This window comes from Danaus plexippus, chromosome 20, assembly GCF_018135715.1.
Source record: "Danaus plexippus chromosome 20, MEX_DaPlex, whole genome shotgun sequence".
NCBI classification, from domain to species: Eukaryota; Metazoa; Arthropoda; class Insecta; order Lepidoptera; family Nymphalidae; genus Danaus; species Danaus plexippus.
The window spans coordinates 6417133-6561311 of NC_083550.1; the positions used below are offsets into that span (position 1 = coordinate 6417133).

At 36.2% G+C, this 144179-nt stretch overlaps 11 protein-coding genes across 26 annotated transcripts in view; 3 read left to right on the plus strand and 8 right to left on the minus strand.

The window, feature by feature from the left end:
* Positions 1–4588: 4588 nt before the first annotated feature.
* Positions 4589–14468, minus strand: LOC116773984 (kinesin-like protein Klp61F). The gene is made up of 18 exons (XM_032666586.2): positions 14281–14468; positions 13432–13579; positions 12858–13007; positions 12359–12574; positions 12019–12107; positions 10958–11206; positions 10529–10782; positions 9761–9960; positions 9280–9583; positions 9109–9200; positions 8725–8925; positions 8125–8292; positions 7298–7667; positions 6991–7106; positions 6789–6905; positions 6478–6700; positions 6065–6258; positions 4589–5323 (listed from the first exon to the last, which is right to left on the minus strand). Exons 1-18 carry the CDS (start codon positions 14343–14345, stop codon positions 5204–5206), a joined length of 3276 nt encoding a protein of 1091 aa, XP_032522477.2. The 5' UTR covers positions 14346–14468; the 3' UTR covers positions 4589–5203.
* A 1960-nt stretch (positions 14469–16428) lies between these two features.
* LOC116773989 (venom protease-like) lies at positions 16429–32081 on the minus strand. Of its 4 annotated transcripts, XM_061523956.1 has the most exons (11): positions 31947–32076; positions 23058–23112; positions 21560–21714; positions 19997–20102; positions 19590–19744; positions 19185–19350; positions 18701–18830; positions 18467–18630; positions 17634–17735; positions 16903–17072; positions 16429–16679 (listed from the first exon to the last, which is right to left on the minus strand). In XM_061523956.1, the coding sequence occupies exons 3-11, from the start codon at positions 21560–21562 to the stop codon at positions 16524–16526; spliced, it is 1152 nt and encodes a 383-aa protein (XP_061379940.1). In that variant the 5' UTR covers positions 21563–21714; positions 23058–23112; positions 31947–32076; the 3' UTR covers positions 16429–16523. The 4 variants fall into 4 exon arrangements, with proteins under 4 accessions (XP_061379940.1, XP_061379937.1, XP_061379939.1 ...); XM_061523953.1 differs by lacking the exon at positions 23058–23112 and having other exon boundaries at positions 31947–32081; XM_061523955.1 differs by lacking the exons at positions 23058–23112; positions 31947–32076 and adding an exon at positions 26260–26681.
* A 4619-nt stretch (positions 32082–36700) lies between these two features.
* On the minus strand, positions 36701–48473 carry LOC116774188 (venom serine protease Bi-VSP-like). The gene is made up of 10 exons (XM_061523957.1): positions 48326–48473; positions 40528–40682; positions 40083–40188; positions 39788–39942; positions 39171–39333; positions 38720–38849; positions 38492–38655; positions 38123–38224; positions 37738–37907; positions 36701–36957 (listed from the first exon to the last, which is right to left on the minus strand). Exons 1-10 carry the CDS (start codon positions 48408–48410, stop codon positions 36802–36804), a joined length of 1386 nt encoding a protein of 461 aa, XP_061379941.1. The 5' UTR covers positions 48411–48473; the 3' UTR covers positions 36701–36801.
* A 3433-nt stretch (positions 48474–51906) lies between these two features.
* On the minus strand, positions 51907–60874 carry LOC116773994 (venom protease-like). Of its 2 annotated transcripts, XM_061523951.1 has the most exons (9): positions 60716–60874; positions 58046–58918; positions 55541–55698; positions 55197–55407; positions 54741–54879; positions 53724–53887; positions 53392–53493; positions 53118–53302; positions 51907–52836 (listed from the first exon to the last, which is right to left on the minus strand). In XM_061523951.1, the coding sequence occupies exons 1-9, from the start codon at positions 60798–60800 to the stop codon at positions 52684–52686; spliced, it is 2070 nt and encodes a 689-aa protein (XP_061379935.1). In that variant the 5' UTR covers positions 60801–60874; the 3' UTR covers positions 51907–52683. The 2 variants fall into 2 exon arrangements, with proteins under 2 accessions (XP_061379935.1, XP_061379936.1); XM_061523952.1 differs by lacking the exon at positions 58046–58918 and having other exon boundaries at positions 60716–60861.
* Positions 60875–67189: 6315 nt separating this feature from the next.
* LOC116773985 (protein masquerade) lies at positions 67190–79223 on the minus strand. 4 transcript variants are annotated; one of them, XM_032666588.2, is made up of 14 exons: positions 79051–79223; positions 72851–73000; positions 72404–72514; positions 71835–72028; positions 71282–71476; positions 70909–71036; positions 70378–70502; positions 69936–70130; positions 69781–69855; positions 69511–69670; positions 69154–69341; positions 68951–69040; positions 68523–68677; positions 67190–68173 (listed from the first exon to the last, which is right to left on the minus strand). In XM_032666588.2, exons 1-14 carry the CDS (start codon positions 79130–79132, stop codon positions 68006–68008), a joined length of 2016 nt encoding a protein of 671 aa, XP_032522479.2. In that variant the 5' UTR covers positions 79133–79223; the 3' UTR covers positions 67190–68005. The 4 variants fall into 4 exon arrangements, with proteins under 4 accessions (XP_032522479.2, XP_032522478.2, XP_032522480.2 ...); XM_032666587.2 differs by having other exon boundaries at positions 71835–72040; XM_032666589.2 differs by lacking the exon at positions 79051–79223 and adding an exon at positions 77835–77935 and having other exon boundaries at positions 71835–72040.
* A 5151-nt stretch (positions 79224–84374) lies between these two features.
* Positions 84375–87641, minus strand: LOC116774034 (chromatin target of PRMT1 protein). The gene is made up of 5 exons (XM_032666640.2): positions 87240–87641; positions 86833–86984; positions 86392–86487; positions 85942–86066; positions 84375–85721 (listed from the first exon to the last, which is right to left on the minus strand). Exons 1-5 carry the CDS (start codon positions 87435–87437, stop codon positions 85591–85593), a joined length of 702 nt encoding a protein of 233 aa, XP_032522531.2. The 5' UTR covers positions 87438–87641; the 3' UTR covers positions 84375–85590.
* Positions 87642–88071: 430 nt separating this feature from the next.
* On the plus strand, positions 88072–97618 carry LOC116773890 (uncharacterized). The gene is made up of 8 exons (XM_032666451.2): positions 88072–88415; positions 90198–90384; positions 90894–90998; positions 94626–94760; positions 95887–96015; positions 96306–96474; positions 96851–96993; positions 97216–97618. Exons 1-8 carry the CDS (start codon positions 88267–88269, stop codon positions 97306–97308), a joined length of 1110 nt encoding a protein of 369 aa, XP_032522342.2. The 5' UTR covers positions 88072–88266; the 3' UTR covers positions 97309–97618.
* Positions 97619–98901: 1283 nt separating this feature from the next.
* Positions 98902–100111, minus strand: LOC116773857 (protein C19orf12 homolog). The gene is made up of 3 exons (XM_032666388.2): positions 99939–100111; positions 99636–99794; positions 98902–99375 (listed from the first exon to the last, which is right to left on the minus strand). The coding sequence occupies exons 1-3, from the start codon at positions 100015–100017 to the stop codon at positions 99152–99154; spliced, it is 462 nt and encodes a 153-aa protein (XP_032522279.2). The 5' UTR covers positions 100018–100111; the 3' UTR covers positions 98902–99151.
* A 253-nt stretch (positions 100112–100364) lies between these two features.
* On the plus strand, positions 100365–101760 carry LOC116773782 (uncharacterized). The gene is made up of 3 exons (XM_061523890.1): positions 100365–100605; positions 100754–100997; positions 101105–101760. The coding sequence occupies exons 1-3, from the start codon at positions 100480–100482 to the stop codon at positions 101191–101193; spliced, it is 459 nt and encodes a 152-aa protein (XP_061379874.1). The 5' UTR covers positions 100365–100479; the 3' UTR covers positions 101194–101760.
* LOC116773781 (ubiquitin carboxyl-terminal hydrolase 8) lies at positions 101483–119843 on the minus strand. 2 transcript variants are annotated; one of them, XM_032666245.2, is made up of 19 exons: positions 119537–119843; positions 119238–119468; positions 118874–119010; positions 117996–118158; positions 117545–117701; positions 116770–116911; positions 116385–116485; positions 116028–116147; positions 115530–115655; positions 115153–115267; positions 114415–114578; positions 114214–114282; positions 113912–114031; positions 105323–105453; positions 104552–104651; positions 104001–104126; positions 103519–103713; positions 102889–103232; positions 101483–102728 (listed from the first exon to the last, which is right to left on the minus strand). In XM_032666245.2, exons 1-19 carry the CDS (start codon positions 119635–119637, stop codon positions 102626–102628), a joined length of 2745 nt encoding a protein of 914 aa, XP_032522136.2. In that variant the 5' UTR covers positions 119638–119843; the 3' UTR covers positions 101483–102625. The 2 variants fall into 2 exon arrangements, with proteins under 2 accessions (XP_032522136.2, XP_032522138.1); XM_032666247.2 differs by lacking the exons at positions 113912–114031; positions 114214–114282; positions 114415–114578; ... (8 more) ...; positions 119238–119468; positions 119537–119843 and adding an exon at positions 106146–107377.
* Positions 119844–120164: 321 nt separating this feature from the next.
* The window catches only part of LOC116774193 (synapse-associated protein of 47 kDa), a 25850-nt gene continuing 1835 nt past the window's right edge, over positions 120165–144179 (plus strand). Inside the window, exons 1-10 of one of the 8 annotated variants that reach the window (XM_032666855.2) lie at positions 120165–120546; positions 121038–121241; positions 123305–123384; positions 124363–124422; positions 124863–124984; positions 141622–141759; positions 142076–142215; positions 142498–142604; positions 142709–142822; positions 143479–144179. The exon at positions 143479–144179 is cut by the window's right edge and continues 921 nt beyond it. In XM_032666855.2, coding sequence (XP_032522746.1) covers positions 120416–120546; positions 121038–121241; positions 123305–123384; positions 124363–124422; positions 124863–124984; positions 141622–141759; positions 142076–142215; positions 142498–142604; positions 142709–142822; positions 143479–143483 — 1101 coding nt within the window. In that variant the 5' untranslated portion in view covers positions 120165–120415 and the 3' untranslated portion in view covers positions 143484–144179. The remainder of the gene's footprint in view (positions 120547–121037; positions 121242–123304; positions 123385–124362; positions 124423–124862; positions 124985–141621; positions 141760–142075; positions 142216–142497; positions 142605–142708; positions 142823–143478) is intronic. The other 7 variants (XM_061523752.1, XM_032666856.2, XM_032666850.2 and 4 more) reach the window with 7 other exon arrangements.

A 144179-nucleotide genomic window follows, 5' to 3' on the forward strand; every position in this document is an offset into this window, starting at 1 on the left:
TTTATTCGTTTCTTTCGACTTCCTCGAACTGGAGTCCATCGCATCAAGCTCGCTGATTATCATTTTTAATTTACTTCGGCACGAACGAATTACGAACTTCTTGTTTTTTTTTTTGTCAAATATTTTGGTCTTATTCTTTTTTATTTGTCTATAAAAGATTACTTCGGTTGAAAATTTTTTACGTTGTCTTTGGAAGAGGTTTTTTTTATAATATTTTTTAAACCGCGTGTGTTTCTGCATATTTTTTTTATCTTCCATTGATTATCCTATGTTCACACTCGTGTATAGTACGTGTGTCACAAAAAGCTCACGTTCGTGTTTTATGTTAAATGTATTGCAACAATTTGCGAATCCATATCGCTATCATATAAAGGAAAACAAATATTAAACCTACTTGTTGTAGTGTACTTGTTTACAGTGCAGTGATATTATTAACCGCGTGGGACCTTTAGTTGAATGCGTCTTAATGTATTAAAATAACTAGACCGCTTTCGATGAATTTTAGTTTACAAATAAACCATGACCTGGAGCAACGCGTTATCTTGACGGACAGAAAATTTTTTATACAATAATGTAACAAGCAGGTTATAAAATCATTAATTAATATAATTGACCTAAAGTATTTATTAACGGTAATCAAAATAAAATTAAAACCTCCTTAATTATTATTAAAAATATATATATTAAGGAAACTGAATAAAAGCACACAAACGAATAAAGATGAAGCTGTGTCATGTCATCTCATTTTCTCATATAATCTCATTTTCTCCCTTTAATTGTCCTAATGGCTTAACAGATTTACATGAGCCATACTATTTATGATAGAGACATTTGCCGGAGATACCAAGAACCTCGTTGCGGAATTTAAAGAATTAATTTTTACTAACTATTGGCTAACTACACTGCAAATGTATACAATGTACATGTTTAAATCAACATGTAAGGCAGTTAACTAGAAATACGACATAGTACATATAATAAGGAATAATTTACGCGATGATATTCAATAAGAATATTTTATTAAGTAAAAAATTAAAAAAAAAATCTTTTTATATTTTATAACAACTAAAACCTACTTTATTGACCCTTGACTTTTATCGTATGGAGAGCGAATGTTTGTAAGTAACAAGCCTTTACAGGAAATTTATTGTTTGTAACCAATTTTAAAACCGCCGGCGGAAAAACAGCAATTGTGGGTGAGTACTCGTACGTTTGATGTTTTACTAAAGCCGACACGATGTTACTTACGCAAAAAATTGATGTAAGTTAGAGAAAACTTAATATTAACAAAAGGGTATATAGGAAAAGTATTGCAGTGATAAGAAGCGTCCTTGGCAATTAAAATTCATCGACACAACCAGCATTCAAACCCGCTATCTCTACAACACGGTGCTCTAGTTGCTTGCCAAATTAAACCATCGTGTCCTTGATACAATGAATAAATCAACATTAATTTTATGTTAAAATAAATAATTAAAAAAAACTCTTGCAACGTGTTATTGCTATATAAATTCTAACTGTACATACATATTAATAAAACTGGGGTGCCTGTTTGTTATATAAAAAACCTATAAAATCTATATGTATACGAAATAACATTTTAAATTACTGTGCGTCTGTTTTTCAGCATCAGCGTCTTTAAACATGTCGCATATACAAGTTCTTCGTTACGTTTTCAATATATGATAAAATTGACCTCACTGTTCTTTAAATAGATATTGTCACAGAAATATATAATTTCTAAACATACAAATCTTCTAACTCCATCTAATTATTACATTATCGTATACTATTACGATATATATAGCACGTACAAATATTCCATACAATCAGCTACCAGGCCAAATTCATTAATTCTTTTTCTGTAAATCAATCTTCTCTAATGCTTAGAAATATAAAAAGTAATTGTTTTTCCCTGTCCTTCGTAAGTTTTCACAAAAAGGCGTGTGTTCCCACAGTGCGAGAGCTGTTAGATCATCATATCGACATTCTACTAAGTCCGAACAACCTTTCACCGCCAGTGAAAAACCTGCAGCGCCTTTACAGACCACAGATCATACTCACAGAAAAACCGAGGCCATTACACTAACGATTTACGACATTATAGCAAACAATTATTATAATCTACATCATACGTCACTATAATGACAATTATGAAGAAAACTAATTTAATTCAATTAATTTCTTTAGAAACCAAAACGAACAAAACAACATAAAATACACCTATTTTTAGTATATAAATATATAAAGTTTGATATATCTATGTGAATGTATGAAAGATTCATCTAACGCGTGTTTCCTAGCCGCTGTATAATAGTAAGTATTTTCTCACGCTCGGCCCCGCCTCACCGTCTCATTTTCAATACTAAAAACCGGTGAACCCGTTCAGAGAGTGTGCCGTGTGCTGTGGGCTGTATGCCGTGTGCCGTGTGCTCTAACAACCTTTCACCCGTCACTATTATCATTCATTCATTCATTCACTTCCCAAAATGTCAAACTTCTTATTCGAACCGCGTTTACAATATCCGGCAAAAGCCTTGCAAGTGTCGTTACGGGTACACAATTGAAAAATATATCATTTATTCCAACCAAATCGAATAGTAAAAAGCTTAATGCTAGAGACAATATAAAATGTTTCTTTAGAAGCAAAAGTAAGTTGAATTGTTCTTGAAACTTAGAAACAAAAAAATTCTCATTTGCACATAAAACTTATTGGAATTTTTTTGAACATTTTTATGTGAATCTTACTAACAATAAAATTGAATCTTTTTCTAGTTTAAGCCTTAATTTTTGTGCTGGATATTTAATATCTTATAAGACATAATATAATGTAAGATACTTGTTTAATTATATCTGTAAGTTGTATTATTTTAATTTTAGAGTAGGAAATCCCGGTACCACAGATTATATTAATAGGTAATAGAGAAATTATTCTAGAAGTTCCCGCCACTAAAATATATCTACCCGCGCCCATACCTACATATATAGAACATAATATAATCAATTAAAAACTACAGCGAATCATAAAGACCATTTACTTTCTAATACTTTTTTTATATACAATTGACCTAAAAAGGTATTGAATCGTTCGTGCTCTGCCCACCGACAGGCCAACATTACATCAACACTGTATTTTATATTAATATTCCTTTTTTATTTTCTTATCAATCTAATTACCACTTTATTCTGAACGATATATAAAATTTATAGATTCAGATTCAAATATAGGCGAAATAATTGTTTCAAAAGTTGTATCGAAGTCCCAAGTCCGCGTCAATCACGAAGAGACCGAAGTATGATTTCAGTCTTAAAGTATAATTAAAAGCTCCTCAACGATCATACAAGTGTCAAAGGAGTTGTTAATGAATTCCATTACTAATAAATGTCCATTCTGAGAACAGGAATTTCCATAAATTTTTTGTGCGGCCGCAGTTTTCGGAACGCGATGATAATTTCACGCGGAAAAACTTCAAAATGGCCGCCGGGTCGATGCAAATTGTGCTAAGACGTAAAAAATAAAGTGGAACTCTTAGTATTTCATCGACGTCGCCTGTTATTGTCGAGTTTTGTGTTTTTGTGAAGATTCCACAGTTCGCGACTCCGTCCGTTTTTGTCGTTCTCGGAGTCTGGGAAGCTCGCGCTCCAGCCGCGGCAAAAAAACGCGCTCCCGCCATAACGCTGGCTTCGACGCAAAAACTCTGCGACATACGGATAGAATTAATGCGGCAACTCTTTAATTTTCTTCAAGAAAGCGCGGGAGGAAATGGTGTAATGAGTGTTGCCACTCGCAAAAACTCCCCGTATAATGACGTTCCCATTTATCCAGTTTGAATCTGTTCTTGTCGGTTGTCATGAAAAAAATGTGGAATTTAAAATGGGCATGTTAAAAAACTAGTTTATTTTGATCAGCGAATTCAGTAACAGCATTCATAATTGATTATATTCTTAATAACGAACGGTTTAATATCTCAGATGAAAGTGAAATAGAACATTGACATTTAGTTCTCACCATACTTCCACTGTCAGTAGACTCCGTTATAAGTTGATGGGTGAAGCGGGTAAAGCTCAGCGGATTAAACTAATCACTATATATTTATTTTTTGTCTCAATAGTCGAAGACAGAATTTCGGAGCCACTGATTATGATCTTAAAAGAAATGTTTGGAAATTGAAACTTATTGTCATTGGAAATCATTCCTTGGAATGGTAACTCACACAGGAGCTCTTAGTATGTTACTTTATAATTCTATGTTACTGTGGATTTGATATCTGGTGGGGTTTGTGGCTTAAAATTTGTTTGATTTCTTTTTTAATAGCAAAAGTTGTCAATGATTATCCTCTCAATTAATTGTTAAGAAAATTCATTTTAAAAGAATATTTATATTATATTTTTGTCTGTTCAATATAAGAATCGTCTTATCTACTAGCAATAATAAATACAAAATTATCAAAAAAAATTTTCAGCCGAGATATTTGGTAAATCAGGAACTACCCGCTAAAAGTTGACGTCATTTATGTTGGAATAAATTTATTCGACAGCAGCAAACAGAAACATAAGCATTTAAAATTTTGTATAAAAACGTGATTTATTTATATATAATTACATTTATTATCGAGACAAAGTTAAACAACTAAGTTATTTACTCGATTGTAAAATTATTGTCACTAATCAATACATATTTTTTATTAGCTAAATTTATTTAGATCGCGCGAGTAGAGGCGAATTTTACATTAATAATTAATTAAGAATATAAAACTTACTTATCTCTCCTTTGACCTGAAGTTAGATAATTTCAAACTACCATATTTAATGTTAATAGTAACTTTTGCATAAGATTTATCTAAGTCAGATATAAATAAATAAGTTTTTTGTTCACCAGTTTTATTACAAAAACATACTTCGCAAAACGTAATACTATTAACGAGTATATAACATATTGGGTCACAGGACTCGGTTCTCGGTGGTCATAATACAGGAATAAATTCATCAAATATACTTTTTTAATTAACACTAAAGACAGTACAGACTCAACACACGACAGGGATACCAGATAAAAAAAATATATTTAATATATTCGAAGCACCGCCAAAACCAGCTTCGATGGTAAGAATTAAAAACACGATAATATTATTATATGGCATAATATTAATTAAATTTATTATTTATCGTTGAACATGGGTACATTTGAGACGCGTCGTGACTGTCAGTAGTCGTTTCTATCCACGAGCGGCTTCTTGATGCTGGAGGGAGCTGGCAACTTGGACGGCTTCTTGAAACTCATCGAGCGGTTCGAGTTCACGTTCTCCTTGCCTGACTCCTCGCGCTGGAACATACATACATACATGATGTGATGACACGTCTAGGCACGTGGGTGTGTGTTAACTTGGGATGTGCAACGATTATGATTAATTTTAAATCGTACATTTTAATAGGTCGAATCGGAACACAGCGGCGGCCTGCATGAACTGTTATGGACAGGTTTACACATGCACGTGTCTAGCCTCCATTATCTCTTCACTCGCCAGTGTGTTAGTTGTTCCGCGACACGTCCGACACGTAGTATTGATATTTGATTTGTTTTTCGGACTTAAAAAAACTGATAAATTACCGTGTTGGACGATGACACCGAAATCTAATTTTTTTTAGAACAAATTCATTGAAGTCAATTCAGATTATGCAAAGTGTTGACTGTTTAGGAAGTCGTGTTCAAGAGAGGAAGATACGGCTCATTAAATATCATTTGAAGTGTGTCATCTAACGTAGCGATGAAAACGACGATAACGGGACAACCGTTAAATAAGAAGCCTCCTACTACAAAATAATCAAATTTAAAAATTTCCATTCTATATCGGTTCCGACAAACCCACCTCAGTCACATCTCTGGTGTGACAGAATGCTCATGATCTGTATCTGTAGACGTTAACTACCAGAAAACAGCATTACAAGCTTCCGGTAATAATGCTCCACGGATGTGTATCGACGAACCGCGCGGGTGTATTACAAACTATATGTTGGAGACGGTTTCCGCGCTAGCGAACGTTCCAAGTCCTATTCCTAGACTCACCTGCTTGCGACAGTTGTTGGCGTCGGAGCTGCCGTTGACGATGCTCTCCTCCGTGTTGGAGTCGAGGTCCTCGTCGCTGGAGTCTTCCAGGACGGAATTGGAGTGCAACGTCAATCTGGCCAGCACCAAGGACTCCGGGGAGGTGGAAGCCAGCGAGCGAGGGTAGTTGTAAGGTCGGCGGGCCGGGGTCGAGCCTGACGGAATATATGCGAGGGTTTGCTATTTACAGACTGCGACTGAAGAGGTTCCTAATCTCTTTATCTAACTCCAAAAACCAGAACATTTATCGGGTTTTATTATTTATTTGTGAGGGTAGTTTTACTTTTATGTGTATATACTCAAACTCTTTTATATCAAAGGCGGTAAACGGCAAGACACTGCTACATAAGGGATGCTGTGGATGCGTTACTCACCGCTAGGTCGATACACAGCGTACTCTCTCCAAAGACATTGTTCGTCGAGTTGGTTCAATGCGTCCAGCTCCCTGACCAGGTCGTTCTGGAGCGCCTCCGCCCGCTGCCGCACCCCTTGTAGGGCTTCACCCTGTTCGTGGCGGTGTCCCCGCGTGTTCTCCGCTAAGCTGTGAGACAACGCCCCCACACGACGGACATTTTCCATAGTTTCTGAGGATGCAGTCTGACGGGAGATACGTGGAATTATATTTTCATATTCTGATGGTTATAAAATATTTAAAACAAATTATATTAGTAACGCTAATACTCACTTCGAACTCACTAACTATTGAATCCACAGTTTCGTTACATTTCCGTTCGATCAAACTGACGGTTTTATCGGCGAGGTCCGCGACCTCGTTGAGTGTTTGACTGTTAGCCTCTATCGACTGAAATAAAATATCATTTATTTATTATTGACCTAAAACATTATATTATATGTTTTTGTATCTGTATAGTTAACATTCTCATCACCTGTATGCACGTCTCTGTCCCCGTCACCGTCCCCTGTAGGTCTGCTCGTATTCTCTCAACAACCTTCACGACGTCCTCTGTCCTTCTGTCCGTGTCGCTTATTATTCCAATGCTTTCTGCAACAAACAGTTAATTATGGAGATATTTTCAATAAAACAGCTTTTCTGTGATGTGACCATATATAAGTCAGATTGATAGAGTAATTGTTGTCTATAACACAGATTCTCTCCCTTACTATGAACCCCCCTTATACGTGTATAATAAGACCACCATTCTTCTACTTCTCCTGCTGTATATCACCAGTTACCTTGATCCATCTCCTGTATACATCCATCAACACTCGTCATACAGCTCTGTAGTTCTGTTTCCAAGGCCTGTAGATCCTCTTCCGCCTTTCGTCTCTGCGTGTCGCTGGAGTCCAGCAGACCGTTCAGCCACTCCATATTCTGTGTCATTCTGTCCTCCATGACCCTTCTCTGTTCTTCTATATCTTTGACTCTGGCAGCCAGTCTATCTTCTAGCAGACATCTCTCTGTCTCCACGTGTAGTTTGATCCGCTTCACTTCCTCTTCCTCCCACTTCTTCAGTCGCGTCTCCATATCTCTTCTCTCGCTCTCCGCTACAGCCATTTGTTCTGCTAGATACTTCTCCGTCCTCGACTTGTCCTCCATCAAGAGCTGATGATGGAAAGGAATCATTTATATGAATGATGTCAAATACATATAAATTAATTCTCTCATTTCTCACAAATGAAAAATCTCAAATAAACTTTGGACGTTTGCAGGATACATATATTAAAATAATTTTTAACAAAATTCATGGCTAATTCTTCCAAAAAACGTCTGTGACGGTTAAACCGATTCTTTTCCTGTTACATAACAGATGTGACCGCAGTAACCGAGGCTTTTACTTTAAAAGTGTAATTTATAAATTACACTTCTATAACAAAAGCCTCAGCAGTTACTTCGTTACTTCCTTAGTTATGCCAATAGGCCTCAACTTGTGAAATCATACTAGTATTATACAAATGCAAAAGTTTGTGAGGGTGTGGGTGTTTGATGCTCCTTCCAGCAACCACTCGACAGATTTTGAAGCGACGTAGCTTAGACAGGAGGAGACGTGTGCATCACTTACAGCGAGCCTGTCCCGTACGGCACGGTCCAGGGCTCCCGCGTGTCCGTCCGTATGTTCCCTGGCATTTCCCGCGGCGCTCCTCAGCCGGCCGCCGGACTCCCGGACCGCTTTCTCCACTCGGCCGCCGGACTCACGAACCGCCCTCACCCGCGCCGAGGACGCCGACCTCTGAAGTCACACACATCAGTCACAACTGCTCTACAAAACTACGAAAATAATGACTTTGTCGCAAGTGAGGGCTAGTATAGTAGCCGTCACGACACTTGGGGAGAAACGACCGATGATCAGAATGCGATTTTTATGTGTCATAGCCATGATGCGGGTCACGGGATTGGATGTTCGCTCTTGAGTACAATTACGAGCACTTAAATAGGACCCATTGTTTTAGTTTCTGTTGCTATTGATAAGAATCAAAAGTGAACACTTTTTTTTGCATTAAGTGTAGATGCGCAAACTTATCCCCACTCCAAAACCTTCCCAAGTCGTTGGCAGCTACTACACCACTCACCGAACTTATTTTACATACAAATGATTTGTTTAGTTCTAGTGTGATGTCTTCAGAAACTGTTACAGTTCCTCTGCATCGAGTATTTCTCTCACCAGTTCCTCGATAACTCTCAGTAACAGCCCGAGGTCGTCGACCTCCGTCTTCTTCAAATTCGTCTTAATTCCGTTCGACAGCCGTTTCAGTACGTCTAGAATGGCTCCTTCTCTGGACTTGACGTTTTCTCTGAGTGAACACAGCTCCGTCTTCGCCGTGTCTTCAATATCAGCGCTGAAGTTATCTTTCATTGTCTTTATCTGAAATAGTTTTATATAAATTACAGTTTCAAATAATTGTTTAATCATAATAAGAACCGAAAATCTTACACTTCCGACTAGACACTACAACTACGACTTACTCCAGACATGTTTAACACAAACAAAGATTTGAAAATGTCAACCTAATATTATGCTTTATATATGTATATAACATAGTCTCACCTTTTCCATGACACTCATAGTGTTGTTGACTAATTCATTGAGCGTCTGTTCATTATCACAGTGTGTCTGACTGCACATGTTAGTGAAGGTGTCTGCAAGATAATGCTCACGTTATAGAGTCACGCACACACATATGTATATATTCCCGTATATACTGCAATAAACAAATACCTAAATGATCAGTGATTTCTTTGAGCGCTCCGATCAGCGAGTGCATGTAGTCGTTGAGGTCTTCCCTGGCGTAGTCGCGGTGTTTCCTGGCGTGTTCCCTGTAGCTGGTGGTTAGGCCGAGGTTGTCTTCCTCCAGCTTCCTCCGCCGGTCGACCGCGTCGTGAAGCCCCATGGCATCAACGGAGGCGCAGTCCGCTGCTTCTAGAATCTTTGTCGCTTGCTCGGTTAGTACTTTCTCTGTGTTAGCGCGGACGCTCGCCAGATGTCGCTGTTCCAAGTACTGTTGTTTCGTTGTCCGGAGGTTCTGGAAACGATAGCTCTAGTTAACAATGGCTGCTGAGGAGTTAGAAATTAAAATTTACAAATAACCATCCAAATTGGCTCTTAATTAGCGCCAACTACAATAATGACAACTTTTATAGACAAAAATATATTTAACTATTAACAGTTAACTAATTCCTTGAGCAATATTGTGTACAACCTCATTGGTCTTGACCAGTTGGTCCTGTGTGTCTCTCAGTTTATCTTCCAGCTGGTTCCTCAACTCCTGGAACACCTGGCGGATCCTCTCCCTCTCCTCCTCCATGGCCCTCTTCTTCAGCAGCAGCTCCTGTATTTCCTTCCGCTGTTCTTCTTGCTTGAGCGTCATTTCGGCGAACGTGTCGTTAGCCAGGTACACTCCTACAGAATGTAACATAACAAACGTGTATAATCTGAGTAGCCTAAGTTATTTTATGTTACATAAATCTGACATTGAAACTCCATCAATACAGGGGCAGCTGTTTCGGAGCTCAGTCGGAACAAGCAGACAAAAAATTTAAATAATGCTATTTTGGTCTATACACGAGGGCTATATGTCCTGCACATGAAAAAGCAGACATTTCAATATCACAAAGAAACATACCCATTTTATTTATCTGTATGTACAACACAAGATTTATCTATACACATCTGTTTGTCTGTCCATTTCCACTTTTAATTAATAAATTTAAAACTTAAGATTGACGTAAACTACACAACTTGCTCATACTTATGAATGAGATCTAAGATTTTCGCTAGTTTTATTCATTTAAATGAAGCTAATATTTTTCGGATATATTACAAAAAAAAAGCACGCGTAGTAAATCCGAAGAATATTAGTTTATTAAATACTTATGAATGTCTGAATGATGTTCCTTCAGCACAATTTGAGCTTCTCTATCAAAATTAGTGATAAACTAATCATTTTTTAATATAAACCATATATAACCATTCTTTTCCCGGGCAGCGTGGAGATCTCTCTTCAATCTATCAATTTCCTCAGCGTAATCTTTCAATATCGCTTTCTTGGTCAGCTTCTGGTTAACTTCTGGTTTGTTCTGGATGTTCTTCGCTCTGTTGGCGTATTCCAGTGTACTCATAGTTTCCTCCAGGTCTTTGTGTCCAGGTGAGATGGTCGCTATTATCGAGGTCTTCGTCCTGCCTCCCAGGGACTCCTGGAGGATGCGGGTCAGCTTTGATTCCCTGGCATACAAAGTAAAATTAATATTTATCAAAAATCTTCCACACAAGATATTTGCGTACAAAGCAATTAATTCTCTATCAAGAAGATCGCTTCAGAAAACGAATAATATATATAAGTAGAAATTTAAGAAGCTAGAACAATTTTACACTCCATCTACAGCAAAATCATAAGAACCTGTATGGGATGTGCGGATGTCTCTCAACAAGTGCTGTGATGACCCTGCCCAGCGTCAGTAAGGACTGGTTGATGTTAACACACTCCCTGGCCCGCTCCCTCTTGGCAGGGTTGTCACTGCCGGCCTTGCTGATGTTCTCGGAGCCGGCCAGGTCCACGAGGTTCAGCTTGCCGATCTTTACCAGCTCCTCTCCCTCGGGACTGTTCTCCTTCATGTGAACCACGATCGTGAACACGGTGTGAGAACGACTGAAATATGTGTTACGGTAATTTTCTAGTTATTAAATTCAGGAATAAGGATTAGTTTAAAAATAATGCATTGCTGCACACCCCCTCGGCCAGGCCTGATGACCGGGGTGGTTGTGTAGGGCTCCCAATTAGCTTCGCATGCCTGCCGATTTACCCACTAAAACATACAACGGATGCTGTCTTTCGCATTCTCCGCGATGCCCGGCTGAATTAACCCCCTAACGGTTCCACCCGGGAAACGAGAACGCCCTTAAAGTGTCAGTTGGTGGAAGGGTTCATAGGCCACCCTTTCACCAGGGCTACAGTTGGGAGAGGAAGTGACGGGCGTACTCCTGCCTCCTTCTACGATGCTGATTCCCTGTCACGAAGAGAGAGGCCATTGCGACCCAGCACCCCTCGCTTCCGATCATGGACTTATAACGTGTGGAAGCGAGAGGTTTCCGTCAATCGCGTCAACCTGCTCTCAGCGCTGACGGGGCCATGAAAGGCATTCCTCCAGAGTGACGCATCAGCTCGTGACACAAGTAATAGAGATAGTCATTAAAGTTCAAGTCATAGGCTAAAACACATTCAATCTCAATATTCCAGGACCGTAGTTGTTATCGTGATATAAATCGTTCAAACTTGAAAAGAAAACAAGTGTCTTAAGATATTTTGAGGGTAGTATTAATTAAATATTATCCACTGGTCAATATTAACTATATTTTATTAAAATATGTAATATAATATAAAAACATATCAAAAATTAAAATAAAAGAAGCAGTGAGCAAATACATGTAACTTCTAGTATACATATTATATATGTACATTACCTGGACTGAGCATTCATGAGTGTGGAAGCCACTCTCTTCCGTTCCTGTCCTTGAGCCATGATCTTGTACACCTCATTCTTATTGTACACCTGATAATCAGAAAATGTATAAATTGTAACCGATCGTAGACAATCCCAAACTATTCTTTCATACATAAAACAGTATCTGGTCACGGACTAAAAACTAATAACTAAAAAACTATCTGAAAGCATGAGTCCAACCATCATTTGTACAAACATACTTTCCTTACAGTCCATAAAAAAGTACCAAAAAACTAATACTTAATGTAATTTCTCTGTACAAATTATTACTAAGTCTAAAATTATACACAATTACTCACAGTTATTTCTTCTAGACCATTGACTATATTAGCTCCCTTCCTGGTTACATCCTCGTAGATGCGCAGCTTGGAACCGTCTTCTGTTGACAGCAGGTCTACCAGCTCTTCATTGTAAAGCTCCAAGTAGGAAACCCTCACAGTATATTCAGTGTTGGACAGACGAAGCTCATCAAACAATTGGCTCAAGGCTCGCGGAATTATACCAGCCAGTGGATCCTGAAAGGTCGGAAGACATGCCATTGACTTGTAGTTACAATATTTAAGGTTTCAACTCTCTCACCGCCCTTTACAGTAAGATATAAATATTCCCCTGAAAGTGACATCAAAATAATCACTTACACCATATTGATAGCACATCATAAAGTTGAGAACAATTAAATTTTTTTCACTTTGCTGACACGTCTCAACAACACTCCTATCACAAGTCTGCATCGTCAAATTAATCACTTATTGCCTATTTCCTACAAAGTTTAAGAGTTATTGTCTCTAGTATACTAACATTCTGCCAAGTGGTCTCATCCTGTGCTGCCTCTCCGACCATGGTGTGAGTCTTACCGGTGCCTGTCTGACCGTAGGCAAACACCGTACAATTGTAACCAGCCAATACCTCCTCAATCAGAGGACTCACCACCTCTTGGTAAACCTCCACCTGGCAAAACGACACTTATATTAAATGTTTTGAATAATAAAAATGTGTATTTAAGGATTTTACAGGCAGTTTAAAGTTGTCACAGTACTACTAAGTAGTAAAAGTAGTAGTATTGGGAATATTTGTATGCCTTTTTCAAACGAAATCAATTTTATTGTAAATTTTACGTTATAAAATTCTTATTCTTGTGTATAGAGTAGGATAGAAGAGCTTTATATAAGTATCTTAAAGGACAAAGGGATTGCAATTGCAAAACCTTTTCCATTATTTGGATTGAATGCCAGGACACCATCGACAACTGGATTGCATCCTTAATTTAGAAGGTTTTTAACATACTTTTTAAATATTATAGTTTTTTTACAGCATGTAACATTTTGTCTATGCCATTCTATATTTCTGTTTTATAATAAATAAATAATATTACCTGTTTTGAGTGAGGGGGGAATGCTCTGTCAAAGGTGAACCTCTTAGTTAACGAGTTCTGTTGTGACTGACGCACAACCACCTCCCTGTTGTTAACAACTTCCACCACTCCTAGAGACTTGATGTCCCTCTCCCTTTGGTTCAGAGGTCTAAGGGAAAATAGAACATAACTTCTCAAAGACAAATTTATAAAATTTTAGAGTTATTTTCCTGTTAAATTCTAAGCCTATTTAATTATGGACAATAAAATTACATAACATATTATATGAATGATACGCCTTTAGAGATGTTTATAAGAAAATTTACTTCATATTTATAAGTATTTTTATCACAAAAACATTATCTATTCACTAATTACAATAATCCCAAGTTAATAATTTATCCTTCAATAACTAAGTATGACCCAAATCTTAATTAGTTTTGTGATAAAAATTGTGTATTCCTTTTAAGAAAACTTATACTATAACAGATACTAATATTATTCTGTTAATTGGATTATACAAATTAACTTAAGTTATACTCGAAACGAATAAATTAAATATATTACATCACTCAATTACACATTGAACAATCTTCATAGTGTAATGTGACTGACAAAAATATAAGATTTTGATGTTTTCATGGGGAATATGTATACATATATAACTTTTGAATTCCATTTTCATACACTACTAATCCATTATACTATTCTGGAAAGTGTTATTAAGATTTTGTTGTAGTTGTAAAGGATCATAACCATTAAAATAAGTATTTTGAACTTCTCAATGATGACATACTTATTGCACATGATATATCAGGTCTATAAGTTATAATTATTGAATTATGCATGTGATATATTGACTATTTTTACCTCAGCCTCACGAACACTTGAATGTTTTGATTTTTTTCTTTTCTGCATCCTTTTTCAGACGTCATCTTGATATAAACCACATAAAATGAACTTTAAATCAAAATTCACAAATGTTTTGTTGGTTTTCACAAAAACATGGGCATATCTCACACCTAAAAACTTAATCAACAAATATACGTTTGATGCCAAACGAGTCGTTACGAATAGATCGTTCAAACAAATTTGAATTTAGCTAAAGCTTGTCAGTTGATAAGTGTTGCCATAACTAAAAAAATACGGTTATTTTTAATTTTAGTTTTATTGATTCTCTAAGAATTGATTTTTATCTAAACGATGAAATGTTAAAAAGAATTCATAAAAAAAGATATATTTAAAAACATTTTAATAAAGTTTTTAGATTTTTACAAAATATGTAGTATATAAAAAAGGTTTTTTTATTATTATTAATATATTGTAATTAATTTTGACTGTAATCAACCTTAACCTTTTACTTGGTTTATTAATGATACGCTTGACATTAATCTAAAAAAACACACACTTTACTGATGATATTTTAAATAACACATCCACATTTATGTAGATTATGAATATCATATTAACAATGTAAAACCTATTTCAAACTAGGATAACTAACTAAATTTAATTTATTCATACATATTAAGAAAAACCATTTTTAAACATTAAGAGCCAATTTAGAGAAGTCCATGAATATTTAAAAAAATATAAGGCTTGTCTGCAAATGCAAATATTGTCTTAAATTATATGCTGATATTAATTTACTGTTACTAGGAAATAAACACCAAGTTGGTTTTCGTATTTTAATAAATTAAATGAAATAAGTGAAAATATTATATTATATAAGATGATATAGTATAGTTTCTGTAAAATTTATTATTTCCAACATCCTTATTTTGAATATCGATTAACCAATGGAATTTATTTAATACTGTTAATAATTTATATTAGATTCTTTCACTTCTGAGTAGAAATAAAGTTAAGTTTTGAAAGCAATAAATTGATTTTAAGATTAAAAAAATATATTATTATAATTACATATGACATTATATTATATTAAAAATATGGAGCATTGCCATCTACCGGCAATTTAAAAACTTAAAGTTCCACCTATCTCATATTAAGTGTATTTGTTGTCCGTGTCACCAAGGGATATGAAACGACCACATTATAAGTCCTTGTGAACAACCCCATCTGTAATCGGGGGTCAGTCAATTTGTTTTAAGTTGTACATTATTGATGACAGATGGCGGTATATAGGCTTAGTTACTTAAGTTCCCCATTTCTTTGTTTCAAGCAAAACTTTTTCTGCCGTGTTTCTTGTGTTAATACGTTATTACGACTTCATTGTTTATGGATTTCTTGATATCCGGTAATCTGATATATAACTCGGTTTGTTACTTGGATGCGAGACACAATTGATAAATTACCACTGCATACAAACTTCGATGTTATAGGTACTTATTTGCGAAAATGGATTTTGAGTAAGCGAAAATCCTCTTAAATTTATTGCCGTTTAGGTTGTAAGCTCGATGCTGTTTTATTGTATATCTTACTTATATTTATCAATGAAAGCTTAAATTAAGGAAATAAGGAATTAAAAATATGTCCCGTTAGTAATTAAGATACACATAGATATGAAATTAAATGAGATAAATAAAAAAAACTTATACATAGTCAGTTACTTAATTCCTCAACATTCTTCAGTTACTTAATTCCTCAACATTATAATTCTAAGATTTGTTCTAAAGTAGTTTAAATTTTGGTCTACATATAGCAAACGTATTTTTTATTCGCAAGACTTAAACACAAATATCGGAATGACAGTATTCTCTCGTAGAAACATTTGAGCGCAGGATAAAGTTATAGTCCGCGGTGAAACTTTATTAAGTGATTATATTTTTAATCTTTGTATTGAATTAATGGAAATGCAAAGTAGTGTTTTGTCAATGGACTATTAAATAGTTCATTTAAGTTTATGACAGGTGTGATTAGATCAAAATCAAAACGATGAATGTTGTATACAATCTAAACTGTAAAGAAATTACTTTAAATTAAAGAAATAAATAGTTTTTTCAATGCTGATTTTTGTTTGAAAAAAGTAGGAACGCATTAGTGAGAATAAAGAGTAACAAGCTTTGACAATTTAAATATTGGTACTTATTATAAATTACATTTTAATATTACATACACATATTTATTTTTTCTATATAATTAACTAGGAGAAGTCATTCGTCCGATCCCAGCACGTGTTTCTGTATCCAGGGCAGGAAGTGCTGCACTGAGCTGTAGACGCCTGGGAAACTCGCTTCACCACATCTAGTATGACCATACGACACCACGCCGGTCTGATAGAAATATATTTTACCCGTTGTCCGGTTCGTCTGAAAAAATTACAGAATTCGCATCATGTTCTGACATATATGCGACATCAATATTTCTGTGAAGCAAGGTCAAGAGAGAATTCAATAGAACTTTTCTTGGATTATATATTAGTCATATTATTTTCCAATGTTTTATTGCTTTAGGAAGGATTAAGTTCTGCATTTTTCGTTGATCGCAACAAAGAACCGAACTATTGCTTATGGTTATAGCAGAATGACTAACATTCGGTTGCATGAGCGGTCCGCCACTGTCACCATTGCAGGAGTCTTTGCCTGTGACGCCAGCACACATGACCCTTTCGTCGATGACCCGCAATTCGTAAACCCTCCTGCATTTGGAGTTTTCCAGGACAGGCAGCTGCGCAACTTGCATGTGAGATTTAGCAGCACCACCTGACCAATTACAATAGGTTACGAATATGTACCAATCAGTCCAGTGTTTATTCAAGATGAATTCTACCAAAATTCTTTTGGTTCAAAGAAAGTTCACCTTCAATTGTCGATCTTTTTTATTTGCCTTTCGTTTGATGAGAGAGTTTGAGGTTGAATTGAAAGATCTACTTTTCCATCCGAAAGCTATTATTCAGCTTTTTCTTCTTAAATTTTTGCTATTTGTAGGGCGTTAACAGGAGCTAAAAGGAGTCCCCACAACTTTACTAGGTACCTGATTGTGTTCAAGTCTTTTGCCCTATAATACAATAAAAATATTGCCTGTAAATGGATCTCTGGTTTCTGAACATAGTCTTGCCACTTATACATGAAAAAAATTAATGTTTCATTTCCTAAGATATCTTTAACACAGCCTAAAAAAAATATGGTCGTGTTTTAATGCTGCTGAGAATCGAAATTTAGTACTTATAGTTTCGGGCTTTAAAGCATTTGTAATGGCTTCTTAAAATAAGTTTCTGAAATAGAGTGTTGTATATAAATTATTATAATATATTGTTTTATTACGGTTGTCAACATTTCCCCAACCGGCGATGAAAGGATTGTAGCCAACAAAAGATTTTGAACGTAGGTCTTCACGAGTTGGCAGACAGATCGGCCGCATCAGACCTGGAATATGATTAAATTTAAACTTGGATATAAATTAAGTTTTCTATATGTGAAAGTAAATCAGAACCGAAAGGATATAAAAATAATTTGGCTTAAAGGAATACAAGAGCTTAATTTCAACCAATAATGCTAATTTGTGAACTAATTTCATCGCTTCCAAAGTTATGTTATGTTCCATTGTAACTACTACGCTATTAAATTATACAGAGATGTCATGTTGAGAGGTTTTGACGGAAAAATTGGCAACAATTGGGAGATTTCCAAGCTGAAGACAAGGATTGCAAGAAGTCAAATAAAATGAATTTATTTGTATTTCTGAAGGTGGTAGAGCCTAGCTGTTGTCAAGTCACTGCAGCTCGAACATGGGCTGGCTCGATCGGGGAAGTTCCACCCTCTCACAGAAGATCGGCGTGAAGTAGTCTTTAATGGCTGCGTTTCGTCCGATGAGTGAGAGAGCCGGTTGCCCTTTCCCTTTTCCCACCCTTTCCTACGCCTTCCCTTTTCCCTCCCTTTGCCACTTTCTCCTCCCCCTCTTCCCTAATCGAGGGTGGCAACACTTTCGCAAATGTATTTTGCGGATTTCCATGGGCGCCGGTATTACCTCCATCAGGTAGACCGTCTGCTTGGTTGCCACTTTAGCATATAAAAAAAATTCAATCACAAGTATTATCGACTTCCTATCCTATCTGGGAATAAAAATTTCAATCGAAATAACATTAACATTAACTCACGAGTGAACTCCACATCCTTTCCCAATATCAAAAGGCCGATGTCATTAGTGAAGGAAGCGTAGTCGAAGTTTTCATGTTTGATTTTTCTTTTAATGGATAAGTCTACGGGAGAAGCGCCATCGTCGTCTCTTTCGAAGTCCAGTTCTCCAAGTCGGACCACGTTCCTGTTAACAGTGAGTATATGTACAAATTTATTGCATTCGTGTACAATGTATTTATGTACAAGTCACTTACAACTCATTCTTTATACAGTGAGCAGCGGTCAGGACGTGGCGGTGAGAGATCAGAGTTCCCCCACATATCCAACGTGCTGCGTCCCAGTTTTCTTGTTTGGTACCAAGAAGTGCCATCCAGGGGAAGTCACCTTGTAGTAAATATTCCATAAAAAACATCATTACTTTTTGCCTATTGGGTACGATTTGATTTTTTTTGGGATAGTACAAAAATATAATCAAATTAAGAAACAATAAATAAAGAGGAAGATAGAATGTAACTGCGAGTCCTTTTTTATTCCTTCTGATCTTATATATAATAAATTAAACCCACGTTTAGCTTCTTATATGGGTAAGTCTATTCCAATCAACGAAATAATTATTCTGAAAACAAACAATCAACATTTTTACAATAAAACAAAAATCCTACTTTTTATTTCTATGTCGGAATGTAGAAAAAATGTTTATTGTGAGTGTATCTCAGATAAAAGAACAAAAATACTCACCGAGTTTAGCGTTCACACCTCCCACAACTCTGTTAAAGTGTGCTAAACTGAATCCACAATCTGGTGGTTCAGGGAAGGCAGTTATGTAGTCTGACTCTGATAGTGACCTGAAGGAAGGTTCGCCAGTCGGCGATGAAGTGGAGGTACCTGAAGTAGGACAGCAGACCTTCAAAAATTAATTGTAATGTAGTTTCTTTAGTAGCTTATTCTCATTGTTCGGTTTCATCTAGAACCTTAAATATATAAACATAATAGCCTCATAAAATAAGCATTAGTTTTAAGTACTTTGAACTTTATTTGTAATAACTGATAAGGACGTATTGATTTATTTTTTGAAATCAACTAAAAAGAAAAATAAGAATGCTCTGGTATCTATATAGCATTACCAACATCTGTGTCAGATACCTTTTGGCCGTTTCCGTCTGAACCGCATTGAGCATCTCTAAGTTGAATAGCCAAGGGAATGCTTTTGGCTTGTCTCGTCAGATGGAGGTACGGCTCGCAGGCTGCTAACGACTCACACTTGCCAACACCACCTTCAATTGTGGTGCACGTTTCGTCTGTAAGTATTAAACTGATGCAAAAATGTCAAATATATAATTGTATGGGTGTTATGTTGTTGGTCATGCTTTGAGAATGAAGATTACTTGGACGTACAAAGCTCTTAAATTTAAAAGTTGTATTTTTACATGAAATATCGTCTCCAGATAAGCATGCTAGAGGGCAAAAAACGAAATGAGAACATTTAATCAGGTCTTTGCGTATATATTTCAATATTACAAAGCTCAAAATTATATATATTACTCTCTTACCAAGTTGAGTGATCCCTTGATCCTTATTAGAGTCATCGGAGGTATTTAAGGTCAATAATAATTTGCTTGTTTCTGGAGGTGGCTCATTTTGATTTGGGCAGCAGACCTGCCATCAAAATATTTTAAATAATTCTTTGGAGTTGTTTACAATGGAACAAAATCCTAAATTAAAAACAATCGTTGATTGGAAATCACTACGTCTTATTACAATGTCATATTATGGTTACTTAATTTAAAACCTTTTTTATTATCTGTATTCATAATATATTAGCTGTATTCATAATATAAGCATTTACAAAATTTGCTTAAAATTATAAATATGTACCAACGTAGTGTAAGCCAAGTCAAACTGATTAACACGAGGACCTGTAATACCGATTTGTAGAGGGGTGAGACAAGGAGACCCTCTGTAACCCAAGCTGTTTGTGATGGTACTACAACACATTTTTGACAATCTCGACTGGCAGTCAGAAGGGATTCGTGTTAATCAAGGTCGACTAACGCACCTCAGATTCGCGGACGATATTGTCTTATTCGCTGAATCAAGTAAACGACAAAAAAAAATGATGAGCACCTTAAATGAAGAAAGTGAAAAAGTGGGCCTGAAAACGAACGAGAATAAAACCAAAATAATGACAAACAGCCACATAACCGTTATAAACCTACACGGGAAGCCGCTAGAATACGAGAACAATTAACTAGGTAAACAACAGTCATTCGAGGACCAAAGTGAAGATCTAGAGGTAGACCGGCGTATAAACATGAGCTGGAAAGAATTTTGGTATTTGAAAGAAATCTTAAAAGGGAAATATCCTGTCCACCTAAAGAAAACAGTCTTGGATACCTGTGTCTTACCCACTCTATCGTATGGTTGCCAAACGTGGACATACAACACTAAAATAAACACTAAAGTTGTAGTGTGCCAAAAAGCTATGGAGAGAAGCATACTGAAACTGAGAAGGATACAAAAAGTCAAAAGCAAAAAAAGTAAGACGAAAATTGCAAATTATAACCTTACAATATGCCCCAAAACAGAAGTGGCAGTGGGCAGGACATATAGCAAGATACAAGGACAGAAGATGGACTCTTGAGACAATTTTATGGAAGGAACCAAGAGGAACAAGGAAAAGAAGGCGCCCTCGAAAGAGGTGGATAGAAGATATAGAAGGAGTAGCGGGAAGTGAATGGATGGAGAAGACTATAGATAGAGAGGTCTGGAAGACGCTGGAGGAGGCCTTTACCCGTGAAGGGGTTCCGATCAATGGCACTGAAGAAAGTAACGATAGCGAACAGAAGAAACGAAAAGCAAATTTATATATACATAGACTTATATTTAAAATTACTAATTGCACGTCGCTATATTTGTAATATATACTCAAAAGAGCGTTTAAAAACAATTGTAGATTGGAAATAAAGGGGGCTTTGTTATTATTATTATAACCAAAATTGTCATGGTAGCTGTTTTTCTATCAAATTTTCTTACCTGTCCTTTCTTTCAAGATTTTGATAATCTCATACTACCTACGTCATATCAACTTATTTTGTCCTAATTCTGGTACTCACCATGATGTTGATACCATGTGACCCACATTGAGCATCTCTAAGTTGGAAAGAAATAGTGAGGTTTTTGGCTACTCCCAGCAGATTGAAGTACGGAGCGCATAAGATAGTTGGCGTACATGTTCCGATGCCACCTTCTAATGTGGTGCAAGTTTCCTCTGAAAGGTAAATACAACGCTACATAACGAGCTGTATCTCGTAAGCAATGTACATTAAACTATAAACAATGCAGGTAAATTAGTAAGTTATTTCATACATTTGATTGCCACATGAGTTCTTGCTGCGCCACGCTATGAATCACTAACTAGCTACGTTTATTAGCACGCGTGCTTATCTCTTACCCGTTTATGGCATCGCTTTCAGCAATCTCAAAACTTTTCAAAGGTCCTTTCGTTTATGAAAATGTATAAAAAAAAAACTATACCATTCAAGATGAACATTCAAAAGGAGTATTTTGTTGATGATCTGTCTTAATGCTTTTTTTAAGACAATAGCCACATTTTAACCGAATCCGAATTTTTTTTTACGAGTCATATGATCCTTCGCAACTGAATTAAGAAATTTAGAACTGATATATTAGTATTTAATTATGAAGACCGTAAGGGCTGTCTAGGAACTTTCAAGAGTGTGTCGGCTAAAAAAACGACTGTATAGTGTGTGTGGGATAGTGGAATCCCCTTATGTTTCTAAGATTATAAGCAAGATACATAAGCATTTTTTATTGACGGAGACGAGCATTATAAGCCGTGTCTTTAGTTGCAGTTTGTTTGCCAACACAAAAAAAAAACAATCTATGTTAAGGAATCTATTTCTGGAACTGAGATCTCGCTTTTTGACCAAAATGTGCATAGAAACCACACCTGTTCTAAAGAAAATAGACCTTCAATTATTATTAGGTTTATGTATAATTTGAAGAAGGTACTGCTGTGTATTTAGTGGGACTAGAAGGTGGAGTTTTGCTACGAGCTCTTTCCACAAAGTGATGCGATTACCAGTGACAAATGTTGCAATCACTTTAAAAAAACTAGAATCTATAATTCCATAAAAACGTCCAAAGTTGGTGAATAAACTAGCTTTCGTATTTCATCACGATAAACAAGATCGAGTTGCATTGATTGTGAGGCAACAATTATTACAATTTGACTGGGGCATTCTACCTCCCCCCTGATATGGCCAAAACCTTGCAACATCCTATGTTTGGTTGTCCTTCGCTTTAGAAAAGTCTACAAGTGGTACAGCTTTTAAGTGTCATAAGCGACAAAAATGGCACCCTGATTAAAATTTTAAATGTATTATAATCAGGCTTCCTGAGAGATGGAAGAATATTAGAGACTAGCACTGTTTATATATAACAAAAAAAAATCTACTTTAAACAACAAATATCATACAATGATTCCGGATAAGAAATGATTCCTATCAAAACGATGAACTTTTCATGAATGTGTTATACGTGAAGCGTGTGCTTGTTCTGTCTACAGATCATCTCGGTGTCTTTACTTACATCTGCAGGTTATCGTATATACAGTACTCGTCAATGTCTGTGAAATGTATACCATCTAAAAAGTATATTCTATCACAAACAAATTTCAAAGTTAGACATTAAGAATAATAATTTTTAATATAGGTACTTCTTAACCAAAATTTAAACTTTATACACATTCCAATACCCACCTATAAGGAAATATTTCGGAGATATTATAAACATTCATATAAAAATGTTAGATATATATTTTTTATATCTTAATTAGACTATAGACATCAAGTTCAACGAGTTATTTACAACCTGTTTATCAAGTTCATAAATCTTAGCATTTTGAAATTTTAATCTTTTTATATTTTAATATATTACAATCTAAAATATCCAGTACTTATAATTTACTATTTTATTCTAAGTCTATTTACTACGCTCTATATGAACTTAATCCTGATATATAAACTTACGGTATTGACAAAACACAGCTTGCGGACACAAACAGACACACAGCACTGTCAACAGAGCACTACTCATTACGCGAGGAGGTGACATGGCGTGTACGAGCAAGCACCGCCAGCGACTGGGGCTGGCTCTTGACTAGCTTTGAATATATGAGATGCAATAGATACGTCTCTTGAATACATTTCCGACACACATTTAATATTTGCATTCAACTTACAAAAGTATTACATTAAAATAAATCAATTTTGCTATAAACAATAGGATATATTATGAGCTAAATATTTATATACATTTACATATATAATTTTTTTTTATCATATCCGTTTTTTTTTCTTTTACACAACCTTATTAGCATGCATATCATTTTCCTTACGTCTGTAGTAATTTACGTTTTCATTCTCACGTTAACGTATTAATAAATACTATCAATACAAACCACTACCAGACGAGCGATGGTGTGAGCGATTACTTCGCAATCAAACTTTACTGCTTACATCACGACTATTGTATTTGTAATTTTATATAATTATGTATTCAGACATTTTAATAACTGTAGTAAGTACATCTTATATTTTAATTTCAACAGAATTTTACAATTTTTGTGCTTTATTTTGTGCATTCAGAGGTTCTATTAGTAGTTTTGTATTTAACCAGTTTAATTTCAAAAAGGTACGACATTATACAGGATTATATTTCATAGACTTTACGGTTAGTGTTAACAGACTCTCAATTAACTGTTCTAAATTAGATTTTAACAGAGAATCGTAAATTAATCGCACATTTACGTTGATACAACAGTGTGGAAAGACTCATTATTCAATCAACTCGATACATAAATCTTTAGCTAGTCAAAGAAACTCATAGTAAGGATACAGGTGGAAGGTACTAAGGTACCTTTAATATTAAATATATATAGTACATATAAGAACTGAATTCAGAGATTATTATTATTCAAGCAAGACATTCTAAGAAAGAATCGAATCGAGTAACAAAATTAAAACTAAAAAACGTATCTCATAATAAAGCCTTTCATATCTTCTTAATATATATACAATGTTTATATCATATTAAGTATTAGATCTTGTCGTCAGATAGTTTGGTCATTTCAAGACTTCAAATCAATCACATTGAATTATTTAATTTTGCTGATCAATCTAAACAAACATATGTAATCATTAGTCCGCAGTAAAAGTTTCAAATTAAAAATACATCGTGAGATCCAAGACCTTCTCGTCTGTCCGTGATCACGGTTGCTGCAAAGTAACCGAAACGTCGGAAGTATGTAGTTTTTTTAAATAATAAAATACGCGAAGTAATCCGAAAATATTAGTTTTATTTAAAAAAACATTTATGTCGTTTCAGTTTCCGGTGAAGGCGTGTTTTTTAGAAAGGTTTTTTACTTTTAATTTCTTTTTAACTTTACAATTAACGCTATATTACGAACGAGCTCACAAAAATAACTTAATATTGTATACAAAAAGGATTGGAAGTTAAGTTACCTGCAATGCAAGTTAAATAGGAGCCTGAAAAAAAAAATTCTGTCTGATATTGAAATAAGTTTGTAATTAAGTCATTGACTAGTTGGTGCATGTCCGAGAGGTATTATAATTACATTAACATATTACTTTATCTTACGTATAATAACTAGTGTCAATATTTTATTTATAATCTATGATAAACAATTTGTATATTTTCAGTATAAGTCTTATGTTATATCAGTGGCGTGTACACCATAGACAATAAGCACTGCATACCCTACCCAGATAACTAAACCTATATTGGTTATTCTTGTTAACAGACTTTTAATGTCATTTGACTCACGTCACGGGACTTATTCTATAACACGACAGGAGCCTTCAATTAAAGTAACGCGAGACGACTGGTTCCGTGGCCGTATCTTTTCTTACTTTGATACATATAGTTTCACATATGGGATACAAATCACAGAGAACTATTATCCTCCTCTGTGTAGAGCACAGTATTTTATCTCGCACAATGAGATCACAGGTTTTATTTACAATGCACATGTAGTAAAATATCCAAAATACTATTTTCTGAGTAGAATGAGTAATGAGTTATTATTTGATAAATTTAATTTGTATTTATTTTATATGTTACTAGCTCCGTCCGCGTGAACATCAGAGGTACTATCGGCCGACACGGCCGCTGCAGCGGTTTGGACAGACACAGAGTTAATTTGCATTTATAAGTATTGGAAAGGATACAATTCTAAGATCTTAATTGAAATTATTGATTTAAAGATTTCAATGACAAACTTGATCACAATGAAATATTAAAGATTACCTAATATTAGACATATTACGTTGATAAAATTCTTTGGAAAATAATTCGTTACTAGGTACCAACTCGACTCGTCTTATACTCGTCATAACTTCAAAATGAAAAGTCCAATTGCGATAAAGCAAAAAGTATTTTATTTCTACATAAATGCCTTTGATAAAAGAATTCTTCATTTCGATAAGGATCAATATTAGGATATAAATTTAACGTAGTTTCTTTCTTCAGACGATTTTATAATTTTGTTGAACACTAAAATGCGTATTGAGACTAAACTATGATAGTTAGACATATACTCTCGCGGACTTTTTCTAGACCTTAATGAGACCTGCAAAGCCTTAATTCATTATTTTGTTTTATTATCAATAGTTTTTGGGGCGAACGCTAGATAGATTTTCGATATTACACCTCGGGTTACAAAGTAGCAATTTTTTAGCTAATCTCTAATTTTTGGGAAATAATACTGTACCTGTCCCTCGCCGTTCAGAGGTCATGACCCTATGAGCTTTTTAATCTCATTTGTAAACTCTAAATGTTGACCGACATCCCAGCTTCTATATTCCATTGATCCTGCAAAAGCTAAATATAAAATACAGTAATCATATTGGCCTTAATAAATATTTAAATCGAAAATTCATAAAACAAATAACAATTATGAAAAATCAAGACAAACTTACCTTGATGCTGTTCGTCATATTCAACAAGTTTTAAATCTAAAATCGCTTAAAAATTAAATGATTCTAAAAATTTACAGCTAAAGACACGTCCTCATCATCGTCGCAAGAGTCTTTGCAGTCCGTATACATAATGACTTTTTTGGGAAGATAGTTGCAGACTGCAGTGGTTTCCCCGTCCTGCCCTGGCTTCTGCACCAGCACTTTTTGGAGCTATTTAGAACCCAAGGCTGCAGCAAGCCTCTTCCGATCAGTTTCCCGGCTGGGCTTGTGGTTATCCCGCCACTGTTCTGTAGACACAGGTAGGTGCTGCTAAAGACACAGTATTATAAAAATTATACTCTGTAAAGCTATCATTTTTGTTAATATGTAGCAAACACCAGCCAAATGTTAATGCCATTTTGACAGTTTGCAGATTTCGATGCTAGGTGGCAGTACTTAGTAATGAATTGAAATGAACAGAAAATCTTACAATATTGCGAGATCGTCAGCGAAGGCTAAAATGGATTCTGTGTATTTATTATTAAACTTGAACCGATATCCCATTTTTTTCTCGTTACTTATTAGTTTATATACTAAAATATTAATTACTCTACACCCGTTCCAGTAAATTTTAACAGGTGCCATTAGCCATATTGGTTGTCAATATTTATATATTCCTTGGTTTTTGCACTATGTATTTTGCAAAAAAGAACAGTCCTACAAGCGTGACATCATGATCGTTAAAATTACTTACTAAATTGTCCATGAGCGATCCACCGCTGTCCCCGGAGCAGGAGTCTTTAAAAACTCTGCCAACACACATATCTCTCTCATCGATGACCCGCGACTCAAAAGTTGTCTCGCAAACCGAGTTGTTCACAACAGGCAGCGTCACATACTGTAGCTGAGTTGAAGAAAAACTACCTGACCAATTACAATAGTTGACAAGGTTAGGGAACAAGGGTAGCGGTGTCGATCAGTACGTTTTATATTTTGGTTTAATCCACCAACTGCGATAATAAAGAAGCTATGAAACTTTTCTGTCAAAAGCTGATGTGAGTCTATCGTTTGATGAGTGGGTGTGCAAACTAAGAGGGGTTACGATTCATCTCTGAATCTTCATTTTACTTGACTTTGCATAGAAGTGATTATAAAAAAAAGCTAATCACGGTTCTCAATGTTGGTGTAGGAAAGATGTTAGTATAGGAAAGATGTTGGTGTAGGAAAGATGTTAGTATAGGAAAGATGTTGGTGTAGGAAAGATGTTGGTGTAGGAAAGATGTTGGTGTAGGAAAGATGTTAGTATAGGAAAGATGTTGGTGTAGGAAAGATGTTGGTGTAGGAAAGATGTTAGTATAGGAAAGATGTTGGTGTAGGAAAGATGTTAGTATAGGAAAGATGTTGGTGTAGGAAAGATGTTGGTGTAGGAAAGATGTTGGTGTAGGAAAGATGTTAGTATAGGAAAGATGTTGGTGTAGGAAAGATGTTGGTGTAGGAAAGATGTTAGTATAGGAAAGATGTTGGTGTAGGAAAGATGTTAGTATAGGAAAGATGTTGGTGTAGGAAAGATGTTAGTATAGGAAAGATGTTGGTGTAGGAAAGATGTTAGTATAGGAAAGATGTTGGTGTAGGAAAGATGTTGGTGTAGGAAAGATGTTAGTATAGGAAAGATGTTGGTGTAGGAAAGATGTTGGTGTAGGAAAGATGTTAGTATAGGAAAGATGTTGGTGTAGGAAAGATGTTAGTATAGGAAAGATGTTGGTGTAGGAAAGATGTTAGTATAGGAAAGATGTTGGTGTAGGAAAGATGTTGGTGTAGGAAAGATGTTAGTATAGGAAAGATGTTGGTGTAGGAAAGATGTTGGTGTAGGAAAGATGTTAGTATAGGAAAGATGTTGGTGTAGGAAAGATGTTAGTATAGGAAAGATGTTGGTGTAGGAAAGATGTTAGTATAGGAAAGATGTTGGTGTAGGAAAGATGTTAGTATAGGAAAGATGTTGGTGTAGGAAAGATGTTGGTGTAGGAAAGATGTTAGTATAGGAAAGATGTTGGTGTAGGAAAGATGTTAGTATAGGAAAGATGTTGGTGTAGGAAAGATGTTAGTATAGGAAAGATGTTGGTGTAGGAAAGATGTTGGTGTAGGAAAGATGTTAGTATAGGAAAGATGTTGGTGTAGGAAAGATGTTGGTGTAGGAAAGATGTTAGTATAGGAAAGATGTTGGTGTAGGAAAGATGTTAGTATAGGAAAGATGTTGGTGTAGGAAAGATGTTGGTGTAGGAAAGATGTTAGTATAGGAAAGATGTTGGTGTAGGAAAGATGTTAGTATAGGAAAGATGTTGGTGTAGGAAAGATGTTGGTGTAGGAAAGATGTTAGTATAGGAAAGATGTTGGTGTAGGAAAGATGTTAGTATAGGAAAGATGTTGGTGTAGGAAAGATGTTGGTGTAGGAAAGATGTTAGTATAGGAAAGATGTTGGTGTAGGAAAGATGTTGGTGTAGGAAAGATGTTAGTATAGGAAAGATGTTGGTGTAGGAAAGATGTTAGTATAGGAAAGATGTTGGTGTAGGAAAGATGTTAGTATAGGAAAGATGTTGGTGTAGGAAAGATGTTAGTATAGGAAAGATGTTGGTGTAGGAAAGATGTTGGTGTAGGAAAGATGTTAGTATAGGAAAGATGTTGGTGTAGGAAAGATGTTAGTATAGGAAAGATGTTGGTGTAGGAAAGATGTTAGTATAGGAAAGATGTTGGTGTAGGAAAGATGTTAGTATAGGAAAGATGTTGGTGTAGGAAAGATGTTAGTATAGGAAAGATGTTGGTGTAGGAAAGATGTTGGTGTAGGAAAGATGTTAGTATAGGAAAGATGTTGGTGTAGGAAAGATGTTAGTATAGGAAAGATGTTGGTGTAGGAAAGATGTTGGTGTAGGAAAGATGTTAGTATAGGAAAGATGTTGGTGTAGGAAAGATGTTGGTGTAGGAAAGATGTTAGTATAGGAAAGATGTTGGTGTAGGAAAGATGTTAGTATAGGAAAGATGTTGGTGTAGGAAAGATGTTAGTATAGGAAAGATGTTGGTGTAGGAAAGATGTTAGTATAGGAAAGATGTTGGTGTAGGAAAGATGTTGGTGTAGGAAAGATGTTAGTATAGGAAAGATGTTGGTGTAGGAAAGATGTTAGTATAGGAAAGATGTTGGTGTAGGAAAGATGTTAGTATAGGAAAGATGTTGGTGTAGGAAAGATGTTAGTATAGGAAAGATGTTGGTGTAGGAAAGATGTTGGTGTAGGAAAGATGTTAGTATAGGAAAGATGTTGGTGTAGGAAAGATGTTAGTATAGGAAAGATGTTGGTGTAGGAAAGATGTTAGTATAGGAAAGATGTTGGTGTAGGAAAGATGTTAGTATAGGAAAGATGTTGGTGTAGGAAAGATGTTGGTGTAGGAAAGATGTTAGTATAGGAAAGATGTTGGTGTAGGAAAGATGTTGGTGTAGGAAAGATGTTAGTATAGGAAAGATGTTGGTGTAGGAAAGATGTTAGTATAGGAAAGATGTTGGTGTAGGAAAGATGTTAGTATAGGAAAGATGTTGGTGTAGGAAAGATGTTGGTGTAGGAAAGATGTTAGTATAGGAAAGATGTTGGTGTAGGAAAGATGTTGGTGTAGGAAAGATGTTAGTATAGGAAAGATGTTGGTGTAGGAAAGATGTTAGTATAGGAAAGATGTTGGTGTAGGAAAGATGTTAGTATAGGAAAGATGTTGGTGTAGGAAAGATGTTAGTATAGGAAAGATGTTGGTGTAGGAAAGATGTTGGTGTAGGAAAGATGTTAGTATAGGAAAGATGTTGGTGTAGGAAAGATGTTAGTATAGGAAAGATGTTGGTGTAGGAAAGATGTTAGTATAGGAAAGATGTTGGTGTAGGAAAGATGTTGGTGTAGGAAAGATGTTAGTATAGGAAAGATGTTGGTGTAGGAAAGATGTTGGTGTAGGAAAGATGTTAGTATAGGAAAGATGTTGGTGTAGGAAAGATGTTAGTATAGGAAAGATGTTGGTGTAGGAAAGATGTTGGTGTAGGAAAGATGTTAGTATAGGAAAGATGTTGGTGTAGGAAAGATGTTAGTATAGGAAAGATGTTGGTGTAGGAAAGATGTTGGTGTAGGAAAGATGTTAGTATAGGAAAGATGTTGGTGTAGGAAAGATGTTAGTATAGGAAAGATGTTGGTGTAGGAAAGATGTTGGTGTAGGAAAGATGTTAGTATAGGAAAGATGTTGGTGTAGGAAAGATGTTGGTGTAGGAAAGATGTTAGTATAGGAAAGATGTTGGTGTAGGAAAGATGTTAGTATAGGAAAGATGTTGGTGTAGGAAAGATGTTAGTATAGGAAAGATGTTGGTGTAGGAAAGATGTTAGTATAGGAAAGATGTTGGTGTAGGAAAGATGTTGGTGTAGGAAAGATGTTAGTATAGGAAAGATGTTGGTGTAGGAAAGATGTTAGTATAGGAAAGATGTTGGTGTAGGAAAGATGTTAGTATAGGAAAGATGTTGGTGTAGGAAAGATGTTAGTATAGGAAAGATGTTGGTGTAGGAAAGATGTTAGTATAGGAAAGATGTTGGTGTAGGAAAGATGTTGGTGTAGGAAAGATGTTAGTATAGGAAAGATGTTGGTGTAGGAAAGATGTTAGTATAGGAAAGATGTTGGTGTAGGAAAGATGTTGGTGTAGGAAAGATGTTAGTATAGGAAAGATGTTGGTGTAGGAAAGATGTTGGTGTAGGAAAGATGTTAGTATAGGAAAGATGTTGGTGTAGGAAAGATGTTAGTATAGGAAAGATGTTGGTGTAGGAAAGATGTTAGTATAGGAAAGATGTTGGTGTAGGAAAGATGTTAGTATAGGAAAGATGTTGGTGTAGGAAAGATGTTGGTGTAGGAAAGATGTTAGTATAGGAAAGATGTTGGTGTAGGAAAGATGTTAGTATAGGAAAGATGTTGGTGTAGGAAAGATGTTAGTATAGGAAAGATGTTGGTGTAGGAAAGATGTTAGTATAGGAAAGATGTTGGTGTAGGAAAGATGTTGGTGTAGGAAAGATGTTAGTATAGGAAAGATGTTGGTGTAGGAAAGATGTTAGTATAGGAAAGATGTTGGTGTAGGAAAGATGTTAGTATAGGAAAGATGTTGGTGTAGGAAAGATGTTAGTATAGGAAAGATGTTGGTGTAGGAAAGCATACAATGCGTATTTACATTTGTATCATATAATGGATACCAAATTAAATCAGGACATTAAAACGCCTTGTTTGTCAGGTTTGGAAATCATGTATACATATATGGACTAGTTATTATATATATTTATTCATAACAAAAATTAAAAAGTGTTCTTGGAAAGTTGCATGCGCTATAACAAGAATAATTATAATTAAATATTTTATATTAAAAGTCAAACATAATATCCGATTGTAAATGTATTGCAAGTCTCTTTACTGCGCTCTATATGAACTTAATCCTGATATATAAACTTACGGTATTGACAAAACACAGCTTGTGGACACAAACAGACACACAGCACTGTCAACAGAGCACTACTCATTACGCGAGGAGGTAACATGGCGTGTACGAGCAAGCACTGCCAGCGACTGATTTAAATAATTTAAAAAGTAATTCACAGATACTGATGTAGGCTTGAAAACGAAGTAATTTATATATCAGTAATTTATATTTATAGCTTTCCAATTAACGCTTTAGGAATGCCAATTGTTAAAAGTTGTAAAATGTATATAGTATGTTATCCTTAAGGTATAGACATATGCCGCCGCGGGCTTTTCTGTAGACCTGTATAAGATACACAATTCCACCATACATTGTTTTGTTATATCTCAAAGAGTTCTGGCAGCGTTTTCGTTAGAAGCTGAAATCTTCAACAAATATCGTTAATGTAGACACAAATCAATACAAAACCTTAACAAATTATATACTAAAACCTTTCTCGAGAATCACGCTATCAGATGGTGAAAACCGCTTGACAATCGGTGCAGTAATTTTTCTGTTTATTGCGAACAGACAGACAGACGGACGCGGCGGGGTACTTTATTTTATAATATGTATTGATGATGATGATGATTGATGAGTACATCTATTTCTAGGTAAATTAAGATAAAGTCAAATAATTTCTATTTAAACAATAATATTTTTTACATATATTTATTAATACATTTTAATATATTCAGATAATTGTTATTCAATTCTTGATGATGTATAATTCGCTGTAACAGCGAAAAATGTTTATAGTTTCCTATAAACATTTAATTCTTTCAGATTTTTAACTTCATCAACCCACTTTAACTTGTACGTGAATGATTTACTTGGCGAGCTTAGTGGCACTAGGATAGGTTGTCATATAGATTGCATTTGTATTAATAACCTAAGTTGCTGACGATATGGTTCTTTAAGTGCCTCAATTTGTGGTCTTAGGAAGCTGACAGCGATATGTGAAGCTTATTCGGGAGGGCACGGTCTTATCTACAATAGTGATATAGTGAAAACAAAAAGTGTAGTCATGGTCTTAGAGGCAGGGGGTGAAGAATCAAATATAACACCGTTAATTTTGCTCAATGATAATGAACTCAAAGGATTGTACCAATTTAAATATCTTGGGCATGTGTTGACCCGGCCTCAAGGACGATGCCGATATTGAGAAAGAAAGGAGGGCGTTGTCGGTGAGAGTGATACGCTGGCTCGCAGGTTTGCGCGCTCCTCGAATGGCGTGAAAATTATATTGTTTAGAGCCTACTGTACAAGGCTTTTTTTTGTCTATCCTGTGGGTCAGGTGTTCGCAGAAAACTTATAACGCCCTTATGGTTCAATCTAATAAGGCGTTCAGGATGCTGCTGGGGCTGCCTCGTTTCTGTAGCGCGTCAGGGATGTGCGCGACAGCGCGGGTTAATTGTTTCTGCGCTACTATGCGCGAAAGGTGTGGTCGTTTAATCATTTAAAATCAATTTATATCATTGCTGCGCTATCTCTAGTGGGATGCAATAGCAATAACAATATTAACATAGTTTTTTAAGTTTTTAAATTGTTTAAATTGTTTAAATTGTGATTTTTAATTATATAAATAAAATAAAATATAATTATGCTTGTATCCCGACTTTTCGTGTGCTGGTAAGGCCAGATTCGCGTCAGATGATTCTGCTATTTGAATCATACGAAGGAAAACTGTCAAGTAAATGTTCTAGTTATTTAATTATACAATAATCATGGTCGCTACTTATTTTTAAATATGATTTATAAACTCTGTAGATGGATGAGTGAATTCTACTAATTGTTGATTTTAATACGCATACGTACTTGATTTATAAGGCAGTGTTTTAATTATTTTCTTTCGTATAACTCCACCTTTTTCGTAAGTTTATTCTATTATCAGAGGTATTTCACATTAGCCTTCCCTATAGCATATTATATCACTCGAGTTACACGCCATATTGTACGCTACGCAGTTGTTAAAGGTTAAATCTTTTTAACATGATTTTCCTTGTAGACGCGTTCTTTGATGTAAATATGACATATTTTTTTTATGACCCAACCTGATTGAGGAACATCCCAAGTTTATTATTTTTATTATATTTATTTATTGTAATAGTTTTTAATAAAAAAAAACTATTATTTGTCTGTTTATGTTTATCCTTTTAGTGTCTTAACTATAATTGTTAATTTAATAACTGATATAATTAAAATATAAAGGACAGGAATATATATTATGGATTATATTAATCAAGTATGCTGTTTGTTGGCGATCGGAATTGTTGGATTGTTTGTGTCACACAAAACACTGGTGTCTTAAGAAGGGATGTATGGAAGAAATAAAAGGGAGAAGTGGTATATGGTCTATGAATATTTGGTTCCAACTTCATGTATACCATCTTGTCCAGGGGACCAGGGACCAGCTGGCAGTACTATATCTGCTCACTACTGCGATAGGTTTAAGTCCAGTTTTTTTCCATCGGACACCAGTTGAACGTTCCATTGCTCCGATTGTCAGCTCTGCTATATGAGACAGTTCCTCCAAATACGAAAATTATCCAACCAGCCAGGATATAACCTACACTAATTCATCTACGCTGTTAGAGTAAGTAGGGATACTGTAGTCCCTTATTCAGTCGATAACGGCGCTTTTATGAAAAATATTAAATCTCATGTCCGTGACCACACATTGAAAGTTTTGTCGTACGTTGTTTACCAGTTTAGCATGCATCCAGAACAATGGTTTACTAGATCCGGCTATTTGTAACATTGGATACTTTGGTCATTGTCATTGTCAAAACCTTACTTTACATTTTATATATGAGAGCGTTTAAGTATCGAAATACGTAAAAAAATATACATTTATGATTCATGGAAGTCATAAAATATAATACTAATAATATGGCCTTAATAAATAATTTACTGTAAAATTTTTAAAACCAAGAATAATTATGAAAAATTAGGGCAAACTTACCTTGATGCTGTTCATTATCTACAAGTGATAAATCTAAGATCGCTTAAAAATTAAATGTCTAAATATTTACAGCTAAACACAGAGACGAAACCTCTTAGCATTCCATGGATTCTCCGTGCGGGTGCCGGGTCCATCGCGTTGTAGGGAGAGGAGCTTCAATAGTGCCTGGGACTTGCGACCCAGACGTAGGTTTAAGGGGCCCCTATTTAACGCGCGTTAAACGCTCACCTGCACCGTCAAAGATCTTCTCTCTCCCTGACCAAATTTGAAACAAACCTACTAGCCTTCGATGCACGTTCCAAGAATGAACTTTTGTTAGTTCTTGACAGGTCGAAGTCTTTTAGTAGTTTGTAGAGAAATTTGGCTGTTAGATATTATACAACTCGCTCCCACTTCTACCGCGTAAAAATTTACAACGAACCTATCCTTAGTGACCTTGATGGCATGGTCTTCTGGGATGTTGGTTTCCCGAGGAACCTTGAGCTCTATTAGCACAACGCGCTTCAAATTTCGCGAATACATAAATATGACTGGGCTGAAGGACGACGCCCAAAGATCCATTATTATAGTCCAATCCGAAGCCGCTTTAAAGGTAGAGTAACACTTGACGTTTGATTTTGTAGCCCTAGTGCATTCTCTCACAAAACCTTATGTGGTTATTGCCTTTGCGCTCTGGTAGCCGAAACACTAACAGCTTCACGTATGATTTCTAAAACCCTATCGTAACGAAGCGAGTATTGTCTGCTATCCAGGAGTACCCTACATCTCACCAGCCAATGCTTAGCAGTTCCAACTTCCCGCAGATGTAGCAAGTTTTTTTGGCACCTTTACCCCATCTGACTAAATAACTCTGATCATGTAGAATCATCTGAAACGCATTGAGATAAAAATCTAGCAGTGCTGGCGACCAAATATGAATTAAAGTACGCCATTTTAATGGTAATGGGATGCAAAAATCTCCTAAGTGTAGCCACTCGTTCTGCATTTCTAAGCTGATTGCATGGACATTATATTTAGGATTCCCGTCTTGCCCAATAAAAGTTTTCAATGTCACTACTCCGTTACTTTGTGCTCCTATCACAAATTGTTTATGCAATTGATGCCTTGAAGTGATGTAACGACACATCATGGCATTCTCTTGGAAACTCTTAGATGTTTATAGAGCTCCGATGTCCTTTTTAGATTCATCCCAAAATTATTGCGCTCCCTGAATAACGCTAACGAATCAGCCGACAGCGCGAGCCCGAGCCACAACTTCAACACCTTTATGAGTCATGCATCTAACTTTGGCAAAAAGGTTTTATTAAAATTATAAACTAGGAAAGGTCAATTCAAACGCGATATTAGATAATTATAGGTAACCCTAGAAACGCTTTGACCGCCTAACGATAGCCGGGAACGTATGAGGTATATCTTGTATTCCGCTTACCGAGACACACACACACCGAGACACATACACACACACACAGTGACATTAGTGTGGTTTTATCCTCAATCCATCCGTCTACTCACAGAATTTAACCACTTCAGCTAATAGTACTTGACAGTGTTTGGGATCACCTGTCAGTATTGCGAGATCGCCAGCGAAGGCTAAAATGGATCTTGTGTATTTGTTATTATTATGAAACTTTAACCGATACGCCCATTTTTCCTCAAATGAAGTAAATATAAAATGTAGCATAGACAATTTGCGGTGAAATTTTTTTTTATTGCTTTCAAAGAAATCCTATTCCTAAGCTATCTTTTAAGGAAATTCATATTTTGTTATTGGTATAAAATGTCATATATTTCTTGGTGGATGTTTTATTACCTTATAGTCAAAGAATATTCTAAACATTTTTTTGTAACACTGAACAATTTTTGTATCGGATGTACAAAATGAAGCTATTCAACAAATCCCAGCACATTTTCCCGTATCCAGGGCAAGAAGTACGCCAGTGAACTGTAGACGCCTGGAAAATCTGCTTCACCGCATTTAGTGTGACCATACGACACAACGCCGGTCTGATAGAAATGAGTACGAAAAGTCGTTTTGTTTATCTGAAAATTAACATAATATTAATCTTGTATAAAAAGCAACAAAAAAGAAAATAGAATATTTAAAAAAGTTAGCGCACAAGTTTGTCATAGATAAGGTATTAATTCTCCACTACGATTCTTTGGAGGAGAGGCGAGAAAAAATCTTCATATTATTTTTATATAATATTTTAAATAACTTCATTGATTGAAAATATCTATTGAATAAAGTCGACTAAACCGCTCTCGTCTAAGATCACGTCTTAAACACACTTTTTCTGTTCCATTTTGTAGAACTAATTATAACGAAAAGCGTTTTGTTGTGAGATCTTTTATTTATTATAATCATTTATATAACGAGATTGAGAGTGTTAACATCAATGTCTTTAATTTTAATAACATTTTGGTGTAGTTTTTGTATTAATGTTTGATACGCCTCGATTTAAATCTGCTTGTTATATTTGTATTTTTTCGTAATTCAAGGTGTGTCTAACTAGTACACTTCATTTTAAAATAACTGCGGGAACTTTTCCGGCAAATCGTTTTAATGTAACGAGATAATAATATCTTTCAGTACAAGCTGGATGTTTTCCTATAAATAAAAAACAAACAAATGACGTTGTGACTGTCATTCAAGGACAACGGAGATATGAACGACATTTTACTCCACACCTGTTCCAGTGAGTTTTAACGCGTTCTATATTAGTTTTCGTTATTTATATCTTCCTTAGTTCCTTCACTATACTTTGTTGCAACAACGAACCGTCCTACAAGCGCGACATCATGATCGTTTAAATTACTTACTATATTGTCCATGAGCGGTCCACCGCTGTCCCCGGAGCAGGAGTCTTTAAAGACGCTGCCAACACACATAACTCTCTCATCGATGACCCGCGACTCATAAGCTGTCTCGCATACCGAGTTGTTCACGACAGGCAGCTCCACATATAGCAGGTGAGATGAAGAAGCCCCGCCTGACCAGTTACAATAGTTGACAAGGTTAGGGAACAAGGATAGCTGCACAACGCTATAGAAGGAGCTATGAAACTTCTCCGTCGGAAGCTTACGTGAGTCTATCGTGTGATGAGTGGGTGCGTAGATAAAGAGGGGCTACGTTTCATCTTTGAATCCATAATTTATAATGATATTGCTCATGCATAGTAGTAAATATAAAAAAAATGTTAATCACGGTTGTCAATGTTTCCCCAGCCAGCGAGGAACTGGTTGTAGCCTACAAGAGGATTCCAGCTCACATTTGCACTCGTCGGTAGACAGATCGGTCGGATAAATTCTGAAAATGTATCTGAATATAAAATGTATGTAACAATTAATTTCAGCGTTTTCTACATAACACGTATTTTGGAAACTCGAATCACTTATGACATGAATTGATATCAAATTATAACAGTTTGATCCTAGTTAGAGACCTTGACAAATATTCATGCGAAAAAACTATCAGCAATTGAGAATTTTTAGAGCTGATAAAACAAACTACACGGACCCAATAAAACAGGGGAATTTAAATTAACAAATATTTTTTTCAAATAACATAACTCACTTGAGAACTCCACATCCTTTCCCAATATCAAAAGGCCGATGTCATTAGTGAAGGAAGCGTAGTCGAACTTTTCATGTTTGATTTTTCTTTTAATGGAAAAGTCTATGGGAGAAGCGCCATCGTCGTCTCTTTTGAAGTCCAGTTCTCCAAGTCGGACCACGTTCCTATTTATATTATATGTACAAATTTATTGTATTTATGTACAAATTGATGTACAAATTCACTTACAATTCATTCTTTATACAGTGAGCAGCGGTCAGGACGTGGCGGTGAGAGATCAGACTTCCCCCACATATCCAACGTGCTGTGTCCCAGTTTTCTTGTTTGGTACCAAGAAGTGCCATCCAGGGAAAGCCTCCTGTTTATAAATGAGTCTATAAAAACCACGGTTTAAATACTCACTGCTTCCATTAGGATATCACGAAGATAAAACTCCTTTAGAGTCGTCCAAATTACTTGTGCTAAATATATTTTTCCCGAACTGATTTTTTCATTAAAATAAATATGAAATATCGCTCGTTCCCTTTTAGACGGCTGGACTATAATAAATTAATGCTTGAAGTTTATCTAAATACGTGGGAACTTTACTGTAAACAGTTATGCTGAAATACCTCAATATATCAATGAAACTATGAATTAATATTTATTATTATAATTTTTAAGCTCTAAGCATTGTTACCCAGTGCGGCCTTAACACCTCCTACAACTCTGACGAAAAAACTTAAACCGACGCCACATTCTGGTTGTTCAGGAAGGGCCGTGATGTAGTCTGACTCAGGTAATACTCTGAAGGAAGCCACATCTGCTGTTGATGAAGGCGACACTGAAGTAGGGCAGCAGACCTGCCAAAGATTAAAGTAAATTAATCATTACAAAGGCTGTTTATATTTTATTCGTATTGTTGGGGCCGATAATTGACTAAAAGTGTCTGCCCAAAATATGCGAGCAATAACGCAAGGATTCGGGACGCGGGGAAGAAAGAATCAGTGCCTAACGAAGTACTGAACGTGCAACATCTAAATTTTTAATCCTAATTAAAGAAACAAGTTTGAGTTGTTCTTCGTTTTCTATATCCCGCGCGCTCACTTATTGTTATTACACATCAAAATCTTTACAATAAACACAACCATTAAAATATTCTCATAGCATCAATTAAAGCTGTCAAGAGGTAAGATTATTATTGTGTATAATAGGTATGTATGTTTGAAACAAATTAAGGAAAAAAAGGTAATGAAGTGTTTTTCATTTAATAAGGAAAATAAAAATATACTTTTTGTAATATTGTCAATAGTTTACCTTTTGGTCGTTTCCGTCTGAACCGCATTGAGCATCTCTAAGTTGAATAGCCAAGGGAATGTTTTTGGCTTGTCTCGTCAGATGAAGGTACGGCTCGCAGGCTGCTAACGACTCACACTTGCCAACACCACCTTCAATTGTGGTGCACGTTTCGTCTGTCAGTATTAAAGTAAACTTACAAATATGAGAAATTTTGTATTTATTATACAATTCATAGTAGCCCTATGTTCTATAAAGTGCGTTGCAATTTTTGCATTACAGGAGATGAGAAACTTTTCATCAGCAACTGTCGTACCAAGTTGAGCATTCCTTTGGTCTTCACCACAGTTATATTCTTTGTCTAAGTCCCGAAATGGCAGCGTCGTTTCTCTTGGTCTCTCATTTGCAACTGGGCAGCAGATCTGTCAACAAAACATTACAAAGGATTCTTTGGTATTAGTTACCATCCAGCAGAATCGAGACCTTGAATAATTTGAGGATCGGAATTCAATGCTTCCTTTTACAATGTACTATACTACATTATAACTTTAAATTATGGGTATAATTCTAATATATAATGACCTACATTATTCAACAATAATTAATTTTTTTTATTTCTAAAAACTTATAACATTATACGTGGTTAAGTGTTTCTGTCAAGCTCTCGCCTGCTTCTTGCCTGCCTCTACCTCAACTTCAATATTTCAATAGTATAGTTCTAAGCGCTACGTACTTTTTGCCGTGTTCGTCTTCATACTTACCATATCATTATATCCATTTGGTTTACATTGCGAGTCTCTAAGCTGGAAAGAAGCAGTTAAGCTTTTGGCTTGTCGCTGCAGATCGAAGTACGCAGCGCATGAGACAGCTGGCGTACACGTTCCGATGCCACCCTCCAATGTGGTGCAAGTGTCCTCTAAGAGAAAAGGTTTATCTTCTTCATATTTATAAAATTTGTTTAGTCTTCTTTTAATTCACATGCTTAATTTATTGTTATTTAATATTTATTTAATATATTCAAGTTCTATTGGACGAAATGGATAAATTCTGTGAGTGAACGGATTTATTGAGGACAACAGCAAATAAAGGTCACTGTCTGTGTCTCGAGGCGAAATACAAAATATACCTCATATGATCTGGGATTATAGTTAGGCATTCAATGCGTTTCTACGGTAACGGAAAATGCTCCTTTTAAATTTCTCGTTCGTAAGATAGATAAAATAGGTCGTACTCCATCTTCAGAAGGAATAGTAGACAGCTTTTTGAACGATCTTAACAAGGTCGATAACCAACCGATAAGTAACTTCAAAAAAGTTTGGATCTACGATAATTATCTAGTATCACGTTTAGATTGGCTTTTCCTCGATTTTAATAAAACCCTTTGTCAAAGTTAGAGGCAAGCGTCATAAAGGTGTAGAAGTTGTGGCTCGGGCAAGCGCTATTGGCTGATTCGTCATCGTTGTTCAAGGATAGCAATAATTTTGGGAAGAATCTAAAAAGGCCATCGGAGCTCTATAAACACCTAAGAGTTTTCAAGAGACATATTCTGAGGAAATACCATGATAACGTCGTTACATTATTCGCTAAAAACAGAGATGCACTGGAGCTAAAATCAAGACTTCAATTCCATAAACAGTTTATGATAGGAGATCAAAGTAACAGAACAGGGTTAGGATCAAGTAGGAAGGCCAAAAATACGTGTATAAAAGACGTATCTATTAAAGACTTTTATTCGGCAAGATGAGAATACTAAATATAAGATCCAGACAATGAACTTAGAAATGCAGAACGAGTGGCTACTATATAAAAGATGTTTGCATCCTATTACCACTAAAATGGTTAACTTTAATTTATGTTTTGTTGCCAGCACTGCTAAAATTTTATCTCAATGCGTTCCAGATGACTTTACCAGATCAGAGTTATTTAGAAAGATGGCGTAAAGGTACCAAAAAAACTTGATACATCTGCGGGGAGGCAGTTGGAACTGCTAAACATTTGCTGGTGAGATGTAGGGTACTCCTGGATAGCGGCCAATACTCGCTTCGTCACATTAGGGTTTTAGAAATCATACGTGAAGCAGTTAGTGTTTTGGTAACCAGAGCGCAAAAAGAATTAACCACAAACGAGCGATCAAAAGGTTTTGTGAGAGAAGGCACTAGTGCTACAAAATCAAACGTCAAGCCTTACGCTATCATTAAAGTGGCCTCCGATTCGACTATAATGATGGATACGTATGAGAAGCCATATAAAATCCCAGAGGATATTTGTGCGACGACGTCAAGACCGGATATATTTTTATATTTGCGAATTTTAAAGCACGTTGTATTAATAGAGCTCACAGTTCCTTGGGAAACCAACATCCCCAAAGACCATGCCACCAAGGTCAACAAGTATTACGAGCTCACCAACGAACTCACTAAGAATAGGTTCGTTGTAAATTTGTACGGGGTAGAAGTAGAAGCGAGAGATATAACAGTCAAATCTCTCTACAAACTGCTAAAAGACTTGGGCCGGTCAAGAACTAACATCAGTTCATTCTTGGCAGCCCTCGTAGATTCGTTTAAAATTTGGTTAGGTAGAGAGAGAGGAGCTTGGACAATAGTTGGTGAGCGTTTAACGCGCGTTAGATAAGGGCCCCTGAAACCTAAACCTGGGTTGCAAGTTCCAGGCACTGTTGAAGCTCCTCTCCCTGCAACGCGATGGACCCGGCATCCGTACGTTGAATCCAAGGAATGCTGAGAGGTTTCATCTCGTCTCATGTATATCGGAGCGAATACCTTTTATTTACGTAGTTAATAATTATTACTGATGGTCAAAATTATCAGGTGTCACCTGCATAGCCATCTGCGTGGCCATTTGTGCAAGTGTAGTCACAACAGTGAGTGTTGGTTGGTATAAATAGAGGCGAGGGTGCAGATTAAAAACAGTCTCGCTCAAGCCGTTGCAGGAATCGGACCTCTTTGAAATTTAGGATTCGTCAAACCGCTTAAGAGGTTACCTTCAAGAGCTTGAGAGCCTGACGATTAATAAGAACGTTGGCATTTCTGACGTCATGCTTTCTAAAAAAACGCGGTTTGTAGTTGTCTCCGACATATATGTCGAAGTGCCATGTCCAAGTTGATTATTAGGAGCTGTGACGTCAGCGATGTTATCGTCACATAACACTATTTCCACCTATCAGGTTATCCATTTTCACCAATAAAGCACTCTCACTTACTCGCACCACTTTATTTTCAACTTTAACTAACACTTAGTAATTTCTCCTGGATAGCTCTCACACCACTGTGTCCTCGCCACAGATGTCTCCGAATATAAATGGTTTTCGAGGAGTCATTACATTTACTCTTAATTTTAAATAATAAGTTACAAAGATTATTCGTAGTAATTCAAATAAACAGTAATCATTACAAAAGTTTTCGTAATCAATTATTAAACCAACTAAACTTTATATTGCCATTTAAAATTTAAAGAAATCATAATTGAATAACATTGATTACAAAATGGTTACTGTTTAAGTTTGTGTTTTACTAAAACTCACAAAATAACTTATCTTTACATATTACAAATCACGATACGAATTGCCATTTACTTTCCTTCAATACAAATCCTACGACGATCTATAAAACAAATAATTTTGTTAAAGTTATTACTAACGCCTTGACATTGTTTATGTCACATCTACCCTCTAAAGTGAAATACATATGAAACAACTATACATATGAAACAACTACCCTTTATAATGGTTTGTTAAATGTCGTTGCGCCGACACGGCCATTCTGCGGCCTGGTGCGTGCCCTGCACCAGTTTTACTTTGTTGTGATATATCAACGTATCAACATACGCTGTATTAAAGAGATCACTTGGATTCTCTGAACCTGTGTTTGTGTTTTTTTTTTTTTTACGCAAAATGCTCCACGCATCTTTGCTTACTTTTATTGAAGTGGGTTTGTTGCTGTGGTCTGGGCGGTCTTGTACGCCGTGGTCCACAGGGGCTCTAAGGGATTGAGGTAGGTCGATGCTGTGGTCTGGGACTTTCGTCCGTGGTCCACAGAGGATATTGATTTTATGATGTTGCTGTGGTCTGGGCGGTCTCGTACGCCGTGGTCCACAGGGGCTCTAAGGGATTGAGGTAGGTCGATGCTGTGGTCTGGGCGGTCTCGTACGCCGTGGTCCACAGAGGATATTGATTTTATGATGTTGCTGTGGTCTGGGCGGTCTCGTACGCCGTGGTCCACAGGGGCTCTAAGGGATTGAGGTAGGTCGATGCTGTGGTCTAGGACTTTTGTCCGTGGTCCACAGAGGATATTGATTTTATGATGTTGCTGTGGTCTGGGCGGTCTCGTACGCCGTGGTCCACAGGGGCTCTAAGGGATTGAGGTAGGTCGATGCTGTGGTCTAGGACTTTTGTCCGTGGTCCACAGAGGCTCTAAAAGATTTGAAGAAAGGTAATATTTTAGTACAGGTTCTAAAATTTTTTTTTTTTTTTTTTTTTTATTGACCTCATGTCAAGTTCCTCAACTTGAGAGATCTTTTGATAAAGACAATTGTCAATAAATTGATACTTTACTAAGCAATGAATGTTGGACCAAGTTTATTGATCGTTCATTGGATTCAACTTCTAAATTTTCAGAAGCTTCAACATTTAATGGACTGTCGTAATGTGGAGGATCATCAATCTGATCCGCCGACACGGTTCCTGCTGCTGCTGGATTTGGTGCTGGACGTAATTGATCATGAGCTAACTTACGCGGCCGGCCTCTACCGGTTACACGTTTTAGCATGTAACGATTACGTTCCAATATTTTGTATATTTCGTATGGTTCAGTATTTTTCAGATCCAAAGAAGTTTGTTTACGAGGATTAGTTTTGATTAGTGCATAGTCACCTCTTTTAAATGAACGTAGCTTACCCTTACTTTTTTCAAAACTCTGTTTATCATATTCCGCCGAAGCCAACATTTTCTGTTGCACATATTCCTCCAATACATCAAAATTTATAAATTCATTCTCAAAATCAATTAACCTTTATAGTTCCGATGGCACACAATGCTGCCGACGAGTGAGAAGATTTAGAGGTGCAACTCCAGTAACTCTATGAGGCGTGCAATTAAACGAGAGTTGCAATGCTTCAAGAGCAGTCTGCCAGTTTTCGGTTGTGTAATTTTTATAATAGTTAGGGCATTTTTTAAAGTGCTCATGATACTTTCAAGCTGTCCTTTAGCTCGGCTTATTCCTGGTGCGATTGAATGTATGTTGCTCCCAAAGCGGTTACAATAAACTTTGAATTCACCAAGAAACTCTCGACCTCCATCAACCATGATCTGAACTGGTGTTCCAAAAAGATGTACTAATCGTTTCAAGGCTGCGAGACTGATCCTTCACTACTCCTAGTTCCTAATTTCCAGGTAATGTCCATATGTACTACTTGAAATGCTGCCGTGGGTTACTGGATTGGATGAAGTCGTACTTGTTGCTACCTGACGAGTTTTTTGATGTTCTGCAAATTATAAAATTTTCAACAAATTTTCCGATTAAAGTACTCATTTTATCAAAAACATATGTCTTTTATTTTTTGAAGAGTTCTCTCCCATCCTGGGTGATGTAATGCGGTGTGAAATGAATTTATTAAATCTCGTCTGCCGTGATCACGGTTGCTCAAAAGTAACCGAAACGTCGGGAGCCTGTAATTTTAACAAAATTAAAGCACGCGTATATCCGAAAAATATTAGTTTCATTTAAATGAATTTACTATACTCCCCTGAAATGATGATAGGAACGACAATGACTTCATGTTGGCCAAGCACAGGATCTGTTAAAATTTTCTTTAGGACACCTCCTCTTAGTGTATAGTTTGCGGCTGCGTGGTCGCTGCTCATGCTATCTTATTAAAGGACGAAGTAAATCATCGAGTCTTCGTTCTATTTGTAACCATTACATGTCTTTGCTTATCATATTGACAGATATTTCATTAGATGGGTTTCTACATCTATGAATTCACGGAAGTAAATCCTTTTTATGTTTGGATGCTTTCAAAGCATTACAATTTTAAACTTTCGACCGTATAAATAGTGTCGAAAATGTTTTGTTGCCCGTACTACTGCCAGAGTCTCGAGCTCATAAGAGTGGTACCGGCTCTCCGCGTCAGTAGTTATTTTTTTTGACTGATATATACTACTGGATGACGGCGCCCATTAACGATCTGAGCTAGAACTGCTCCGTATCCAATGCTACTATCATCTGTATACAGCTCTGTTGGTGCTGTTTCTTTCTCGAATAATTTTATGTTCAAGTAATTCCTTAATAATTGAACGAACTGTTTCCCTCCTCACAGGACTTAATCGATATGGTCTACGTTCTACATATCTATCGTTATCTTTTAAGCGTATTTGTAGTACTTCGGTGTTTAACACGCGATTTTCATATTTGTTGAGCAAAATTATTAATCTATTTATTAGATCTTGATCAGTTAGGTCGCAATTTAAATTATTAAATTTATCACTCCTAGACATCACATGACGTATAGCAGGTTGGTGAAGAAAAATAGCACCATGCAAGTTTACTATCACACTAAAATTCGTGTTTTCAATCAAATTCATTCCAATTAAAACATCTGAACATATTTCACAGTCAGGTACAATATGAAACTGAATCTCTATTCGAAGATCATTTATAACGCATACTGTTGTTAATGTTGATAGCGACACTACTGTAAATTATCTCAGACCTTTCAAATATCGTACTAAATTTGTTCGTTTTATAGTTCCTTGTAATGTGTTCAATGTATTAAGGTGAGACCGTTTCACGTATCGTATCGGCGATGCCACAGAGATCAATTCGGGTACTGATGACGCTCTAACATTTAGTAATTCGATTCGCAGTTGTTCATCCCCTATACGACAATCACTGCCTTTCTTATACGTCGCCATAGAACCCACGCTTGTGACAAAAATTGCGTAATATCCTTAGTATTATCATAGTTATGTTCTTTAAAACGAACGATGTCCCGCGAGTATCCAGTCTCTGGTTCGATGTGAAAAGTCGTAATCAAAACATCCCGCAATTCCGATCACGTTGTTGTAAATATTAACCAATTGTCAACCCATAACTTTGTGCGTCCTCTGAGTAGACTCCGGACCTTCATTCTGATTTCGTAATCAGTAAAGTTATAGGTTTCCATTGCAGTTGTAATATGTTGACACCATTCTCTTATTCCAACATTCATGTCCCGGTCGTATGATGGCAGGTATCAGTTATTTTTAATTTTGGCTTCTGGTTGACCAGGAATACGATCGACATATGCTTTATCACTTTTAGCATTTGTGAAAAAAAATAAAAAAATAATTCGGTATTTACCACTGCAACAGAGCCTCCAGTATTGTCAGATGGACGAGTAGAAGAGGGTAATCCCACTTCTGATGTCGAAGTGCCATGTCCAAGTTGATTATTAGGAGCTGTGACGTCAGCGATGTTATCGTCACATAACACTATTTCCACCTATCAGGTTATCCATTTTCACCAATAAAGCACTCTCACTTACTCGCACCACTTTATTTTCAACTTTAACTAACACTTAGTAATTTCTCCTGGATAGCTCTCACACCACTGTGTCCTCGCCACAGATGTCTCCGAATATAAATGGTTTTCGAGGAGTCATTACATTTACTCTTAATTTTAAATAATAAGTTACAAAGATTATTCGTAGTAATTCAAATAAACAGTAATCATTACAAAAGTTTTCGTAATCAATTATTAAACCAACTAAACTTTATATTGCCATTTAAAATTTAAAGAAATCATAATTGAATAACATTGATTACAAAATGGTTACTGTTTAAGTTTGTGTTTTACTAAAACTCACAAAATAACTTATCTTTACATATTACAAATCACGATACGAATTGCCATTTACTTTCCTTCAATACAAATCCTACGACGATCTATAAAACAAATAATTTTGTTAAAGTTATTACTAACGCCTTGACATTGTTTATGTCACATCTACCCTCTAAAGTGAAATACATATGAAACAACTATACATATGAAACAACTACCCTTTATAATGGTTTGTTAAATGTCGTTGCGCCGACATATATAATACACTGGAATTACTATAAAATTCCTAACGTCTGTTAAATTTACTATTATTTCGCAATTTCAGAATTAAATAAAAAAATAATAATATGAAGTTAAGTCTTGGTTGTCTTTATTAAAAGATGTTAGTATAGGAAAGATGTTGGTGTAGGAAAGATGTTAGTATAGGAAAGCATACAATGCGTATTTACACTTGTATCATATAATGGATACCAAATTAAATCAGGACATTAAAACGCCTTGTTTGTCAGGTTTGGAAATCATGTATACATATATGGAATAGTTATTTTATATATTTATTCATAACAAAAATTAAAAAGTGTTCTTGAAAAGTTGCATGCGCTATAACAGGAATAATTATAATTAAATATTTTATTTATTAAAAGTCAAACATAATATCCGATTGTAGATGTATTGCAAGTCTATTTACTACGCTCTATAAGAACTTAATTCTGATATATAAACTTACGGTATTGACAAAACACAGCTTGTGGACACAAACAGACACACAGCACTGTCAACAGAGCACTACTCATTACGTGAGGAGGTAACATGGCGTGTACGAGCAAGCACCGCCAGCGACTGGGGCTGGCTCTTGACTAGCTTTGAATATATGAGATGCAATAGATACGTCTCTCGAATACATTTCCGACACACATTTAATATTTCCATTCAACTTACAAATATTACAGATTAGTTACATTTCGCTTTAAATTTATTGAAATGGGTTTTATGAACTAAAGTCCTCTTTATCACAAACAGTATTCTATATAATTCACTCGTCTTCTTCATTATAAAATTAGTTTCCAATGTTTAAAACTATATTAATTACAACAATATATAATCTAAAAGCATTTTCATATTCATACATTATCATATCTTTAATACCTATATCTATTTCTAAGTAAATTAAAACCTTCAAATAATTTTTATTTAAACAATATTTTTTATATTTTCTTATTAATAATACATTTTAATATATTCAGGTTATTGTTATTCAATTCGTTGTAACACATTCTAGTTTCCTATAAACATTGGATTGATTCAGGTTATTTATGACTATGCTTGTATCCCGACTTTTCGTGTGCTGGTAAGGCCAGATTCACGTCAGATGATTCTGCTATTTGAATCATACTAAGGAAAACTGTCAAGTTAATGTACTAGTTATTTAATTATACAATAATCATGGTCGCTACTTATTTTTAAATATGTTTTATAAACTCTGTAGATGGATGAGTGAATTCTACTAATTTTTGATTTCAATACGTATACGTAGTTGATTTATAAGGCAGTGTTTTAACTATTTTCTTTTGTATAACTCCACCTTTTTCGTAAGTTTATTCTATTATCAGAGGTATTTCACATTAGGCTTCCCTATAGCATATTATTTCACTTGACTTACACGCCATATTGTACGCTACGCAGTTGTCAAAGGTTAAATCTTTTTAACATGATTTTCCTTGTAGACACGTTCTCAGATATTAAATACTTTTTTTTGACCCCCACTTTTTGTAAGAACATCTATAAGTTTATTTAAGATTGTTATTTCGCCGTAAAGCAGATCATTTCTGGATATTATTTTGTGTTTCCAATTATTATTCTTAATTGAATTAACTGATATAATTAAAATATAAAGGACAGGAATATACATTATGGATTATATTAATCAAGTATGCTGTTTGTTGGCGATCGGAATTGTTGGATTGTTTGTGTCACACAAAACACTGGTGTCTTAAGAAGGGACATATAAAATAAATAAGAGGGAGAAGTGGTATATGGTCTATGAATATTTGGTTCCAACTTCATGTATACCATCTTGTCCAGGGGACCAGGGACCAGCTGGCAGTACTATGTCTGCTCATTACTGCGATTGGTTTAAGTCCAGTGTCCATCGGACACCTGCTAAAGACGGTCCATGTTTTCCACGCTTTCAACGTCCCATTGCACCAATTTTCAGCTGTACTATATGAGACAGTCCCTCCAAATAGGAAGGTTATCTACCCAGCCAGGATATTACATTCAGTGATTTATCTACACTGTTAGAGTGGGTAGAGACACGTGGTGTGTTATACAGTTGAAGACTACGCTTTTACGATAAATGTTAAATCTCATGTCCGTGACCACACATTGAAAGTTTTGTCGTACTTTGCTTACGAGTTTTGCACGCATCCAGAACAATGGTTTACTAGATCCGGCTATTTGTAATATTTGATAATTTGGTTATTTTCGTTATGAAAACCTTATTCTACATTATATGTATGGGAGCTTTTTAATATCGAAGTACGTAAAACTTATGAATTTATAATTCATGGAAGTAACTTACAGAAACTATTAAAATAGTTAGATTTTGGATACGATAAAAACTCAAAACAAGAAACAGAAAAAAGGGCAAATCGGTAGACTCACAACCTAACTATGGAAGAGGACATAGCTGCAGACCAAAACCACGTAACAAGAGCGGTTTACATTCCCACTCCGATCTGTATGGTTCTCAAAGCCACGAAGATGATGGAGCCTCTAGAAATCCAAACCTATCCTTGTGGAGACGCAGCCCTGAGAAGTAAAGTTTTCAAACAAATAGAAGAGAGTTAATTGTCTCTTGAAAACCGGATCACCTACGACAGTTTGCGACTCGTAGGAAAAGTTTACTAAAGTATTTGCCGTTACTTTTCGATAAGGATATGAAATCAACCTTCTTAATAGGGCGGGATGGGATGCGTTCCGTAAACTTACCGACTTAGTCATTTATGTACATTTTACAATAAAAAACTTTCTTTACAGATTTCTTTCCCTAAAACATATTTATTACTCGGTGTGTTTAAGACTAAGGCAATGAAAAAAGTCTATTTTCATTTATCGATAGATCCGTTGTCCTCTTTAAAGTAGACTTTTATTAACGTAATGAATAACTATGGATGGTTAAAATTATCAGGTGTCACCTGCATAGCCATCTGCGTGGCCACTTGTGCAAGTGCAGTCACAACAAAGAGTGTTGGTTGGTATAAATAGAGGCGAGGGTACAGGTAAAATACATTCTTGCTCGTGTCGTTGCAGGAAACGGACCTTTTCGAAATATAGGATTCGGAAAACCGTCTAAGAGGTTTCTTTCAATAGCCTGAGGTCTGAGAGTCCGACGACAATCAAGACTTAAACATTGGTGATGTCCACTACATGATATCCATTACCTTATATTGTTACAGTCTTCGAATACTTCTAATATGAGTTTTTCATGTAAACTTAAATAGTCTTTACCTCGCTACAAATCTTTATCCTTTCATTATTCCTCCTGAGCATCTTCTCCGCTATCTTCAGGGTTTATACCATTTCGAATATTTTTTTTTCTTAGAGTAGAAAGACTATGCTATCAACACACCAATTGTGTTCGAGAATTTTACTCAATTTTACACTTTTAATGGTAATTCTTTTTTAAGGAAGTAAATTACCGAATTCACTCGAATGCGTTTAAAATTTATATCCGTCAAAAATAAACTAAATAAGCACGTAGTATCTTTTTTAAGTTTACTTCAAATTGTAACCATAAAAATGGCAGTTTGTGTGAAAATCAACTATTATTGGAACACTTTTGTAATGAGCTTAATAAAATGGCGTGTTTTTTTGTTGTCTTATTTCGTAGTTTTGATTCCTTGCTCGTATAAATCGCTTTCTATTTATTTCTTAACCTAGTTGCTATTATTTATGTACAAAAAAAAATTATAAAAAGAATACAATTTTTTAAACAGAATATATCGGTTAAATAAAAAAACTATGAACACAGTAGTATTGTAACAGGAATGACATACTAGGAAATTGTTATTGCATCAAATTAAATCTATTATTAATGGAAAATAAGACTAGAAGAGAATTGAACCCTCTGCTTTTAATAAATTATCTCACAGTTTAATAATCTTAGAGCCTAGCTGTGGTCAAATAACGACAGTTCAAACATGGGCTGGCTCAACAGGGGAAGTACCGCAATCTCATAACAAATTTTTCGTTTGCGTTATGAGGTTCCCGCTGACGTAAGTAAAGGAGTTAAAATTATAATAAATCTTTGTATAAAGTAAAGTATATATTTAATAAACAAATCATTGGTACAATAATAATTAAAACACAAAGCGACAAACATCTCATTTGCTTATTTACAAACTATTATGTAACATTAAAACTAAGTATTGCGAAGAAATAAGTTACTGTGGACTTCCTGAGTCAGTATCCGGACGGACCGGTCGAGATCTGCAGTCAAGTAAACGGTATTTGTGACCATTTTTGATTAATCTCATTCTGATATCACTAATATACACTTGTCATATATTATATACCACGCCCTAGCACTTAGATATACTTAAGGCTAACTTATGTTAAGTCACATTAAGCTTTTTCATTGAATTTTAATCCGTTGACCTTACATGGCGTGTGTAGGAAGGAGTTCAGTGATAGAATTTACTTCTATAATGAAAGCGGATATGACGCTAAATGTACTGACATTTAATATATACTCATAAGTTATACCTGGTTATAAATATGATAAAAAACAAAACGTCAAAATTTCTGTTACAAAAATTATGATCATGAAGATGATGTTTCGATGTTTCAGATGAACCGAAAATAACAGTTCTATTAAAATGTATTATAAAAATAATTCGGTTCATCGGAGCCCCGTCGCCGGTTGTCTCTAACAATTAAGTACGTCAAAAATTAAAAAAACATTCTGAACAATATTAGAACGACAATGAGGAAAGTCCAATAAATTCTACAAAAATATATTTATTTAGCAAATAAATTATTCTAAGAACTGTAATTTACAGTATTTTAACTAAGAATCTCAGCTCATCCGTCAATGCCGAGCATGTTTTTTTGCAGCCATGGTACGAAGTGCGTCACCCTCGTGTAGATTCCTGGATACCCAGCCTCGGCACACTTCCGACCGAACGAAACCACTCCGGTCTGGTAGAAGTATGTTGCCAGCGTTGTTGGATTGTACTGAACACAGAGGAATTCATTACAGACGAGAGAAAATGTTGAGATAAAGATAAAGATAAACATTCAAGAGTCAAAGCATTGCAGTCCTTATTAGGGATCAATCGAGAACGCACAAGAATAGGGTGTTCTGAAACACCTACAAAAGTATCCGTATGAAATAGTTTTTTACTTTATACCAAGCCTATAGCTTCTTACATTCCAAGTAGAGGAAGTCATGCGGCGGATAGCACTCGCTAAGTTGCTTCCAATTTTAGAGGAACATCAACCCTACGATCACTCACATCCGGCTGCATGAGCGGTCCGCCGCTGTCGCCCTGGCAGGCGTCCTTGCCGCCTTTCTTGAAGCCGGCGCACATGACGCGGTCGTCGATCACTTGAGCCTTGTACCGCGAGTAGGCCTTCTGGCAGAACGAGTTGTCCAGCACTGGCAGCTGAAGGACTTGCAGGTGTGATGCTGACGGCCCGCCTGGAATAGAATCGGCGACATTAAGGTTTTGGTGTAATTCGCTCGACGTAAGTTAGTTAGCTCGCCTGAGTTAGTGAAGTGCTACGCACGGAACTCGGTGTCTCCCCACCCAGCAATGAGTGGGTTGTAGTCAACGAATGAGTTGGCGCGTAGATCCGGACGCGTCGGGATGCAAATTGGTCTTATCAGATCTGAAATAATTAAATATTCATTTGAAATTATATCGATCGTCTACTAATAATGTGTGTGCTTGATATTTGTTAAATATTTAACTAGAATAAGAAAATACGTCAATTAATATTCACAAAAAGGTTTCAGTTTTTGTCATTAGTTATGGAAAAGGTGCAGGTTTTTCCCTGTCTTCGGTTAATGGACAGCACTTCGTAGAAAATCTCATTAGCAGCATCACATCGAGACTCACTGGTGAAGTCCACGTCGTTCTGCAACACCAACAGTCCGATGTCGTTAGTGTACGAGGTCGCATTGTATTTCTCATGTTTGATCTTTTGCTTGATGAGGACATCGATGGGAGTAGCACCTTCATCATCTCGCTCCAAGTCCAGCTCGCCGAGACGGACGACGTATCTGTGCGCATTTCATATTACCAGTTAGTCCTTTGTTGACAGCACGTGTACAGCAACAGAGAAGCTGTGATGTGTTCTTCTTAAGTTTTAATTATTATCGTGCAATATTTTTGACTGTCTATTCAGTGAGTGATTGATGTCCTTCAATAAGGAGATAAATTTCCGAATCTAAATCTATAGTTTGATTTTATTTTTATTTATTTAAAATACCGGCTGTATTTTTTAAATCAAATCGTCCTCAAAACCCGCAGAACTAGAATTAGAATTTTTCTAGTAAAATTGTAATAACTCATAGATTTATTTTAGGTTTTCCGTGTTAGCGCTAATCTGGTTTCAGATGTTGTAACTCTATATCATTATACGTTTTATACAACACGGTTTCCGTTCTGTGTCATCATTAGCTATAAATCAAACCCGTGATATCGTTTTGAAGCATTTAAGTGATCTACTTCCGTCACCTGATAGTTTGTTATGTTATATATCAATAGCGATTTAAGTTGAAAACACTGTTCAAAGCCATGTTGTGTTTGCAATGACGTCTACCTTGAAATAGTGTGATATATGTAAAAATATAAAGAGTAAACAAAAACAATTTAGATTTTTTTTTGTTGATACGCTTCACTGTATCTCTCTGGAACTCTTATTGGACGATCACTTCTTTACCCTCCAGTACAAATACTAGATTCTGTATCTATTTCGACCATGACAAATATAAATGAAATATTTTACTTAAAATCTTTTTGCAAAGCAAATATGTATATACAGAGATTAAATTAGATTTCCTTCACATAATAATTGTCTATGTCCTTCAGTAAGCTATAGCGTATCTATAGATCTAATGAGACGTTACTAACAAGTCGTGCTCGTGGTTGTGGATGCAATGGGCTGCGGTTAAGACATGGTGGTGGGAGACGAGCGAACCTCCACATAGCCAGCGCGTACCAGCTCCACTACGACCCTTGTAGCCCAGGAGTGCCATCCAAGGGAAATCACCTTAACAAACACCCTTACAGATACAAGATGTAAATAGATGATTGTATTGTTAAGAAAATAAAATCGAGAAAGAAATTTACTGCGCCACAACAGGTGCAGGGTATCTGTGCTTTGAAAGATGACATTACATGATCCACGTAATAAAAGATGACAAGATTTAATCAAACCTATTGACAGAGGTGTTGTTTCCTTGAAATTTCAAAGAAGATTCCAAGATTTATCAAAATAAAGAAGCATATTTATTTACTTATGAAAAGCCGTTGAACTATTTTTTGTTGTATATTATTTAAATTTGAAGATATGCAAAGAAATCTTACCAAGTTTAGCATTGACTCCACCCACGACTCTGCTGAATGAGGCATTGGAGACTCCACACTCAGGTGGTTCAGGGAAGGCAGTGATGAAGTCTGACTCCGAAGGTATGGACTTCCCGGATGGCGTGGGTGTAGGGGGTGTTGGAGGTGTCGGAGGTGTTGGCGGTGTGTCGGGTATAGGAGGTGGAGGAGGTGGAGGAAGAGGACAACAAACCTGCGATAATTTCAATTAAAATCCTTATTTGGGCTATATATCCTTATATATATCCTTGCGATCGGTATGTTACTTAAATAATTGGTAATTTTCTAAAATATTTTTTTATCTTTTCGCTTTTTGAACTGCTCACCTTGGGATAATTTCCTTCAAAGCCGCATTGTGCCGCTCTCAACTCCTGGACAGCGGAAGGACTCGTTCTGGCTTGCTGCAGTAGCTTCACATAAACAGGACACGAGACTATTGTTATACAACGTCCAAGACCGCCACCCACGGTGTTGCATGTCTCTTCTAAAAGTAAAAGGACAATTAGCTCATAGATTAAGTCTTTATAGATTGACAAAACGGAAAAATAGTTAACCAGTTCTCAATGGTTTTACTTCTGATATTCAACTTGAAGCAAAACAAAGTTAATGCATGCGTTCTAAAAATATTATTTGGTTTTTAAATCATATATAAAATAAAGATAAGTACACTTTTATCATATAAAACTAAGAATGAAGATTATATATTTTTTTAAATCTTAATTTATACAAAGGGACAACATTAGGTTACTCAATCTTGAAGTTTACGAAGTATAATTTTAAACACCTACATTTAAAAGTATGAGTCAAGACAGAAATGGGGCTGTACTTAAAATGTTTATTATAAAAATAATATCCGTATTGTAAATATTACAGGAAATAGATAGTATTGTAACTGTCTGTACTTGTAGAATTATACACTTCAAGTATATAAGTACATTAGCGTTATATCTATCTTAGTGACTTTCGTGCCATGAATTTGAAACCCGTATCTGGCATCTGCTGATTTTAATATATTTGTATATCATCCAATTGAATGATATAATTGTTTCTCATCTGAATTGTGATGGCATTTTAATGACATGTGGCATCAAGCTGTGACGTCACCGCCGTTTACATCATCCTACGTGTGAGTCTGTGTGAGTGTGTCAGTGTGTATGTATTTGTGTGATGGATATAATTTAATGTTTAAAACTATAAAAGAAACAACGCTTTGTTCCTGAGGCGGAATAAGTTTTTTTTTTTATTATGAATGAATAATAATAAAAAATAAAAATTACGAAAATGTTGCGCATGTATTTATATATATGTATGTAACTTTGGCATACATTTGTGAGATTATGTGATAAAATAAATTTATATGGCAAAAATAGAATAAATTATGTGTTCTAAATATTACATCTACATACAAAGTGTAGTGGAATTATTTATAGACCTCTGTCTACGCGGTCGTCGTAAAATTCTAACCGCAAACAATCGTGGCGAAGATGCTCTCGAAGATTAAATAACTTATAAGGATATCCCGCGTCCTAAGCATTACTATAACCAAAGGGTGTAATTAGTGTCATAATAACTATTATTATATAATTCTAATTTGCTTTTATGTAGTATAACTAATATTTAAAATAATTATTTAAGTATAGATGAGATAGAAAACATAACAACGAAAAACAAAATCTTCATTTTACTGCTAATAGAGAGGAAACTTCTCAGCATTCAATGGATTCAGGCCCATCGCAGTGCAGAAAAAGGAGCTTCAACAGTGCCTGGGACTTGTGACCCAGGTATAGGTTTAAGGGGTCCCTATCTAACGCGCGATAAACGCTCACCACCTCCACCGTCCAAGCTCCTCTCTCTACCTAACCACATATGAAACGAAGCTACTATAGAAACGTATCCATCGTTATAGTCCAAGTCTGATAAAATGTACGAAATTACATACAAGAAGTAGAATTGAAAATAATCGTATGTTTTCTATGTAAGGTCAAGCTAGCGTATATAAAACGTGGATTGACCTAAGGAAGACCTTCAAGAGTATAAGGAAAAATAATACGTCTGATACGCAATCGTTTGTAAGTATGATAATGAGAATAGTGCAATCAAAAAATAATTGCTTTCATTTAATAAAACCAACAAGATACGTGAAACTTAAAACAAAAAAAAAAGAAAAAATTAAAAAAAAATACAGGCCTCCAGTCTGATCCTCGTCTATTAATAATACAAGTTTTTTAATATAAATTTATAATAAGTCTTCCATGTCTGTCATTTTAAATTAATTCATCAAAATGTAAACTATGACGAAACCCGATAATCTATGATATGTACGATGTACATATAAAAACATTTTAATTATTTTTCCTATGAAAATTACGTATTAACAATTAGTTTCATCTTCTCACTTTATTCTTGCATTAATTAACTTGTCACATTTCAATTATCAGTAAATTGAAATTTATTTTGTTTAAGTTTTACGCAATTGTAAATTATGTATGTCTGAGAAATTTTGAAACTATAATTAGTGAAGATTTAATATAGTAATATCACCGGTTATTAATAATTTTTTTTTAACTAAAATAATTATTTGATTATCGTTTCTTAAACACCACTACACGTGCATACAAACAGTTATAATGTACCCCCCAGCACCTTAACTTAGCACAAAAACGTGTATTGATAAATATATATAAGTGGTTAGTGAAATTTCATATTGCCAGTGTTAGAAACACGACCTTAACCTTGTACACCTGTGATTACACATACAGCACCGTTCAGCTTTATTATTATCTGATAGTTATGATATATGTTAAATTATATGAAAAATATCAAACATTTACTGAATATTCCTTCGTTAAAGTCGTTTCGGGATTCGAAAGCTGGTACATGTGCGTCTGGGCTGTAAAAAGGTCCGGAATGTGTCCCAGAAATCAAAGTGCCACCGTTTCCTTTTTTACTTTCATCTGTGCCGAATACAGGGCCGCTTTGCACTCCAGAAACTAAACCAGTACCGCCCTGATCGGGTGCTTCGGTGGTGAAAGGATTACTATTTTGTGAACCAGTAACCAAGTTACCAGAATTTGTAAAATTAGGTGCTTCTGTGCTAAAAGTGGGACCGTTTTGTTGACCAGATATCAAACCTCCAAAATTGCCATCATTAGCTGGTTCTGTACTAAAAGGTGAACCATTTTGTTGTCCAGAAATCAAATTTCCAGGGTTTTCATAATTAGATGCTTCCGTCGAAAAGACGGGGCTTACTTGATGTCCAGATACCAGTGTGCTACCACTTTTATCACCATTATCCTGCCCAAACACCGGTCCCAATTGCTGTCCTGAGACTAAACCACTCGAACCTTCATTTGTTGGTCCAAAAACAGGTCCAACCTGTTGACCTGGTGTTAAATCCCCGTTGACATTTTGATTACCATTGAAACTTGGAGCATTTGTGACTTGTTCGTTATTATACTCTGGATTTCCGAAATTATTTTGCTGTCCCTGATTTGGGAATCTAACATTGTAAGGGTTGTGATTGGGATTTGTTATCGGGTTGTTCTGAAAGGGATAGATGTATGCAGGGTTGCTGTACGGGTTTTCTCGTTCCAATTGGAGAAGTTTGGAAATAGTGGTGGAAATTCTGCTTGGATTCGGGAAAAAGTTTTGGGCAAATCCAAACGGTGATTGGTAGCGTCGTTGCTCTCGCTGCGGGAAGAGCCCTATAGAGAATAATATGTATTTATTATCTCCTATCATACAATATAGAATGAAACGTTTCCCCAAATATCATTAACCTAAAATACATGTGGATTTATAACACTATTAGCTGTATGTATATAGGTAGGTAGGTAGGTATATGTACATCACAGGTCAATATCGGTAAAACCAACAAAATTTGGCTTTTAACAAGAACGCGACATTAAATTTTGGTTTCACGGCCACAATTATAGTATAAGAGACACCCATGAATATAATAAAAGAAACTTTTTATCTGAAATCCGTTGATTCTGGTTTTTGTTTTAAATAAATATTTATTATTAGAAGTACATTTTGTTCATAATAAAATATCTAAGCTTTACTTCAGTTGATACTTATAATAAGACACATGTAAAAATGAATTTCAATTTGTTTCGCCTACATTATAATAGTCACTAATGCTAGTGAAGGATCTTACACTATTTAATATTAATATATACGTAAACTGCGCTTAAATTGCGCAAAGCAAAAAGTACATATTGGCTTCTTAAATAAATACTCTAATGGTAGTAACAAGCCAACACCTATATATATATTTCAACTAGCGAATCACTCGTCTTTATGCCGACATTTTAAGTGAGAACTGATTTTTAAAACATCATTTGTTTAATATGCTATCACGGCGAACAACTTAGAAACTTGTTTTGTCGTTCACATACATATATGTTTTATTATATTTTTTTATGTCTACAGACTACGATTTTTAGTTCCATTCTCATTTTCAATAAAATTAACAGAACTTTAAAATTATTTTGTTTGTTATTCAAGGTACAATTCAAATGAATGTCAGATCCGGGTGCGGGATTTGATCGGTTTGAACTGACGTGACGAGGCGGTTTTGGTCAAACGAAAATATGTCAGGTTCTTAATTATGTTCCGAGTTTGTCAGCGAAAAAAATTTGTCGACAAGTCGCTTTGTAACGTACATATACGGCGACTGAGTTATCGAGATAATACCTGATCAGTGGCAAATATAAAAGACTGAATAATACTCGATTGGATTCAAATTTTCATGAAAATAATTTATAAACAGTAAAAGTCCTTTACGTTATTTGATGTTCATAACCAAATTGCTATTATTTCGCGAATAAACCAGATTTTTGTTGAAAAAGAAGCCTTCTTAATGATTTAAATTTGAAGCAATACTTCTTGGTGACATCAATCGTATGTCTATCTTGAATTTATTTAAGTTCTTCTTGTAATCCTTAATTTCAAACTAATGTTTTTCTTCACGTAAAATTTTCTTATCAGTAAATTTTAATTCTTATCATCAGCGTTGTATGCACCGCTTCCCTAATTGCTACAACTAAATACAATTAAGCGCTTTAATTATTAAAAGTGCAGTTTTTATTTCTACACAATACTGAACGTTTAGCTAAACGAATGACTTCACTGAAATATGTTCCATAAGAAAAAAAAATAGAAAAAAAATATATAATTATTTGTTCAAGGTTTCGTAACACAAGAACAAGGTTTATGTTGGGCGTCTGTGATTCAGATCTGTCAAACTGATATTACCGAAATTTATATTAAAAACCCACAATAACAAAGTAATATCGATCGCAAAATCTTACTGAAAATACGTGTAAGTATAATTTATATTATATTTATTACATTTTGTAACGTCAATTAAAAATAATTTATAGTAATAAGTCTTATATTACAATAACATAAATATAATGAGAATGCAGGTAGACAGACAATTAAAATATGTACAGCGTTAAAAATATATTAAGCCTAATTAAATACAAGGAACTTACCGAATTGACAAAACACAGCTCGTAAACACAAACAGACACACAGCACTGTCAACAGAGCACTACTCATTACGCGAGGAGGTAACATGGCGTGTACGAGCAAGCACCGCCAGCGACTGGGGCTGGCTCTTGACCAACTTTGAATATATGAGCTGAGATGTCTACGTCATACGTCCACTACTGACCGGAACTTACTTCCAAGGGAATTACACGGGATTCCCGGATCTATACTGCTTTTTATATCCTTGATAGAACTCGTATAAACATGGAAAGGCGGAATGAGCACTTGTGATTACTTACACTTGTCTGACAATACTCTTGACAGATTCATTCAAAGATTGGGTTGATTGATTTATAATCCTAATGATATGATTCTAATGATTTTAAAAGCTATCAGAATATAAGCAATTAGTGTTGCGATTGCGTCATTAGTGTTGTACCCTGTTTCGTTCGTAATTACATTTTAATTTACTGTTTAAAGAAGTTAGGTACTATAGTTTTTGGAAATCTCTGGTCTTCTAAAAGTCATTCGTTATTTGCCGTTACATCGCTAACCGGTTTTCAATTGGTTGCTGTTTAAACTCCGTAACAACTCAAGGTTACTCGACTTATATTATGCAACTCCGCTAAATACCAGAAATAAGTTTTTTAAAAGAATTATTCTATTTAATAAATATTCTTCATGTCCAGATCACGAATCGTGGATACAATTATATATGGTATTCGGAATACTTGTTCCGTTTCAAAAGATCTGGTTTAAGGTCAACGTGAGCTGTCATTTTTAATCACTAACACACAACTATAAAAGATAAAATGATATAAAACTTGAAAAACAACTAATTATTAAGTTCGCAATAAACGTTATTAATATCTTCTCCATGGAAATATATATAAACAAACACATTAACATTATTTGCCCAAGGTGTTATAAAACACATCATGTATGTCCCTCATTAACACAAGTAAAGAGCATATATAGAAAATATTCATGTAAGAAAATGAAAAATAATCAATTCAATTTCTTTTGTATGTTTGGGTCTTATTATTTTAACAAATCAAGATTTTTTTTTTTAACTTTTAAGTGACAACAATCACAAAGAAGAATCTATCAACCGTTTTGAATTTAGAACATTTAAGTCACCTTAATTTAAAAAAAATACGCATACAGATAAAAAAAACCGTAAAAGTCCGTAACAGGAATATAAGAAAATATAAAATATTTAACAAAGGCGTCCTAAAAATAGTAATAAATTGTGATTCAATAAAGAAATGCCGTACAGAAACTATTTAGCATTTATAAAGTTAATGTAACCAATCTTTAAGTCACAAAGCGGTCTGTTGAAGAGATGTAACAGTCATGGTGACTTTATACGTCTTCATTAGCGAAACAACTCAGAGCAATTAAGATGTTTTGTAATAATTCTACCTTTTAGATTTAAATGATTATAATGTACATATATACACATCTAGGTACATTTATTTGTATGTAGATTTAAGGCTTCTTTATAAATAAATTATATATATAAATAATAAATTTTTGTGCATATCCTATTCTCCATAAAACTTAGTGTCTTTAACAACAGAGAAAAAGGCTTTACAATTAAAAATCTTTGTATTGGTCACAGAAAACTCCTCAGTTTTAAGCTACGCTTACTATAATGTAGGCGATACGTTACGGAATTTTACTTATATTCAGACATATTCTGTATTTCTTCTATAAACACCTTTGTACCTGGAAACAGAACCCTCCATAATACGAATCAGGCCTAAATACAATTTAATTTCTTATAGAGCGAGCTCTTCAAGTTATTTTCTATTGACCATTTTTTACTGAAATCAACAAAAACACGTAAAAAATACGAAGTGAGTTTAATAACCTTGGTAGACAAAACAGATTGCAGTTTGAACAAAATTATATACGAAATTATGTATATTCATATAAAATATGAAACAAAAATATCGGTAACATTTTACGCGGAGAAATAATTTCACTGAAAAATAAAAGTGCAGTACAGGCAGCAAAAAAATATAACAATATGTTTTTAATATTATTAATACTTTATTGAACACACGCAATTATATGAAATTATTTATCAGAAAGAAAATTTTTTTAAAGTAAAAAGCATCAAATCATTTATAAACATGAACCCAAAAATTTAATTATAGTTTTGTCTAAACCATAAAATATAATTCCAAAAGACTGAAGTTCCAGAAAACTTATGAAGTGTGTTGTGGCGATCATTAGTGTTTAAAACAATGTCATGTCTAACACGAGGGTAATATTCCCCTGTAATATTTGTATTATTCTAATTCTCACCTCTCGATCTCAGCTTCTGCATCCGCTTGCCATTCTTCACCACCACCTTATATTTTCTTTTCACGTTGTGCACTTGATTTGGGGCGTAGTTCCTGTTGTACGCGTAACCGGTGCTATTTATACTGGCTTTAGGGAAATAATGGCCTTCCAAGCTGGGGTAGTGATATCCGAAATCAGTATGAACAGGAAAATGGCCGCTCACTGGAAAGTCATATACGGGGTAGTGGTTATAGCACTTCTTGTAGCCGTGGCCATAACTCGGGATCCCGTATTGGTTGTCGCATTTGTCGTCATGAAGCAATGTTTGCATGAGGGCGTCGTAGGCCGCGTAATATTCCGGGGAGTGGGTCGGGTGTGGAGGTTTATATACAAGAGGGGTATGGAGACATTTTTTTGAATTTTGCGCCAAGATTAAGAGCACTGGAAATGATTGGATGATGCTGCATATCGTACTACCGTCTATTGTCATTGTAAAAAATGAAAACTATACTACTTTCAACTGACAACAATTTTTATTTCTAAATCAGTCGATCTTTCGAACGGTTGAAATGATACTGTCGAATTTCTAATAATCCTCCCGGAACAGGGTCATCCATATTATTGTAGTCAACGAGATTTTCATCTAAAATCATCAGAATGTCGCAATAAAGGAAAACTGAACGCTGTTACGGACACAATAAATACAATTTCACAGTTATTAACTCGATGCCTGGAGATAAGAACATATCACTAACCACGGAGAGAAAGAAAATGTTATTTTACAATACTAATAACGACTCATTATTACGCTGTAATCTATATTCATCTAATTCACATGTTTTTAAAGTTTCAAATTAAACTACATTTATTCATATATGATAATAACAGCTCAATGTATATTTTAAGTTATAAGTAACGATTGGTATTTATATCTGAGATACGACCATATTTTTTCAATTCAATAATAAAAGTCACGACTTGTGAGTTATTTTTTACTCACTCTCCGCTTCTACTCACTCGTCGCCATTCAAATATCTCCTCTAGTACACTGACTGACGTCGTGGCGCCTCCAGTCATGAAGTCAGTCAGTTATTTTAATTGTGATGTCGTGTTTACTCAGAATAACTATAATAGTTATTTGTGGTTTTATCAATCAATCAGCGTTTTAGATACTATATGCATCATTGTAAAATAGATCTGGAATTATATTTAGATATTGTAATTTAAAGAAAGTCTGTTCGTGCTCGATATCTTATAAATAAAGTTAATTATATAACAAAAGCAATTATTTACTTTTATAATTACATCAAAATTGTCTTATGCTGTGTATACAACATGCAATATATGCAAGAAATATATATTTTATTTTTTGAGTGTAATTTTATATATGGCAACTTGGAGACCAGTTAAATCTCACGAGTCCTTAATTAACAAGATGAAGCATAGTAATTGGTAAAGATAAATCAAAAATAATATGTCACTCTAATGTAAAAATACAGCATTAAACTTTACATGTTGCAAATAAATGCCTGCGTAATTTAAAAATGCCTTAGTACAGTAACATTAAAAACTATCAGTATATATGAATTCATTGGTCCAAAAAAAGGGAAAGACGATTTGTTATGTAACTTTCGAACTTTGACTATTATTTCATCGGAAGCTTATTATCCAAAATATTTGAATATTAACTATATGCGGATTCTTGTGTTTATGCGGCTAGACACAAAAAAATACCAGTATGCTTATTCATAATTTGTATCGTTACGAAGACCGTCTCTCAATCAATCACCTCCGTCAATACTATAATATGCGAAATTACTAATCAAAAATGATACTAGATACTTAGCTACTTACTTAGCTACTTGATTTTTTTTTAATAACCAAAGATATATAACAGTATTCATACGTTTGAAGTATAAACACCACACAATGACAAATTATTTAAAAGGAAAAATATGACGTCATTAATAAAATAGTTAACACGGCCTTGTCAGAGATCGTAGTTTCAATAACCTCAGTGAAACTTTAAATCGACAAGTTCTGGTGTGTCATACACAGCAATTAACACAACCTTCTGTCGCGTGAGTAATCGTAATGGTAATAATTTTTCTTGGTTATGTAAGTTTTTCCAAGTATAAATAACTTTTTAGAATTTATTGAAATCAATTAATAACACATGTACTGACTTCTATCGCAAGATTATCAGTAAACCATAACAGATACAACTTGCACGGTAATTCATGTCTAACACGCGACGTTGTAAAATGCCAGTAAGTTAATATTATTTATGTCTTAATAACAAACAACTTTAATTGAATCATGTTATTTCCCGTATCTCGTGGGAATATTTTTATTTCCTTTTACAGCCACCTCTATAGAGCAGCGTTTGTTGGTATCTATTTTCTAAATTCTTTTTTGAGGTGGTAAAGTCTAGCTGTAGTCGAGTTACTGTTCGAGTTACGAGCTCAAATATGGTCTGACTCGACCGGAGAAGTACCACCTTCTCACAGAACATCGGCGTGAAGTAGTCATTAATGTAATGAGATCTAAGATTTACGCGAGTATTCATTTAAATGAAACTAGTATTATTCGGATTTACTACGCGGATTTTATTATTTAAAAATTACATAATCCCGTACGTTTCGGTTACTAACCGTGATCACGGTTGCTGCAAAATAACCGAAACGTCGGGATTATGTAGTTTTTAAATAATAAAATCCGCGTAGTAAATCCGAATAACACTAGTTTCATTTAGTCATTAATGTGTTCGCTACGTCTGATAAATGGGAGAACCGGTTTTCCTTGTCTCGCCCTTTTCTCTCCCTCTTACCAATTCAAGGGTGGCAGCGCACTCGCAAAACTATGTTAAGGATGTCCATGAGCGACGGTACTATCTCCATTAAGTAGGCTGTCTGCTCGTGTGCCCCTTTAGCATAAAATAAGTGATACTGCCTATATAATGATTAAGTTGTATCCATTGGAAACCTTAACCAAAAACAATAGATACGAAAATCAAAATTTGGTAATGTATGTGTGACCTAGAGGGCTGATATAACGCAGGACTATACTTAGAACAGCTCTGGATAAAATCGCAAAAACAAAGCGTTCATATAAAAACTTGATTCTTATTCAGAGTAATATCTTTAAAAAGCCCACAGACAACAAACATAAGTTCGTTTAGGGGAACATTAAGGAAATATTTCACTGCACGGTCAAATCACATTACTATTGACAGAGTGACCAGTGGCTGTTAAGTGACTCAAGGTGAGCTTAGATGAGATCCTTCTTAAACTGATTCACGAACAGCGGATTGAATTCTAACTAGCTCGCTCTGTGTCAGTAATATTAATATTAAATTAATCGCTTGAAGTCCGCCTACTACAATACTATTCTATTCATTGAGTGTATATCATAATTAGCAATAATCAGCCTACATACGCTCCAAGTGATTCCGGCTCACTCCGTGAGTAATAACTCGTATTTGTCCTAGCTTTACACGGGTGAAAGGTTTTACGATACTTGTGTGGTCTACTCATAACTTAAATGATATGAAAATAGGGTTATTCTCAAGGAAATCCCGTCTGAGTTATAAGACTTGTGTATTGTTTACTTAAATTACGCATTCGACACACAATTTTACCTTGATTTTGTTTAGGTTTTCTGTTTTCATACTTTTATTTATATGTATGGAAATCAAAAAGTAGTTTCCTTTTCATCCAGTTTATTGTATCTTTATTATATAAATTTCTCTTAGTTCATTTGTCGTTGTCCTTTTCTGATCTTAAGCCGATTTTAATGAAATTTGAGACGGAATATCGGAGTAAAGCGTATGTGGGTATCACTCACAACAGATTAATAATTTAAATTAAAGCGGTCGCAGCCGCACGGTGCTTTTAATATTATGTGTATATAGATATATTATGCAGTCTGTCTGTTTCCCACGGAAATAGTGTAGTGTTCCGAGATCACGTGTGGCAAACAGGAAACGCTGCGTGTGGAGTGTGACCGCGTCTGTTGGTAAGGTTCAGGACTATAACTGACTTGTGTAAAGTTATAGGTTATCTCACTCAGTACATCGGTCATCGGTACAAACATAATCTCTTCTTTGGAAAAAATCAGGATCATTGTAACAAAAACCATGAGTATTTTTTTTTCTTTATTTATAAAACTTAAATACATTTTACAGAATAGATTAAATATAAATGCGTTCCGTATCATAAATAGAGTCCTAAAATACTTAAGATAATAATAATGATAAGTTAAGAATATTTACAACTCTCCAAAAAGAGAGCTCTGACGTGTAAAAAATATTATATAATGTTAATGGCTCTTAGACAACTGCATAGCCATAGCAGAGACACGACTCCTGCCGGGGTCGGTGATCGCTTTGATAGGAAAGGGCGCGACTTTGAGAAATATCAAAACGACATAGAAAGGGTGGGCGGCGAATGATATTACTTTAAAATAAGCATCCAGTCGCGGGTCTCAGACTCACGCTGACCGAACGCGACCGATCGCGACCGAACGCGACTGAACGCTACCGAACGCGACCGAACGAGACCGAACGCGACCGAACGTGACCGGACGTGACCGGACATTAGACACATTAGACTGTAACAACTTACACTAAAAGTTATATTTTATTTACAGTAACTTCTCTTAAAATAAAAATATATATAAAGAAGTAAACGCGTTAGGAATACTGAAAGTAAATTAATTCAGAATATGAAGGTCGTGGAGCGGCTGTGACTGTTGTTGGGTCGACCACAAGACAAAGAAAGCTGGGAGGAGGGACGGGGCGCGCGCGGCGACACGCGGGCTGCGGAATGGAAAACAACTGACGTTTGGTGCGCCGCCACCAGGTACAGTCATCGCTAAGCTAAAACATTCATGACACAGCGGAAAAATACACTCGCGGACCCACGAGGCCGGCGGCTGGCCCTCGAGCGGCACGGGAAGAGACCGGGAAGCGGCTCCGAGCACGCGCGAGCTCGCACTCATTGGTTGTTCACGGATATTATTTGATTGATCCAGCCGATGAACGAGGACACCTTCACGTACACGCCCGGCACGTCGCGCCGGCCGCAGCCGAAGCCCCACGACACCAGCCCCACCAGCTCGTAGAACCCGTCGTCCTGGCACACGAGGGGGCCGCCGCCGTCGCCCTGGCGAGGAAAAGACACCGGCTACACTAAACTATTCACAACAACCGGCGCGAGCACTTGGCGTAGTGGCCACGCGCCGGCGCCGAGCGGCGCTCGGGACGACACAGTCCAGCTTACGGAATGATAAGGCGGGCTCAGCGAGTCTTTAAAGGCAACTTATGTTTTTGGATTACCAAGCTTTGTTTTATTATTTTTACTACATAATCCCGACGTTCGGTCACTTTGCAGCGACCGTGATCACGGCAGACGAGATGTGATTGTCTGTCGGTTGGTCCTGTAGCATAGTAATCCGAAAATATTAGTTCCATTCACTCGTCTGAGGTTGTTCGGACGTCGTTCTTCTACAAACCTGGCAGGCGTCGTTGCCTTCCTCTCCGCCGGCGCAGAACGAGCTGGCGGGGAGGATGAAGATCTTCTCCGTCACCGCGTTCACCTTCCGGATGCACTCCGCGTCGTTCACGATCGGCAGCTCGGCTTCGCGGACCCGCAGCGGGATCGGACCCGCTGCAAACAGATTATGTGCTGATTACTCCAGACGCACGAAAACAACATTCAAACGAACGACTCGTGTGCCGTCAGGAACCTCCCGCAGTAACGGATACATTACAGAAAATAACATATTGAATACAAACGGCGACACTTCCAGTCCTGCTGAGAATCCTAATCAACTTTTTCTCATCACATTCATTAATCTCGCATGCTCTCGACTCCGGATGCTGGGAATTAACTCCTTTCAGATAACTGTCTGACTGAGTGTTATAATGAGTGCACACTCACTCTCGCCCATGTAGCCGTACCCGGTGACCGTGCACCGCTTCCCCGCCGCATGACTGACTCCTCGCGCCGGCAGACACACCAAGCACACCCCTGGACAGACACGAGGTACATGTTAGTAGTCTAGTCGAGCGCAGCTCGCGTGTCCGGGCGCCGGCGTTTGGAAACACAACATTGGACATTAACAGACAGACACTCTAAGCCACCTTCTTTGAGCTCAGCTTTGCCGTGCAACTTCAGCAGCGCGATGTCGTTGTCGAGCGTCTGGCTGTTGTGGTTGTGGTGGATGTAGGTGGTAGCCACGCGGAGGGTCTGCGCGCCCGGGGACCCGTACTTCCTGGTCAGGTCGTGATCGCCCACGCGCACGTAGATCGCGTCCCCGGACCGGACGATGCTGGACATAAACCATGTATATTAAAACCTGATGAAGTTGTGTCGTATACTGCCCGTTTCAATTTTATTTAACGTTATCACACAAATCGAGGTGTTTATTTCTGGCTAATGTACGAGTGCGGGGAAGTCTCCCGTATCTGTGTTTATGTCGAGCAAAACATGTTCCATACTTGGTGACGCAGTGAGCGGCGGTGAGGACCCACTGCGTGCCGACCAACGCCGCGCCACACAGGTACTGGTTCAAGGAGTTGATGAGAGCCACCTGCCAGCACCACTCGCCGCGGGAACCGTCCTCGCCGCCCATGACCCGCCCGGCACGACTTGACGTACCTGCACACGGTGACATTACACGTACAGATAGAAACTACACCTCCAAGCACAAACCTCTGAGGTACGGGCCTGTGTGCGGGTAAACGGACCCGGGGGGTGTCGAGGCTCACCTTTGACGCCGCACACGTATTTGTTGTACTTTTCGGGAGTCCTCAAAGTCGTGACGTAGCTGGGTTCGTACTGAGCTGGAACAATATTACAAGTCACATCAAGAGGGTGCTCGGAATTATTAGAAGGTCAACTAAATTGTTCGTAATATCCTCACTCATGGCCGTCGTGTACGGCAACGTCTGCGGGGTGTATGTGTGGGGGGTGTGGGCCTGCGTGTGTGGGTGAGTGGTGGCCAGCGGGAAGGTGTCGTTCCTGCTGATGCCCATGGCCTCTAGAACCTTCGACTTCGGCGCGCAGCACTGGGTCCCAGCCTTTTTACACTTGAAGACGTCCGTCATCTCGGCGTTTCCTGATGACAACCCACAACAGACTATTAAGATACAAGTCATTTATTGAAAGATGCATTCAACAATAATCTGTTTCACCTCCTATAAAGCTATTTCTTTAGCTCGATCAGACAAAAAAATTAAAAATTCTACTACAGGAGTATGATGGTGCAAACTTTAAATGTACTTCAAAGCAATTCATTAGTGAGTCCTCCGTGAAACTAACGACCCGCCAGCCGAGGCCGTGGAACATAAGACACCGAGACGTACGGAAACACGTGAACGACAGCAGGGACACGATGCACGAGCCGGGGCAGTCGGGCCGGGAGTCGTGCGGCGCCGGCGTGGTCGTGGTGGTGGTGGTGGTGGGCCGCGGCGTGGTGCGAGGCGGGACTCTGTGGGGAAGCGTTACGAGTTCATGATCGTGCCGACTCACTACCACACGCTGGACCTCTGTGGTGGAATAGTTACTGGTGCTGGTGTCACGGGCCGCCCGCGTCACGGCTCAGGGTTACGTGCTGCTATATAAATGTATCTAATCTTCACGAGTTATTTTTTCATCAACGACTTTTCAGATAGTATTATTGAAATGTATGAATTTAAAATAGAATGGTTTTCAGTTAAGACTCTCTTTACTCTCGACCTGTAATCACGTCACGAGTCCCGCATCTGTTGGCTGCATCGGATGTGTATATCGGCTTGTTACTGATACGTCGATGAGATAAAACCAGTTATTTAGTATGTGTGTGTGTGTATGTGTGTATGTATGTGTGTATGTGTGTGTGTAGAAATGCTTCCTACCTGCTGTTATCACAACATATGGAGCCGCTGAGTTTACATTGGGTGTTGTGAAGGCGGACGGCGGGGCGCTCGCAGAACGCAGACATGAGATTGAGCAGGCAGTAGCCTGGACATCGCGGGAGCGGCGCCTGGTGAGAGGAGAACGTGGGTAGAATACTCGAGAAGGTTTTAAAATACGAGTCGAAATAAAAATACAACAACTGTTGATTTCTTATAAATTCCAAGGATTTAGAATTGTACGCGTTTTCTATTATTTTCAAAAGCTACGTTTCCGACGTTTAGCTAACGTTGCAAATCCGACAACATTAGTTTCATGTCTATGAATACTCGCAGAAATCTGTAATCATGAATCTAGAATAGATTTAATTCTCACAGGAGTGGTGGGCCTGGGCGTGGTGGGTCTCCTGGTGACCTGCTCGGTGCTGGACTCGGTGATGCAGCAGGTTCCGTCTGAGGGGCAGGTCGCGTCCTCGTCGACGTGGTCGCACAGCAAGGCGAACAGCCCCGTGATGCAGTCGCCGCGGCATTTGTGCCCTGGCCTCTGTTTTGGTTGCGGCGTCGTCGTCAGCTGGGAACATAAGCTCAGCTTGAGCATTGGCCCTAACGACGTGCGCTGACAATAATCGTCTATGAAGCTGAAGAGCGTAGATTACATTCAAGTATTTGATCAAATGCGACTTCAGCAGGACGTGTTTTTTATAGAACTTTCGCGTAAATAAGCAGACAATGTTTCTGGACGTGTGGATAGCGGAAGTATTCTTATTCATTACTAATGCTCTAAAATCGGAATTCCCTGCAAAGATAATCGAGAGGTACAACTTCTATGAGCTATAGACATTTTTAGCCTCATGGAGGACTCGTTTTTGGTTTGGACCCTGGAACATAACATACGAAGGGTGACTACACATATCACATGTTAAACTGACCGCCGTCGTTGGCCTCTTAGTAGATTGTTTCTTCTCGCTGGGCACCACGAGATCCGGCGGCCTCTTCTCTCCGTATACATCCCTGGAGACACAGCATTGCCTCCCAGACACGCACAGTCCAGTGGACGCCAGGTATGCCTCGCAATACTGACTGTACCGCGACTCCACACACATGCCCGGACACGCGATGTTTCCTGACGAGGTTTCTGTTATATCAGTTCGGGCGCTTTAATCACTATTACATATAGGAGGGCAAGGTCAGTGACACTTCTGACAGGACCGGGGACGTGGCCAGGAGAAGGTGACCCACTACACCGCCTGTCTGATGGTGTCTCGTTAGTGTTATAGTGAAAGTTTTCTAAACGACCTTGATTTTTTCGAGCGTTTTACTTTATTATGATTTTATCGGCAGATGACATTGTATTCATCGGAGGCATACCATAGTTTTAGTTATTAATTCTTTCTAAGGTGTCTTAACGCTATCGAAGCCGTCTGTGACACAGCGTTTTGTTCTCTACCACTGATTTATGTCTATTGATAACCTAATATGTAGTGTACCTAATAATTACCACTGTCTTTGTATTTGTCAGGTCGCGTCGTAACATCTTCGTCCTCCTCCGCTTCTGTTGTCGTGTATCGCGTCGTGAAGGGCTTCCGAGTTGTCGTTATCGTGTCGTTACCTTGAAGTTTAAATTTATTTTAAAACATTTGCTTAACTCGCTAATCAATCAGGGTTTGGACCCGTGCCATGTACTGGATCTAGATTTTGCTTAAACGGTATTTCGTTGTACTTGGAAACATTCTCCTTATAGGCATTCTGCTGACTGAAATATCCTGATCCGTCTAAATCTTCGTTTTCTCAAATATAATAATAAATTCTGATCCGCGAACACAACGAAATCTGTGATAACTATTTTAAATGAAGGAACCTCTTGTCTCTGATATTTAATTAAATACTAAAGCTGACAAAACAGAATTATGATGATGCTAATTGACGAAAAAAGCTTAGTTCTTACCGAGAGGTTCATCCACGCAGCATTTCATGGAGGGCTTGGGACACTCCACCTCCTCCAGAACATTCGAACAAATGAGCGAAGCCAGCGCATGCATGCACACCCCGGGACAGTTCTTCGCATCTACTTGAGTATCCAGGGTGTCAAGGAGACCTGGAATTTGAAACCGATGAGCTAAGTCTCGTTTAAGAAAATCGTTTTATTAATATAATATACAAATGTACGAGTACAGTGAGAAAATATCACTTCCAATAATTAAAACATCAAAGTTTTAAAGTTTTTCTGCAATACCTTTAGTTCAAATTACTTTGGTCTTCATAAACCGACAGTTCCAAAGTTGATATATATTTGTATAGATATATTGAAAGACCTTGAGCTTTTCGTGGACAATTTAACGGTTAAAAATTCGACTGCGGGTGTAAAATTGAATCTCAGCCTCTAACTCTGAATATAAAGAGTCCCATTGATAATAATTTTGAATAATTTGTCTCATGTTTGTCTCATAGCTGTACATATTAGTTTCAAAGCGGTCCTTGTACATTTTTAAGACAAATCTTATGTTTTTGTTCGTCAGTATTTCCTCGGCCATATTAACTTTGGTGTCCATTTCTAATACTTTACCAAACACATACGAAGACAATTACCAAAAAAAGGTAACAAAAAAAAAATACAGTGAAAGGTGCAGTACGAGTTCTTGTTTTTAATATAAACAACACAACTTTAAGACACTGCAACAGCTCGTGATCCCGGGTCTGTGTTGTCGCAATATTTACGGAGTGTTGATGGTTATTGACTCGTGAATCTTTATTACAATATTGAGGAAAAATTGGTAATGCTGCATACATTTTACTTTACTTATTTACTATTAAAACTCATATTAAGTACTGGTTTCCATTCTTAGTTTATCCACAATTTAAATTACGGGTTATACACATATAATAGATTATAATTCCTACACTATAAGAAATATTTCGGGTAATTTCCTGATACCGGTATATAACATTACAGGTATATAACAGTATAGAACATTCATGTTTTGTTAATTCATCCATCAAATTGTCTTTTAGCGTTTATGTTGTGGTTAGATTAAACACAATAAGCTGTGAAGGCATTATCTCAGTGAAATCCTATTTACTCTATCCCCTAGAATAGTGATAAGACGAAATTAAACTTCTCCCGCCCAGCATCATAAGTCAGCTCATGTTAAGATTGCCAATCCGTCTCATGATCACCGCTGGGGATAAGTAGACACCAGCATAGGCTATTTCGTTCATACCTACGTCCACAAGAGTCCAGAGGGTACAAAATTTTTGTACTGAAAATATCACTTCCGGTGATGTTAGGCGCATGTACATACATATTCAAGTGCGCTGAAGGAAGTTATAGTCAAAGGTGTAACCTGAATCTATAAGGTATGTCTGCAGAAAACAGAATCTAGAAGTCTATCAATCTATGCAGTTTACTAGTCTCCCAGTGGTGATGGACTGGCAAGAGATTACAGTGTGGAACTCTGCGGTTAGTGAGGCGGACTTTTAGGGAGATCAGGTGTAGTCGCTGTAGAATATTGCTTTCTTTATAGGACTCTCATATTTATATTAGGTGCATAGCATATGCAGGATGGAAATTAAATGAGGTCTCTGTCGACACCTACATCCCTTGGTGTCTTTTGTTGGTGCTAAAGAATGAATAGTAAATTAGAAGGGTGGAAATTGATTGAATCGTGCTCGACTTAAATCACGACCCAGTTGTTAATCATTACCCTCCCCATACGTCTTCATCAGACAACATACTGATTACTGGAACCCGAAGAATCGGTTGGAGACATAACTTAATCTGATAGATGGCAACCGTACCGGCGGCTGACGGTGATTATGTTGAATTTATATGAACATTACATTTATAAAATGATATTCGATCAGTTGTAATCTCTTATATCACTGGAAATACTTAACACTTCCACAATGACTTACTGTATTAATTCGAACTATCCTAATTAAGTTTAACTATATTAGTGAAAACATACCGCTAATGTTACATAAAAAATAGTAAATAATGATAATTATAATGATATTCAAAAAGATAAAACTGTTAGGATGCTGAGACAGTTATATCATCTGGAAGTTAATTGATATGTTAAGTATCTCAAATGGTTTAGTATTTGGTGCTCACCGTTACTTTACTACACGGCCTTCAGAGAAGCCTCGGACACCTGCACGCGATTCTCGACCCTATTACCTAACAATAACGATCCTAAATATACCTGTCGGGCCGCATTCCTATCCAGGGGTTACCGTTAGCTTCCCTGGCACAGTTAACCGAAACGAATGAAAGGAAAACACTCCGTGCCCCAATGCAGGAAATATAGCGAGCAAACTGATAAAGCATTATTAATATGCTATTAGTTTAACTCACCGCAATCATTAATTTTATTAATAAAACATACAATACATACAATAGTCATATTACGTAATTTGCTCTGGAAACATAGGTACGTAAAATATAATTTTCCTTATACGATTTAATGATCTGTCATATACATATCCAAACCTCAGACATATACCAAATATATCTTAATATATCAAAACATACAATTCCACGTCTATATAATATCGTATTGGCTTGTATCGGGCCTCTCTCGTCAGTTGTACCATACCGTGGTGCACCGTTACCCGATGACCTAACGCGGTGAAATCGTCACCGAAAATGAAAGTACCCTCGCCGGGAGGAGCCGGCGTGTTGCTAGCTACTAAATACATACCTAAACAGACACTCGCTTGTGAACTGTACGTTATCACGACACGAGACGCTCTGAAATACGTTAAACGAGCATTATCCGCATTCAGCAACGAACGAGAGATTAAAGTTATTTCTTCTCAAACTGATCTTAGTTATCATTTGTTTTAAGTCCCGATGGAGATGTTGATTGTCTTTGTACCGATTAATAGTAAATAATGTTGTCAGCACTTTCTAGTCACTTCTCATCCCGTTCTCGACATGTCGTTCTAGTAGTAGTGCTATATGGAACTTACTTTCGCGACAGCGGTCCACTTTGTAATTGAAATAGTGAAACGCGTTTGTATCTATTATACTACTCATGCGTTCCGTCTCTCATAATGACGGCATTTTAAAACCGGCTACGATTTTATGAAATTTTATGCCGTCAAAACAATCCAAGTATAACGCGTACAAGAAAAATAAAATACAAAAATTTCCAACATCAAGAATCATGAGAATTAATCACATATGAAATGTACATTATAATCAATAGTTCAAGCAATTAATGGTTGTAGAAATGTCTTGTAAAGAAGTTCTCATGGTCAGTGTAGAAGTCGGAGCAAACGTGATGCTTTCACGAAGGTGAACGTCCTGCGGCACTACGACCATTCATGAGAATACAACGAACCGGCCGTCACTGACGTGGCGACACGCGAAAACATTACGGAAGACTACATACATGGCGTATTATTAGTTATAATCTGCTTCACTTATTAAATTACCAAATTGGTCCTTAATATAAACCTTGTAACACCATATGAGAAGATTTTTATCGTGATGACAACAATTTTTTTAATATTTCTCCTCTATGTCCTCCTCGTGTCTAGCAGAATATACTGTACACGCAGGGATGAAGGCCATACTTAGGACAACACGACCTAACCTAATTAATCTCCTCCTTCAAAAATATCTTAGAATATTGTAAATTTGAATTTAGAATCTGTACGTTGACATTTGCCAAATATTCCACGATTCCAGTGCGAATAAAGCCATGGCATTAAAAAATATAAAATGTAAGTATAAACAGTATCAGAAAATTTCTTCGAATGTACGTACACCAACGCTGCCATTCTGATAATATTAAGCAATGATTTAATAAATTCGATTGTTATAAACTACCTATAATGAAACGTAAAAAATTATACACTGACAATTACTTAAGTCACTTATTACCTACACAGGAGTGAATTAATTTAGACTCCATATTAAGGAAATCTTGTCGCGAAAATATATTGCTTTTTTTAAATTATTAAACTATAATTTTGTGTTTCAGCCGCATAATGTAAGTACTTTTATCTACGATTGACTGATAATAGTCAAATAAAATTTTATTCCAATATCTGTTACAGCAATAACTTTTTAAATTTATATATACAATTTAACAAAGGCTGTTTTATCAGTTACCATTATCTTAAGAATGAATCGAAACTGGACGCTTGTTTATTGCGTTTTAATCATATATTTGTAAAACCTCAGATGCACAAAAAGGTGAAAGAATAAATATTACAAAATTGCATCACACAAAATGCAAACAACGACCACATAATTCAGATCAATCGTCAATCGTCTGTTAACTTTCTCCACCCCCCCTTCTTCCCTCCCCTGTTTCTCTGCCCCCTCCACCTCTCCTCCCCTTTCTCCGGACCTTTCTCGCCGACTTCGGTATACGTAAAACATGATAAGATGATTTGTGTTGAATAATCGAATTCGATTTCTGTTTTACTCCGCGTTTAAAATTTATGATATAATTTATAAAATATAATAAAAAACTGTAATAAATCCAAATTAATTAATAGTATTCTTGAAAATAAAGCTTTCAAATAATAGTTATCAAAGATCGCATCCGTCACAACAATTGGCTGTTGATAATTCATTAATGGCTGCTATCTTTGTATAGATGTCATATTAGCAAGGCGATTCCATCAGTAACGTATATCCCAATTCACAGTTTATTCTAAAAATATTAACGATAATTATCACCTAAGCAGATAACGGGCAATAAAACCGTTATGGTTAAGTTCCCATACATAGATGTTCCACGTTTACTGCGGCACCTCCGACGCTTAAACTCATTCATTACAGAATTTTATGTCTGTCATTATCAGCCGAGACTTCAGTACAAGAGAATGCGTATTTACAAATTATTATAGCAGGAGTATGATGTTTTGTGAATTTCATTGAATTTAATGTTTTTTAATACATTAAACTTCACCTGTGTATTTAGCTATACTTGTGACACTTTATTTGTCCGTCTCAAACACTAATACAATTAGGATTCACACACTAATTACTCATTTGATATTCAGGTCCAATATTAATACGTGCCGGTATTTGGCACATCGGAATCTTTCAAATGTATCACAGACTAAACGAGCGTACAGTTTAAAAATCTAAACATGTCAAACGATTTCGTTTTTAAAATTCAAATCATAATTAATTTAACTGAAACATATTAATTCAGTAGCGTTGTGGAAAACCTGTGCTAAATAAATATTTTCTCAGAGCGTTTAAAATAAAAGACTAACTGAACTTTTCTTACAATTTTGTTATCTAAATTAAGAAGAACCGTGATATTTCTATTATTAATTTCGGTAATCATAATTTCTTTTTAAATTAAATACAACACTGTCATTTCGAAAAATATTACTTCAAATTGTCATTTTAATAATCTTAAATATTTGAGAAGTATCAAATACAATTCAATGACAGAGAACTTATTATAACTTTTCTAATTACTATTAATTTAATTAAATAGACAGTTTTCTAAATTAGGCGGATTTAAAATTCACATAATTAAGAGAGTTGAGCACGAATACGAATACCCGCTAGACGATGGAGAGGAATAAGATATCTGTTTAACGTTCGAGAATTACTCACAATTAAAAACACACGAGTGTCAAAACATTCTACAATAGATAATATTATTGATACTTTTTGTATTTATAATTATCTCATGATGAAAACTCTCTTGTATTTACATATATTATTTCCCATTCGGCTGTTCCCTGGACCTCCGCGTTCTGTTGACATTTTTGGATACTTCTAAATCCTCATAAAATTGTCTATTTTTCTTATATGCGAGTTGTATAACTTTATTTTTTTGTGCTATGCGATGTTTGTGCTATGCGATGGACATAAGTAAAAATTTTATTATGATAATAACTTCTATGTTATGCTAATAACTTCTTTTATATATAAAAAATACGACAAAACCTCGGAGACAGTTGTTAAAAGTAGGTCCTGTGTTCTATAAAGAATATATATATTTATGATTCAAAATCAATATGACATATGTTGGTTAGACGATAATTCTTAAAACTTTCTCCAATTTTGCAAAAAACAAGATACACAGGTTTACTTGGACATAGATCCGTTACGGGTAGCGGTTAAAAATATATAACAAAAACCTATCGACCTGTTCTACTGACCTGATAGGAAGGAGCTGGCGAACGATTCATCCTGGCCGAGGATGGGGACCGCCAGGAGGAGGAATATAGCGAGCACTCTCATGGTCACTGTCAAGTGTCAAGTGTCAACTGTCAAGTACCAAGTGTCATGGCGCGACCGACCGCCGAGTCGCGTGCTACACTACTGGCGACGAAGAGAGAAAGGAGCCTCCAAGATTATGATGCAGATGTGTTCTACGGAAATATGTACTAAACTTAAATATATTAGAATCAGTTACTTTTATAGTTAAATAAAATAAAAATACATACTTTACATTAATAATCTATAGGTACAGTGATAGGCGTTGTTTCGTAATACATTTAAATTATCAACATAGAATTGAAAAGATTAACTGAAAATGTATAAAACATATCAGAATTTGATCACATTATACCATTCTACCTAATTCTTCTAATAACACCTTTTCTTTGCGATAGTCAATACTCCACAAGTTTCCACAAGTGACTTACAACAGTTCAATATTGTCACTTTATAACAACCCGAGGGTGTCTCATCTGTAATAAATATTCTATGGTGAATCAGTTTCACGGTTAGCGGACATAGTGTACGTGTTCCGCTTCGACAGTGAATGAACATTGTAAGAAGGTTTAACTCGGTTTCAAAACTCACTAACTTAGTAATATCTGTTATTGATATGCTCGTTGTAAATAATGAAACGTTTAAGTCAGGTAATGCAAAGAACAACTAAATGATAATATCATACATTTATCGTTTGCTCGCCTAGTTTTGAAGGTTTCAAAGTTTATTGTATCGCAGCCATTGAAAAGGATTCTCTTTAAAAGCAGCGCCTTTTGCTGGAAGCTGTTACCTTAAAAGGAAAAGCCGTCTCACTTCCTGCAGACTTGATCCATGAGAAGCATTTTCTTCGCAACTTTGAGACGATAGATTATAGGAACATATAACAAATGAAAAGATCAATTTTAATGTGAAAATATATACATATATTTATATAATATTTTCTCTTGAATAAATTTATTTTTAATACTTTCTTTAAAAAATTTGAATACCATATCCTTGTATATAATTTCAAAAGTTAAAATTAGACGTTTGTTATTATTTCCCGCGTGATCGGTGCAGGATACAGTGACCTTAAAACGAGTGTCCATCGCCACACTTAAGACCTGACGTTTTATTATTTTTCACTTATAAAACTACATTTTTACTATTAATAGAGAATTTATAGAGAGCTATAAATTTCATTTTATATGTAAACTCTATTCCAACACTATGGGTAATTACATTTCGTATATGTATTAATTTTCTCTACATTATAAGTTGGTCTCTCTTCTTTTATCTTTATACATTTATCTCAATAATTTATCTTTCTATTTTAATTATATTTAAATGTCATCATGAAAATTCCATGGTAAAGATTTCAAAATAACACATACTCGTTAAAAGTCATATTGAACTTAAAAACGAGATTAAACCTACCTCGGGGCTCCGAGTACGACAGATACATTCAATTCAATTAATTCCGATTGTGTTCATATATTTGTAGTACTTGTTGTAAAATCTAAGAAGTCTCTTATTAAAAATTTAAATGTGAGACGAATCAGTATTCAGGAAGTGACAATCATTTCTGAATATCTCTGACTAATGACTGATTCCAAAAATTGAAAGTGCTAGTGCTTTCCTCGTGGTACATTCACCCCGAGACCCGAGAGGCAGTGAATCAACAATTTTTGTGGTTTTTTGCAAGCCAATTAATTTGTTAATGTGGAACCAATTAAAGCAAGGGCTTATTTTTAAGTCACGGGAAATGAACACGACGTCAATATTACTGATCATTTGTTACAGCGCTTTCTACAGGAAAACGGGAGGAAGAAATGTTTGATTTGGAGATCCGTGTTCTTCTTAGGACGTCCTCTAAGAATTGGGTGTTCGAGATACAGTTTCAAATTTATTTTTCAATGTTCAGCGTTACTTCCAGTAATGTCTTACAAAATTTCTGAAGCTAATATTTTTAATTTTCAATTACAGGTTGACATTTAAATGTTGCCATTACAAAATGACATAAATCGGTATTATAATTAATTATTATCAGTTATAAAAATAATTCTACCGATTATATTATATTATAATAAGTTCAGCACCGAGGGCGCCACTTGTAACATGGGATGAGACTGGTAGAATAATATTGACACAGGAATGTACTGAACAAAATAGCTTGCCGTCGAGGCTTGATACTGAATGAAAAATAATACCATATACTTGTACATAGCTAACATAAAGCTATAAGTAGTATTGCTTAATTGTATGCTTATCACAAGTTTACAATATCATCCTACTAAATACGGAGCGTTAGAAGTTATTCAGTAAATCTTCGCACACTAAAGTATAATGGTTATTGTGTGAGAAACAAACTTGGGGTAAGCCATCGGACTGCGAATGTTTGAAATGTTTGAAAGAAATTCTAGCTAACAAAAAACGCAACCTGTTATGGAATTGTAATAGTTTTTATGTGAACATTTAGTAATGTAAAGAAATATATAAATAGCCAATATATTTTGTAGCGTAACCTTCCGAGTGCATAAACAATTTCGCCTTTTTTTATTTCCAGTATTTTCTCTGTATTTTTTTTGGATCCAATCTGTTTATGATTAACTTATTAAATTACTAATGTACCTACACTATTATTCAGACAACATTGCTATTGAGATTCTGTGAGGGACCAAAATTACTTAAAACTCATAAAAGTCTTAATTAACTATAAATAAAAACTAAATTGTAACCAGAACGTATATAATCTTATTTCGAATATCCAATAGATTTAGTTACGGCTGTTAATAGAATAGATATCTGTTAGTTACGGTTACGGTTACGGAATTTGATAACATCTTTATAATTGAAGCGCCGTTTTACTGGAAACTATTTGAAGCTAACCTTGACCAATGACAGCGATTAATGTCTGAGGAACTTTCAGTAAACCAGGTACCTTATTTTGACAGTGTTATGACCCTTTAAGACAGAGTATTGTGACCCCTCACCTCCACTCACAAGAGCATATTATAACTCCTTGTTATAAATATAGCATATTACTCCAGCCATCCCGAGTTCTGTGAGCTTAGTGCTGTGTGAAGGTTTATGAATATAAAACTGTAATACTCCGTACGTATGTAGTTATTTCTTTAGTTCCATTCACACATAAAAAAATGTTTTAATAAAAGGTAGTTTAATGCTTTCACTGTTTCTCTATGAGCTGACCACAGGTTCAGCAAACGAGCATATTTATGAAGGTGTTCTGTTTTAAGTTACGAAGAGCAAACATCACTATAATAGACAATAGTGTTTTGTAAGTTGGCTACGTGTCATAGATTTTGATCTGTAACAAAGGGTGTAGTGTGATAAAAATAACCAGAGACACCTGGCTTACATTAACACCGATTATTAATTAAAACCAATATGTCATTAGCAAATGTTCTTAACTAGGAGATGGGACTTCGTTTTTTTTAACTTCGCTCGAAAAAAGAAGCTCTCGATGCGAGTTGAATGAAGCGACCTCAGCGTTCGGATATGGGTTCTGTTTTCCAGCCCTAAAATTTAAATATTGATGGTCCGATCATTTTTTTTTTATAAAAAGCACCCAGATAACTGGGCTATCGAACCAGAAAAACCTCGACTCGATCCGACATTCGGTTGCTGAGGTTGTCTCTGGATGAATGACCTGAGTCGCCAATATAGCGTTCCGTTCGCTGCCTTCGCATCACTCAATAATGTCTCTCTGGACCTTTCGGTACACCCGTACCTTGTACCTGTCAGTGTATGATCCCAAAGCGTTATTCCGATCCTTTCAACGTAAAAATGTGTTGATCTTTGGAATGGAAATATTACATAACAGCAATAAATTCCACAGACTCCATTTGCAGTGCGATCGTTTATTGAAAGATTAGTACAAAATTAAATTAATCACCATTACCTTTGGAGCTATTTTTTTATTAATGTAGAATGTTAAAAAATATTTAAAGAGACTAGACTAGATATTTATCTGTTTAACAGGCGGATGACATTAAATTTATTTATCACTTATCACTTACACTTTTCACTATACCTATTCATCGAGTTTGGCGGACGTGAGGAAGAAGACGCGTGCTTCGGTATCGTAATAAAATTTACTTCCTTGATCTTAAATATCACTTACTCTTTAAATATTCACGGTAAAAATGTATGAGATATAAACAAAGCAATCCACGCATCTGGACATCTGTTATGATTCTAAAGTTAAACGATGTCCTTAGATTTCAATCAAGATTGTTCTCGAAAAAAATCATTGCAAAATATTACCAACGTCTTAGTACGAAGCCCAATTTTGTTCTTCAAAGGGAGATCAGCGTCTGTTAACGTTAGCCTATAGTTGTAGGAGTCTCTGACTTACACTATCTCTTATACGGATGAAACAGTGCTAGTGTGAAAAATATGACGTGTGTTGGTCCGGAAATAGGGAGTAGGTATGAGCATTACTTGTTTCAGTAGCTGACATTTGTACATTTTAAGTTATTAATTGACACATAATATGAAGGTAGGTTATTAAATTAGACAGACAACTCGGTCCAAGCATTCCGGTGTTAGCGTATCGAGACTAGCGGGGGCTTCACGTCTTATTTGGGAAAACTAAGACAAGACAGTTCGTCTCGACCTTCGCAGCCGTCCCGTCTGTTATGTGGGTAGCACTGAACATGTTTAGAACGGGACAGTCCAAACATTGATGATGAAGACCTAGCGGAGGATATGTCGACACATTTAACCAGGCAGTGGTCGGAGGTTCCCCACAGCGTGACACTTCAATGGTGTATCTGTCTAGATTTGTTGTCAGCAGAAGGTCCGGGTACAGGCGTCTAGGTTATTCATCCACTCCATCTCATTTGCACAATATTAGGATGAGATGTCACTCTATCTAGAATATGGTCTTGATGGAGACACCCTCGTCCACTTTCTCTTCAACTACCTCAAACTCCCTCACCCTCTGTTTGATGTTCTTCTTTACATTCCACAACCCATAAACGTGAGTGTCTGCTGTCGTTTGTATCAAGTCCCATTTTTAAATACATTTCAAATATTAAAATAATATTAAGACATATATATATAAATATAGTACATATATATTAAAAACGTAGTTATAAAGTTACAGCATGAGAAAATTGTTTCACTTTTGAAATTACAACACAAGCTGGAAGAACAACCTTTCTGCTTGAAAACGACAGTATGCTCTACTTGCTATATTTTTCATAGTGTGTAACACAAGCAACTCCGTCTGCTGTTATTATAAGGGACAGTAATAAATGAGTTACAAAAAGAGATATTTTAATAGCAAACAACAATCTTTAATCGAGTTATTTACACATCGAAAAAAAATCTACACCTATCACAACTATTACCGAGGCACTTGTGAATGTGGGGATGGATTTATTTGATGAAAGGTAATGTATGTTAACATACAAAAACCGATGGAACTGTGACGACAACGAAACGAGATAAATTTAATAAACAGAAACATGTTTTCTATTAACAAATTTGAAATAAAAATCCTATATGAACACATTAAGAATACATAATTCACTTGTGTTTATCTTTCTTGTTTATTTTCTGTGAGATTTTACTTAAATGGTCAAAACCGTGCCTTATATATGTATTCCTCGATGGAACTGAAGTGACTTTTACAGATTAATTGTTACTGGAAGAAAACAAAGTCATATAAGAAGATTTCAATCAACGAGTGAAAGTAAATTTTAATTAACATACAATAAACAAAAATCAAATGAGAATGTGTGAAGGGCATTCTAGACTGTTCATCTGGACTGAACAGAACGCACCAGCAAACAAAAAATAACAAAAATATTAATTTAAAACACGGACCTCTTCAATCACTAACATCTATGTATTTACAATTGTCTTGACGGCAGTAGATTTCAGCTCGAATAACTCTTTGATTTTGATTATACGAGTGAAGCCAGATTCGGAATCGGTCTTTTTGGGTAGAAACTGGCTGACTCATTTGTTATAGAGCATTAATGTTAATATGAAATGATTTAATTACATGTGCTTATATATAGATATACATATATATTTATATTTATATATATATATATGTTTATATATATATATATTGATTATAATTACAAAAACCCCAATTGTATGTCAGTTTAAATGAGTACACAACATTTGTAAATTATAAACGATAGAGTAAGTGTTCACTGGTTACCGAGTAACCTCATAAGAATAATAGGAACAGGAAACAGGCAGACTATTTAAACTCAACAGCGATATTCACGTCGCGGGCAACACTGAACAAAACTCACTCTGTGTACATGTATCTAGAAAAAAAGATACAGTTAATTAACTCAGAGGTCACAAATTATTATATTCTACTGAAATCCACTGCACTCCTTGGAGAAACAAAAATGTGACAGCACATAATGAATCAACTTATTCCAAACTGTCAATGTATCCATACTATATAACCGGGCACTTCACATTTTGTCCGTTATGCCATTCTAACAACATCATTCCTCCATGGCTGTCTTCATATATTCGTCCAACTCTTTGTCCAGAGCCGTTTTAGTGCTGGCCATGTACTGATCCAGTTGAAGATCCAATTCCTCCTTTGTCGGAACCTGTTTTTTGTTTTGGGCACCTGGAACAGGTCAACCGAATAAATTATTGTCAGAACAATTTGATATAAAAGTTGAATTTTTTAAAAATAATGTTTGATTAATAATGATTAGTGTTCTTAATGATTCAAAATAATCTGTTTGAATGAAAAAGACATCTGAGATAATTTTAAAACATAAAACATGGAGGATCTAGTAGGATATTCTCTCAATAGTAGTAACATTACTTAAAATCTACCCTACCATTGGCTGGTCTGCCTCTTCCTCTGCCCCTCCCCCTGCCACGGCCCCGCCCTCTTTGGCTGCCCTGCTGGTTGCCCTGCTGGTTGCGCAATCGACCGACTAGCTGCTGGCGACCGCCGCGGCCTCTATGATAACCAACAGTTTAGAAATACGAGAGTAGAAATATGTTGCCGTGCCTAGCAATGTTTAAAATATATAAAAGGCTTAAATAATCAAACCAAGCAGATAACTAGAATAAGACATATCTCATATGTCTGAATGTATTTCAAATAATTTATCCCAGTAACTATAACAGCCTGAGACTCACAGGACATCTGTACCCTTAACACTAGTTTGAAACATGCAATATATATGAAGAGTTTACAGATAAATGTGTGAACACCAGGAGGCTGTTCTTATGTAGGTAGCCACGGCGAACTCGTGGTAGGGATACCGTAATGGTTACTGTACCTAAATCTTCCCCTCGTGAGTCCCATCCCTCCGCCACGACGACGGAAACCGCGGCCTCGCCACGGACTCGGGGAGGCGCTTCGGAATGATGACCGACTGAAAATAATATTCATTAAGTTTAAATTATGAATTAGTTGCAATAATAACCACAAACAGACGGACGATCTTATAGTTAGTGAATAGAATGAAAAATTTATTAACGCAACAGGATTGGAACCCGCAACCTCTAGCATATCAAATACCAGTTAATATACCCTTAAAACTGTTCTGACTCAAGTCAGATATTTTTAATATAGATATTATTAAACTTAACGAGCAAGACAAATTATAAATCTAATGTAATGCAACTCCAATATAGATGTTTTAACATGTTTTTAGAAATAATTAGAGTGCCATTATATATATTTTGTCTGTTCTGTTATACAACTCATATAAGCTTACCTTATATTGCCATTCGACTGTCTCCAAGACAATCTATTCTTGGTGTTTTGGTTCAAATTGCTAATGCTATTGGATCTCGGCAGACGAGCTAGATTACTCTCACTTCCAAACCGACGCAGTCCAGTCAAACCTAGTCTTTGTTGTACAGCATACTGCATATATAGACACTCATATTATATTTAACAATGATGGCATACAACCTAATTGAGAAGCAAGAAATAAACGAATGAACGATAACGAAGTTGTTCGTTTATTATTAAATTTTATCTCACATTTGACTTTACTGTGAAGAAGAAAATTGTACATTTACATTAAATTTATAAACATAGGCGATATAAACAGATAAGAACTTGTAAGTTAATTGTACTTAAGTTTTATATCTATTAACCTTTCAAATCTATACCTACCCGCTTTGACTGTTGTCCTAAACGTTGTGCGATTTGTTCAATCAGAAGGCGATTAGCGTTTTGATTCAGGGAATACATTCCCGAGGACCGCCTCCGCGGTCTCGCGATGCGGGTGATGGGTGCCGTGGTAGCCAGTAACGTGAATCGGTCATTTAGAGAAATATTCGTAGCTTGCAAACCGTGCAATTTTTCAATCATCTTGTCCAGAAACTTATATCGAATTTGTTTCAAAGAAAAGGAAGCAACCAGATACTTATCCAAAAATTTGTTAAATAAATACTATTCAGTCACTTGAAAACTACAATCGAATTTGATGCTTGTATATTTTTAGCAGAATTTGCTTAAACTACGATATTTTAATAACGCCGCGATCAAGCGGCAAGCTATTATTGTCAAAACTCAAATTACTTTGATAATGTCACTTGTCAAACAACATGGTTACCATTAAAAGACACCAATATTAAATTACGGTTTCTATTCTTAATAGCATTTATTTCTTAGACCATGAGAATATTTTATTTCAGTTGGTTATTAAAAAAAACACATATCTTCTTAATATTCCAAATTACCCATTATTACAAAAAGTATCATTATCATTTAAAAAATATACTTTTTTCTTCTTACATATTGTAAGAAATTTCTGATTTCCAAATAAGTGTTCTCCATTGAAGACATCGTTGATTGAAAAATTGAATAAGACTAATTACATTTTAAGCTCAAATTATTAATCAAAAGATTATTTTTATTTTAAATTTCAGAACGAGTTACCGAAATGACACCTCTCTGAAGTTTAACACTTAACGTCTTGTAAACTTCATATGATCCAATGTTATGAAATATAAAAGGTTTATTTCACAGTTCTTTAAATGAAAAGTTGACTAAAACTAAAATTTTTTCAATCAAATGTATAAAATAGACCATAGTCAATTTAATTTAGTGTGCACTGATTTGTTTTTGTTACATTTTATACGTATTTTACGCGAAGGTTCAGTTTCAGTTTATTTAAACACTCAGTGGTCACGCAACAATGTTGGATTGCTTTATAAGAGAGCGCGGCTCGAGCTGGAGGCTCAGTCCGCTCCGCTCAACGATGTCGGAAGTCGCTGACGAATACCCAGTTGAAGACTCTTGCTTGATCGATATGGATGCATGCTACGAAACATTTGATAAAGATGGGTGAGTGGGACGAACTTAATATCATTATACGCGAACTACGTTAAAGTTGTCCAAGAAATCTCAATATTCATATTTAATTCAAAATATTTATTACAGTATTAATTAATATTAATAAACATTTGTTTATGAATTCAGAAAAGCCAGTGACCACAGGCAAACTGAAAAGACAACTTTTTCTGAACTAGTAATTTTTAACAGTATTATTTATTGATATTTTTTCGTGCAATTCTTATTTGGCTAATATTTTTTGCTATAATTAATGCTACAAATTTTCATTATTTTCAAATATAAAAACAAATTTCTTATTATAATATAATAGTTAATCAATTAGTTACTATAAGCTTCCCTAAACTTTTTTAAATTTATAATTTTATTGTTGTCGCTTTGACGAAATACTAAAAAAAGACAACATTAGTTTTAACAGGAAATAAATGTTCTTCTTCTAAACATTCGTAAAACCATCAATCGTAGTTTATAAGTTTGTGAAATAATTCGCAACTTCAATCATGCACGGACATGTTTCGTAATTTATGTCCTTGATTCACTTATATATACTTCTGGTTTTGTAGAATTAAATTTGAATAAATGTACAAAAATGGAGTCCAAAACTCGGTAAAATGCTGTCGCGACTCAAACAGACAGACAGACATTTTCATAAATAAGAATCGCAATTAAATATTTGTATCGTAATAAAATATCGTAGTTGGAGCATTCGAAAGTGTGTTAAATAAATTGTTTTAATATTTTTATTCCATACGTACAGACACAGATATATATATATATAAATAATCAAATAACCCATTTTTATTATAAATCGTATTTTAGTTCCAAACTCCCGTCGAAACAAGCGTAACTCCTCGATATAATATTATTTAATGTGTTGATTTTTTTTCCTACTAATTTATACCTTTATGTAGAAAGCTATCCTGAAATAATAAACGATGTTGTGATTGAATCACATCAAACTATCAAACAGAAAACGATCGACGGAAACTGCTTGAAAACAAATAAGTTGGTTTAAAAAAGTTAAGAACAAAATATAATCGCATATAGAATCGCTTTTCATAACGACGAGAACCTCCTTAAGAGACAGCTCAGGAGCGAGCTTATTATATTTAGGTGGTACAGCTCTTGATATTGATAGATACCATCTCCAACCCCACCTACAGGCTACGTTACTGTAATACTGCGCTTAATGTGTTTGAGGACACACATATACACAACAATACACAATGTATGATACTTCGCGTGACGAAACTCAGAGCTTTAACGTGACGTCGACTTTATGAGACGAAACCTCTCAGCGTTCCATGGCATCATGACGTCATCAGGGGATTTTCTCAGGATACGTCCCTTGGCAACTCTTCGGTGTTTATAGAGCTCCGACGGCCTTTTTAGAATCATCCCATAATTATTGCGCTCCCTGAATAACGTTAATGAATCAGCCGACAGCGCGAGCCCGAGCCACAACTTTAACAGCTTTATGACGCATGCATCTAACTTTGGCAAAAGGGTTTTATTAAAATCATAAATTGGGAAAGGCCAATTCAAACGTGATATTAGATAATTCTCGTAGATCCAAGCTTTTTTGAAGTCTCTTATCGGTTGTTTATCAGCCTTGTTAAGATCGTTAAAAAAGCTATCTACTATTTCTATTAAGTAGGTATATATTTAAATCGCAACAAACTGAAATTAGTTGAAAAGAATCTCCTAGAGATCCCGTTGCTTAATCTAGAGCTGGTTTGAGTCGATCATTAAAAAATCGTCGCGTTCTCTGTCTAGGGACGGTCAGCTAAACTTGGAAGAGTTCCGGCTGATCTGTAAGGCTCTGTTCCGTAACGACAAGGGTCACATCTACCCGGTGTCCGAGGAGCGCACCCGACACATGTTCCAGGTGTTCGACAGGAACGGGGACGGAGCCATCGACCGCGAGGAGTTCGCGTTCTGCTGGAACCACTGGATTAAAGTTGTATGTAGCAAAAACGATATCAATTAACAAGCCATACCCATTTACATATATGCTTATCGATTACTTCATGTTTATGTATCATTATGTGTAATTGTCTTCAAGGTTAAACTCAGGACTAAAATTTCATGTTGCTAATCAACAAAACCATTCGTATTGAGTTTAAATCGATCCGAATAATTTTTCTGAACAATATTAACTGATCACATGCCGGCCTTTTATTCGCCAACTATAATAACAGTTAGACGTTTCAAACGTTCGTCGGTTGTTTAAAAACTTCAATGATTGAGGAAAATTGTCTCTGAAAATACTCATGCATTTTAATGCATTTTCCTTGAATTATATTCTTTTCGCATGGTAGTTGTTATATCCAGACCTGGAATTCATACGAAGGAATAATTTGACGTTTTATTACGGGAGCTATATATTGTACATGGTTTCAAAGCTTCATCATCTTTCATCCCAGCATCCATTTTATCTTAGAATGGTCTCAATCCTGTCCAACCTAACAGATAGTGCGTCCGACGAGCGCCTTCCTCATAGTCGACGTTCAAAATGATTTTATCTCCGGTACTCTCAACATCAGCAAGTGCAACGCCCAACAAGACGGATCTGAGGTGAGTTAGATTAGGAGTTAACCATCGCCTGACTATTATTATATACTGACAATTTGACAAATGACATAACTGTGTTCACGACACTAACTTTAACTACAGTTAAAAATATCAACACTGTAGGAAAACAAGTGTACAGATCCTATCAAGTTGGAACAAACTGCAGACATGTCATTACGTGTTTGTTCTCCGGACGTCATTTTAATACGTGTATGAAAAAAAATTCAATGAATTATGTTATATAATTGACAATATATTTAAATCAATCGCAGTAAAGAAAGAACATACACATATAATCTTAAAAAAAAACTGAAAATGTCCAGTTGAAATATTTTTACTCATATGTGTGTTCTTTGACGGAAAATTATAAAAAAAATATTCGTAAACGTCTCAAAACTATCAATACAGCATTATTGAAAATATTCGTGACCGGAGTCTATATGGCGGAATCGGAACAACTTTCCCGCATCGAATTTATTTTTAGATAAAAAACAAAACCCTCGAAATACTTATGTCATATATAAAAATCCGAAAAAAAGTATAATTAAATACATTTGTACACCGTTATATTTGGCGCGAAAATACAAATGTCATAATAAGAAAAAAAAAATAACGGATTAAAGTCAACAAAAAACATACAAATTAAAAGCGCTGCAAGTAGGTTTAATTTGAAATAGGTTAACAAATCAATAACACATACGTACACGTATTCCGCGTAACTACGCATCGGTTTGATCAATGGGAAATTATCTGTGCGATGGATTGTATGACGTAGATGATCTGAATAGGAATCTTTTTATTACTTTAATCGGTTTTTGTGAACGTACTGTAGCTATGTTTGAATTATTCCGAACGTATGTGAAAAAAAAAAAATTTATTTCACACGAAAACAATTAATATGTTCCGTTAATACAACGATTGTTTGCGTTACAAAATAATGAAGTTGATAACCATGACCTCGATGTATTGTAGTAAAAAAACTTCAAATGAAGTTATTCCATATACCCGGTTCTTTGTTACGAACTTAAATGGAGACGTCGCCGAATATGATTAAGGTAATGTAAATTTACAATAATAATAATAAAGTATTGTCATTGAACGGTTTTTTTATGAATAAAAATGTAATCCCATTTGTCAAAACACATTGTATTTGACATTCGCGAGTCGGGGTCGCGAGTCGTTTGTCAGTTATTTAAATTCCCTCTTTAAATAACTGTCAAACTTGTAACGGACGATAGTTTGAAATTCTGGTAGACTTTTTACATTACTTTATGTTTTTCTTGTATTTCAAATAATCAATATTACTTAATGCACTAGTAGGACAAGCTTATGTACATGACAATTTTAAACGATGCTTATATTATAATAATTACTGTGACAGTGACAGTACTTCGAGCTGTAATGTATATATGAATGTTACTGCATATTTTATGGCAGAAAAGTCCATCTTACGTTTGTTTCACAACAATTCGTAAATGTCAAGGCTGTTTTAAGACCGTTAATATTAGAACATAGATTATAATTTTGTAACTTACTTTTTGCATACTATATACAAGTTATATAATATATTCTCAAGATATAACAGCCGAAGTCGCGATAAACCATCTGTATTTATGTCGCACTGAAGTTACCTTAGACTTTAATGAAGTAAAAGAAATATTTATTAGAATGAAAATTTATGATGTCGTACTTTCCAGCAGAGTCTACCAAAACGATGAAGGTAAAATACAACAGCCGTGTATAGACAGATGCAAGAAAAATTCAAAACCAATTAAAATTTAAACACAATAAAGCCTTGAAATAGAAACGCCAGTCACAAAACAATTCATTAAAATTGCAACCCTCGTATAAGGAACGATCATATTAATTCCCCTAATACAACTGTCTGTCAGCTAGCGGCGGATTGATGGCATTCACACTAAAGGTGGCAAACAGCAATTAGGCTATCAGCGGTGCCAGGTACCGGGGGATGCGGTAACAGAATTGGTGCTCCATCGACTTTGGACTCGTTATTAAGTGCTATTGGTTAAGAAACTAGGGCAATGCGGTCTGCTTGTTTGGTTTTAATGCACCAAACAAATATTCGGTCATTAGACATGGTCCTTGGAAACTAATCTAATGATAATTGGCTTTTCAATGAGGACTTGACCAATTATGTTCACATCGCTCCATATTATTGCACAGTCCAGTTAGTTTATCGATGTAGTGTTTATCGCTGAAGGGCCTGCTTGATTGGAGTTCTGATTACAGCCGAAGTGCATCTTGATATAGTAATTTTATCCAATGAAATCTTACGTGTTTATCAATATAAGTAGCTATGACTTATATTGACTTGTATGTTGTGAAGCTCTATGTTTTTTTTTGCTGTCCTCAGTTAATTATGAACCGATCAATGAATGTTTCTCTTTTACTTGCGCTTCTGCTAGGGATTATGAATTATAGGTGAAGTCAAACGAGTTCAAGTAACGATAAGATAGGATGTTAAATATTGTAAATTTTATAGAATTGCTATTTATACGGATCCCGTATTGATTGAAACGATATTTTATAATACAAGTGAATTTACTTCTAGTTATCTTAAAGTTATCAATAGACTGGGAGTAGGTTACATCAGTGATAAGCAATTATTGTTAAAGATAATCTAACAAAATTTATTTGTATTTCCATAGCGTGAACCACGAGAAATATTAGAACCCACCTTGCTAAATCGATTTATCAACAGAGAATCGAGAATCGAATCCGTATACCGGATATCATGCAACCAGATAAAGTGAGACAAATCTAACCGCGGTGATTGACTAATGATTGTATATCCTAACCTAACTGTGGTTCAAATATTAGATGACAAAGTTAAAGTGACTTAAAATGCATCCATCGCTGTGAGATTGAAAATTAAGAGATCACTGGCGGTAGATGACAAAATATAAAACTTTCTAACAAACACTTCCGTCTCGTTCTCCAGTGAGCACGGGAGCTGTGAAGTAACTGAAACGTGGGCCTAATAAAAATAAAAAATTGAACAAAAAACCCGGCATACTCTTGCTTATGTCTTTTCATACGTATTTAGTGCTGATTGTAATTTGTTTAACCGATTTTGCTTGAACCGGAAGTCGCTTGTATCAATAAACCTATTATAAAGGCTCCATCAGTATCTGAATTACTTTGTGTGATCACTGAGTGTATCGCGGAGCTCGTTTGTTGTCAGCTCTGTGATTCATGAACCGTACATTGCTGGGAGCGGTTACAGTAATACTTTAATATATATTTGTTTCTACTAGAAGTTTCCTAATGTAAGACATGTCAGCAGTTTGCTGTCTATATATCGTAAAAGAAAAATATACTCTGTTTAAAACTGCTTTTAAGCAATGATATTTCGGCGTATTAACAAGACGAGATTTTATATTTTATTTGCCCATGTTTTGGCTCTAATTTTATTGGTAGTTTTAGAGAATTTTCACATTTAGAATAACACAAATAAACACTATAAGCATCGTATACCAGGACAGGCGATAGTTTAAAAAACGGGGAAATCCCTGCAGGTAGCTCACCAATACACGCGCTGGGACTTTTCATCGTTTAACTTTAACAAATCAAGGCCGCTCGATATATTTTCAAGCTCCTCTGCTGTAGGTCGTGGAGCCCATCAATTGGTTGCTGTCAACTGTTCCATTCGACTGCGTGTTCTATTCCCTGGACTGGCACCCCCCGGACCACGTATCGTACATCGACAATGTTCACATGAGGGAGCTCCATCCCTCCAGTCCGGTGAGTACCGTCACACTACAAGGACTATCGACCAGTTAACTTCAGGACTCATGTCTATTATATTAAGGCTCTATATAATGGTGAGTGTTAGAGCTAGCTTGTTCGTAGAGTTGAGATATGTTTGAAGGATTGTATGATTTTTTTATTGTTTTATGCTATGTATTAAAAACATATTTATAATGAAAAATATTCAGATAGGCTATTGACTTCATCATGGACAAACTGAAACATAACATTTATAACTTACTAATAACAATAGCCTTGAATAAAAAACAGTGACGGGAATTATATTATATATAATACTTTCTAATATATGAGATTACAATAAAGTTTTAATGAAACCTTTGGTTAATTTTGTGCCGGGAATAACGCCGCATTGGGGCCACGGAAAAAATAGTAAACGTATTCTTAAACCAGAACTTTAAAATCAAATTAATAATTAGATATAACTTAGGAAAAACACAAAGAAGAAACTACATACATATTGTAATTTATATAATGCGATATAAATAATGTTTATTACGTAAACGTGCTGCAACCACGGATAAACAAGCCGCAGGTAAAAGAAGACGATAAAAAACATGGGCATTACGTAACAAGTTGGTACCGAGTGACGTCGGCATCGATCACTTGCGTCTTTAGGAAACCTTCTTATTGGACTCGCGGAGTTCACAGAGTATCATAATTATAACAGCAGAGTACTAACTATGACATATTATCGCAAGGACCAGTCAGAAAATATGTCCTCATACAATAGACGAATAATAGGTATATATATATATATGTATATATATTCGTCAGCACTGTATTTTATGTAATTTAATCCCATCCTACCGTCCTTTAAAGTTAAAATATCTTTTTTATCCCTATAGATGAAATGTCCACAGGTCAGTTACATTATATCCAAAATCCATTTCATACACACTGACGACCCAGCTCAACTGCTTTACATCTAACCTTGAAGGTCTGCCCGTGACCACGGTTCATGTAAAGTAACCGCAACGTCGGGAGTATGTTGCTTTAATAAGAAATAAAGCACGCGTAGTATATCCGAACAATATTAGTTTCATTTAACCTTGAAGGTGTTTGGAGAAGACTGAGTTATGAACCGTCTTCTATATGGTAGGTGTCGGCAGACAAAGCGCAGGCCTACGACACGGTGGTGTTCGCTGGCCCTCCACCGATGAAACAGAGGTTGTGGCCACGGCATTGTGTCCAGGATACTTGGGGTGCGGAGTTGCATAAGGATCTGAAGGTAGGGAAAAAGAAGGGCAGCAACGGGATTAGGGACCTCCCTTTTCGTGTTAAAAAAAACATACATAAAGAAATTAAATTAATAATAAAATTTATGGTTTGAACATTATCGAAACAAATAAAACTCCTTGGGCTTCTTTGAAACTGGTTTGGTTATTATATTAATAATATTGACGATTTAGTTCAGTAGAATAAATTTTAATCGATCTGATAAGAAAAGTTCAGGAGACTTATGAAGAAACGAGGGTTCATTTCAAAAAAATATGCAGAATTTAGATGATTATCCTATAGGTTGTAGAAGGAGCCGTGATGGTATACAAGGGTACCAACCCTGAGGTGGACTCGTACTCGGTGTTTTGGGACAACAAGAAGTTGACAAAGACAAGCCTCAGCACTCAACTCAGGGAGAGGAACATCACCGACATTTACATCTGCGGCCTGGCTTATGATGTGTGCGTTGGTTAGTATTACAACAGCTGCTGTATGAAGCGTCATCCTGATCAAAAGGTTTTACTCCATATACTCCCTCACAATAAGACAAATGAACAAACAGATCGCAATGCTATAGATATATATTCTCGCCCATTCATTCCAAGATCCTGCAGGAATACGGAAGAATATATAGTATTTGACTACAAGGAAAAATCCCTAATACGAAAGTATGCGCCAGTGATAAACAACCTTATCCATAGGGAAGCGGTTTTCTGTTTTTGGACCATAGCTCCGTCATTCAAATGACGTAATATCGGCCGTAACTACTACAGCCAAAGAATGAAAAGATATGTTTTATACAGCTTAGGTGGCGTCTCTAAATTCATAAAGATACATCTGTGCAGGGGCAACTATAGCCGATGCTCTAGCCATTGGCTACCGCTCGGTGCTCGTGGACGACGCGTCGCGAGGCGTGGAACTCGCTGACATCGAGCGAACCAAGGACACCATCGTCTCCAACAACGGCGTCATAGTAGACTCTAATCAGGTGTGTAGACTCTCATCCTGGTGTCCGAGGAAACAAAAAAAACTCTCCATCAGGACGAAGCCTTGGATTGATTCGGACGTAATGTAGAATTTTTAAAAAATCAAACAAAATCACTTATATTAAGTAGAAATCACTAAAACACTAACTTATTTAAAGACACCACAGGATAGTTTCATACACATCCTGCGGTTCCCAGAGGTAACCCCGTGTGTGATGCTGCAGGTGTTGGCGATGGTGGAGGGTCGCGACCGCCGGCCGGAGCTCGGCTACAAGCTGGCCATGGAACTGAAGACGGCTCTGGAGGAGGAGAAGTGAATCAGCGAGAAGCACAGTTTGCACTTGTAATTTTATGATTTCCTGTCGCCGTTGAGCGCCGAGAAGCAACCGGCCATTAGGATGTACATTTTTATGATTGTTTTTTCAAACACCGAACTCCGGTGTTAGCAACTATTTCCGTGCAAACTGTATTTCATTATTTTTATTTTGGTCATACGACACTAGTTACGGGATATAAATCTTCGATCCTCGCGCGGATTGCAAGATATACTGAATCATAGTTCCTAAAATTAATATATTTCATTTTAATTTTAATATTTACTGCGAGGCGATGGAGTCTGAAACTGACAGTGCTCCCAGACTCAGACTCCCCGTCTAGGATCTAAAGTAAAATGTAGAAATAGAAAGGGAAAAAAATGTGTAGGTTTGAAGGTCGTAGAAATTCTGCATTACCGAGGGATAGTATTCATAATTACTTTCACTAAGTGACGACTTGTCCCAGTGATCTAACTCAAATACTATAGTTATATGTAGTAGGAAACTAGAACTACAACTAGAACTAGAATTACGCCTAGAACTACAACTAGAACTCGCTTAAATTGTGTCGTAAATAGTATTATTATGTTTATTTATGTTAGAGGCGGCCAACGAGCACACGGCCCACTTGATGTTAGGTAGTAACTCTACTCTAACCCTCTCCCACAACAGTTAGGTAGTAACTGTTGTTGGAGAGGGAGAGAAGAGAGAGGGCAACCTTCTCTCTCACTCATCGGATGAAACGCAGCCATTAAAGGCTACTTTACGCCGATCTGTGCGAGGGTGGTACTTCCCCGGTCGAGCCAGCGAATGTTTGAGCTTGTACTAGACCACGGCTAGGCTCTACTAATATTGAAACTTGTCTTATGTCTTTACTGTGTTATTTATCTACGTGTTGGTTTGTGTTATATTTATATATATATAATTAAGAAATAATATTCTCAAGACGCACTACGAATGTACTTATTCAGAACGGCTATTATTCTCACGCGGCACCTCTTCTTATAGCTTCAATACACTTAATGGAAGAATTAGCTGTAGACAAAGATATGAACAAATAGACATTCCTATAGAGTATCATGGCTAGTGATTATATATTAAAATGATATAGATGTTTGTTTGAGACAATAATTCCTAGAAGACTACATAGTAGTCGTGTGTAGAGTAAACGTTGAACAGGAGACGCCTTTTAGATCTCACAGCGGTGTGCCGACGGTGAATAAATGAAATTAAAACACATTTGTTTTTTATTTTTATCCTCATCATCATCAGCTTACCGGAGCCCACTGCTGAACAAAGGCCTCTTCTCACATGGAGAAGGTTAGAGCATTAATCACCACGCTCGCTCAAGACGGGTTGGTGATTTCAAACTTATAATTTCAAATTATAAGTCCAGGTTGCCTCACGATGTTTTCCTTCACCGTCCGTCAGTGGTGTCTAAATACTCTTAGAAAGTACATATGACTCGGAAAAATAACATTGGTACTTGCCAGGTATCGAACCCGCGTCCTCATGCACGAGAGGCGGGCCTTTAACCTCCAGGCCGCCTCGACCATGCAAGAAATATAAGAGAGAATTGTAAATAAAACACAGATAATAAATAAATATATACACTTTATATAATCTTACAATATACGTCGTGTTTTAATTAGCACACCAGATGTCAGAATAAAAAAACCAAATATCATGAAAAAAAAACATTATTGACAAATAATTTGGTGTAAAACTTACATATAATATTTTTTACATTTTATTTATCAAGTACTACATAATGTTTCTGGTAAGGCACCCTATGTTGAGATCACAAATTTTACCTAGGACGGAGCATGCTTGTAGATTATATTTCTTAGGGTTGAATGCTAGAGAGGACTTCTCGTTTCAATTTATCTGCAATAAACTCAATAATAGTCATTACTAGTTCCCTACGGCTTGTAGCGCAAGCCATTAATATGTAGTAAGCTCTTTCATAGTCTGTGTAGTCGAAGCGTCGTAAGAAGTTCACTACAATGTAAAAAAGTTCCTCTAATTTATCTTTAACTTTGTTCCAGATATCTTCTAAAGATATGGCTTCTGAAAATAATGAAATCATTTAATTTAATTACTCTACATCATTTATTTAAAGTTATTAATTTAAATTATTCAGTGATTATAAAAGTAACAACAAATTTCTTCTAGAATTAGCTTTATAGAATAAAAGAGGATAAAAAGGTAGTAGATCTTATAATATAAAAAGAGATGTTTCGTATCAATTGCTGTTGTTATAGAATATAAGATAAAGAAGAAATGAAACTATGAAGAACTGTACATTCAATTAATAATTTCTAACTTACTCGAGACTCCGAGCCCCGCAGCTCCTCCGATGCCCGCTCCCACTGCTGCTCCCATCTTCCCTCCTGTGAACCCTCCGACCAGACCTCCGGCTAGGGCGAAAGCTCCCGCTAGCATCGCTGTCTGATGTTCAAACACAACCCTGATCTCAAAAGTCTCCGCTATAACATCAAATTGTTACATTCATAACTAATTAAAACAATACGAAACAGCAGGCAAATTGCATTTTTTAGACATGTACTGACCAGCAAACATATTTCGTAATAATCAACAAGATTATTTTGTTGGATATAAGGTAATCTTACCTAAATCTAATATTATTCGTTCTATTAGTCTTCTATCAAAATTAACATCTCCCCCATATGATTGGACTGCTGAGGACATTTTTACTTGGGTCTTATAAATTGTATTTCAATGTTTGTAATTAGTCTACGGACTACGGCGTACGATTGTCATAAAAATACATAAGTCAAAACATCAAATAAGTACCTAAATAAAAAGTGAACAGTGTTGTCAGTAACAAAATTTTTAATATTTCAATGCTGCCTCTACCTTTTAAGAAACTTTGTAAAGTATTTTTTGTACTAAAACAAATGATCACTCGTGCTTTGAAAATATATCAAGAAATATTAACAGTCATACAACTTAAAACAAATAAAAATATTTGAAATGTCCGCTAGCAGGAATTAGATCCTTGATACTATACTCACCCTACTGTACTGTCAAAGTTGACATAAAGAGTATTATCTTTGTTCAATGGTTGTAGCATGTTGTTTTTCTTTTATAAATGATCAATGAATATATATTGATGATATCACACTCTTTTCTTAAATTACTTTTGTAAAAATGACACATCACAACGTATATCAGAAATTGGGGTATCGTATTTCAGAGGAGGTTCAACTGCTTGCCGAAAAAAAATGGATTATAGATGCTCTGGCAAAAATAAAAAACCAACGTAATTCACTACAGGTAGTTCATATTATATACACATTTCAAATTGTAGTAAGTTCTATAATAATCTGTTCCATACTATGTAGTTTTTTTGGAAATCACCTTCCTAGGAACTATGTAGTAACGATTGTTTAATCATATTAAAAACTCACAACCTATTTTTAAGATTGAAAGGTTGCACCTAGAGAGTTTGAAAGCAAAATTAAACATTAATACAAATAAAAAAGACAACAACAAAAGCAAAGACGGAGAAGTGGAGTCGAGTTCTTCATCAGCTTTAAATTTAATGCAAAATTATAATTCTGGCAAAAAACCCATCTTAGATGATAACTTGCTGCAGGAGGATCTGAATGACGAGGCAATGTGCAATGATGAAGAGCTAAATTTAGGAATTTCAAACATGGATTATGGTACAACTACTTTAAAGCTATTATTTTCATCCTTACTTTATTAAAAATAGATGTTGTCTTATTATTCTTTTATTGCAACTGCAAATGAATATATATTTTTATTTAAGGTAAAATTGATAATACGGAAGAGGATGAGGGGAGTGATGAAGACATGTTGATTGATATGAACATGCTCATGAACGGCACATTCAGGTGAATATTAAAATGGGATTCGAGGATTTACAGAAGTTGAAGTCGTCGCAGGTGTTTAGAAGTGTTACACACAGAGTTGAGTGCGTTTATATTAAAAGCATAATTTGTTTAAATTTTCAGCATTTTATTTGATGGGACTTTTTTGTAAAACTTTCAACAAGCAGACCAGTAATTAATATTGTGGGTGATTTCAGTGTAAGGGCTTCTGTTTATGAGTAATTTTAATAAATTGAATTTTGTTTTCTTATAGAAAACAGTCACAGCGATTGGGAAACTTCTATAAATAAACAGAATTTTGTAATAACAAAGAATTTAATAAATTTTGTCTTACATTTACACAGTAATTATCAATGTTTAAGTATGTATGTACATTTATTCATAGAACAATATTTATAAACAAAAATATTTCTCATCTTTTTCCATTGAAATGAATAACCTAGCGACGGCACCAGAGTCACCTGGATCAGTTTAGGCACAGATATTCGTTAAACATTAATATGAAGTTAAAATTATGCTTTGTTTGAGATACTTGTTGAATTTGAAATACAAGTGATCTAACTTTACCACTCTATTCAGTCTTTCATTTCAACGTTCGCACAAAACTTAACTAATTAAATAAGTTATGGTGTCACATGTAGCTTTGTACATTATGTATATGTATATACCAGGAAGACAATCACTACCTTCGCCGGTAGAGTCGATGCAATCAATCTGGACACGTTCATGTAGCTATTGGAATTTTTATAGCAATACATTTCAGAGTCTGTGGCAAAACTGAGATGAAAAAATAAATTATGCGGATTTAGATTGTAATATAACGTGGGTTTCTGTGGTAAATTGACATTAGTCTGAGTAATGTCTGCTACATAGTGTATGCTCTCACTATACTAAATATAGTGATGACGCCGTCCACTCACAGTCGTAATTTTCTCTCACAGCAACTAAATATTTATATTTTCATATAATATTAGAGGCGGTCACGATCAACTTAGGAGCTATGTGTTACATCAAATCACAACATGGTAGGTTGCCGATCAAATATTTTATGATCAAACGAAAATACATTTAAATGCTAGAGGCGAATTTAATTATAAATTTTAAGTATAACTAATTTCATTTTGTAAATCTGATAAACAAAAATACTGTTTTAAATGTTTTACACTAGAAGTGGAACACCAAACTACCTTCCTTTTATGTTTAGTTACATCAAGTTACAGGAACACAGGTTTCTGACGGTTTTTTTTTAATATAGATGTATAGTAAGTTCTGGTAGTAAGGAAAATTTTAATATTGTACAAGTATATATGAGTCGTGTTCAGTATAAAAGACTGGGGAATGACCGCTTCTAGTTTGTTGAAGACCTTAGCGGTTCTCTGTCTCTAGTACAGGATGTGACGTAGCATCACAGTCGCCAGTCCTGACCGAGTTCCTCAGTCTCAGGAAGGCTTACAGGCCGAGTAGAACAGGATGTAGGCGGCGGAAGAGCGGACCTCGCCTGACGACATCTCCGACACGAGGTGGTCGTCGAATTTGTACCATCTGGAGAAAAGCGGGCTTACATGAGGAACACTGAGGTGGAAATATAGGGACAACTTGGGAGTGGGCTGTGACAAAAACTTATATATTATGAAAAATTTAATTAAATACTTATTTGTACAGTGGTCGACAGTTTCATAAACATGATTCAGTGTGTACTCACTTGCCGTAAACGCTACTTTTACAGTAGGCTGTATAGTGTCCGCCCTCCATGGTTCCGTAGTGGTTGGACACAGCGTACAGATTATATATGGGGTTCCCGGGACAGTGCAACGAGAACTGCCTCATGTCCAGGTCTTCGAGGGGGAAGTCGATGTAGGTCTGCTTCTTCCTGTACGCGTTGCACATATATTCCTTGGGGTCCACGTAGAACCTCTTGAAGTGTATGACGAGCACGGGCGGCAGGCGGGAGATGTCCAGCTTCTTGACGGCATCTCTCTTCTCTTTGCAGTTGGGACAGTTCCAACCTGGTATCGTTTCACCGTTCAGGTAGAGCTTCAGACAATCCTGGGACAATTACAGGACAAGATAAATTTGAAGATAACACTTATTTCTTTATTATTGATGTTTTGATGTGGGTGGGATATTTTAAGCGTGATTTGTAGAACTACAAAAAACACATCTTTGTATCGTGGGACCACACAGGGAGAGTTCCCATGTCCACGGTTAGCGGTTCACTTATAAAGCTCCGCAAACAGTTCGACGGCTTGTATCGAGGCTTGAAGTATTTTTATAGGAAATCATGTGTCGAGTGTTTTGGACGTCAGCGCGGTTCTTGTGTATATTGTCTCACCGCGAGCGTACACCTGGCGGCGGCCGGCGGCAGTTCCAGCGATAGATTGGAGAAGGAGTCGTATGTCGGTGAACTTGCGCGACACACCGTACAGCGTACTGTGGAACGTATCTGACCGTAGAACAGACGCAGGACGAGACTCTCCTTAGACTTGGTGTACTCGTGCCAGGCGCGCTCGGACGCTCCCAGGGTTTCCTAGAGGAAGTATTAATATAAAGTCAGTCAGACAAAAAAACGCTAGAAACGACCTGTTATGTATTGGAAGATATTATTTCATTTATATAAGCAAAAGTTCAAAGGCCGAAGGGCACGTGACCCATCAGGAAGGACGGAAAACACATGATATACTCACGATGCTGAGGGTGGCGGTGACATTGACAAGGGTATTAAAGTAACCACTTACTGCTAAACTGACCACGTGTTCAGGTTTAACTGAGAAATGAGTAACGTAGACTGCTTTAACCGACTATGTGTGTTTGTACCTTGTGTGGTGGTTTGATGGTGAACTGAAGGTCGAGATGAAGCCAGTCCATCAGGATGGTTAGGAACTCGTGCGAGTCCTGCTGCTCGTTGCCGCGGAAAGAGCGCTGGTGTTTACCCACCTCGCTCTATAACGGGATGGTGGGCAGAGATGTTAAAGAAGACGAAGACAGCTCAAGAGTACTTGAAACGTTTTACGTTCTACGTGAAAGTTGTTGCGGCCAAATGCTTTGGTCAAGAATTAAGGAGCCTATTTATAATCTTAATCCCAACGTGACGAAAACGAGAGTTAGTGAGAATGTCGGAATGTGATATTTGTTGCTCTTTCAGGCGAGGCAAATGAACTGATTTTCATGTAACTTTCCAGTGATGTAGCTTAGACTACAGTATAAAAATATTAATTAATAAAAAAAAATCCTCGTAGTTGAAGAATATGGTATAGAGGTTATATATTGTATGAAGTAACATTTGAGTAGGGCCACAAAACACTCAGGTTATTTGTATTTCGTAGTAATGACATTAAATATATATCGGTAATAAATTTCCCGCTCACCCTCAGATCCTTCGCCGCTATGAACCTGTATTGCCCCGACCACAACGCCCGCACCACAGCCGCCAACTCTTCAGCGATCGCGCCTCTGGTGCTATGAGATCTGAAAGTAATCACATATTGTAGGCCTTCATATTGTTTCATGTTAATAGAACAGGGATATGAACTTAATTTTCTGTAAAAAAAAAGGTCTACATTCCTCTTTGACATATAATATAATGTTTTTGTTAACTATCACAGTGACATGATGAGATCTAAGACTTTCGCGAGTATTCATTTAATTGAAACTAATATATTAATATATTATATAACTAATATATACTAATATAAACTACAAACTCCCGACGTTTCGGTTACTCTGCAGCAACCGCGATCACGGTTTTTAAAAATAAATAAAATACGCGTAGTAATCCCAATAATATTTGTTTCATTCATCACAATACATATGTGACCATCACAAAAAACAAACTTATGTATTTATGCGAAAGATACGAGAAGTGTGCGCTCTCGGACAGAAAATATTCATCTACCTTAAGTTTCTATATCATTTATATTTTTCGAGACATTTTATTTTAACAACTCTTCCTTTGTCTTAGAAGGAACTTTCACCATCAGACAACGATGTTAAAGAAAGATAAGACAATTTAATTTAAACAATGCAAGGTGTTGTGAGACGTCAAACAGGAAGTTGTGAGGAAGAGAAAATTTGTTAAACAAATTGTATTAGATTTTTCCATATCGTTACTACAGTGGGTGCTGAATATTATACATTACCTGTTGACGTGTTCGAGGTACTGTCCGTTACAGAAGTACGTGACGAGGATGGCTGTGTTGTTGAGACACTGGATTATAGAGTTCATGTAGCAGGTGTTGCCCAAGTTCTTGAGACCTGTCAGACCGCGGCCCTGGGTGGCAATCAACGTTTACAATGGAACTAACATATAAACATACTAATCGGCATCCTCCAGCATGTTCATATGGGACTAGCCTGGAAATTACGCTAAGGTTCATTAATCTCTGATCAAAATGGATATTACTCCAAGTAATTGTAAGAAAGTAGTTATTTCTGTTGTACATTACCAATAACTCAACTTCCTTATATCGATTTAATATAATCTCTCCGACACTTAGCAGTTAAGGTAATTAGTGTTTTTATTTTATTTTCCACGCGCGTGTTTTGTAAAGTAGCAAATGTTTTACAACATGCGTGTGTGACGGCGGCGTGTTAATATCTTCCACAGTCTATGATCTTGTTATGAGATTTATTTTACATAAGTCACTACACTGTTCTTATAACATGCCCAATTTAACACTACAAAATATGTTTCATAATATAGAAATATTTTACTACTTATTTTATTTATAAAATAATTCCATGTCTTCAAGTAATTAGCCTCGTTGAACACACCAGTCATCAGAACTAAAATAAGTCGCTGTCGAAAAAAGGATCACCAATAACTTGATGGTCCAATAACAAAACTAAAGTCTGCACAAAACATACATACTTGTTCGTCACTAGATAACATTTACATAAGAACAAAATACGGATAAATGTCCATAAATTAAAACCGTATTCGCAAAGACTTCCATGACTTACTCGCTTGAAGAGCCAGACGATGTGGTTCTGCGAGTATTTGAGTCTGACCTTCACCTTCAACACCATGTCTGCCGCGTCCAGCGGGAGGCATCGTTGCTCGTAACGAAGAATCGTGAAGGGTTTTCGGTTATGGGATTCGCAACAACTTCTCAATGTTTATATCGGTTTACGTATAACTTCGAGAAAACTAATAATTTGTTGAGTCAAATTCTTTTGTTTCCATAAACCTCCTATTATACGGCTGGCTAAAAAATTCGCCTTTTTAATATATATGGTAAAGATTCCGAGCAATTTTTTTTTTTATTATTTAAATTCTGTTAGAACGGTCGATTTTTATATTTCGACAGTGGAAATACTAAAACTATTAACACAACGAGATAGATCACGAAAACGAAGGATATCACCGACGCCAACATTTATGTTTATAGTGAATGTTCTAATATAATAAGAGCACTTATATATTCTATTATTTGTTTGTTGTGAGCTGTGTATTGTTTTCACCGAGACGTGTTTCCGCTAGCGTAACTACATTAAGACTGTAACACGTGCGGAGGGTGAGGGGTGACGGCTGACGGGTGACGGGTGACAGGTGGAACACGAGGGTGGCTAGGGTGAATATAGTTCAACAATCACAGAGGATTACACACGTTACATATGCATGTAATTCACGTATTACTTTGTTTGTTATCAAAACGAAAATTAATTATATAGCAGATGCCGTTTGCTTTATAGAATTATACGAAAAATATAACATGACTTGGAATGTAGGAGAATTCTTACTACCTATGTACTTTTTCCACGTGTTAGTCTGGTCAGACCTACAGGTTATTTTTGTAATGTTTTACAAATGTGTCAAGTAAATTTTGCTCACTAGTACAATATTCAAGGCTAGCTTGGATTTAACGCGACACCTAGTAGTATTGGAGTGGCAGTACTTTGTATGAGTATCAACTATCGATAGTATCAATTGCTATCTTCATTCTTAATGAACCTTTTATTAGACTCGTTAGATTTTTTTGTGTTATACTATAGTGACACATTATGTTTACATTTGTTTGTAATAAAGGTCCAGAAATAATAGTTTTATTGTGGATGAGATTCAAACACGGCGAGGAGGAATTCGCATGCAAAAACTAGTTTAATATGTTAAAACTAATATTTTTTAATATACCTTTTATTGTTTAGTCAAAAAAAAGGTTTTCTGAATCAAATCATATTCTGTTTAATAAATAGATGGTAACAGATTAATGAAAAAACGAGTAGTGCCTGATGATTGATGTCCGCAGTAGTGGTGTTTAAAACCAAGTTAAAAGTATAAAGAACAAATTTTATATCAGTTGTTAATTTAAATTTGTTTTTTTTTTGTCTTTAGGGCTATTTTTATGTTAATTGCAAATTATAGTGAAAAATATACACTAAAACTTTCGAGCCCACGTGTTAGGAGAAACGTGTTTCCTTATTTGAAGGTTACATGTGGGTAGAGGAAGGTTAAAAAGCCTCACTATTATATTTATAGCAACACTTCCTCCCTATTTTCCTTATTTTTATTTTTTTCCTTCTATGTCATTGTCGTACTATAATTAAGGCCCGACCGTACATTAATATGCATACTGCTGAAGCCCGTGTGACCGCAGCCTTACTGCAGTCTTATCCAGATGTAGTGGAGGTGAAGTCATTAGCATGACTACCCGCTGCCTTATAACATGTTACGTATCTGAATATAATGAACGCTACGTGATCGATCTTTGTAATATAAAACTACCCGCAGTCATATTTCCACTTAGGGCCTATAGAATTTTTTCTCAATTATTGATCCAAGAGAAGAATAGGAGTGAACAGTGTTGGAATTAAAATTACCGACAGCGAGGAAGCCGGCTTTTGGTTCATTCATTCTATATAGATCTTGCCAAATGATAGTAAAAATTTAAATGCAATAAACACTTCGGGTTTTTATCGCAAAACTCATCGTTAGCGTCCCTATACGCCTCATGATACTAATTTAATGTTTTTAGATATTTCTGAGCTCGCCCAATATTGAAGTTTTTAGTAACTGAGTATAACACCGTATTCTATAAAGCATTTCTTTATGTGACTGACATCTCCAAGGCTATGTTTATGAATATATTTTAAGGCAGGTTAAATGTCTTTTTTTAACTATAATAGAGTCATTGGAGGACAATGATTATGAGGTTTTATAAGCAGCGTGTAGTGCGGGACGGCTACAATATTCATTGTTTGTATATAATGAGACGAAAGCTCTCAGCTTTCCATGGATTCACCGTGCGCTGCCGGATCCATCGCGTTGCAGGGAGAGGAGCTTAAACAATGCCTGGGACTGGCGACCCAGGTGTAGGTTTAAGGGACCCCTATCTAATGCGCGTTAAACGCTCATCTCCACTGTCCAAGCTCCTCTCTGTACCTAACCAAATTTTAAACGAATCTACTAGGGCTGCCTTCGACGCACGTTACAAGAATGAACTGATGTTAGTTCTTGACAGGCCTAAGTCTTTTAGCAGGTTGTAGAGAGATTTGGCTGTTATACCTCTCGCTCCTACTTCTACCGCGTACAGATTTACAACAAACCTATTCTTAGTAAGAAACGCCTAAGTTTCACGTAAAATATAATAATTTAAAATATAACAAATTGATAGATACATAAGGATAGAGATCTCATCTAATTCGCTTTACCAATAAAAAATTTCAATAACAATTATTAAAAACTGCCTTATAACATAAGCCTTGAAATTTAAACTTAATTGAACCTATTTAAGTATTCCATGGCGTGTTTCCGCGGTACATTAACAAACAGTTTTATTTTCAGAAATAAACAAGGCTGTGTACTTGTTCCGCAACATGTGGAGCGTCCTGAATGCAAAAACTAACCTCCGTTTAAAGAAAAACGTAAATTAAACGACTACCCTCATAAATGAAATACTATACTGGCGCAGCGGTATTTTAGCGTGTCACGCGATACGACGCGTTCTGACTTATATTAAAATGATTAACAGGTAAACTAAGAGTTTATATACATAAAGCGTAACTATTTTCGACTCGGGAGAAAATTCCTGAAGATATTACCGAATGAAGCCATCAAGATTGTAACCAGACCGAGAATCGAACGAATCTATGTTTCTAGAACTTTCTAAGCAATACATTAACGCAACAATTAAACCGAAAATTCGACTACCTTACGGGTAGACGAGATAATGTACGTGTCTGGGAATAGAACCCGCCTCCAACTTTTAGGTATAAAATACGGATAACATTATTAGTCATAAGCGAAAAAATTCTATAATAGAATGCAAATATATTTATTTGATCCGAAATCATTTCAGAACTTATAAGTTTTGCCTGTCTCCTTGAGAGACAAGCCTTTATCCATCAGTACTAATATGTTTTTTTAATATATCAATAACATTTCTTGTACCTGTATAGTTTTTTACTAAGTCATTTTATTACTTTCATTAAATGATTTTTATCTGAATACAGTATACGTATCTTAAGGTTACACTTATCTTTTATTTCTTTAATTATAAAAATATTAAACAAGATCAATGTCTTTTCAACAGCAACTCGAATAAGTCACAGAACAAAACCTCTCAGCAGCGCCTCTCACACAGACATACATATAGTCGCACGTGACATCACACACTTGTAGCGCTTCCGCGTGTGTTGTAACTTGTAAATCAATGTTGGCATGTCGTCGTTAATGCCAGCGTTATGATAGATTTTATTATCCTAGTCATTATCTATATAAATAAATAACATTGGAGTGTCTGTGTGTTATATTGAAATAACCGTTTTTTACTACACGCATATGGATATGTGTACGGTTCATGCACCAAGATAACATTTTTTACTATTTTTGTCTGTCTTTTTGTTCCGAGTAATCTCTGAAATGGCGGGACCGATTTTTACGGAACTTTTATTGCCAGGAAGTTGATGTAATAAGGAGTAACTTAGGGTACTTTTTTTTAAGATCCCGAATCCCCATCCCGAAATTATAACGTGCGAGTGGGAGGCAGGACGCATACGGAGCTAAGTTTCTTATTGTTTTTCTTACGCAGACGGAGTCGCGGGTAACAGCTAATCCAAAATAATATTTCTAACTTTCAATATATTTTTATAGATATATCAGTCTACAGCACCCGACTTATGGATTGATTTATACGTTTGCTGATAAAGAATTGTGTTAGTTAAAAATATGAGTTTAATCACAAGAGTGGCTAAAAATATATATTTAACTACTGGAACGTCTTCCACAAAACCTTTGGTTAGGCTATTAAAGTCACATTATAAGAAAAGTCACGTGAATTATACCAGTATGGGTTTGAAGTTCGTAAAGTTATCGAAAAGGATTTTTTATCATCCAACTCACATATCAGAACTATTTTTGGGTGAATTTATAAAATGCTAGACAACAATATATTAATTTTAACACGTGACAAGAATATTGAAGATTATATACAAGGACAGTCACAAGTCACAGTTTACTAATCTCATTTGCTGTTTTTCCAAATTAGTTTTCTGTCATTTCCTGTTGTTTATCACACATACATATACCCTTGATTGTGTAACTGTTATAATGCAAAGTACAATATTTATGACCGAATGATGTTTTAATTTAATTTGAGGGTAGTTGATTGGATTTGATTGATAAAAATTTCAGTTTATCAATCTATATAAAATACAAATCAAATGGTTACTTAAGTTAGTTAGTCTATGGTCTATCAGAGGATGATTCAAGGTCATCATGGACAATGAAGGAAATCATGACACGACTGTGTACCCGCCCAACCCAAGTACCCCGAGTGCCTAGCCGAGTGTAGCTATCCAACACCATGAAGAAACGGGTCCAGCATTGTACTGATACTCAATTCGGTTAGCGGGCGGATCGGTCGACCATGGACGCTTTGAGACCTCTTAAAGACCTCGCCCTAGCGACTTCGTAGGTAGACGGCAAGGCCTTCAATACCTCGCCGTACCAGTCCTATTGTGAGACTCAGAGTCTCAGTCATCAGCAATGCAATTTTGTAGTTCCACAGCCCTCGCCATGGTACATGGGCATTATTCTCACCCAGGGTACAGTAATGGCGGTCAACTTACCTTCGACTGAAGATGGATTTCCGAGACCCACTATCCTTTGTTATAACCCAAGCTAGTTTCCACGGCTGCAGTTTTTTCAAGACTTCTGCCAATTTCGGAAGGCCGTTAGCTTGTTGTATGCTGGCACCGTGAAGAGAATAACCTTTTATAATGCCCCTATTCTCCCGGGAGCTGTCACCCGCGAGTTAATGGTCTTCACGGGTCAATCGCAGTGGACATCATCCTAACTTCGCTGGCACTAGACGCCAGTGCCAGCGAAGCCCGGTGACTTTACGACTGAGGGCCGCAGCACAAAGAGCCCTAACCCAGAGGTTGAAGCGAGGGTTGTATTAATCCTTAATGCGACTTCTGCGGACCTCAAAAAATGGATAAGCAAGCGGCACTTGACCTTACCGTACAGGTCTATCTTGTGTATGAACTGTCACGTCACCCAGCTTCAATCAATGCATACACAAGCTCGCCAGGAAAGATTCAGCGGCGAGCGGAGTATGGAGGCTGTCTCTATCACTGATCTTATTAGTCAGGGACACCAGGTAGAGCGAGATGGAATTATCCCGACATTCGCTTGATCTGTATTGGAGGTTAAAGGTCCGTCTCTCATGCATGAGGGCGCGGGCTCGAAACCTGGCAAGTACCAATGTGATTTTTCCGAGTCATATGTACTTACTAAGAGGATTTAGACCGTGGGCTCCGGTAGGCTGATGATGATGATTAAACGTTATTTTATTATTTTTAAAACGACTATTCCCGATGTGTCGGTCACTCTGCAGCGCCCGTGATCACGGGCAGGCGAGATGTGAATGTCATAGTTATTCACAATTAGTTTAAGTACTATATATAGTCACGAAAATCTTAGACCTCGTATTAGCCTCATCCGAGGGACTCCAAAGTACGTCAAGGTGTTAAGGTCGGATCAACAAGCGACCACAGAAAATGGGAGTTTAGTGAACAGTTCCCGGCACATCCCGAGGACTGCCACAAGACTCCCCTTAGCGTCGAAGGAAAGTTATAAATAGCTTACCCAACGTCAAAAAGTCATTATAATGTAATATATACATGAATATATATATGTTTTACGATACTGTTCATTGTTCCTTAATATTACTAAGAGCGCATTTTCATTGGTCGATAAGTCGGTAGTTAGCCCGATTGCGGGGAGTACCCGCATGCGAGCTAACAACCAATGAAATCCACTGGTCGATAACTCGGTCGATAACTCGGTCGATTAAACGTGTGCGGGTGATATCCCGAATGCGGATGACCAATGAAACTAGTCAGTCGATAACTCGGTCGATACAAAGCATGCGGTGACTCGCCTCCGTTCAGTCATTTATTAGACGTCATCAATACTACGCGCATTATTTATATTATTAACGCTGTTTATTTTGTTTCTTTTTCTTTTTCTTCAAAGAAGTTATTAATTTCTTTTTTAATACACCGCAAACAGTCAAAATGGCTCCACAAAGCAATAATTGTTGATCCATGGCGAGTACGTCTGCTTATCTCAAAACCCTCTGCCAAACTGTAGGTACCTAATTCTCTCGCACTTCAAATGCGGGCTCTAACGACCAGTGAAAATGGCTCCCCGCATGCGGGCCTTATCGTATGCGTTATAGAAATCACCCGCACCCCGAATGCGGGCCTTATCGACCAATGAAAACGCGCCCTAAGGAACCCTCGACACAACACATTCAATGTAGAGATCCGGTCAACAGACGTCACAATAGTTCAGCGGTTGTTCTTGTGTTGTGATCCGACTGTCTTTTTCTCTCTTAGTGTCATGTTGATGTTAGGAATATAATATACATTGCAATGCAAGTACTTTCATATATATGCGGGAGGCTTGGATAACGAAGAATGATTGAAAATACAAAATCTTAGTTTTATTTGGCAACACACAACATTCCTCTTCTTTTATCCTCTGTTGACATTTCTTCAGTGTTGCCACAGTAAACTCTGGGTTGACTTATAAAAATACTAAGTGGTAGAAAATAATAAAAAAAAATTCAATATACAACCCTCTTCCCACATATATATAAGTTATATGTATTTCCTTTTAACTCAGAAATTAAATTCTTCTGTATTATCTCCGTACTCAATCACAACCAATATTTTGTATTTGAACAATTTGATATGTTATTGAATTAAAAAACAAATAATTCCTTCAAAAAACTAACTCCATCATCGTTAGGAAGCGATTGAATTCTCTGAACGGAACACGGAAGCCCACTTGATATTGGAGTCCCAATGTGACTATGTTAAATCTCATAACAAGATGGGAAGTATGTACGGATTGACGAGATAAATAAATTACATAGCAAAAAGATTAATCCCTTAAAAAATTTCCTTCATAGCAAAGTTTCATGAAAATGATATAAAATATAAATATAATATAAGTGAAGAAGTTATCTGCGTGAGACTACTTTAAGCTTCTTGTGGTTCTCGCAGCTTTAAACCCTGCCCTCGCGGACCTCGCGGATCGCACTATATACTATGGATTTTTAACTCAATATTACCTTAACATTACTTTGATGTTAAAAATAATCTTGTGTGTGTGTGTGCGTGTGTGTGTACACACGCATTGCTTGTTTAAAGTTAGTATTATGAACAGGATTGCCTTTTATTAAAGGCGAGTTTGTATACATGTACACTATACTGACCACGTCACCCCACACGGGTAGGAAGTCTCTGTGATGCATGTCACTGGAGGGCGCCATCTTGGCCGGCTTCGTGCTCCGGTCAAACACGGGGCTGGTGACCTCCTCCTCGTCAGACGACACCTGGACGCGAGGCTTGCATTAAACACTTGCATGGAGCTTGTTGTGTATCAGTTACTTGGCGGGTGTTGTCGCGCCATGTGCTCGGCGGACTCGTTACTGTGCGTGTGGAGTGTGGCGCGGCGGACCACTGCCGGCTGGTCCGCGAGCCGCCAACGGCGTGTTGTGAGCGTGTGTTTATTCACCTTGGCGATGTTCGGCGAGGACTGCGACCGCGGCAGCGCCGGACTGTCAGGACGAGCCTCGTCTTCCTCCTGCGAGCCAAATACATACATTCTAAAGCTGCAGTTGACTTAGTCACTGTATAAAATTATTATCTTTATTGCTACAGGTGTGTCGCTGCACAGGGAGCGGCGTGTTTGAATATACTCTGAATATGCACACACTTTGTCCCCGGGTTTCCTCGCCGCCCGCGCCTCCGCTAGCTTCTTCTTCCGCTCCATCTCCAGCACCTCTCGCCTCCTGTCGAGCCGCTCCCTCTGAGCCGTGACGGCCGCTATCCTCGCTCTCTTGGCCGCCACATCCCTCACAGCCTGCCGCGCGCGCTCCGCTGCAATGACAAACATGCCTACATCAGTTTCAATCCCAAAACTAATTTAAAACCTTTCAACATTGATTTTTTGTTTTCAGCCTTCTAATAAGATAGCTGCTATGTATGTTGGCCTAAGGTGTCAGCTCTCCCGTTTTACAGGACACTATATTAATGTACAGGCCAATATCCCTACTAGAAGTCTTCACTTTGCAGACGTTCCCAGTTATTGATTAAAAAATTTAAGCACACAACAGTATTAATGTCAATTATAACCTGAAAACGCCTCGTATTTAGTTTGGGCCTGCTACCTTGTGTCAGGGGAACAGAGTCTATTTTCCGAGCGACGTCCGACCGCCATTAATTTAAATGCAGTAGAATTCTTCATGTTTGTACTGGTGAGGCGCTCGGCGGAGACATAACAACATGTTGTTGATTACCCGACGCTAAATCCCCTGAGCTGCCCGGTTTCGACGTGTTACTTAATATTTAGCTGGAAGTGTGCAGTCAAGTACACTACTCCTGACATAACACTGCTGTCTGTGTACGGTATCCTGCGCCGTGCCTGCATGTGTGTGTGTCTGCTATCCCTCACCTATAGCGTCTCCGTCGTGGTGCTCGTCCTCGCCCCCCTCCAGTCGGTCCGACTCCTCCCTCTCCCTCCGCTGATACTCCTCCAGCTGCTCGCGGAGGGACAGATTCTCTTGTTCCTGCGACCACACGGCTTACAGATTATAATCTTAATATAGTCATTTATATCATGTTGCAGTTTGAAACGATTATACATTATTTATTAATTACTTGTTATTACTCAATCCTTAGCTTTATACTGTGTGATGTCATTTAATCGTTAATATATATTAAAAGTTATGCTACTTCTCCAAGTCCTCTGGTTCAGGTCGGTTCAGGTCGGCGGGGGCCGGCGGGGGTCGGTGGGGAGTTACTGTAATGTATGTGTGTTCGTTCCCTCACCATATCGTACTGTTTGCTCTCAAGTTGCATCAGCTGCGATATGATCTCCTGCTCTCGCAGCTTGTACATGGCCCTCATCTCGTCCCTCTGCTCCCCCTCCCTCTGAGATCTAACTTTCTCCCAGTCCTAGGATAAACCACGTCAGTTCAGCATCACTCTCATTTCATTGAATTCACATAATAGAATAGCAGAAAATATGTTTTGTAATATCCACGAAGTCGCAGTAAGGAACCCAGTGAGAGATTCAAGACTAGCGAATAATCGTTTAAAGGAAACTAATATTTTTCGGATCACTACGCGTATTTTGTTATTTTAAACTACATGCTCTGTTACTTTGCAGCAACCGTGATCAGGGCAGACGAGATCAGAATTATCTCGCAGTAATCCGAAAAATATTAGTTTCATTTAAGAAAATGAAATATAATACAGACTTTAGCAATGTCCCTTGAGGACACCGACATATGTATGAGAGAATAGTGCTATATCAATTCAGGTTACTTGTTCAGCTTCCAGCCGCTGCATCTCCAGTGTGAGCGAGGTGTCGGCGATCCTCTCCTGCTGGTCCAGGATGTTCTGGACGCCGCGAGCTCGCTCTTCATACAGCTGGACAGCGGCCAGCTGGAAATATAAAAAATTAAATTCTCGCTTTCTATATTCTGTATTCTCTGTGATTTCATTGTCCACGGATAAAGTTCGTGTCTATGCTGACACATACAATATATCAAACACACGTCTTTTAATAACAGCACCCAACATCTCGACTATTCTCTGTCAGATTCAATATATTTTATACGGATAAACTTTCATTTTCTCCGTATTAATTTCTCGTGTCATAATACTGCTTCTGAACCTCACCTTACTGCTTCTATCTACGAGAGGCTCCGACGGCTTGGAGGATCTATTGACAGCCAGCGGAGGAGGACTCAGATCCGACCAGGCCGGGTACTCGATCTCATCTGAAACATGCGACACGTGAAGTGGAGTTGGCTAAAGTTATAGCTACCACAGTACTGGGGAAAGTTTTGGCCGGTGAGGAACACATAGATGGCGACACTGTTCAGGTACAATAAGTTGTAAAGAGACAGCTATAACCTCATTATTTAAGCATTTCACACCGAACATTTATACCCAAAAGACTAAATTTACAACTGAGACACACTAATTGCTGTGAGTGGAATTATGAGCTTATAATTTAGATGTACGGTGACGTCACAGACGCGATGACGTCATCTCGCCTCACCCAGCATGTCGTCCACGTCCTGTTCTCTGGTGGGTGGGATCGCTCGAGGGTTGGTGGTGAAGGCGGGGTACTTGAGAAGCCAGTCCTCGTAGCCGCCGACCAGCCACACCGGTTGGCGAGTGTAGTGGACCTTCACGTCCCACTGGAAGGGGGGTCAAGGTCATTTTAAGAATACTCATCAACAAGTTATACAGCAATGAATCGTGTGTAGCTTAAGATGAATGAATCAAAACTTTAATACAGCTGTGATGTCAACAGATCGAAAATATTTTATTATTCTTGTAATACTGTTAGTACAGCACATTGATCATTTAAAGCAAAGTGAATATTAATTTAACAAATGGAAGCATTATCTAAGTATTTCTCATGATTTTTATTATAAGGCAAATTTTTCTGATATGGTTAAAAAAAAGGGGGGGGGGGGTGGAAGAAATTTTTCTTTTTCACACCCAGAAATAGTTTTGCTTACATAACAAAAAGGTAATTTTAATTAAATCCATAAAGAACTTATACTATTCATAACTTGTTATATGGAAAAAAAATCAAGTCCATACACAGAAATATAGCCAAAAAAGACGAAAAATTTCTTTCATGTTTATTAAAATTATTCAATACATGTTACTTGAATTTTCATGCATGAACCAAACCTGAGCAAGCTCAAGGTTCAAATTGCTATTAATTTTACTCCAACATGGCCTATCCGTTACAGATACATGCATTAAAAATTCAAAAATTTCTTAAGTGTATTTACTCTATATATAGGAATGTAATGTACCTTTAGTAGTATGGTTTTGAGCAGATGTAGCTTCTGTCCCGGTATGACGGTGATACTGTTCCAGTCCATCATCACGATGAGTTCCATGGAAGCGCGCTCGGCCCACACACTCCTGGACACCTGCGGCAACTTCTGTTCCAGCATGTTGGCCGACTGACTGAAAGGAATTCGATTACATTTTAAACAAACATAGCTCTTAATAATTATTACTAACAAAGAAAATTTATTAGACGGCAAACATATAAATATACATATTTAAAACATATTTTTGCAATAATTTTTATTTCTAACAAAAACAATAACTGATTTTGAACCCGCCACCTCTGTGACATCAAATATTGCACTGCACTTGCTTCACTAACTAAACTACAGCGCTACCAACGAGGAATATCAGCAAATATATAGATTGTTTAGCAAACCGTTCACAACACTCCATAATCTGATCTGTTACCCGGGTGAAATGCATTCCTCGGGGACATTGATGCACACCGGATGGTTGATATGCGATTCCTGGTAATGCTGACTGGGTCGAGCGTCCAGAATCATAATCTTGAGCTTGCTACTCTTCAACAGGACATATAACTGTTCAGACTTTATGGACACTTCATCCGGACCTGACATCAAACAGTACAATGTTACTACACACTGACCTAACTTATTATGCCAGTGGACAAGTGAAATAGTTGTTAGAAATAAATTACTATAAATTATTAGATCACAATTATATTGATTTTTAAAAATATTACCCGAGTTAAATATATGATGAGTAATATCGTTGACACAATGTATTAGGGATACGGTATAGGCTGTTCAGCAGAAATCTACCTTATAATATGCAGGTTAAAGTTTAAATTCAAGAAACACACATAAGTACATAGTAAAGGTATGTAGATATGTGTCTCGTTGCGTAAACAGACAATATAGATTCCATTATAAAGAACTTGAGTGGCTTCAAAGTTTGTTACAAACCCTTCATATTTAATTTGCGGTATTTACAATTCACTAGTTCTATACAGAAAATATTAAATGTGTTATTTTACAATAATTTGAGTTGATACAGAACAAACAGACAGATAGATGCCATACAATATTTTGCTTTCTATCCGTTATATGAATTGTAAAAAATCCTAACACACTCGCATCATGATGAAGAATTGTTTATATAAACCGGTTCAGATCCATGGACAAGGCTTAAATTTTCCTTTCTTAACACACCACATACAAAATTATGATAATGATAGAATTGAATGAACTACCAAATCTCTCCCATATTAATAATAAATAAAATGTATTCCCTTATGTTAAACCACTAATAATTCCTCTACTAACCTGGTAGTCCCTGATGTGTTGGTTCTGCGACCACCATAGCCTCGATAGCCTTCTTCCTGTTGTCTTCCATCTTCTGCTTGATCAGCTCGTTTTCTTGGATGTCGTTCAGACGATTTACTTGTTGTTCTTTCTCATATCTGGCCACAATTGATCACAGTATAAGTTCATTTCATTGTCGGTAGCTACAGATATGTTTTTTATGTATCTTAACATTTGTAGACATTTATTGATTGAGTATTTATTTTAAACACAGAAATTAAACATACATTTAAAAGAACACAATAGTAGGAAGCACAATCGGCAGCATTTTTGTAGATATGAAAATTAAAACTATGCTTTGACAATATAATATTACAGCCTGTACCTTATTATTAAACTATTCTTTAATTTTTCAGCAGCGTCCAAGGCCTTATTAGGGTTTTTGGAACCGAGCATACTGTTGAAGTATGTTTTGTCCTTTAAGTAGTCTTTGTCTTTGCTTATGTAAGCGATGATACGTAAGTACTTCATGTACTGAACATAGGAATACTCTTCGTCACCTTTCTCGCGAGCCTCCTCTGCAGACTCGAAGAGTTTTTGAGCTGTTTTGCATAACCTGTGTGTGATTTAGTTATTGGTGGTAAAGTAATTAAGATATTAATAACATTAATGAGATATACTTACATCGTTGCTCTTTTAGATTTCAAGTCAGGTACATTGTATAATTTGTCCAAATCCTCTATACATTTTCCTAAATGTAATTGTAATCTTCGCGTCTCCGTCATATTTATAATATGGCTTCTTGTCACTATAAAATAAAAATATTTTTGGGATTTTAAAGTCACCAAAAGACCTTTGAGCCTTACATTTGATATAAGTTCTTCTGAATTTGTTTTACAGGATTATAAGATAAGAAACAAAAAGTTTACAATACAAATATATTTTCTTAAACGTCACAGGTTTTTGATTTCATTCGATAGCTGTCATTTGAGCATTTCATATTCATTCGATCATTCAATTTATTTCGATAGGCGAATGACAGAATTACTTTTTTATTGCGCTGAACTCGAGAGAATTAAGGTAAATTTTAATCTCAATAATTAAAAAATAAATATATACCATTTTTCATAAATGAATCACTTATATTTTAACTCACGTTTCCGATAAAACTTTGAAAAATTCAAATTATCAATATTACTTTTTCTAAATAATAGGAGTTTTCGTAAAATGTAATTAGAGAAAAAAATAAATTAAAATATTCTCTTAGTTTTGAATCTATATTGTATAACAGATATATCTATAAAAAATGTATATACACATCTAAATGTCATGAAATATAACTACAAGACGTAAATCGCAAAATAGTAGCGCAGGCTGCGCAAGTTTTCATGCGCAATGAAAACTTCCTCCAACCCTCAGGTCGATTGCGGTGTTCCATTTAGTTTTTCAGCTGATCACGCTTTCTACGGGCGCCTCACAGACTCTTGTGTCATGTGCGATACTGTTGTAGCGTAGTAAGAATCGAGTGCTTGTGTACCGCGTAGCTAGCTAGTGGCTTTCAAAATGTTTTCAGGACTACAGAATCAGGTCAGCTCGTGGATGGGAGCGGCGAAGGGCGAGCCTCAGGACGAAGAAGTTCCAACCCCGACCAAAGATGCCATGGGGGAGGCTACGGCGGAGGGCGACAAACAAAGGTCTTTTGTTTACATTCTTCTTTTAACATATTGTTTCGAATTTCTTAAGAGGGTAAATTTAGGTCGGATTTTCAATCCCGGGTTTAAATATTTAGTCAGATATATGAAATTCTTATGTAATTGTAATTTTTTATAAGTATGTACGTTTAACTTTTATATTCTATTGCGCAGCGTAAAGCAATAAACGTTCACACTTGACTGGGCATTAATCAAAATCCCGATTCACGTTTTAGAAGGTATTGCATAATAGTGATATTGATTTACTATAGCTTGGAAAATTTAAGAATTAGGTCAAGAGGTACTTCCTGTCTGAATGTTGAGTCAGATTAGTACTTCACCGTTGACTAATAGCTTTGTTTAAGGGATCAATTGTGGAAAAGGGTTTCAACTTCATGAATACCTTTTATTACCATTGTAATTGAAAAAGGGTAAAAGGGTCTAGTTAATTGAATTGGTTGATTTGAAATTCAAATTTAATTATTATTTCACAGTCCAACCAAGGGAGGCAGCAAATTGGACCTCATCACTAACGTTAAGTCCCAGATGACTGGATGGCTGGGAGCTGGGATTCCAATTCCTGGGCTGAGAAAAAATGAAGCGGCTTCAGCAGAACCAGAACCGGCTCCCATTGAACCTGAACCAACAGAGGCTAAGACGGAGCCTCGTGACGATGACGATAACTCTAGGTATAATAGGTACGAGGTTGACGGAAGCAATGAGTCTGCTCTTGTTATACATGGTGTGTTATTTCTGGTCCATTAATTTTATGTTACATAACCAGAATTTACTTGAATGTGGTTTTTATTTTGCTCGGGATGAGAAATTGCATACCAATTTTTTTTTCTAAATCTTAACTTCCTATAACAGAATTGAGATGCTTTTTCTGTCATAATTTTTTATTACTGTCTCTGCTTTTTGCACAGTTTTTGCATTTCTTTTTGTGGGAACTTTTTTTAAATGGGAAACTCAGAAAAAGGTTTTATATTGATTTGGGATAAAAATTATTTTTTTATCTGTATATTATTAAGTTTTTTTTTTTTGATTATATTAATATATATTGGAGTGTTTAATTTATTGAATCACACCAGATAGTAAACTCATTCATTCTGATCAATCTCCCAATTTCTTGATCATTTTTCATTTCGTCCGACTAGGTTCTAGACATTTCTATTCAACTCTGGGATGCTCTTTGTGATGCTTAACGCTTGATGTCTCATGCTTTTCCTGTTGTGTTTAAGATATGGGGCTCGGTGTGATCATATCGCTAATAGGAGATGTATGCGTCACATGCAAACTATTCTTAATGCACCAGTGATAGTTAAGACTGAATGGATTTTTAAATATATATCGCTAATTTGATTTTTTGACATGTAATTATTTCGTTAAAATATATATAATGATTAAAAAAACGCCCATTTCCTGTCGATTTAATAACATGTCTCATTAGAAACTTATATGACATTAAATAAATGCGATAATTTTACAAAAGACCAGCAAACTGTAGGAGCGTTTATTCAGGCTTAATAATGACGTAATATCAAGATTTAAAGAAACGTGAGGATATAGAAACTGACGCGGTTGATAAGTAATAACCTTTGTAAATATTATAATGGCAATCCTCGGCTGTAAATTACCGAGCGGGTATATTCTCGTCATTATTTAGTGATTTGAGTGTCCTTACGTGGATAAAGTAACGAGTGAGATGTACGTCGGCATTGAGACTGTTCTCATCAGACTTTAAATTTAAAAACGTGGGTGGGTTGCCGTTACATAACTAGAAGTAGTTAAATCGTCCGCGGACAGCGCACACCCGTGCGGTTCGCGACTGATGTCCTTATATAGGGTCATTGAAATTAAAAAATGAGCTTTATTTTAAAAGGGAGTCAACATCCGCACACTAACGGAATATTATATATATATTAGCTCTTTATATATATTTATATATGACAATAAAATATTTTCAGACTATTTCTTTACATTAACCAAGTAATATTGAGATCGATTCATAAACGATGTATACGTAATCTTATATAAATGTAGCTAACAGTTTGTTACAAATAAAATGGTAGTTAAAAATCTATTAATATTTTAATATATTATGTAATACTAATATTTACTATGTACTATATATTATATATATTGTGGACAAATTACTTTGAAGAGGAATATATATATTTTTTCTATATAATATCGATAACATTTCTAACAAATTGCTCGTCTGTCGAAACACACAATCCTTTGTAATTAACTTTGAAGGGTTCGGTATTTTTAAACCCAACTTAATTGACGTTAATGGAATCCGGGAAACCTATTTTTATGTGAATCAATTTAATAAATTTTAGATGACATTTAATTTATTAGTTATTTTTGAATAGCAAATTTCCTCAAACATCTCACTTCCTGGCCTTACCTGATTATAATGACTGTACACACCAGTGTGACCATCAACAAATTGTTTGCCATAATTCTGAATTTTAACCTGCACATAATATATAATTAATTACTTCTCAGACTGACGTCTCTCTCATATCAGTCGCCGTCAGTGACGGTTGTTCATTTTTAATATTCCTATGAGTATCTTCATTTACTGTGAATTATTTTACGTATTTTTTTTAGTGTTCTGTCTCAGGCCGGCTTGACACTATCTTGAATATGGCTAATAATGGAATTTTTAAATTCTAATTTCAATACAGAACCTCATTTCTCTGTGATGTAACTAATACATTGCGTTGTAATGTATGTCGTGTGTGTTGTGTAGCGCCACAGGGGGCGCCGACAGCCGTCCGGCCTCCGGGGGCGGAACCCCCACTGACGAACAGCCAGCTGGAGTCGGCAACGGTGAGTATAGCAATGATTTGCGGTAGGTGGTAGATGTTTAGACATGTAGATAGTTAGATGGATAGAGAGCAACAGTTACCTCTGTATGTTGAGCTAAATTAAACTAATATCTTTGGGATAACAAACTCCCGACGTTTCGGTTACTTTGCAGCAGCCGCGATCACGGTTTTTAAAAATACATAAAATTCGCGCAGTAATCCGAAAAATATTAGTTTGATTCATATGAATAGTCGCGAAAGTCTTAGATCCCGTTATGTTGAGCTAATATTTGAATTAGAAAGATAGTGCGAAGAATCCATTTCTACACGAGTATGCGAACCAGCTACCTGCGGAATATCATTCCAGCCGCTCGTCAAACTGAGCCGTCGTGTCCGATGTGTTGTATATGTTTTTATATAAAATTAATTTGTCAATGTATCATCCAGGTTTTGTTACCAAGTACGATCAAGTGTAGATCAGTTTCGTTATCAATTCTCAATCAAAATGATTGTATTATTTATGTTATAGTGGTAACATGTTCCGCGATGAGAACGGAATTGACTTGTAAGCTGTTCCGTGCAGCGATTCTTCTTTGTCCTATCAATCGTCCGACTCTAAATTCATGAACGTGTATTAAGCCCAAACATTTTAAGGATTTCTTGAGTATTTAAATGAAACTAATATTTTTCGGATAAACTACGCGGATTTTGACTACCGTGTACCGTGTACCGGACCACTACCGTGATCACGGTCGCTGAGAAGTAACCGAAACGTCGGGATTATGTAGTTTTTTAAAATAATAAAAATCCGCGTAGTCTATCCGAAAAATATTAGTTTCATTTAAATGGATAAAACTCGCGAAAATCTTAGATCTCATTATTTTTTGAGTACCATCACGTATAGCTAGTATGTGATGCTGTTTTTTACACACGAACCCCAACCGGCACAGCTACATATCTTTTGTTTTTTTTTTTATTTTTTGGTCGTGCACTATTTCAGGTTCACAGAATAGAAAGTTGTTCAATGTAGACGCCATCGAAATGCCGGACATTGACCAGCGTTAGTAGAATTTATATCATTTTATTTTTATTATAACATTTTTCCTCTAAGTGCTTGTACGCTTTGCATGGATTTATTTTCACAGAATATCACAGCCTGTATGTTATTTTTTTATGTCGGGTTATGCTTACCCAATAATTAATTCTTAAGGCTATATAATTTACTGAACTAGGCCGATGTTAATGCTGTTCCAAATGATTGGAAGCGTGGGCCATTGTGGTGAGGTTGTATTGTGATGCAATCAAACTTGGCACAGCGCACAGACGTGGATGCCAATAAGCCTTGCGAAGATGGAGAACAATCATAAACTGGAATGAGGCTGTATTATTATAGCTTCTTGTTTGACGAATGGCACTGACACGTTTCAATAATGCCAGCGGCGATAGGGCCCCGACTCGTACATGGTGTTCAGTAATCCTGACCTGATCTAACCTCACCAGTGACTACGAAGGCTGTAGCTGGCGCGAAATCTCTCGGCAGCTTCCTGTATTCCGCCGTCAATAAGGCTGGGGCAAAGGTCAGCGAGGCCAGCGCCAAGATTAAGAAGACCGTCGAAGAAAACGTAAGTAGACTGAAAGACATAGAATAAGTAGACCGAATAGACTCTATTGATTGCAATCCGTTAACGTATAACTTATAAGCAAAATTATAAAGAAACTTTGTTTAAAACAACTTATTGAATAATAATTATGACAAAAAAAAACAATATTGATTTATAATAAAATACCAAAGTTTGCAATAAAATCGATAATTATTATTTTTGCAATTTTGTAAAATATAATTTCAGACTTCCTTCAAACAAGAATTTTTAATAGAATTTGAATCCAAATAAGTTCAGTCCACAAATGAAACGCTAACCGATCAATCATCACACAGGGCGTATAAAATATTTTATGGCTTCAATTTCTTTTATGCGACTGTGAACGTCATCACATTATAAGGCTGTGTTTTATGTACCGTAGACCTAAAGCCTTTATATTATCTTAATGCATGTAATAAATTATGTTTAATGACCTCCGCTACACTTGTTATTATTGAAAGTAACGAATTTGGCAGCGAATATAGCGTTTTAACGGCCTCATTAAAACATGAGGAAGATAAATATGATATAGCTAGGAAATTCAATAGCCCGGACTCGTTACGTAGCAGTGCTACGAGAGCTCCGGCGCTTCTCGTAGCGCTACGGAAGCTACGAGACAATGCTCGTAGCGCGGACGTAGATATACGAAATGTTATAATCGTAGCACAAACCGTAGCGCTGCGCAGTACGTTAGTACTTATAGTTGTTAAGTAAACCCAACTAGTACAATTCCCAACAAAAGCTGAAGTTGTAATTAATTTAACGGTTCGTCTGTTGTGCTAACGTCGGGAGTAGGGAGTTTACGTAGCGTCCGCGTAGCTGGAGCATGTCGAACGTTATATTCAGTTATAGTGATAATATAATTAGTTACTGTTATACAAATTAATTTGTACTGTTGTTTATTCTTCATAGACGTGTTCTGATTATTATTATTGTGTTTATATTGGACGTTTGATAAGATTTTGTGATTAATTTCAATAAAGCAATGGATATATATATATATATGTATATGCCCCACTTGCTAACCCCGCAGTACATCCTTCCTTGGGCGCTTCCTTCCCAATAGCAGCCTCCGTCGTAGTTTCCTCATCAACGTTGATGGCACACACGTGACCCAGTATTCTTCAGATACTTTCAGAATATTAAAATACATTTATGTCCAATATATATATTCATATACATATATATGTGTGTACGCGTGTGTGTGTATACACGTATATTTGCACACGTTCGTATACAAATTACATTTTTTCAATATTATTATAGTATACATTAAGAGCTCCAACATGAGAGAACCCGCCCTAGTTGATATACATGATACCTCTTAAAGAACATAATTACATCACATCTCATCTCATCGTATCTCATCGCATCTTGACAATCAAGATACCTCTACTGTACTGTATACGGTGCACTTTGAAGGGAGTATTTTACAAACTTGATCTAATTTTTCTCGGTCAACGCGTTTCTCGGTTTATCCAGAACGGTTTTACATTCTGAGTTAAAATTTTTAACAGGTTCGTTGTTTAAGTTAAATGTATCGGTTATTTTTGAGAAGTTTAAAGGCAGAGTTGAAATACTAACTTAAAATCAGGTTGCACTCAAAGCTGGCTAACTTAAAACGACAAGTTAGTTCAAACCGGACCGATGTCTCCGGGACCTCTGTAACGGAAGTGTTCGTGCTGATTAAATTATATTATGCAGGTGTTAGACTTCCAAGGCCTGAAAATTCGTCCTAAAAAAATCGTAACGCTATTTCCATGCGGTTCATTAATTATAAGTGACGTGTCCAATGAAGGGTTGGAAAAGCCCCATACATTAACGTTTCAGCGTCGCTTATTGTCGGTGTCTCTTTGATAGTTACGCTTACCGAGTCCGAGTCGACACTCTATATAGAGTTTTAATAGTCTATATTCATTAATCTTCGCACGTTATTGTATTAAAACCAGCAAACGCTCCGTATGTAGCGTGACGACGCGAACTTGTGGTAATCGTAATGAGTACTATCGTCTGAACTCACGATTTTTATATACAAAAGTTATAAAATATATCTGATGTGATATCTTTATAATTTCACTTCCTACTGCCTATCGTAACGTATGTTCATCTTCAATGCTTTGAGTTGTATATTTTTAACTCACTGTGAGATACTTTTTATATAAAAGGTGACTAACTAAACCATCAGCTCGCTAACTCTGTAACTTTTGTCAGAGAACTCGTTAGTTCAATTCTCTTTGACGTTCGTTATAGTAACAATTATGTGACTCACACTCGAGTGATCCAACTTTGCGATGATATATTTAGGAATTACAAATAACAGTTTCGAGGGCAGTTCCATCACTCCCATCAGTCAGCAACTTGCCAATATTCATTCCCTTGAGTGAATCATTTATTTTTTTTTAAATATGATAAAGGTTTTTATAAAAAAACGCTCTCACATTTTCCCTCTCGGTTCGTGAAACGTCTCATTTCCAATAGAATTATGTTTTAAATAATATCAAATGAGATTTTATATATGATTCATGAAATAATATATAATATTACATATTTATGTAGAATTTAATTGTCATTCTAAGTTTCAATTCCATTGTTCGTAACGTTTGACGTTAAGGTTGTCACTAAGCTCTACTGAGCTGTGAGGCTTGGGATCAAACAGATTAACACTAACGATGGTTCGTGCTGTGTGCTTCAATTACTTCATATAAATAAAGCTAGTTGTTTATAGCCCTTGAACTTATATTAAAAAGTAATTTTGTTACGATAACGTTTTTCCTCGTCTAGATATTTAATGTATTTGACAGTCGAAAGGTTTTTAAACTATGTACAGTCCCGGAACACACACGTTTGACCTTGTTTCGAGATTGTGACTTGTTTCAACGGGGTCAAGTGGCTTTTTGGGGCCTATCGTATATTCATTTACCTCTCACGAGAATCCTTGGCTTTAGAGTTAACAAACACTAGGAAAAGTGATGTACATAAAATAGTATAGTGAAAGTATCAGTTTGCGATTAAATTTAATTTAAAATTGGTTTATTATTATAATTTTCTCTTTACCTAAAATAATATATAATGTATTTATCCCAGTCACAGCATTAGGAGCTCAAATATTCAGCGTATAACAAATGGTCCCTGGTTATTATTATGTTAATGATGTCTCTTCCATTCGGGAACAGGAGAACACTAAAAAACCTCATTAAGTCGAAGATGACTGCTTGTTTTAAGTCTTCACAGAAAAAAAGAAAAGTTGTAGGTACGGAAAATAAACGTAAAAAGCTATGAAAGGTTTTTGAATCATGGCCTGAGCCGGATTAGTCCTGTATGACACGTGATGTTTCCAGAGCGCTGTGGAGATATTGATGTTGGACTTACTGTTTGTGGACTTGAAAAGTTTATATATATATAAACAGCTTTATAGAAAGTTATTATGCACATATAACGAGTTCGTGTCTTCTCCCCGGCTCCAGACTTAAGCTAGCCTTTAATTCCTATCGAGTCATTCTACCCGAGCGTCTCAACTAAATCGATTTTCCACTGCTCCAATTTTCGTGATCGTTCCGATGTATCTCGGAAGCTGCTCCCGTAGATGTGAATTACATATAATTCTCAATTCGATATTTATTTACGGGCTCTCTTTCTTATTTCTTGATATATTTGTTGCGCCTTAAAGAATCTCTAATCCTAGACATACAGTACCATCTGTTGATCAAATTGCTCATCCGAATCACAGCTTAGAATATAAAAGAATAATTTATCTTAATCGATATAAAAATGTTATTAAAGAAGTCTCAAACGTTTCCTTATTGGAAAATGTGTCTATCGTTAATATTCATAAAGTATTTTAGATTCAATGTTCACGATGTGATAATTTAATCAGACTTTCCGGCGGATTATATTATAGAGCTGATGATGAGGGATTAGTGATGATAGACAAGGAATCACCAGGACTTGATAATACATATATGCAGTTTGGATAATTGTCAATGTTTAGGACGTATGGGTACTTATAAATATTTGTGTCGTAATATGTACATGATCCATAGCAGCAAAACAGCAAAAAAACGAAGTGACTTACACGTATCAAATTAGGAATTATTTTCGTTTGCTAAACCTGTTTAGCGGAGGATTTTGGTTAAATCTAATCCGGGCTTAAAAATGTGATAGAATCTGAAAATAATTAAAAAAAATGGTTGGATTGTTTTTTTTACCGACCTGGAAAAAGATAGTAATGAATATATTGCTCTGATATTACTATATTACATGTCTTCATTTAGATCGTTCTTAGTTTTACCACGAGAACGTTTTGACTTACTCAAAAAATACTAAAAGTAAATGAGATGGAAAATCAAATGTCCGCTGGCCGAAACATTAGGTCGATCCATGAGACAATTATACGTAGGAACATTACGCTGAGAATGTTGTCGTTTGTTCAGATCACCGTGTGAGAGCACATTCAATTCACTTCCCGCTGCAAAGTCGATTTTTGCCATTACCAGATTCACGTTTTATATTTTCGTCTCCTTATACCCGAGGTTAACTGTACGAGATCAAAGCCCCACAGGAAAGAGTCGTTGTCTTTCATAAAGTTGCCGAGTTTCGGTAATTGTGCTTCCGCTGCTCGTTGGCCGGCGACTTTGATGTGGGGATGACCTGTCTCATTTGTAGAAACCGACCTTTGAAATAGGACTGACTCGGTCACGATAATGAAGGTAACAAAAAATAACACAGTCTAGTTTAATATAAAAATGTATAAGGTGAAGTTATTTAAAATTTGATATCAGAATAAAATTATATTTCGACATGAGGCCTCGGTGGTTTAATCTCACGTTAAACGTTAGACTGAGTTTGTCTACTTGGAAATACCAATATTGAATTTTGTGCTCCCATTATATAGAGGACTACAAACAACAGCCCCACTACATATGTATATTAAAGTTATTATGTGTGTTGGTTCATGAATTCTAATCTACTTATTGAATTATTAATTTAGTGAACAAACAGTTTTGTTGGGAATATTCAGGTTTATAATTCCTTCAGCTTTATATAGTACGTGTCAAACAGTACATTTGCCAGCTGATGGAATTACATTTTGTAATAAGAAAAACTTCTTTACATTATAATTACACCAAGAAATAATTTTGTGTACTTCACTTCACACTTTGCTGAAACCTTCATTGATATGAAGCGGAGATGATAATCGTTTAGGACAAATCTATCGTAGTAATATTATTATGTTAAAAAAATGTAAGAGTAATACAGTACGTAGTGACTGATACCGGATGTCATTGCAAACATTTAATATATATCATACATTCCGTGTCTGTATAACATAATAATACTTATAATGATGGGAAAAATCAGTCGGCGCGCGCTTCGAACAGCTATCAAATTAAAATTAAATCCGTCGCGCTGATTGGTTGAGCGTACAGAGGGGTGGGGGGAGAGTGGTTGGAGGGGGGGGTGCCTCGATCAATACCGAGTTACGTAAGCAGTCGGCGCCTTTTAGGCTATGTACGCACCGTTAGCACTCGAACAGAATGAGTAAACGGTCATAAATAGAGCACTATTATTATACTATGATTGTAATCCACCCACCTTTTAAATTAAATCTTTGTTTACTGATAACAAATACAACATAGAAAATCCTCCTTCATATTGGCATTTAAAACATTTGCATCTCTAATAATACAAAGTTTGTATATAGTGCACTACGAAGTACATTGTCCTCTGGTGACACTGTCAAAGGCTGACAGTAATTGTTTCTACAAAATAGAAAAGAAAATAACATTTTTAATATAATGTTTTGGCTACCCGTGTGACGTCATAAAGCCTTCGTCCTCTCTCTTTTCGTGTACAAGTTCCACTCGGCTACTCCACACTGGAGCTTTTACGACTTTCCAGATTTATAGCTAAGCCTTAATGAAATTCAAGATTGCTGTTTATTTGAAAAGTGCTATCCCTCGTGGTAATTTTATTTTTCCTTCACTTATAATGTTCGTTGAGGGACAATTTATGTAGTTTGTCATAAACTGTATAGTATCAAACGCACAAACCACTCGTCCTAGTTGTTTGATGCATATGGTTTAGGTTTTAGAAAAAACCAAATAACCGTTAAGCTGTATTGTCAGGGATCATAAACAAATGAAATTTTATTTTAGCATTTTAATTTGTTTATGACCCCTGACCGACGTTGAGCTATCCGGTGTTGGTTCTGATGGTCTCCTCTCCATCCATCTCTGTCAGCTGTCATCTCGTCCGAAACCCCTTGTCTCCATATCGTCAGTCCATCCATCTTACTTTTATCCATACATCATGAACTTGTATCCATGTTCTTTTTCCAGCCCTGCTTTCCCGGCCTAACATATTCGTGTGTGGACTTGAATTTTCTAAATGTCAATAAATTCCTGGTATATTTGTCTTCGTCTCCGGTGAAGCGTTGAAGTGGTGGCATCACTCTAACCTCGGTCCGCAGAATCTCAATTTCGTCTCATAAATTCCGTTCAGACGACAAACTCGTGTCGAGTTTTCCCGGATCGATTGCCGTCAAGGGCTTATAACTTTGAGACTTAGCAATGGATTGCTCTCCGACCAGACGACGAACAGGACTTATATTATTATAAAATGTTCCGACATAAATATGTATTTAATACTTTTAACACGTTTGTTTATGAAAATTACTCGTAAATCATGTGTCCCATATATGTATATCTTAAAAGCAAAGTCTCCATATTGTGTATAACAATTTAATTTGACAGTATTAAGACGGCATTGCCATATACTGGAGAACCGTGGAATTTGATTTCAAGTGTATATAAAATCTGAAATTTTATATGAACCCCGTATATTTTAAAAAAGAGTTATAAACAATTTAATTGTAACAGTCCTGCTAATTTTTTTAAGAGTGCACAAAACAGTACATTTGCCGGCTGATGGCATTACATTTTATAGAAAGAAAAACTCCTTTAATTTATAATTACACCAAGAAAAATATTTTTCATTTCTGTCATAAAAGATCGGCCCAGAATTTCAGTGATAAAAGTTTTTCTTATTAACTAAGTACCTTATGAAAGCTATAAATTATAGTCGAAAATATTCTTTGTTTGGTCATAATGTTATGTAAGTATGTGTGTATATCAAGTGAAATTGATGAATGTTCACTCAAAGAATGTTGGATCTCCGGAAGCCATGATCCATTCACGACGTTTATGAATGTATTCCGTGGAAAAATTCTCAATGGATCATTCGCTTATTGGGAGTTTGGATTTTTATTCAGACATAAAAACCTGTTCGCAGCCGCCGTCATTCAGATGTTCGTAGGACACAATGAGAGCGTATTAAGCTGAGTGGGAACCCCGGGAGCTAAAAGCACTGCTAATGTTCCGCATAACCTACTATTGTTATTGCAGGTTCGAGAACTTTTGCGTAATCTACTTACAGGAAAATGGCCACCTTCGCTCAGTACAGCACCGACTACATTGTTCAACTTCGTTAATGGAATTCTCTCAAATGTATTTTTGGTGTAATAACTACGAAACTTTGGTCGATTCCGTTCTCGTAATCCATTTGCTAATCGAGTCTCAACCGTGTTTTACTTTGCGACCTTAAAAGATCGATCGCCTGAATAAATGTAGAACAACATAGGATATTCAACGAAATTTTGTTTAAAGTTATTTTATATACAAGTTATATATATATGACAATTTTCAAGAGATTATCTCTGGATTTATCTCGGCTCTCAGCTAACAGGATCGCTTTAATGTTAAAAAGCCTTCATAACAAATATTACAATATAAGCCTTTAAAAATTGTCAAATGAATATAATCCTCAATTTTTTTTTCATAAATATTGCTTATTCAAATATTCAATGTGCTGTGAGGTAGGTAGTTACAAAATGTATTGCAAACGACAATATGAATGGAAAGAGATATTTATCTTTATAAATAGCTGCAGAGACACGTTTATATCAAATTGGATTTCTATCAGATATGTGATTAAGACTACATTTTTGTATCAATAAAGGATTACATTCAGTGGTCGTTGGTGTAAGCAGTACTGTCATTTATATTCCTCGCTCGGCCGGACTATCCACATCAGTTCTGTTACAGATCGTTTCCAATAACGACGGGTTTTTTTTCATCCGACTTTATTAATAACTTTTCATGGCTGTGTTGGCGTTGAAGATAAGAAATGTGGAAAAATATAAAAAAGCGACAAAGTTTCGTGATCTCGGTGAACCGTCCGGCGGGTTATATCGTGTTTTATGATAGAAAACATTTGCTTTTATTATACAGTTCGTTGACAGCATTTCGGGTGTAAAATTTTACGATATTAAAAATAAACTCACTCACTCGCGTGTATTGTATTGTATTTGTACGGCCGACATCGTAAAAATTATTTAAATCTAATTTCTTCATTACTTTGATATTTTTTTAACAATTCGGTTGCAACTTTGAGATCAGTTAATCGTAATTATCTCTCGTTTATTAAGTTATACGCATGTAGTTCTTAATAGCTACGCGTGGGTTCAAATTCAATTATCACTAATAACTCCCTAGTCTGTTTCATCCGCTGAGATACTCGATCTATTCTTAAAGTGTTCCTCAGGTATGAGTCCAACTATCCTTTATATTAGAAGAGAAAGTCGGGAATCTTGGCATTCTTATAAAAATGACTGGATCACTGACAGACGTTTTTATTATTATGTAAACGTGATAAAGTGAAGGTAGTTGAAACTTGAACCTTTTAAAAGGTACATTACATAGCTTGAATAGTATTTGTATCACCTTGTTACTTAAATTAACTGGAAAATCACTATATCCTTGTTCACTACACGTTTTGTTCTATGACAAAATAAGAAGAAAGCCCTGAAACCAATTTACTCCTTTGTCCCAAATGTCATTGTTCATTCTCTTCCCTCTCCAAAATCTAACAATGACCAACGTGCCAATACAATAGGACTTTACTCGCAGAGACATTTTGAGGATTTGTTACTTCGCGATCGTCTTTGCGTTTATATCTAAAACATAAATAGAAAGAATTATATCTTAAAGATAGTTCCCTGACGATTATTGGCGTCATAGTATATTAGCTATTTCCAAGAAGATTTGTGAAAATGAAGCCTGGTTGATTGTGTATATAAGACGTGTTATACAAACGAGATATTCATGGTAATGAAGCCCTTTGGAGGCTTTATGGATATAAATTACGAGCTCGATCCCATACATTAGCCGTTATATAGGATGGAGTTGTTATTGTAGGTGGAGTTGTTAGACTGATTAATGTATGGATTAATTCAGCGCTGGTATGACGGTTTGTGGCTTATTCACAGACTATAGATATGGAATACCATGGCAAGTATTATGCAACAACTCTGCTCGCTTTGACAATACTTTACAATTATCAGAAAATTATGAGCTGTCAGCTCAAATATTATAATGCAAGCGATAAGAAACAGGAAGACTATTTTTAAATCAAATTTTAACAATCCGTTTATTTTAACATACTTTTTTGTTGTGGGCGAGATAAGAGATGAAAGTCGCTAAAAATACTTAAAGGAGGTTATAAAAAGACCGTATACGTAAGGGCTGCTAGACAATAAAGCTGGCAGTAAACAGGCCCGGGAGACCTATGACGGAGTATTGATGACCCTTCAGATGTCTGCGGAGGATCCTCGACCTCATCACGAAATGCCCTTTTAATGTGCCATAAAACGTGTCAACGTTGTTTCTTGGCAGAGAGTTGAGAGGATAGCTCATGCTGGTTGTAATATAAAACAACACAATCATGATTTCTGGCGAGAAATTTGAAATCATATTTTCGCATTAGATACAATGTAACTTTGGTCGTCATGGGAAATCAGCGTGAAAGAAAGAACATTTTGTAAGTCACAGATAACAAGTTCGTTATTCGCAACTTTGAGATCAAACATCCAAAGTAACTGAGATCTAAGATTTTCGCGAGTATTCATTTAAATGAAACTAGTATTTTTCGGATTTACTACGCGGATTTTATTATTTAAAAACTACATAATCCCGACGTTTCGGTTACTTTGCAGCAACCGTGATCACGGGCAGACGAGGTGTGAATGTCTGTCAGTTGGTCCTTGTTATTTATCATCTACCGCCATCGATTTCTTAATTTTCTGGCGTACCGCTCTGGATGCCGGCAGAATGCGCTCACGGTGTCTTGAGGTCCTGCGGTGTGGTTTCGGACATGGGATTTTATATTTTTAAGAACGGGGTCCCAGGTGTTTGATAGATTCCAGCCATCTTCTCTATTGAAATTGGGATGTTTTTTAATTTCAATAGCCTCGCGAATTAATCTCGGTATATACTTGTCTTCCCGAGCGAGGATTTGAGGTTTATCAAAACGAATGTAGTGGCCTGGTTTGTCCATTGTGTGTTCACACACTGCTGACTTCGACGCGCGCCTGTTTTTGATGTCTGAGATGTGTTCCTTAACCCTTGTACCGATGCTCCTCTTCGTCTGTCCAATGTATGACAAGCCACAGTCACAGTCGAGTTTGTATACACCCGCTTGTTGTAAAGGAATGTTACTCTTGATTGGTCTCAAGAATTGGCTCACTTTCTTATGTGGTTTGTAAATAGTTTTAATGGAAACCTTCTTCAAGATGTTGCCTATTCTGTCAGTAACTCCCTTCACATATGGTAGTATCGCAGGTTGTCGTTCAACTGTGGGTGGCTTCAGGTGGTTCTTGCGATGCTGGTGAGGCACGGGCAGGTTGTTGATGGTGAGAGCATGTTTTACATGCTGCAGCTCGGCCTCTAGGTGGTCAGCATCACAAAGGTGTTGGGCTCTCTGTAACAAAGATTTGCCAACGGTAGCTAACTGTATAGGGTGGTGGTGCGAGTTACCGTTGAGGTACCTGTCCGTGTGTGTGGGTTTCCTATAAACAGTATGTCCCAAAGTATTGTCAGGATTCCTAATGACAAGTATATCAAGGAAAGCTAAAGAATTATTTGCCTCCAATTCTATAGTAAACTGAATCTTACTATTGATAGAATTAAGATGGTTCAGAAAAGCAGATGTTTTATTTTTATTTAATATTGTGAAGGTGTCATCTACATACCGTTTATATATTAAAGGTCTTATAGGAGGAGAGCAAAGGGCTCGCACCTCGAAGTCTTCCATGAATATGTCAGCGACAACGGGGGAAACCGGTGAACCCATTGCAACTCCATCTACTTGTATGTAGAATTCATCTTTCCACATGAGGTAGCCAGATGTTAGGCAATGCTTTAATAGTTCTGCATATTCTATAGGCATATTGTTATCCTTTAACTTACCTCTTACAATCTCAATGCAGTCAAGAACAGGTATACTAGTGAATAATGACTGTACATCGAAACTGACCATACTGTCATTGTCGCTTAATTTTAGGTGTTTTAAATCTTTGACAAATTGGTAGGAATCCTTAACAAATGACTTTGTGTGGCCCCGGAGTGGTGATAATATCTTTGAAAGAAATTTAGCCAGTTTATAAGTTGGTGAGTCAATCTGGCTTACTATTGGGCGTAATGGAACATCTTGTTTATGGATTTTAGGCAACCCATACAATTTTGGAGGTTTTGCACACGATGGTACGAGTGATTTGATATCAAGATTAAGTTTTGAACTGTATTTGTTTATTAAAAATTTTGTTTCTGTTAAAACTTTAGTTGTCGGGTCTTTGTTAACTTTTTTATAAATAGAATTATCTGAAAGTATTTCGATTATTTATTATCATAATCACTCGTATCCATTATTACGGTCGCGTTCCCTTTATCTGCACGGAGGACAGTCAGGTCTTCATTGTTGCGAAGTTGTTTGAGTGCAACCGATTCCTGACGAGAGATATTTTGTCGAGGCAATTTGCTCCGGCGCAGAACATACGAAACATCCTGCCGGATTGCTTCAGACTCTTCTCTCGTGACATGATTTTTATGAAGACATTCCTCAACGTTACAGATAATGTCTTCGAACGGTAATTTTGATGGCACTGGTGCAAAATTCAATCCTTTTTTAAGGATCTCAACGGTTTCTTTATCTAAAGTTTGTTTTGACAGATTGACAACAGTTACCGATGTTTGTGTTGCCCGACTTAAATTAATATTATAATTATTGCCATTACTATTACAACTTTTATCAAAATTACCGTTCGAAGACATTATCTGTAACGTTGAGGAATGTCTTCATAAAAATCATGTCACGAGAGAAGAGTCTGAAGCAATCCGGCAGGATGTTTCGTATGTTCTGCGCCGGAGCAAATTGCCTCGACAAAATATCTCTCGTCAGGAATCGGTTGCACTCAAACAACTTCGCAACAATGAAGACCTGACTGTCCTCCGTGCAGATAAAGGGAACGCGACCGTAATAATGGATACGAGTGATTATGATAATAAAATAATCGAAATACTTTCAGATAATTCTATTTATAAAAAAGTTAACAAAGACCCGACAACTAAAGTTTTAACAGAAACAAAATTTTTAATAAACAAATACAGTTCAAAACTTAATCTTGATATCAAATCACTCGTACCATCGTGTGCAAAACCTCCAAAATTGTATGGGTTGCCTAAAATCCATAAACAAGATGTTCCATTACGCCCAATAGTAAGCCAGATTGACTCACCAACTTATAAACTGGCTAAATTTCTTTCAAAGATATTATCACCACTCCGGGGCCACACAAAGTCATTTGTTAAGGATTCCTACCAATTTGTCAAAGATTTAAAACACCTAAAATTAAGCGACAATGACAGTATGGTCAGTTTCGATGTACAGTCATTATTCACTAGTATACCTGTTCTTGACTGCATTGAGATTGTAAGAGGTAAGTTAAAGGATAACAATATGCCTATAGAATATGCAGAACTATTAAAGCATTGCCTAACATCTGGCTACCTCATGTGGAAAGATGAATTCTACATACAAGTAGATGGAGTTGCAATGGGTTCGCCGGTTTCCCCCGTTGTCGCTGACATATTCATGGAAGACTTCGAGGTGCGAGCCCTTTGCTCTCCTCCTATAAGACCTTTAATATATAAACGGTATGTAGATGACACCTTCACAATATTAAATAAAAATAAAACATCTGCTTTTCTGAACCATCTTAATTCTATCAATAGTAAGATTCAGTTTACTATAGAATTGGAGGCAAATAATTCTTTAGCTTTCCTTGATATACTTGTCATTAGGAATCCTGACAATACTTTGGGACATACTGTTTATAGGAAACCCACACACACGGACAGGTACCTCAACGGTAACTCGCACCACCACCCTATACAGTTAGCTACCGTTGGCAAATCTTTGTTACAGAGAGCCCAACACCTTTGTGATGCTGACCACCTAGAGGCCGAGCTGCAGCATGTAAAACATGCTCTCACCATCAACAACCTGCCCGTGCCTCACCAGCATCGCAAGAACCACCTGAAGCCACCCACAGTTGAACGACAACCTGCGATACTACCATATGTGAAGGGAGTTACTGACAGAATAGGCAACATCTTGAAGAAGGTTTCCATTAAAACTATTTACAAACCACATAAGAAAGTGAGCCAATTCTTGAGACCAATCAAGAGTAACATTCCTTTACAACAAGCGGGTGTATACAAACTCGACTGTGACTGTGGCTTGTCATACATTGGACAGACGAAGAGGAGCATCGGTACAAGGGTTAAGGAACACATCTCAGACATCAAAAACAGGCGCGCGTCGAAGTCAGCAGTGTGTGAACACACAATGGACAAACCAGGCCACTACATTCGTTTTGATAAACCTCAAATCCTCGCTCGGGAAGACAAGTATATACCGAGATTAATTCGCGAGGCTATTGAAATTAAAAAACATCCCAATTTCAATAGAGAAGATGGCTGGAATCTATCAAACACCTGGGACCCCGTTCTTAAAAATATAAAATCCCATGTCCGAAACCACACCGCAGGACCTCAAGACACCGTGAGCGCATTCTGCCGGCATCCAGAGCGGTACGCCAGAAAATTAAGAAATCGATGGCGGTAGATGATAAATAACAAGGACCAACTGACAGACATTCACACCTCGTCTGCCCGTGATCACGGTTGCTGCAAAGTAACCGAAACGTCGGGATTATGTAGTTTTTAAATAATAAAATCCGCGTAGTAAATCCGAAAAATACTAGTTTCATTTATCCAAAGTAACTTTTTGTCAGTCAGTCAAATGTTCAGAGAAAATTAGTTTTATAATTGTTATTAGACTCGTGTAACTTTTAACGACACTCAGTTCTTTGACGTCAACACACAGTTGACTAGAAGTCGGCGAACAGTTTTGTGAAACGTGTCATTTAAGTGAAGGTTCAATGAACTATAGCATTACGGTTCTCTTATACAGATATGGGTTTTCAAAGCCCGCGATTGATGACTTCATTTTCATCAGCGCCGGGGTCTTTCTTTTTGTAATTCGTCACAAGATTGCAATTAAAGATAATGAAGCACGGAATGGGAGTAATATTTGAGAATTTCTGGAATTTATACGTGAATATCTTTATAACATTTTATTCTGAAAACTATTTAGTTTTCTATACAACACAGACACATAAAGCGGAGTTTGAACGCAGCACTCAAAATCCTCGTGTTGAAAACCGTCGTGAATTCCGCGAGAGATAACATTTAACATGCTTTGTCCTCGGCTCGTTCAAATGAAAGTAAACTGCTGCTAGCTCTTTTGAATTGCCTGCTGTAATGTTTTATTTTTTTATTCTATTCGCGACATGAATATAAAAATAATTTTAACGTGACAAAAATTGTGCTATTTATCGTACTTTTGTGAAAGAAAAAACTGTTGTTCAGAATATAGACCAACGAAATCCTACGCATATTATTCCAAAGATGTTTTTAAGATACGATTCTTCTTTTATAAATTTCTATTTCTAACATTACCTCAAAAATTTTGCAAGCTTCTTCACGATATGGGTGTCACTATATAATCTTAATTCTTGTTTTAATCCCAGCGTAACAACAATAACAATCCGGCTCCCATTTGTAATCCATTTTCGTTTCCATCCAAGTCATAAAGACGTCTTGTGATAGATTGAGAGCTTCGTCATCATTAACAGCATCGAGTTTGATGAGGATGTATGAGATCGGACCAGTATAAACATGTCAACTGGAGTTACATCAGGGAGATTATGATATCTGTTTGATTGATTCTGAACATCTCGATACAACCAGAAGCAGAACGTTAGATGATTCCGACGAACGTGAATTTATTATGTAGGACCTTGTATGAAATCTAATAAATAACAATAAGATTGTTTAAAAATAATAAATTATACGGAACACTTGAAACATCAAAATACTATTTTTTTTTTATGAATTCTAAGCATTCGTATTCGTATCTATATATTATATATATTTCGTATCTATATATTTCATGAGAGTCCATCAAGGTTATTTAACAATCCCACAGGGGAAGCAGCCATATTAAAAGTGTTGACGGTATCAAGGTTCCTTGGCTGGAGAATCGTGCATAATCCACAGACAGGGTCGGTGCATATCGTATTATTCGATTATCAGAAGATGCTATCTCGTTTCAAACAGGCTAGAATAACCACAACAAATATCTGGCAAAGTAAAGTAATTGTATAGCTTTTACTGAAAATTCCTCGTAGCAAGTAAAGCGATCTCGACTTAATCGCGATATAGTGGGAAATTAAATGAAGGCCACTCGGAAAATACAATTTCGTAACAGAATTGCCTGCGGTTATAATGGGGGTTTGTTACAGCCGCGCCGAGTTTCGGAATAAAGAATGAGTTCATTTTAACCGAAGAGGATTGTTTATGGAAAGTCCTGGCCTCGATAGTCTTTCATCATTGGAACTGTTACTGATGCTAGATTTTATGTGAGTCCATCTTGATAGAAACATCCGGACAGTGTCTAATAATTAATGTCGGTTTCCAATGTTCTGTTTGTTTATTAAGTGATCGTACAATAATCAAGTCCACCCTATCGTATTTTAAGTGTTAGCCTTTTTGAGTCCTCGGTAAAATTTTCATCAGATTTAGGTGCATAGAATTTATGTTCTGCATTTTTAAAATCACTATTGGATTCCCATTATTTTCACGAAATAATTTCGATATCAACTGAATAGACAGTAGTCTGACGTTGCAAGTTTAAATGTTGGATATGGTAGAAGTTCAGTTCAGCAAGTTATTGGATCATATTCCGCTGTTAACTAAATCTGGATATTTCTCCGATAAAATACAATACATTCTCATCAACTGTCGTATATATACCTGGCCGTTAATAGTTTCACTATCTGGAATGATTCTTTAGTTATAAGTACACTAAGCCTTCATATCTCCACCAGACAAACAAGAAGACTCCGCTTGAATCGACCTCTTTTTGCTACGGGGTCTGGTGATAGTTTTTTAAAATCAGAAAACTTGTTTTCTGGTTTGACCATCATGACATTCCAATCCTACAATTTTACAGTGGGATATATATATATATCCCACCCAGGTTTACGCTGTCTGTCGAGGGCGTCGGGGTTCGAAAAAAGTAGATTTAGATATATCCATACATTATATGAGCAATAACGTCATCATACAGATAAGAATTACAGCATTGAAATCTTTCCACAGAGCATCTTGGGTGAATTCAATCGCGAACAGGATGCCTTCATCAAGGGTCAAGAGAAGGGTGGAGCTGCGGCAGTCGCGCCTTGGGTCGGAGCCCCTAACGAGGCAGCGCTCAAAGAGGAATGCCTGTCTCTATCTACTGTAAGTAATCTTAGTAGAGTTTCCTATGTTATAATATTGAAGCCGAGAAAAAGACACAAAGAATGGAACATAATACAGGAGTAAAGATGAAATGGCCGAATTATGAATTGTTCCATTGAACGAACCGCTGATACATTTTGTTGTGAATAATCTTGTTCACATTACACTCAATTTTGGACATTAGTGTTTCAAATATTACTACGCTTGAAATTTAATGTAAAATACAGGCAACACTTTAAAGAGTAAATGTCTGTACCGAATGGAATAAGCCCATTGAATGACGTCAATTTATATGATATATAATGCATTCCTGCAGGATCGACGGAACTTCGTCCGCGCTCCGCCCGCGGGAGTCGATTTCGACTTTGATTACGACAAGATGTACCCAGTCGCCGTCGCCATCATGGGCGAGGACCCCAACCTGGAGAAGATGCGCTTCGAGCTCGTCCCTAAAGTGTATGTACCTTGTATAAACTAACTGATATCAACATTTTCTCTATACAACGAAATATGTTAACTGTTTTGTAGTTTCCTGTTCATTCATAATTTGTTATATAAGCGTTAGTTGTGTGACAATATCTAAACAATTGTATCACAATAGAGGCGAGCAAGATAATAAGTGACCAATTACCACCTAGGGGTTAATCTTTAGCGGGAAATTATATCGTTGCCTCGGAAGGAGCTTGCATTCAAATATTGATATACATGTGTGTAACCCAATACGTCATTAATTCTCAGCATCACTGAAGAGAACTTCTGGAGGAACTACTTCTACCGCGTGTCACTGATCTGCCAGGCCAACGAGGCCGACGCCGGGCGTCAATCCAGCGCCGACGACTCCCAAGGTTAGAGACATTATACATCGATGATATTATAGTTCATACTTAGTGACAATCATATTTTTTTATTTTTTTGTTTATCATTTTTTTTTTTTCCTTCGAAACGATAGATGATAAGTCAGCCAGCGAGAATCTTATAAGTAGAGAGAAAGCCTCGCAAGGTTCTATTGAGGATGCAAAGGAAAGAATAAAGTCGTTGAGAGTCGATAAAGAGAACGAAGACGGTAAGAACTGACCGCAGGACGATTTGAGTCTGTTCGATTAATATTACAATAAATGAGATAATGAAGTTCATTGACTTTACACTTATTGAGTTCGCTGTACTTATCATTCCTGAAAAATAATTAATTTTATTTTTATAGAGTTATTTTGTCTTCTTGTATTAATTTTGTTCCTATCCCTTCGAATTTGTTGTTTTAAGTCATGTATAACGTAAGTCGCACGAAATGATCTCTTTATCGGTACTTTATTTTTGTATTGGACCAACTTTGAGGGGTACAAGGCCGGCCTCACCAGCTCCTCATCAGGGCGATTGTTTCCTTTGATATCCTTTTATATCATAATATTACTTCAGGAATCGATGTCAATAAAAAAAAATCTTTCTATTGATTAATCTTTAAATGATTGTGAAACAGAAATTTTTATTGGACTATGGTTAAAATTATTTATATTTAGTTCATTTACTTCTGTACAGCGAATGATTTTTGTTTCACAGTTCTAAAAGATATCGTAAATAATATTATTAACACCTCTAGAGACAGTCGGATTGATCGCGTGGTGACATAAACCTGATGTTTGTAATATATATAAGGGATCACATTAACCGAGATGTTAATGGTAACTGGTGCTATAATGTTGTTTTCTTATTTTCGGAATGCAGCTTAGACCAGCCGACCGGATACCGAGGGGAGAACGCATTCGATCACATGTAACAAATCGGTCGCTTCTGTACTAAACGCTGATATACAATAACGTACGCCATCAAATCATCCAAACACATAGTGCTCCATCCGTCGCTGGTCCACGTTTTGTTTGCCATCGATGGTCTCAGAAGACGGCCGTTCCATCGTTGCGGTCTAGCGGAATGCGATGTTTCAGATCCCTCTTGACGAACACAAGACATCGATATGATAATGCCGGGACAGTATTATCACAGTCGACGTAATATAAGCCTATCACCAAGTTAAGCTAGACACTGGATGTATGTTTGTATTGATCGTTGTCGATCGGTAGTGTCACTCGTCTAATAAATTTAACTCTACTTTCAAGCGACGCTATCAATATATAGAGAATTCGAACTCTTACATTATAAAACTTGAATTATATATTAGTCTCTATATAGATGATGTTTCGATGTTTCGTCTGTATCGAGTCGACGCTCACTGTTGATATCCTCACACATTCCTATATTGTTTGATGTTTATATATTTTACGCGTGTTCCGACAGCGATGTCCGTTTCTACCGTCACTCGACTGTCGCGACCTCATCTTATTGTTGTATAATTGTAAGCGCTGTTATGTAAACGGTCACTAAATGTCTCTATCCTGTATCTGCGTGTATATATCTTATATAGAGCTATA

Excerpts from the sequence above, each read along its gene's own strand:
- LOC116773984 (XM_032666586.2), bottom strand. The coding sequence starts at position 14,345 with ATGACGTCTGAAAAAGGATGCAGAAAAGAAAAAAATCAAAACATTCAA. Across the intron at positions 9,201-9,279 it reads AGAAATCACTGATCATTTAG|ACACCTTCACTAACATGTGC; the intron begins GTATTTGTTTAT and ends ATTATCTTGCAG. Across the intron at positions 6,701-6,788 it reads CAATAGTTAGTGAGTTCGAA|ACTGCATCCTCAGAAACTAT; the intron begins GTGAGTATTAGC and ends ATCTCCCGTCAG.
- LOC116774034 (XM_032666640.2), bottom strand. The coding sequence starts at position 87,437 with ATGATTGAAAAATTGCACGGTTTGCAAGCTACGAATATTTCTCTAAAT. Across the intron at positions 86,985-87,239 it reads TAGGACAACAGTCAAAGCGG|TATGCTGTACAACAAAGACT; the intron begins GTAGGTATAGAT and ends CTATATATGCAG. Across the intron at positions 86,488-86,832 it reads CAGTCGAATGGCAATATAAG|TCGGTCATCATTCCGAAGCG; the intron begins GTAAGCTTATAT and ends TATTATTTTCAG.
- LOC116774188 (XM_061523957.1), bottom strand. The coding sequence starts at position 48,410 with ATGTTACCTCCTCACGTAATGAGTAGTGCTCTGTTGACAGTGCTGTGT. Across the intron at positions 40,189-40,527 it reads CAAATGGATATAATGATATG|ATCTGCTGCCCAGTTGCAAA; the intron begins GTAAGTATGAAG and ends TTTTGTTGACAG. Across the intron at positions 37,908-38,122 it reads CTGGGGAAACATTGACAACC|GCGGGGCTTCTTCATCTCAC; the intron begins GTGATTAACATT and ends GTAACTGGTCAG.
- LOC116773994 (XM_061523951.1), bottom strand. The coding sequence starts at position 60,800 with ATGTTACCTCCTCGCGTAATGAGTAGTGCTCTGTTGACAGTGCTGTGT. Across the intron at positions 55,699-58,045 it reads CTTTAACGAAGGAATATTCA|AAGAGACATGCAACACCGTG; the intron begins GTAAATGTTTGA and ends TTTTACTTTTAG. Across the intron at positions 54,880-55,196 it reads TGGAGTCAATGCTAAACTTG|GTGATTTCCCTTGGATGGCA; the intron begins GTAAGATTTCTT and ends GTGTTTGTTAAG.
- LOC116773857 (XM_032666388.2), bottom strand. The coding sequence starts at position 100,017 with ATGTCCTCAGCAGTCCAATCATATGGGGGAGATGTTAATTTTGATAGA. Across the intron at positions 99,795-99,938 it reads ACGAATAATATTAGATTTAG|CGGAGACTTTTGAGATCAGG; the intron begins GTAAGATTACCT and ends TTGATGTTATAG. Across the intron at positions 99,376-99,635 it reads TGCGGGGCTCGGAGTCTCGA|AAGCCATATCTTTAGAAGAT; the intron begins GTAAGTTAGAAA and ends CATTATTTTCAG.
- LOC116773985 (XM_032666587.2), bottom strand. The coding sequence starts at position 79,132 with ATGAGAGTGCTCGCTATATTCCTCCTCCTGGCGGTCCCCATCCTCGGC. Across the intron at positions 71,477-71,834 it reads CTAAGAGGCCAACGACGGCG|CTGACGACGACGCCGCAACC; the intron begins GTCAGTTTAACA and ends TTATGTTCCCAG. Across the intron at positions 69,856-69,935 it reads GCCGTACACGACGGCCATGA|CTCAGTACGAACCCAGCTAC; the intron begins GTGAGGATATTA and ends ATATTGTTCCAG.
- LOC116773989 (XM_061523953.1), bottom strand. The coding sequence starts at position 32,031 with ATGTTACCTCCTCGCGTAATGAGTAGTGCTCTGTTGACAGTGCTGTGT. Across the intron at positions 19,351-19,589 it reads CAGACGGAAACGGCCAAAAG|GTCTGCTGTCCTACTTCAGG; the intron begins GTATCTGACACA and ends TAATTTTTGAAG. Across the intron at positions 17,736-18,466 it reads AAAGGATGTGGAGTTCACTC|GTCTGATGCGGCCGATCTGT; the intron begins GTGAGTTAATGT and ends ATCATATTCCAG.
- LOC116773782 (XM_061523890.1), top strand. The coding sequence starts at position 100,480 with ATGACACATCACAACGTATATCAGAAATTGGGGTATCGTATTTCAGAG. Across the intron at positions 100,606-100,753 it reads ACCAACGTAATTCACTACAG|ATTGAAAGGTTGCACCTAGA; the intron begins GTAGTTCATATT and ends CCTATTTTTAAG. Across the intron at positions 100,998-101,104 it reads AATTTCAAACATGGATTATG|GTAAAATTGATAATACGGAA; the intron begins GTACAACTACTT and ends TTTTTATTTAAG.
- LOC116773781 (XM_032666245.2), bottom strand. The coding sequence starts at position 119,637 with ATGACGGAGACGCGAAGATTACAATTACATTTAGGAAAATGTATAGAG. Across the intron at positions 105,454-113,911 it reads TACCCGTGTGGGGTGACGTG|GGCCGCGGTCTGACAGGTCT; the intron begins GTCAGTATAGTG and ends ATTGCCACCCAG. Across the intron at positions 104,127-104,551 it reads TAGCGGCGAAGGATCTGAGG|AGCGAGGTGGGTAAACACCA; the intron begins GTGAGCGGGAAA and ends ATCCCGTTATAG.
- LOC116773890 (XM_032666451.2), top strand. The coding sequence starts at position 88,267 with ATGTTGGATTGCTTTATAAGAGAGCGCGGCTCGAGCTGGAGGCTCAGT. Across the intron at positions 88,416-90,197 it reads GAAACATTTGATAAAGATGG|GGACGGTCAGCTAAACTTGG; the intron begins GTGAGTGGGACG and ends TTCTCTGTCTAG. Across the intron at positions 94,761-95,886 it reads AGCTCCATCCCTCCAGTCCG|GTGTCGGCAGACAAAGCGCA; the intron begins GTGAGTACCGTC and ends TCTATATGGTAG.